General features: G+C 31.2%; 6 protein-coding genes and 2 pseudogenes across 9 annotated transcripts; 3 read left to right on the top strand and 5 right to left on the bottom strand.

Annotated features, from left to right (window-relative positions):
* Positions 1–427: 427 nt before the first annotated feature.
* LOC149893420 (uncharacterized) lies at positions 428–1,465 on the top strand (annotated as a pseudogene).
* Positions 1,466–3,551: 2,086 nt separating this feature from the next.
* On the bottom strand, positions 3,552–4,031 carry LOC145194301 (uncharacterized). The gene has a single exon (XM_080071928.2). It carries the CDS (start codon positions 4,029–4,031, stop codon positions 3,552–3,554), a length of 480 nt encoding a protein of 159 aa, XP_079928054.2.
* A 3,492-nt stretch (positions 4,032–7,523) lies between these two features.
* Positions 7,524–8,306, bottom strand: LOC149893419 (uncharacterized). The gene has a single exon (XM_090073843.1). The coding sequence runs from the start codon at positions 8,304–8,306 to the stop codon at positions 7,524–7,526; it is 783 nt and encodes a 260-aa protein (XP_089929969.1).
* A 7,115-nt stretch (positions 8,307–15,421) lies between these two features.
* LOC149893418 (uncharacterized) lies at positions 15,422–16,453 on the top strand. Its single transcript, XM_090100929.1, has one exon. It carries the CDS (start codon positions 15,422–15,424, stop codon positions 16,451–16,453), a length of 1,032 nt encoding a protein of 343 aa, XP_089957055.1.
* Positions 16,454–26,666: 10,213 nt separating this feature from the next.
* LOC145187460 (stimulated by retinoic acid gene 6 protein-like) lies at positions 26,667–105,028 on the bottom strand. 4 transcript variants are annotated; one of them, XM_090073758.1, is made up of 20 exons: positions 104,774–105,012; positions 96,764–97,032; positions 87,998–88,088; positions 87,665–87,750; positions 84,467–84,588; positions 82,579–82,699; positions 81,053–81,128; positions 80,788–80,916; positions 80,581–80,678; positions 67,576–67,649; positions 67,407–67,468; positions 58,039–58,153; positions 54,858–54,933; positions 54,559–54,655; positions 54,048–54,096; positions 28,599–28,716; positions 28,035–28,133; positions 27,778–27,941; positions 27,441–27,566; positions 26,667–27,359 (listed from the first exon to the last, which is right to left on the bottom strand). In XM_090073758.1, exons 2-20 carry the CDS (start codon positions 97,009–97,011, stop codon positions 27,082–27,084), a joined length of 2,229 nt encoding a protein of 742 aa, XP_089929884.1. In that variant the 5' UTR covers positions 97,012–97,032; positions 104,774–105,012; the 3' UTR covers positions 26,667–27,081. The 4 variants fall into 4 exon arrangements, with proteins under 4 accessions (XP_089929884.1, XP_089929886.1, XP_089929891.1 ...); XM_090073760.1 differs by lacking the exon at positions 96,764–97,032 and having other exon boundaries at positions 104,774–105,010; XM_090073761.1 differs by lacking the exons at positions 26,667–27,359; positions 27,441–27,566; positions 27,778–27,941; positions 28,035–28,133; positions 28,599–28,716 and adding an exon at positions 52,605–53,321 and having other exon boundaries at positions 104,774–105,028.
* On the bottom strand, positions 32,964–34,522 carry LOC149893417 (uncharacterized; annotated as a pseudogene).
* Positions 41,315–43,148, top strand: LOC149893416 (uncharacterized). Its single transcript, XM_090073886.1, has 4 exons — positions 41,315–41,423; positions 41,932–42,114; positions 42,342–42,531; positions 43,003–43,148. The coding sequence occupies exons 2-4, from the start codon at positions 42,013–42,015 to the stop codon at positions 43,146–43,148; spliced, it is 438 nt and encodes a 145-aa protein (XP_089930012.1). The 5' UTR covers positions 41,315–41,423; positions 41,932–42,012.
* On the bottom strand, positions 64,387–66,943 carry LOC145188791 (uncharacterized). Its single transcript, XM_080065280.2, has one exon. The coding sequence runs from the start codon at positions 65,586–65,588 to the stop codon at positions 64,656–64,658; it is 933 nt and encodes a 310-aa protein (XP_079921406.2). The 5' UTR covers positions 65,589–66,943; the 3' UTR covers positions 64,387–64,655.
* Positions 105,029–121,896: the final 16,868 nt, after the last annotated feature.

Here is a 121,896-nt window from a genome sequence, read left to right as displayed (position 1 = left end):
CTTTTCCCTAAAGAAATTTACATTAGAAGTGTGCCTATTCAAAGAGCGACACACAGGCATCAACATTGCAAAAGCACTTAATAACACACTCTCATACCCTAAATCATTAAAAAAAATACCCAATAAACTGTGTGTTATTGATCAGGCATCAAATATGACATGTGCTCTAAGCAACAGTGTGTCTTTAAAAACTAAAGAAGAAGGTTCTGTTACATGCAGTGATCACAAAATCAACACTGCACTTCAAAGAATAGCTGAGGGTACCCCGGAACTGAAAGATGTTTTTCTTATAGCCAGCTCACTTACTATGAGGCTTTATAAATCGACAGCCTTCAGTGCTTAATTGAAAGATGGTTGTTCTAGGTTAGACGTGAGTTATCTCAAAATATAATCCGCAGTAACCACGAGATGGAACAGCTATTACGATATGCTGCACGTCATGCTTCGACTGAAGGTTTCACTCATATACTTACGCGATACAGAAGGTGATGATTGGAAGAAAACCGTACCTACAGATGAACAGTTCCTACTCTTTGAAGCTATTGTTCCAGTGCTTAAATCTGTTAAAGAATTATTAGTTTTTTTATCTTCTGACACAGAGATCCGAATTGACATGTCACTGTGGAAAGTAACAGCACTCATCAACTTCATTGAGAAAGAAAAAAATAATTATGTTACTCATGGAAACAACAAACTAGTAGAAATATTTTTGGAGGACTTATTATCAAAACTAAGTAAGAGATTCCCAGACAAAGGCTGTAAATTACCCGCATTTGCACTGGGACATTACCTTCATCCATTTTTTCGTGGACATCGTCTTGATGTTGACAATCAAAATATTCAAAAATTGGTTGAAAACCATCCTACAACCAAAAAATACTTTGAGAATTCTTCATTGTCTGTCTCTAGCTCCAGTAATAACAACGGTAGTAACGATTCCGTTGTTGATAATGCACAAGGTTGGGAGGAGAATGAGTACAATATTATTTTAGCAAAGTATAAGGAAAATACTAATTCACATCAAATACACGAAAACCCTCCTATTAAACTTGAAATGGAAAAATCCAAAAAAACAATAAGATCCAAATTTGCAGGAAAAACTGACACCTAAGCATGGTGGAAGCAGCCTGCAGGGGAACTTCCTATCCTTTCGGGTGTTGCAAGATCTTGGTTGGCAACTCCACCAACCTCTGCATCTTCTGAAAGAGCATTTTCTGCTTCTGGCTTTGTCATCAGTGATCGTACATACAATTTCGATAGTGACAAGACATATAAGCTTGTATTTATAATGCAGAACTATTCCGCTCTTGAAAATTACATTAAAAAATGGCCCATCGAACAAGAAAATGAAAGTGATATAGAACATGAATCAGACTTATCTTTGCCAATATTAATAGAAGAAAATCCTAAAATACCAATGATATTACGGCAAAGGAAAAAACAACGAATAGCCAAAGTATTGTAGATTTTTAAAAAGCAATAAGTAAATCTCTAAAAAGCAATTGTACTTGTATTTTGTTTATAAAAAATTCAATAAGTCACATTTTAATTTTTTGTTTTTTTGTTTTATTGAGTCTCGATTCGAGACCATGCGATACTATACGATTCTTTTTATTTTCGGTGTCGTTTGGTATCGAAGCGATACTGATAGTATCGACATTGGAACATAAGCGATACCACACGATGCGAGACCTTCCTTCTCGGAATCGACTTATACGATACCGATTATCAAGTGTCTGAAATATACCTTTAAAAAATGATAATCTACATATTTGTATTTAAAAAAAATTCTCGGGAAAATCTCGAAAAAAAAAACGGGAACAAGAACGGGAATTGACCAACGAGATTTCCGGGACAACGGAATTCCCTTGAGGATCACTAATTCAAATACTAATGATATTGATCCATGTTTTTTTAAAAACATTTTAATCTCTACTCAACCAGAATTTTGAGAAATATCTAGTCAGTTTAATCAAATAGATGCTGAAGAAGTTGTACAAGAACAAATAAGCTCTTTGTCAAGATGTCTTTCCTTACTACCTAATATAAACCAAGAGAAAATACAAAAAAATTTAATTATAGACGATAGTTTGACCGATTTCGGAGCTAGAGGTGCTTCAAAGCATAAAATCTCTGGGTATCAGCTATTTAAGGAGAACTTCGTTAAAAATTTAGTTGTAAAACCTAATGTCAATATTGAAATAAATTCTTTTCTTGTTAGAGCTAACGTTTCAGCTTCAATGAAAAAAAATCAGTACCTTATTTATTTGCATTTTTGTGAAAAAGGAGATATTTTGTATTATAAATGTAATTGTAAAACTGATAAGGGAGGATGCTGCAAGCATGTTGCTGCAGTATTATTTCAGTTAAATGAGTATAAACAATTAAATTTAAACTCTGCACCATTCGATAAAACATGTACAAAAGTGTTATAGCAGTGGCATGTTAATGCTGAAAGAGAAAAATCAGAACCAATTAAGCTTTTTAAAGTTTCCTTTAAAAAAAATGATTTAGAAAAGGATCTAAACAACTCACGAAAGCTTCCTTTTGTATAAGGAAATAGAAACTTTGGAGCAACCCCAATTTTTGCACATAATCCAAGCAATGAAAAAATTAAAAAACGTCTGATAGTTTATGTAATCTTGGAGAAGGAATAGCATTTGAAAATCTTTTAAAAGGAAACAATTATCATTCCTACTATGAAACATCAATATCTGAATATCAGCTAAAAGTAAAAGAACTCGATTTAAATTCTGATATTATGTTTAATCTTGTTCATACCATATTTAATGGATTTAAAATAGAACAGTGACTCCTTTGAATTTTATGAAACTCAATTAATATCTATTTCAAAATATTTAGTTCTATCAAAGAGAAAATAAGACTTTGGAAAGAGCTACTTTATCACAATTTACAAGTTTATGGCTTGAAGAAAGAAAAAACACTTGACATCTTCAAACTTCGGTTTTGTTATTAACAGACAAAAAATTATATTTCCCACCTCCATTTTGAATAGAATTTTGAAAAATAATAAAGATAACTTTTGCAACAAAGCTTGTAATGGGGGTAAAATAAATGAAAACACCGCAATAAAAAAGTATGAAAACATAAAAAATGTATCAGTAATAAGATGCGGATTTATCATTAACCCAAAATGGCCTTGGCTCGGTACAAGCCCTGATAGAACTGTATTAGTATATGAAAAAATAAGGGCTGTTGAAATCAAATGTCCTTATTCAAAAAATGATTTAACTATAGCTGAAGCTTGCCTAGATAAAACATTTTTTCTTGCTGTTGTTGATGGTAAAACAATGCTTAAACAAAATCATGTTTATTTTTATCAATGTCAAGGTGTTATAGCATTATTAGAGGTCACAGAACTAGATTTTATAGTTTATACTGAAAAAGATGTTTTTATTGAGAGTATTAAATTTCTTAAATAGCAATGGGAAAAAACTAATTTACCAAAATTAACTCAATTTTGCTGTGGGTTTATCTAAGAAAATATATTTGAAGTTTAGATTTAATGTTTTTATATTTTTTCAAACTTTTTATTTATTTGAAATAAGTTGTGACAAAATGTTTGCTAAATAACTACAAACTATCCAAGTTTTATTAATTTCTGGCGCCATAGACAATTTAAATGGTTTTTTTAAAATGTGATAATTTTTTATTCGCTGTATTGCTCTTTCTACATGAATACAAACAGCAGCAATTTTTCTAGTATCATTCTCATCTTCTAGACTTAGTTGAGCTTTTCCATTTAGAAATGGTGGTATATTTAATGAAATGTTTTCCGGTAAATCATCAGCAATATCAAAACCTCTATCTGCCATTACACAGTCTCCTGGTTCAAGCAGGTTGTATTTGCCACAATCTTTAGTAATTTGATTTTCCGGAAAATGACCACAGTATAAATCAGACACAAAAGTTATGGCTCCATTTGGTGCTATTCCAACTAATCCTTTTTCTGTATTTTTATGTTTATAATCGGAAAAAGTTGCAGACTGGCTTTGAAAAGATGTAGGCATTTCGATAAATAGTTCAGTGCAGTCTAAGATTACTCTTGATGATTCATATTTTTCTTTAAAACATTTTGGTAAATGTTTCTTTTACAGTTTGTTTTGTTACCCAAATTGGTAGCATGCGCATTTGAGAATGCAAAAAATCAGTCCATGTCACTACTAGGATATGCGGATTCTGGGACATTGATACTTTTCCATACTTAAGGAATTCAAGATGGCGTCGTGTTTTTTAATTTTCTGCAATCATGAATTGTGTATTCTGTCACATTGTGATTTATAAAAATACCGCATTAGTATTTTTATAATATAGTGATTTGCTATAGTTAAGGAATTCAAGATGGCGTCGTGTTTTTAATTTTTAATTTCTGCAATCATTTTTGTTGACTTACCTTTTTTTTGTGTCCTCGTGTTCTAGACCAAAGAGTTGATCATAGTCTATAAATGTAAAGCACGGTTTTATAATTAAAAGGTCGGGGTAAAATTCCATCCGAGTTTTGCAAACAGATGGGAGCAAATGTCGTCGTAAAATCTTTTCTTATCAATGGTTTTTAAAACTGAAAAATCTTCTGCACGACAAGGATGACCTCTATTTTGGAGCAGTTGAAACAAAATGTACTGAACATTCATAAAACTTTTTCTTTTTAATTCTTTCGGTTTGTCTTTTCCGTACACCAGATCGTATAAGAAAGACAAATCCTTGAAATCTTTGATGAGCTGTTCTTCGAGGTATTCTATATCGTCTCGCTTACCGACAAGCACGTAATAGATATAGTTGGCATTTTCATAATGGTTTGTATAATTGAGTTGTTTTAAAAAGATTAAAATGTGTTCTTTGGTAATGCGAGAATATTTCACATGCGTATTTTCAGAATGAACTAATAAGTTTAACGCCTTGAATTTTTTCTCTAATTTTTCAAAGACTTCTTCAGGAATCTTACAGTTTTGTTTGCCTTGATATTGTTTGATGCACTCTTGAAAATGAATGATGCGTGAGTAAGTGTATTTGTTCATCGAGTTGGATCGATCGCTGTCTTTATACGGGACAGCCGTTTCTAACATTTCTTGCTGCTCTGAGCACACGAGACAGAATTTTTTATTGCTGTCGTCCATCTCAAACTGGCTGGGATCGTTGTTGATGCAAAACTTGCATTTGGTGCGCGAGACAAGTGTCTGAGTGATTTTAATATCGTTCCACTGTCGTTGAGAAAGCGTTTCTTCCGCGATGGTAAAATATTGACGTTGAAGCTGGTTTTTTTCCTCGTCAAATTTAGCGCGATCTTCAAACGAAAGCTGTGTTTGTAAAATGTCTTGATATCGCTGAATGAGGTGATCCGTCTTGGCGATAAACGTCATTTTCTCGGTCTTGCGTTTATCCAATTCTTCTTTAGCCTCCAACAGATGCTTAATAGCTTCATCTGACAGTTCGCGTTTGTTTTCTAAAAGAAGAGATATGGATTTCAAGTGTGCTATATCGTCAAGATTATCCTTGTCAAACTTGTCCATAATTTTTGTGTTTAATAAGACAATGCTCATTTTTTAATGAGAGATAGTTCATTCTTTTAATTCGTCATCGTATTTTCTATTCTACAGTAAACTATAGTGAAAAAAAATTTTTTAAAAATGACTTAAATAAAATTCTTTTTATATAAAATGAATGCGATATATAAAGATGATCTTATTAGTATGCTTAGTGGTGAAGAGGTGAAATGTTCTACTGATAAATCTAGTCAATATATTAAATTCGAAAAAAACGTTCGAAAGCTTCCAAAGTGTGTTAAAATATCGTTTATAGAAATGATTAAAACAATACCATTAGAAGAAATTTTAATACTCTTAAAAAATTCTTTTGATACACATAATCGTATTGAAATGAGAAAAACAAAGGTTAAAGGGTTATCGAATGCTTTCTCGGTAAAAAGAATTTATCGGCATTATAATGGAGAAATTGTTGGTAATGCGAAAGCAAATTTAGATACAAGTAAAGAATAATTTTATATATCTTTATATATAAAATTTACATTTTTCATAGAATAGCACCTAAAAAGGGAATGCTATTAAAGGGTGAGTTAGGTCCGAGCAATAATCCAGATCCAATAGATTGATAGTCTTTTCCATTTTTAACAAAGAGTCCTTCACCCATAGTAGGTTTCACCCAAGGTCTTAAAAAGACTCCTGATCCTGCAGCAGTCATTTTCATTCCACTTCCATTCTTTTTCAAGTAAACGATTCCTCTTCCTGCAATTTTATCAACCATAGCAGAGCCAGCAGAAGAGCCTACTCCTGCTAACAATCCAGTGGCGAGAGCAGGAACTACTCTTGTTGCAAGTGTGCTACCTAACATACCTAGTAAAGGTAGAAGAGCACCGATGAATCCACCTTCAATGGTTGAGTTGTGTGCAAGTTGTCTTTTGCTCAGTTTTAGTGTGACCCCTTTACCAGCTTCATACGCTTTTGTAATTTTTTTCAATTGCGCATGAGTGATAGCGAGAATATGTTCACCGTTCAAGTCTTGATGAGATAGTCTTATATTGACATCAGTCTTGTCTTGAATCGCTTTTTTAATTTTATCAGATTGACTTTGTGAAATGTTTAATTTTACTTTTTGGTAACTCATTTTTTAAATAAAAGAAAAAAAATTATCGTTGAACAGCGCTGCTCGTAAAAAGATCTTGAAGCACAGAGGTTATTCTTTCTCTCACGTGAAATCGGAGGATAATGTCTTCACCTCTAAAGTCGATCAAGTTACCGTTTTGATCTACAATTCTTGTTTCCATTCTTGAAATTCTACCCACCATGATAGGCAAGTATATCAAGTGGAAAGGTTTTTCGCTAATTTTGTAGCCTGGAGGAGTGTCAGGATGAAAAGAGTAAATGTCAGATGTTCTTTTTCCGTTATCATAAGAGGATCCGATAACATCGTTTGTGATTCTGATGATGGCTATATCGTCTATTCTCGAAAGTGATTCAGACTCGTAATAGTCAATATAACTTGTGACTTTATCTGGATTTGCTGGATCATCCTTTTTCTCTACATAAGTATATTCTTCTTTATTAAATCCGAGAACAGTGGCTAAACTGTTATTCACGTTGAAATCCACCCAATATTTTGTTGTAGATCCAGGTTTTCCAAATTTCAGAGTAGTTCTTAAAGTGGTTAGGTTTGCACCGATAACAACACCATCCGTTCTATATAAGTTTCCAACTTGTTTTTTCATTTCATTCTGAAGATAATCATTAATCTCGCTAATTTCATACGCTCCTTCTTCGATGAGAATGGTGTAGCTGTTTGAACCGGCGTTGGGACTGTATCTGAAAACATTATTTGTTGAATTGATGTTGGTATAGCTGTGATTAGTGTCAAAGCCAACAAGAGCCATTTCATACTTTTTATTAGGTTCAAATTCAATGGGGTTGTCAAACTCGGTTTGGATGACGCTGTTTCTTATGGTTGGAGTTTCTTTTTTTGCTTTTGCAAGGAGATAAAATCCGCTCATCTTTTTATATAGAGTTGGGAAAATAAAAATTGTCAAATCCGCTTCGATATTTTCCACAATCCTTTTTAGAGGATAGATCAATCACAACAAATCCGTGAGGTTCAGACCAGCAATATTTACAAAACTTTTTAAATTCTTCTTTCCCCATATCGCTAGAAACATGATCTTGATAAATGTGGTTTATATTCTTCGAATCCTGTGGAAACAAGCAAATGAAATTAGCGTTTTCTCGGATGGTTTGCCTAGGTAGCATAAAATAGTTTTGAGCGAGGTAAAAGCAGTCAACGTTAGAATGTCTTCCTCGGATGTAATATTTTTCACACTTGTTTTGTTTAGTCAATTGCAAATCGTCAAAGATCATTAAATTGTTTTTGGATGAATCAAGATCTTCAGGATTAGGTACATCGTCAGCCGTTTCGAAAAATTGACATTCCATATCCTCTGTGTTATCCCATTTTTTTGAAATTTCATTAATAACGCATTCAGGGCTTACGTTTAATTCCTCAATTTTGCTTTGAATGTTAAACAAATCAAGAATAACTTCCTTTGGCAATTTCTTCTCGAACGAGTTTTTGAGTATTTTATATTCCGGTTGAAAAAGAGATTTTCCAAACACTTGCAAATGATTATAGTCTAACCATCCAGGTCTTAAAAGTAAATTGAGTAGCAACGTTGTTTTTCCACATCCTGATTTCCCAATAATGATTCCACGTATACTTCTAGGCAAAAGCTTGTTATTTTTCCTTTTGTTTTTATTTACATTCCATGACAAATCAATCACTTCCATTTTTTATTATGTTGAATATAAAAAATGTATTGTGTCAAATGCAAAAGAATAACAGAAACGAACAACTTGTACCATTCTATAAGCAAGAGCAATAGAAATATGCTTAAAGGAACTTGTGCCGTCTGCGGAAGAGGCAAATGCAAGTTTGTTTCTGCGAATGAAGTCAATGGAGGAGACTTGGTGGAGTCGATCAACAATTTTTCAAAAAAAATAAAGCTTCCATGGGCAAAATTTCCAGGAGAAATGCACATTCCAGGAATGAATTTTGCAGGACCTGGCACAAACTTGGACAAAAGACTCACATCCACAGACATGTATCAAGAGTGGAGCAAACCGGTGGATAGAGTAGACAATGCAGCATACCACCACGATTTAGCTTACAAATATTTAAACGATGTTAAAAGCAGAAATGTAGCAGATCAAATGATGCTTGAAGAAATGAACTCCATTCCAAACCCCACTCAAAAAGAGATAAACGAAAGAAAACTGATCACTCCCATCATCAAAGCCAAAGCTAAATTCGGTCTAGGTGTATCTGTTAAAAAAAAGCACCGGAGAACCTGAAATGGATGGATCTAAAAAATCGTAGATTTTCATTATTCCAAAAAACGAGTTAAATAATTTTCTTTTCTATATAAAAGAAATGAGTTTTATTACAATTGAAAGTTTTGATGAGAGTAAATTATCAGTTGGAGAAATTTACGCAGCAACCAAACCAGTAGTCTATCAAAAAGTGCCAATAAAATATTCTTATCCAAGTGGAGATGGTCCTCTTGTATTACGATCTCCCATCTTATTTTCGTATGGTGTGTGTGAGAATAAAGATCCAGCAACACAAAAATTGACTGGGTATTCCATGTCCTTTGTTTGCTTTGATGCTAAAAAAGGAAAGACAGAACAAGAAGAAAAGTTTATTAGCACAATGGAAAAGATTACTTTGTTCATTAGAGGTGAAGTAGATAAATTGTCAGCCAAACTTAAAAAAGGAGGAAGAAAAAAGCAAATTAATTCAGAAGAATTGAGTATTTTAAAATATAAAGCTGATAATGCTGAATCTGCACCAGTCTTTTATGCAAAGACGTTTACTAAAAATGTGAAAGATGAAATACTCATTACTTCTGTATTCCATAGAAAGAAAACAAATCTTGATATACAAAATGGAGTCAAAGGAGAACGTGGTAATAAAAATTTGGTTAGATCTTCTGGACACGATTTTATCAACCAACGATGTTATGCTATTGGAGGACTTAGAATTGAGGGGGTGTATATTGGTCCTTCGATTGTGTCTATTCAAGTTAAACTGGTTGAAGCAGTCATCGTAAAAAATGCATCTTTACCTCATAGCATCATGATGTGTGAAGACATGAATTTAGAGGTGAAAGAAGATGAAATAGAGCAGGATGATGAAATGTAAAAACCTTTTTTAGATTCCTTGAATCCATGGAATTTCACTTGTGAAATTTTTAAAATTTTTCTGAATTTTAAAAAAAATGATCAACGTTGAAGGAATTGTACTACCGAACAAACCTCTCACCAACTTTCAATTAATAGATGCTGTGAAAAAGCTCAAAATTAAAAACTTTAGAGGTGTTTTTGTGAGGGATGAATTACCTAAAAAGCCAAGAAAAAAAGAATGTGGAATTGTTAACACGGGGGATTCTAGCACAGATGGGTTTCATTGGGTGTGTTGGTATAAAGACGGTGATAAGAAATACAGTTTTGACTCTTATGCCCAGCCACCTCTTGTCGAGCTAGTTCATTATTTGAAAAGTCCTGTCTTTTACAACAGTGAAAGGGTTCAATTTGGTGATACGTCTTATTGTGGACACTTGTGTCTTTACGTCTTGAAAAAATTACAGGAAGGAGATGACTTTCAAAGCGTTGTTAACACACTTTGGTGAAAAAATTTTTTCCATCATTAAAAAATGATTGACAAATTTGGAAGAACTGAATTAGGGAGGTATTTTTATGATCCTTATTCAGCAACAACTATAAAAGGTGATATCTATGTCAGAACAGATGGAAACAGCACCATCACTGCAGATTTGGATTACAACTCTCATAAAATCATCAATTTGGGTGAACCGACTAACGCACACGATGCAGCTACGAAGAATTATGTAGATACGCATGCGTCAGGAGGAGGATCATCGATTGGAACTGCAGACTTGGATTTGAATTTTCACAAAGCCATCAATTTGAATGAGCCAACTAATTTGCATGACGCTGCCACCAAAAATTACGTTGATGTGAGTTCGAGCCAGTGTGTTAAAACAGACGGATCCAGCACCATCACTGGAATCATTGACATGAACTCTCACAAGTTGATCAATGTGAGCGATCCTACCGCTTTAAAAGACGCAGCGACAAAAGGGTATGTAGACACCAAAGTCTCTTACAACACTATTTCATACACTGACATTAACATGACAGCTCATAAACTAACTAATTTAGCAGAACCCACATCAGCTTCGGATTCGGCTACGAAAAATTATGTGGACACGCATGCTTCAAGTGGAACGACTGTTGGAAATGCAGATTTGGATTTGAACTCACACAAATTAATTAATGTGACTGATCCAGTCAACGTGCAAGATGGAGCGACAAAGAATTATGTAGACTTATTGTTACAAAAATCGAGTTTGACCAGTGTCGTTCCAGGATCTAGTTTTACCAGTTTGGGATTCAAGTCTCAGACAGTGGCAGCATTAACCACTTCGCCAGTGTTTGCGTTTTCTGGAAAATCTGGAGTACTGAGAAGATTGTGGCTGGCTTTATACAGTACCTCTGGAACGAATATTCCCGGTCAAGTTTTTATTCGAATCTTTACTGACGGAGAAATCAATGTAGGGAATTATATAGAAGTGACTGACGGAATCGGAGTGGATCAAACAGGACTTGCTACCGATTTGCTTTTCTCACCATTGGGAGGAGCTTTTTACGCCAACTCTTTGCAGGGATGCAACATGTTTAACACCACTTCCTTGGGAGGATATTTCACGTTGGACATGCCTTTCAGAAACGACGTCTCCATTCAACTGGTCAACAAAAATGCCACAGCCATCACGTATTGGATTCAACCGTTCATTTCCACACTTGCTTCTATTCCTGCAACCATCCCTCTTTACAAGCTGTACTGCAGAACGTTTCGATATTTGGATACCACTTACGGCAGCGAATACGTTTTACTGAACACCATCGGAAAAGGAAATGGTGTGTCGTTGAAATACATCAGGATGCACGTCATTGGCGCCTCTGGAAACTGGTGGGAGTCTAGAGTCAGAATGTACGACGGAAATCTACCTCCAGGTAACGGCACTGTTCTCACTCCTTGGACACCGTACAACACCAACAATTACACGTATTTTTCAGGATATGACGGTGACAGCACATGCTTCTTTTCCTCCTCAGGATTGGAAGATTTTTATTTGTCGTCGTGGAATGGAGTAAATGTGACTTCCTTCAACAACAAATCGACTGGACTGTTGTATCAATCCACTTCTTCCATCGGTTCCGCCACCACCATTTCTTTTTACAGAAATTTTGGAGAAGCAGATTCTATGCCTACTGTCGCAGCTGGTAGAAGACTCGTTGTCACGCTCAACTCTGGTGATGCTCAAGTCGGTCAATCCGGAAGCTTTTACCTTCTTCTAGGACAAGCCTATTATTACGCTTAAAAAATCACTAGTGATTTCCATTAGCCTAATGTACAGATAAAAGAAAAAAATTGAAAATGAGTTAAATAAATTTCTTTTCATATAAAAAATAACAATGAGTATGTCAGATAATGAATTTTTAGAAGATCTCTATGAAAGCGAAGACGATGATAGTTTTGTTGCTGAGGATAGACCTAGCAATTGGTATATGTTGGTTGACCCTGAAGATGATGATCCAGAGGATAGACCTAACAATAATATTGAAGCGAGTGCAAACAGACTTATATTTGTTGACGCTGAAGATGATGATGAGTCTATGTTGGATGACTCTGTAGTTTTAGATTACAATTCGATGAGTGTTGAAGAACAAAATGAATATGATGATTATATATATAATGAATTTTTACAAGATATGCGTAATGAAACGAGAGCAAACAACTTCACCATTTACAATGGAGATGATGATGATGATGATGATGATGAGAGAGAATATATTGTTGGACCACGTGAAATAATTATTAGACGACTCAGAACTACAGATGAGGATGGAATAAATAGATTAAAGACTGAAGCGTTGATTGAAGGTTTTAAAAAGGATGAAGAGAGAGTGTGTGCTTCTGCTGCTTAAACATTTTTTTAATTCTTTTTTAAGAATTAAAAATTCAAGATGGATTATCTTACGAATCTAAAAAAATTAATTTTTTTGTGATAATAAAAATGGAGAATCATGTGCATAAAAAAATTTTTTTTAATAACGATCAAAAGGCTCGTCATAAATCATATCTTTTTTTCGACAAGTATTTGAAGCATCCTCCTGTAAAAGTGGGAAGTAAGTATGAAGTATTTGCTCAAAAAGAAATCACGTTGAACCGTTTATCCAAGAAGGTGATTGAATTTGTGTTTGGAATAAAACTTAAAAGCGGATTAGCTTTATTGAATTTGAGACATGCACACAATTTAAAGCTGAATTATTTCAGTAACTTTTTAATTTTTTCAGAGTCGGTGGATAATGCGATCATGGAAATTTATAACAGAAGCGATAAAGACGTCATTATTAAAAAAGGGGAAAGTTTAGGCTTTGTCATTTTCATAAATGAGTGAAAAAAAATATTTTTTTTGTAATAAAAATGGAATACAATTACGATGCTAAATCTAAACTTTATCCAGGTCTTCCAACAGCTCCTGCAGATGATGGAGGGCATATTTACCGTCTTCAAAAAATAAGCGAAGTCCAAAAAGAGATGGACAACGAGAGGAAAAAGAGAGTGCATCTCAGCAAAAAGTATCATCGCGCTTTCAGAATCATTTCTTTTGTAGACTCTACGTTGCAAGCAGGTGGTGTTGCACTTGGAGTTGTTGGAATTGGAACTTTGAGCACCATCGCTGCTGCTCCTATTGCGATTGCGTGTGAAGGTGTGGCTATTGGAATGGGGTTTTTATCCATTGTAGGAGGACAAGTCAACAAAAAACTAGCACTAAAAGCGGAGAAGCATGAAAAGATTAAAGTGTTGGCCGAGTCGAAATTGAACACCATCAACAGTCACATTTCAAAGGCATTAGTAGACAACATTGTGAGCGATTCAGAGTATGAATTGATTTTAGACGAGCTTCAAAAGTTTAAGAGTCTGATGAAAGAAATAAGAACTAAAACAAAAATCAACATTGACGAGATAACCAAAGAGTCGTTGATCCAAAAAGGAAGAGAAGATGCGATAAAAGCGTTTAACAATTTGTTTAAAAAATCGTAGATCTAAAAAAACTAATTTAAAAAAACACAGATAAGTTTGTGTTTTTACGTTTTTTTTTCTTGTATTTTAAAAAATGTCCTTTTTTAAAATACTAGACCCTAACAAGAGGGATGAAATTGTGAAAGAACTTGTTGAAAGAAGAAAAAGAATCTATCAAGATAGTTTGAATGAAAATATTTATGATGCTAATCTTCAGACTGATTTGAGCAAGCTTTACAAGCCTCTAATTGAAAGCAATGAAAAGATGCAAAACGAACTAAAGAGCATCGCATACAAAGAGGTTGAAAACACTCCACTGGCTTTGACTTATCCAGAAAGCGAGCCGTCGTCAATTAAAAGAATGAATTTAGGAGGTATTGCGAGTTACTACATGGCTAAATATGCATCGAAAAAAGAATTATGCGATAGAGTTTTTGGAATTCATGCAGAAGGTGGAAAATTGTATATCGGTAAAGAAGAAGTAACCATCGATGAAAACGATGTCATTATTGATGGAGAAAAGTATAATGGAACAATAGGACTTTGGGAGCTGATCTCAAGATCCAAGCCTGATAAAACCAAGTACACTGATGACGACCTTAAAAATTATGAAGATATACTTATTAAAACTAAAGCTATTGAATCTGATGTAAATCCAAACAAACCAAGAGCTTCGAGAGCTGAAAAATACGGCACGATTATAAAGCCTATTTGGGAAAAATTTAAAAGTGAAACCAAAGTCAAAAAAGGTCATGGCGTGATTATTCTTCCGAGCGATCCAAATGCTCTTGTGGAAAAGCTCAACTTGAGCATCGCTGCATGGCATGCTGGAAATAAAGGGTCAAGAAATGTAGCTGTTTCCATATGCGATGAGCTGTTGAGGCAGAATAGGATTAATAAAGACGAGTACAAGGCTATCATGGCGTATATCGATATGAAATAAAAAAAATCTTTGGAAATAAAAAATGATCGTTTATAGAAATAGATATGTTAAGAAGCATATTGTGGGTGGAAGTGGAATCATGGACACGCTTAAGAATTTCTTGAGAAGAGCAGCATCTTCAAGCGCTTCAAGAGCAGCATCTACTTTGGCTAATAAAATTGCAAAAACTGAACTGGGGAGAGAAGCCATCATGGCTACTAAATCTGCAGGGAAAGAGCTAGCTTCAACAGCCATTTCCACTGCTAAAGATGTTGCTATTGATAAAGGTAAAAAAACCATTGAGAAATTGTATGCCAAGACTGGAACTCCAAAGCCAGCTGCAAAGAATGATCTCAGTCTTAAAAGCAAGGAAATTATTTCAAGCATTGTTAACAAAGCAGCGGCAGCAGCACCACCAGTTATAGATGAATATTCTATGTTTGGATCAGGATTGTCGAAGAACAACGTGATTAGAATACAAGACTTGGTAAAAAGAGGAAATGGGCTTTTGATTGCATGAGGATGTAAAAATTTTTTTTCTTTGATGTATAAAAAATGGCAAATTCCGATGTTTTAAATTTTACAGAAGAGATTATTGTGGATGAAGAAATTGAGAGATTCGAGTTTCACGAATACGAACCAGTGAATAAGAATCTAAACGTGGATGGAGAAATAAGAATCAATATTGAGCAGCAAGATTTGTTCACGCTTCCATCTGAGGCATACCTTTTGGTTGAAGGAAGACTTTTAAAAGCGGATGGAACTTCCTACGCTGATGCAGATGTCGTTACTCTTGTTAACAACGGTATCATGTTTATGTTCAGTCAGATTTCTTATCAGTTGTCGAATCAAGAGGTGGAGACCGTTTACGAACCTGGACAAGCTACCACCATGATTGGATACCTTAAATATCCAGTAGAGTTCCCAGTGTCTGAAGGAATGAATCAGCTGTGGCAAAGAGACACAACAGCTTTAGCAGATCTTGTCAACAACTCTGGATTTAAAGCTAGACAAGACTACATCATCAAGCAAACTGAAGAAAAAGGAACGTTTTCGTTTTGCATCCCTTTAAAGCACATTTTTGGATTTTGCGACGATTACGATAAAGTGCTCTATGGATTTAAGCATACACTTGCTCTTGTGAGAAAAAGCGATAGTGATGTTATTTTTAGAACAGAAGCAACAGCTGCAGGAAAAGTAGATCTAACTAAATTATCTTTGTTTATGCCTCATGTCACACCCTCTGTCGCAGCTAGCAACAATCTTTACAAAATCATTGAATCAAAAGTAGATGTTCCATTTTCGTTCAGATCTAGACAATGCGACACCATCGCTGTTCCTGTATCCAACAACTTTAGTTGGAGGCTAAGCGCAAGATCTGCTAGTGAAAGGCCTAGGTATGTTGTTGTCGGATTTCAAACCAATAAATCTGGAAGTCAAACAGAGAATCCTGCAGTCTTTAATCACTGCGACTTGAAGAACATATATGTCACTTTAAACAGTGAAAGGTATCCCGCTGTGGATTACAATTTAGACTTTAATAACAACAAATACTCAAGAGCTTATAGAGATGCTTCTAAGTTTGACAATAGACTTTATGGAACAAACGAAATTATAGCTCAACCCAATATATCTGCTATGAATTATAGATACATTTGTCCTCTTTTTGTTTTTGACGTAAGCAAGCAAGCTGAGAGGTTAAAAACTTCAGTGATAGATGTACAAATAAAAGCGACATTCAATGCAAACGTTCCTGCAAACACTCAAGCCTTTGCCGTTCTCATTTCCGATAAATTGCTCAGACTTAAATCAGATGGAAGCAGAATGAATGTTGTTTATTGAAATGTTTTCAAAATAATATTTTTTTTTAAATAAAAAATGAGATATACGAAAAAGGATTTGAAAAAATTGCTGAAAGAAAACGGAATTTCCAAAACGTCAAACAATAAAATGTCATTATTAATGCTTGCGATTGAAAACAACTTGATTGATAAAAACATATTGATTAAAGACGTGAAGGAAGATCGACCTGTGGGTAGACCGAAAAAGGATCTAAATCTGTTAAAAGAAGAATAAAATGATACAGTTTTTTCCATTTTTTCTAGAATGTAGTATCAAAGAGACTGACATAAATAAAAAAAGACATCTTGAGCTTCTTGCATTTGGAAAAACAGGTGTGTTTCGCGAATCTGTTTACGTCACTGAAAACGGAGATTTTAATATTCCAAAAGAGTACAGTGATGGAGAGAGAGACAAGCTTTACCGACTTGTATGGAGTGGCGAGACGGAATATTCACGAATGGAAAAGAAAATCAAAGAGCATCTCAGTACTTGGAAAGGCTTGCCTAAAGAAGAAAAGTTAAGAATGATTGACAAGTATGTGCTTGGTTTGGATTGTGATTTCGAGGAGAAGAAAAAGATTTCTGGAAATCTAAAAAGCGCAATTTTAAATCATTCGCTTGGTTCCAATGACATTGTGTATGAAAACTTTAGAATAATTTTCATCAATGACATAAATTTTAAAAAATCGAATTTGATTTAAAAAAAATCTTTACAAATAAAAAAGATGAAATATACAAGAAAACTTTTGAAAAAATTGCTGAAAGAAAATGGGGTTTCCAAAACGTCAAACAATAAAATGTCGCTCATGATGATTGCTGTTGAGAACAACTTGATTGATAAAGATGTCATTTTGGAAAACTCAAAAGAGGTGAGACCAGTGGGAAGACCTAGAATACATGAGAAAAAAGAAAAGAAACCTCTCGATCCAAAATATGCTAGACTTGGTTTAATTAGAAATAATCCTTTACATTTGAAAATAACTCATGTGGATACTGGTGAGGTGGCTGAGTACAAGTCTGCTTACGAGACTCATAAAAAGACAGGACATAGCTGGCAGTACTTTGAATGCAGAAATGGAAAAGTGATAGATGGTTACAAATATGAGATTTCTGGAGGTAGAAAATTTTAAATTTGATATATGTCAAATTTAAAAATTGAAAATGGCTTAAATAAAAATCTTGCACTATTAAAAAATGGAAAACAAAACGTTGAAAGAATTAAAAGAAATTGCTAAAGAGCAAAAAATAAGAGGGTATTCTAAAATGAGAAAAGGTGAGCTTATAATGACTTTGCAACCTTCAAGACCTGTAGTAAAACCTCCTATTGCTCCGAAACCAGCAATCATTCCACCAAGACCTGTGGTAAAGCCTCCTATTGCTCCAAAACCAGCTCATTTGCAAAGGCCTATCCTTGACGAACCTGTTTCAGATTTAACACCTGCTATAACACCAAAACCAGTCATTCCACCTAGACCTTCATTTTTTTCAAGTCTGACGTCAGCTGCAAAAAGTGTGGCGTCCTATGTTAAAACTAAGTTTAATGATATTAAAGAATGGATAGAACCTTACGTTCCTGAAGTAGTCAAGAATCAGGTAAGCAAAGCAGCGACCAAAATCGATGAAAAGATACAGTCTATCAAATCACTTGTATCAAAAACAGTATATAAGCAACCCTTGCCAAAGCCAAAACCATTTACAGTAAAGTTTAAAATGACTGAACATTCAGCGGAGAGTTCTGTGAGACAATTTTCTTATAGACCTTCTTCTCAATACCAAGACATTGCATCCTTTTTTAATTTGGTGAGAGAGTCTGCTATTCAAACCATGGAAGGGGAAAGAAACACCAGAGTAAGAATTATTTTAACGTGTGAAATGAAATCTGTAAGCATGATGACTGGTGAAGAAGTGACTCGAGAAGCGAGCTTTTCATCAAGATCAGAGATTGTTCTAGCGACTACGGATGTAAGAGAGCTCATGGGTGAAATGGAAGGAAAAGTCTTGGAAAATAGTGTTAAATACAATGCTTTAGGATCTAATAGTATCCTGTCTAAGATTATAAGGATGGACATTAACTTTACTGATTACGAGCCTCTCAGCGGTTCTTCCTATATGGAGCTGCCTAAAGAGCTGAAAGACAAAAAGGCGATCATTAACATGAAAAACGAGGACAACCAATGCTTTAAATGGTCAGTCACTCGAGCGTTGAATCTGAAAAATAGAGACAACGAAAGAATTGACAATGATCTTATTTTAAAATCAGAAGAGCTGAATTGGGATGGAATAGAGTTTCCTGTTAAGCTTAATAAAATCGATAAGTTTGAGAAAAATAATCCTGACATTAGCGTGAACGTCTTTGGGTATGAAAATGAAAAACTTTACCCTTTGCGAGTATCTGATTTTACAGATCGAAAGCACTGTGTTGATTTGTTGTTTATTTCAAACGACGACACTGACCATTACTGTCTCATTAAAAGTTTGAGTCGGTTATTGTCTACGCAAACATCAAAAGGTAAAAGAAAACAACATTATTGCAGAAATTGCTTGCAAGGCTATGACCAGGAAGAAAAGCTTCAACAGCATCAACCTTATTGCTATGACAACGATGCAGTAAGAATCGAACTTCCTAAAGAAGGGACGACGGTTCGGTTTAAAAACTATCAAAGGAGTATGAAAGTTCCATACGTTGTCTATGCTGACTTTGAAAGTTTCATCCAACCTCTTAACACTTGCACACCGAATTCTAAAGAGTCGTACACCAAACAATACCAAAAACACGTACCAAGCTCCTTCTGCTATTATATCAAATGCTTTGACGACAGCCTTTACAAAGGAGAACCAGTCATGTACACAGCTGAAAGCGAAGAGGATGACGTAGCTCAAAAGTTTATAACCATGCTTGAAGCTGACCTTATAAAGATTCTTGACAAGATTGATATAGTAAAAAAGAAAGTGGTAACGGATGAGGATGAAAAGAATTTTAAGACTGCAACCCTGTGTCATATTTGCGAAGATGATCTTAACAGTGACAAAGTGTGGGATCACTGTCATTTAACCGGAAAGTATCGAGGAGCTGCTCATAACAAATGCAACTTGAATTATAAACTTCCAAAATTCATTCCTATTATTTTACATAATTTGTCTGGCTATGACAGCCATTTGTTCATCAAGAAATTAGGTGGGAAATTAAAATGCATACCCAACAATGAAGAAAAATATATCAGCTTCACAAAAAGCATCAAAGTGAGAGAATTTACTGATAAGAAGGGTAAACTTCGTGAAGTATGGAAAGAATTAAGGTTTATCGACAGCTACAGGTTCATGAGTTTCAAGTTAGAAGATCTAGCTAAAAATCTAAACAACGATCAATGCAAAAACGTTGCTCAATATTACTCTGGAGAAAAGTTTGATTTATTAAGAAAAAAAGGAGTTTACCCTTATGACTGGGTGAACTCGATTGAAAAGTTCTCCGAAACGCAATTACCTCCTATTGAAGCATTCTATTCCAAACTAAATGATGAGGAAATAAGCTGTGAAGACTATGCGCATGCGCAAAACGTTTGGGATGTATTTGGATGTAAAACGTTTAAAGATTATCAAGAACTGTACAACAAGTCAGACGTGTTGATACTTGCTGATATCTTTGAAAATTTCAGAGACGTGTGCCGTACCTATTACAAGCTTGATCCTGCTTGGTATTATACCTCACCTGGTTTGGGTTGGGATGGTATGTTGAAACTCACTGGAATTCGGTTAGATCTTCTGTCTGATATTGATATGCTTCATATGATAGAAAAAGGGATACGCGGTGGGATTTGCATGATCAGCAAACGACATGGAACTGCTAATAACAAATACATGAGTGATTATGATCCTTCACAACCATCGAAATTCATTCAGTATTTAGACGCAAATAATTTATATGGATGGGCTATGTGTAAGCCTCTTCCTTTTAGAGGATTCAGATGGATGACTGAAGAGGAGCTCGCTAATTGGAAATCCATGCCTTGTATTCTCGAAGTCGATTTAACCTATCCCGAAAGCCTACACGATTTACACAACGACTATCCTTTAGCTCCTGAAAGACTAAAAATTAATAAAGTGGACAAGCTGGTTCCCAATTTAAACAACAAAGAAAAATACGTCATTCATCATGAAAACCTAAAGCTCTATGAACGACTTGGATTGGTCACTACTAAAATTCATCGAGGTGTTACCTTTGAAGAAGAACCCTTCATGAAACAATACATCGATCTCAACACTGGATTAAGAGCAAAAGCTAAAAACGAGTTTGAAAAAGAATTTTTTAAACTCATGAATAACTCTGTCTTTGGAAAAACCATGGAGAATATTCGAAAGCATGTTGATATTAAACTCATCACCACAAGAAAAGAAGTCTTGAAATTGTCAAGAAAACCTAATTATGATAGAAATACCATTTTTGATGAAAACCTTACTGCAGTTCATATGAAAAGAACAAAACTCTTTTACAACAAGCCTGTTTACTTAGGACTAAGCGTTCTAGACATAAGCAAAACTTTGATGTTTGATTTCAATTACAACTATATCAAACCTAAATACGGAGATCGCGCGAAACTACTCATGACCGATACTGACTCGCTCATCTATGAAATCGAAACGGATGATTTTTATCAAGACATTTCTGACGATCTTGAAACCAAATTTGACACGAGCAACTTTTCTAAAGACCATCCTGCTATTGAAAACGTTGGGTTTAAAGTAGGGTTAAATAATAAGATTATCGGCATGTTCAAAGACGAGGCTGGTGGAAAACTAATTAAAGAGTTTGTAGGACTTCGTCCTAAGCTCTACTCTTACAAGATCGCTAAAGATGAACACAAAAAATGCAAAGGGGTTAAAAAGAAAGTCGTTGATAAACGCATCACTCATCAAGATTATAAAGACTGCTTATTCAGTGGAAATGAAAAGCTTGCAGCTATGAACGTTATCCGATCTCATCAGCATAACATTTACACCGAAGAGATCAACAAAGTCGCACTCAGCGCTAACGATGACAAAAGACACATCTTGCAAGACGGAATTCACACCTTGGCTATTGGGCATTACAAACTAAAACCGTGCTTTACATTTATAGACTATGATCAACTCTTTGGTCTAGAACACGAGGACACAAAAAAAGGTAAGTCAACAAAAATGATTGCAGAAATTAAAAATTAAAAACACGACGCCATCTTGAATTCATTAACTATAGCAAATCACTATATTATAAAAATACTAATGCGGTATTTTTATAAATCACAATGTGACAGAATACACAATTCATGATTGCAGAAAATTAAAAAACACGACGCCATCTTGAATTCATTAAGTATGGAAAAAGTATCAATGCGCCAGAATCGTAAAACACGACGCCATCTTGAATTCATTAAGTATGGAAAAGTATCAATGCGCCAGAATCCGCATATCCTAGTAGTCATGTCACTATGATTCTACGAACATGACTTTAGGATATGTCATAGCGCAGCGCCATGTCTTCAACCGAAAGTCCAATCTTGTTAAAACTAAAAATAATTCAGACTCTGAACTCATTATGCGTCCTCTTCCCTCTTTATTGTTATTAAAATCTGTTGCTTTTTCAATGTTTGTATTTGACCCCCAATATCTAAGTTTGCTTGCAGCAGGTTCTAAATATTCTATTAAAACTTTAGATAGACTGTATGACTCAAAGCCAGTATAAAACTTAAAGTGGGCTTGATTATGTTTAAATCTGTCAACTGTAAACTTTAATTCATTGATAGTGTGATTTTTGTTCATAATAATATTTTTCATTTCTTTCTTCTTAGTTTTTATAATGTTCAATTTGTCCTTAAGGATAATTTCTTTTTATAACTTTTCAGGCTTGGTTTCTTCAAATGAAAAATTAACCTTATTTTTTTCGTTTTCAATTTCGTCCATTTTTCTTTTATATCCAATAGAACTATTTACTTTGATTCTTGGTTTTTTCATGTTGTCTTTAACTTGTTTTCACAGTAAAGATGGACAGTTTTTCAGATAAGTCTTTTTTCCTCCTATAAAATGAAATGAAAGAACCCGGTGAGAATTAGTAGGCAGGGCCGCCGAGAGCCTTCAAGCCGCCCGGGACAAAACCTTTTTTGGCGTCCTTATAGATTTCGCTTCATATATATACTTAGCATAGAAGCAAAAAAATACATTATGCCTTTATAGCTACTTTAACTTTATTTCATTTTTTGCTAACTAACCACAGCATAAACAATTCCTAACTTAAATAAAATTTTCGAGCTTTTTTCGAAGCAAATTATAAATTACTTCATCATATGACAATGATTTCGCGAGATCATTTTCAATAGACAACATCATAAGATTTGAAAGTCGCTCTTGTCCCATGGTGGCTCTGAAATGGTTTTTTATAATCTTAAGTTTACTAAAAGATCTTTCACCCTCTGCAACGGATATTGGCATTGTGTGAAAAATGATTAATTTCGAAAATATTCGTAAATTGCTTCGAAAATAATATATATATATATATATATATATATATATATATATATATATATATATATATATATATATATATATATATATAACCTATACATTTCTACTAACTCATCTTTAAATCAGTATTTTGATTAGTAGCTTTGTAAAACCAACGTAATTCGAGCGTTTATTTATTTTTTTCACATTCTTTTACCCTTTTGGAAGCCAATCTATTTTGGGCACCAGAAAGTTTTTTACGATTCATTAACAGTTACTGTAAATAACCGTACGCATCAATAAAGTAATAGCATAGTCAACCACGCAAAATCATCAAAAAATTATAAACTCAATCTCAAAAAGCTAATGTCATAAATCAATATTTCAATAGTTAAATATAAATCTTAAACATGAATTACCATAAATAAGTTGATCGTAAAGAGTTGAAAAATACTTACTATTACTTTCTAAATTCTGAATAGAATTATTTCTAAATTGTATTCAGAGTTTGTTATTGCTAATTATCAACGTTTACGTTTTTTTTACTTTAGTCTGATGAATGCGAAAATCTCAAGGGACATTTTTAATTTAACAGCGTATAGAGTATGAAATCATTGATGAGTTCGTATTTTAAAATTTTTTCGAGGAATTAAAAATAATGATATAACGCGAGTAATATATACATTTCAATTATGGCATTTTAAGATTAAAGAAACTCTTTTTATTTTACTTCGGCATCTGGCGCCCCATCGACATCTGCCGCCCGGGACAAACTGTCCCTTTGGCCCCCCCCTCTCGGCGAGTAGGTACAAAGTTTTTTGTGAGTAGGTACAAAGTTTTTTCGACTAATTAAAGATAGCCATTTTTTTCTCAAATTCATTTCCTTTGGGATGATGGAAAACGGTAAGTTTTTGTTTTTTAGTGAATTATTGTTGCATAATTGAACACAACAAGTTATGCCACCGCGGTATTTTGTTGTTCTTGTTGACTCAACAGTAATATTTTCCTTAATAGAATGAGTTATTAGTTTATCACAAGATATTGAATCATTTGAAATCATTTTGAAAAGTCTTTTAAAATTAAATTACTTAACTGTTATTTTAAAAAGCTTTAACTCTGATTTGTTTGTTTTCGGTGAATAGAAAGACCAAAATGCATTGCGGTTTTTTTCTATAGACGGAACGGTCCATTATGTAGAAAATAATCACTTCATAGACCGAAATGAAAATTTAATGTTTTTCAGGAAAAAGTGGTAAACTTGGGACAAAAATGCTTTAAATTTTATGTACATCTTCACTTTTCTCTAGCGTTTTGTACCATGAGGAATAATATTATTACGTATCGCATTTTCCAAGTTTAAGACATACGTCTAGTTGACCAGCTTTCCAAGGGTTTCCAGTTAAATACCTCGTTGTTGAATGACATCGGACCTGGGCAAGAGGTTGCTCAAGTTTGGCTGAAGAAGATGAGGTTGTCTGGACAAAAACAAAACCCTCCTCCACACTCTATTGCAGGTTAATCAGGTTTCAATACATAAAGGAGAACAAAGAATCGTGGTGGAGGAGTAAAACTTTTTCAAGGAGTTCTAGCCTCTCCCTTCAAGATTAGATGGATTCATGATTTATCACGAGCTGGAGGAGACCATGGTTAATGGAAAATTTGGCATCATTCTTAGTGAAGTGACTTTCGCAACTACTAGTTGCAGCATCTACGGCATGAGCAGCTCCAATCTGAATGACTTGGAGTAGGTTAATAGAGTTGCGGCTGATCTTCCGTATATTAGAATTAAACATGGCCTGTCCGCCTTTCATTTGTGGATAAGAAGTAAGGAGTGCTTACTTCACATAGCCAACAGGCTGGATTTTAAGAAGTGGCAGGCTAGGGGAGGAAAAAAGGAACTACTAACGCTCAAAAAACAAACAGATTCTGGTTACGCTGAGGGTTGGTCTTGATATCAATTTTGATGTCCAAAAGTCAGGAGGATCTGGAAACTCCAATAATAGCAATACTGCTAAGAGGTTTTTTAGGGGGTACCAAAAGTAAGTAGAGATTCTAGGTGTTGATGAAGAGCTGATGAAAAGGTTTTACATTACCCTCCATATCTTCTCTAGCAATGAGGAAGTAAACCCAAACAAGCTGCATCACTATAACCAAGAGGCTGCACAACTGTACACCAGCCTGTGTAACTGTTTTCATATGCCCCAGTTTTACAGGCTGGTTTACTGTCTTCGCACAAAGAATACACCATCTTGACAATCCCTGACCACCTATGCAGTCTCAACCACTCCTTGAGACAAAATAAGCCAAAATTTCAGTAACCGACCTCATTTACCTATATTTAAACATTCAAATCGTCCAATTTTTATTATAAAACTCTCAAGACTTCACATAAACTCCCTGAAATAACCAATGTGTGGTAATAATGTGTTAATAATCACTCTTAGAGCCCAAGTATACTTAGATTTGAAATCCTCGACCTCAATTACCAATACTTAGACATATAACATGTCCCATCTAATTGAAAAACCATCATGACATAACATGACCACCCCTAAATTGACCACCTATGTTATCACGACAATTCCAAACTTGAAAACGAGTCCGGAGATGAATTCTTTGGCCCCAAAAACCCCTAAAAAATGTATCATACGTCTATATTCAAGCTATAAATAGTTTCGCCATTTCTGCTTATTTCTGACCCACTTTGCATGTGTAAGAATATCATTCATAGCGGTTTTTTTTAATTCAGCTATAATATTTGAGCGTTGAACCTAATTAGCTGTATCAAATAAACTTAACTCTTAGTTATTGTATGTAGCACCACTTCTTAATTTGCTTCCTTTTTCTCATTATAGCAACCAGTTGATGCTTTTAAAACAAAATGTTAAGTAATGTGTTATGGTATTCAATTAAGGACGCGAAAATATTTTATAAATCTGCCACCCCCAAAAAAGTTTAGCCCCCCCCCCTCCCCATTTGCCCCAACCTTTTCTTTATTAATAAAATTTTATGTTAATTTTTTGCTTTAATTTTTATGAAAAATGATATATAATGCCCATCTGTGTTTTTTTATTTTGGTGATTGTAATTTTAGTTTTATTTTGTTTGTTTATTCGATTTTAATTCATCTAATAGATTAGATGAATTAGAATCGAGCTAAGAAAACGCTCTTGATACAACAACAGCATGTGCTTTTATAACAGTATTACATTCCACCTAACTTTTTTGTTTGCTCTCTTTAAGTTCTAGTTTTTTCATAGCGTCCAAAAGATAAACTGTCAAGTAACATTAAAATATATGATAAAAAAAAAAAATTTTTTTAAAATATTTCGACTAAATCGACTTTTAGTCGACTTGATCGAATTTAAAAACGCAATGGTCGATTTTAGTCAACTTTGAAAAATAGCCTCTAATTTTTCATTCTTAGAGTAAAGTTTAAAATTTTGGTAATGCTTCATCATCTCTATGACATCATTACATAACTTTACATTTTAAAGTTACTAAAAATGAAATCTATTGTGATGGCGTGAAAATTTAAGCAAAACGATGATATTTCATAACAAAAGTCCTATCAAATGTCGGTTGCAAAAGAGTTTTTTAAAACTCTTTCAACAGAGCTTTCATTTTCTTTGCCACTCAATGATACAACTCCCCACAAAAAAACTGTTGTGAATAAGTGACATCCCTTAACTCTTATCGAGGAAAAGTTTCCAACTTTATTCGGAAATAAAAAACAATTTCGGATTTTATTCAAAATCTTCTTCAAGCTTAAAAATTCTTTTAGAAGCAAAAAAACATTTAGGACAAATATTCATGAACTTTTCAAGTAAAAGTTTTCTAAAAGTCTTAATATAAAAGAATACAAATTATTATAATAAAAACGTATTTTCCCATTGAATTTGTAAAAAACTAGTCTTTTATGGCATTACACACCTTACACACAATTCGTTCAAAATCTTAAAACTTCTTTTAAATCTGAAACATTTTAATGTGTGAAAACTTATTTTAAAAGTAAAAGTTTATCTGAAAAAATGTACACATTTTAACAACACGCTTCGCAGAACATCTTTCTACGGCTTAATAAAAAATAACCAAGTCATAAGACTTAAAAAATAACTTCGTTAAAAGGTAAAAATGAACTGTTTGTTGATTCTCTTCCTTAACTGATGGTTATTATACTATCCTTGTCACTAATCATATAATTGTTAATTACACATTCATCATGATTAGAAATCAAGTTGTTCTGCGGACTAGATAAGAGACTCGGCAACTCGGCGTAAAGAGCACTAACGTCTTTCGATTTTAACCAATGACGACGTAATTTTTGAATAGATGGATTCTGGGAAAGAACAACATAGAGGTGCCATCTGTTTATGGCTCGCTTTTTATGTAGTTCAGATAGCACTAGCTTCCATTCATCAGTTGCTGAATGAGCCCCTAGAAAAACACACTTCATCTTTAACGAAAATAATTACGCAAGTGCGTAACACACATGTTAAATATCAAACAAGTAAATACTGTAAATATCGTCATCTTTGTAAAACAGTTTGCCCTTTTCTTCCAGTAAGAGAAGCACAAAACAACGTAAAACTGGGTTGGCATGGTGATGCTCAAGAAGAATAAATCCAACATAGGACATGTAGCCTAAAGGTTTAAGATAAAAAATAAAGAAATACTTGGAGTCCACGAAAGCACCAATGTTTAATCAGTCGAAGACAAGATCATCTAAGTGTCTTAAGAAATATTGTAATAATAACGAAAATGACATATTATCTTGACTTAATTGAACTCACAAAAATAGGATTAAAAAATATCAAGATGGTCTCATACTAAATTCTAATAATAGTTAAAATACCAGCATCCCACTTTTCATATGACTCCGGGAGAACACTTTTTTGTAATCTCTGAAAAAATATAACACCTAACACAGCTCCACACAGCAAACGAATCAGTGAACCAACCAAGCCAATAGCGACATTGAAATAAAAGAAAAAGAACGTCGCGCAATGATAGATTCTTCTAAAAAAATATTTAGTCAACGGTCTTTTTTTGCTATGTCTTAATTTTGACTTATCCTAATTATAAAGACTTCAGGTCGTAGATGTTGCAAACCTGTTGTTAACGCCTAATGTATCTTTGTCGATAATAAAAACGAATCGTGCAAGTAACTTTTCCGTAATCTTTATGGTGATTCCTATCAATAGGATTGGCCTACATAAAAAAAAAAAAAATTCAAGGACGCATCGAAAATTAAATTATTATGGGCGTAGGAAAGGTATCTGCAAAATACTTATCTTTGACAAATGCTTTAGTGTAATTTTTAATGCTTCTAATTTGTTAAAGTATGGAGTCAGCTTAAGGAATTATAATAAAATGAAAATATTAGTGATAATGCAAATGATAATAATGATAAGAACCTGGAGAAAGATTTTAAAAGTGTTGATATATATGTTTTACAAACCTCAATCTGTGTAAAAATGAAAAGAATTTCTCTAGATTTTAAAGTATTCGCTGCTCTGTACAAAAACTGATTTAATATTTACCATGAAAAACTTTAAAAAAATAACATTAAAAAAAGAACCGTGAAATACTTTTGTTACATGGTTTTATATGCCGCACGAAGATATTAAAATTGACTTAAAAATATAAACTGCGTAAATATTAAAATAAACTTACCATAACAAAACAAGCTTTTTTAGAAGAAACGTTGTTTCATGGGTAACAATAGGAAGAAATATTTGAGTTGTTAAGACAAGGAAAACCAAAAATAACAGGATCAAGATGAAGAAAAAACCTAACAGCAAATGAAAATTTGAAACTATGCAACCACAACCATTAAAGAAATACTTTAATAACAAATAAAAAAATAATATACAAGACTTTAAATTAATCATCGGCATTTGTTTCTTAATAACTTAAACAGAGCCGAAATCTCCTTTAAAAGCAAACAAACGACATCATTCGGAAACATTTCGGTAATATCAATTAACCAAATAGAACTGTTACAAATATTCTAAAACCGAAAGATCAGCAGACACCATGGACGTATAAGAGATGGACTTGCAACCATTGTTTTACATTAAAGAGGCCGCAGAAATATGCGAGCCATGCGAGTTTCTTACAAACTCTAAATTTTCACCCGTCTGTCAATGATAAAATAGACCTGTAAGGTTAATTTTAAAATGACTAAAAGAAGTATAGCAAAATATGAAGAAGCTTGAATAAAATTTTTTGTCAAGGTCTGGTTTCATTCAACTCATTGGTCCTTCATTCACCAGCCTGAATTTTGTGTGTTTTTTGAGTATTTTTTCCAACATGTCGACATTTTTTGCCTCGACTACTCTATAAGCTCCATAATATATATTCCACTATGTATTTTTTTGTAGTAGATGTATTTTCTAATGGGCTTCTTTATAATTCATTTGACAAAGCAAAGCCTTTTAAAAAGTTATTCAAATTTATAATTATTTTGCAAAATGCGGCCAGATATTTCATGTTTTTGTTTTTCATATTTCATATATTATTTTATTTGTCATAGAAAGCACATAATAACCCATTTGATTTTGTCAAATAAAAGTTAGTTTATATATAGCTGGTAAATCATATTATGATATTATTAAATACTTCGCTTTTTCAGCGGTTTGCCGTAAATTGGTATTGCTAAATTCTTTAAAACTGTGACAAGTTATTTTTTTCTTTACTGTGTTTTAAGTTCGTTTTATGTATGAGCTATTTATCCTTATCTGCATATATTTCTGTTGTTAAACATAAATATAGAAAATTCTAAAATATTCATAAACTGGAGGTCTACAGCAATATAGTAGATGGAGCAGTTCCTTGGAACCATTGTGCTATAGGTAGCTACAAAACCAGTTGATATTTTGTATTTTTATTATATTTCTAGTTATACATGTACTAAAGTATTTAAGTAAATGATCTGAATTTCTACATCATCATCAGCGCTTTTTCTTAAAATATTAAGAATGTCTAGCTTTATAAAATTAAGCTTAAAACATGGTTCTATTGCTTTTATCTTGCATAACTAAAAGGAAGTTGATGTGAGTGGTTAGACGAGACCAAATAGGTTTGACGAATCCGACAAACTTTAATATAATTTTCTATTGTTTAAAACAAAAGATTTGTAACAATGCGCAACGAGCATGGTTTGCAAAAAAAAAAAAAAAATAACGTTGCATGTCCATCTCTTATACGTCCGTGTAGAAACTTACTCATTCGTCCAAATGGCCGGTATATAAAACTTTTTGTTTACGAAGCTCATTAGGAAAACTTAATTATCAAAAAAGTTTGATAATTAAGTTTTCCTAGTATGCTTGAAACTTTAACTGATCCATAGTAGTGCAGCAGAATAGCATTAAAAATGACTAAAACTGTGCACAAGTGGATAAAAGTATGAAATTTTCACCAAAGAAAATTATACTGATCATTTTAAGAAATGGTGGCAGAGCATAGCATGACCAGAACTGTCTTGAATATATGGTGGCAGTTACCGCCATCTTAGATGTATAAAATCCTTATTAAATTTTAATCCATTTCACTAATCTTGGCCAAAATTTAAGGGATAGTAGATTATTCGAAGTATACAATGATCGCATATGTGCCAATGAGAAAGAAAGTTGCTTTTGCACGGCCCTCTCGCCCAAGAAATATCCCCTGCTTTTTTTTTAAAAAAAAATTTTTTTGATTTTTGTATTAAATATTTCTAAAAAACTTGTTACTGAATGAAAAGTTTAAAGTAGCTAAGAAGCCAAAACAACTTTTAATAAGCATATTAGTTAATATTAATCTATAGATTGTTACATTTCAATCTCTGGTACACTCTCCTTGACAACTGCAAAGAGCAGTACATTTTAAGCTGTTACGAACACGTTTACAGCGGCGTGTTGTACAACCTGTCTTACATCCGCATTGAACTAACTCAGGACAGCATTTATCAGCATCAGGAACCGTCATCCATATTGGATGCCAATCACTTCCTTCTAGCTTCCAACCCCATTCACTTGGGCTATTTAAACTTGGCAATACTATCAATGCTTGACTCCAAATATATGCCTGATACGCTACGCGCTTCACATGCTGCATTAGTGCGTCACGCGTGGGTATAATGCTGTCAACCTGCCAGTTCTTTTGAGTAAAGAAATACTGCCTTGCAGAACTTACACTTTTTTGCTCAGCAGTTCGGTCATACAATAAAATGACAAATCTTTCAAGTGACAACAAAGTTTCATCCGTCATTGGATTATGGGCTGCAGAAAGTGCCAAAAATGCATCAGTTACATCACTGAAAGAAGGCCAGGTAGACCATGCTGCATTTTTACCTTTGCCACAAAAAGTTGAAGTTGTATTGCTACCAGTAAAAGCATGGAAAGCAGGTAAAGCTTTAGATTTCAATGGTCTAAGACTGTTAGCTATTTCATGTACTACAATGAAATGGAGATGCTTTCCAGTGCCAAATGATTTCCACAGCTGATTGCATAAAACTTTGTGCCGAAAGGATATTGGCATGATAAGAACATCTGTATCTACTGTGCGTATTGAAATATTCTTGTAACTAGCCCTTGCTGCATGACATAAATGTAAAATGAGGCGAGTATTATCCTCTTCATGAGAATATGGTTCAAGATTATCAAAGTTACAAGAGCTTGAAGACAGAACATGTTGGCCCGTGGTAGCTATTATAATTTTTGACTCGTGTAATTGAATTGAAACTGCTTTTTCAGATAAAAATTGAAAAAGTTCTGTTTTGTTGTGATCATCTCATAGGAATATCTGCCATTTATGTGGGACAGGTACTTGAGGTCCAACACGAAGTCTAGCTCCAGTTCCTCGCATTGCAAGTGTAGCAGATTTTAGGCTTTGAGCTTTATAAGTGTCCCAGACAAGATCTAGCCGTTGCGTTGTAGCAATTTGTAAACGGAGATAAGGAAGGAATACGTCTGATACATAAGATAAAAACGTCTTAGCCTTAGCAGGCTTCAATGACTGAACAATAACAGCCCCATCAAGAACCATCATATCAAATGAAGGGGTGGAAGGATCAATGCCAATGATTTGGGTGATTTTTTCTAAGCATGGAACCAAATCAGACTTGGCTCAAAATCGTAGAGTGCCAAACTCAAAGATTGAAGGGGGATATGACTAATTTTCATACTCAAAAAATGTTTCCAAACTGCCGTCTCTAGTTTGGCAGCCAATGTGTAATCTAGAAAATAAGTCACAGTCACTTTGCGTGGATTTCAAACGTTTGCTAATATTAGACATGATTGCTGATTGCCGAGTTGTATATTGGTACAATTTGTTGCGTTTTAACGGTGCTTACACACTAGCAGTTCTATTAGCAAAGCGATCTTGAACAAAATATTTGTACTGAGATAGGCCTATATCACGAATTGATTTATTATCGGCTGCAGTACAGCTCATAACACGCCTACTATGTAATACCACAATATCTTCACTGTCATCTTAAAATGGGTTGCCTATATCAACTAGTGTATCAACTAGGGCATTTACATCATGTTTGAAAGCTGTCTGAACATTTTCTTGCTGATCATAGTGTCTATTAGGGTGTTCCAAAAAAATGACTTTTTTGAACTTTAACTAACATTGCTTTTCGTAAGGTGCCCTAACCTTGATATTACTAATAAATTTTTTTTTTTTTTTCATGATTAGATCACTCCGTGACTTCCCTCAATGGGTCCAAAGGTCATTTTTTGCCCCTTTTTTTGCCCGTATTTCTGACTAACTAAGGGAGTGTTACCATTATCCAAATTGATTTTTCTTTCTTTTTTTTTTTGTTGTTTTATCTTTTTGAAAGAAATTAAAATATAATGTTAAGCTTAATTTTTTTTTTTTACTTGAACAATGAAGATCAAAAAATTCAAAAAAAAAAAGGCATTTTTAAGCTTTTTTGCACTATATTAGTGTTCTGCTTGTTAACAAGATACTTTACTTATTAAGATACTTATATTTACGTAATAAAATTATATTTATGAATAGTTTCTTAAGTAATTAGTTGTCAAACATAGTTTATGTTTATAAATTTATTTTGTAAACAAAGAACTTTTAACATAATCAGATTTTTTTTTAATTGTTCTTTCACTCTTATATTTATGATAAAAGGAAGGCACTTTGTCTTTTATCCTCATTGTGCGATTTATTGATCAGCTCCTATTAGACAATATTTAAAAGTAATGAGCTTGTGAAATAAATTGAGATTTTTAACATAAACAGTAAGTACCAAACATAAAAAATAGATACCTGAACTAGTTTTATAGCCCTCTGAATACAGTCATTTACTACTTCAAGATTATTCATAAATTGTTTGAATTCTAGGTAATAGTCATTTAGATCCCATGTCTTCCTTGAACTGTACCTGCTGCAAGCTATCAGTAATGTCTTCAATTTTTATTTTGTTTAACACAATGGAATTTTGATCAATTGAGTTCCATATATTTTTAAGTTTCTTAAACAATTGATTATCTGGGCCATTTGTTTTACTGCTAGGATAAATGTTCCAGCAGTGAATAATATGCCTTTCATAGATGTGATGCCTACATGCTCGGAGAAGTAGAGGTCTATCAAGCTCTGCAGCTAATCTAATGCACACACCCTTTATATTACCAGTATTTACAGAAGTTGTATCAAAAACGCGTCCTTGTAATTTATCAAAAATATCAAATTGATGAAGAAGTTTTATGATTGTATTCTTCTGTGTTTCTCCTGTACAAGAGTTCAAATGAGGAATCCCAAGAAGCTCACTCTGTCAATCTATTCTGATGGAAACAGGCAGTCTGTCAAGTTGATGTTCTATTCCTTTTGTAAACTCTTTAACTAGTTTTCCATCAAAATGGAGAATAATTGGTAATGATGAAGATTTAACAAGTTCAGTAATGTGCTTTTTAATCTTTTCTCCTTCTTTAGTTACAACTTCCTCTGCAACTCTAAACGCAGTTGAAGAAGATATTGCAAAATTAGTAACATCACCTCCTGAATTTGCAATAACACTTGCCACTATTGCAGTGTGTTTTCTAACTGAAAGTCCCTCACCTATTGCTGTGAGAGCTGTTTTTTTTAAAATACTTTTTGGTAACAAAACAACAGAGGTAGATTGTTCTTTTTTTATATCTGCTACATATTCACAGTCAGAATTATCATCACTACTTGAAGAGTTTTCTAAACTATATAGATTGTTACCATTGCTTAGTTTAATTTCCATGTTTAACATGGAACACAATTTTTTGTGGGATCTCTTAATAGCGTACGTAAACCTTTTATCATTTGTTCCTATTCTTCCCACCTTATTTTCAAGTTGGTCAAAGATAAACGCAATATCTTCATTTTTGGCTTTGGATGTCCTTCTCCTGTCTTTCATAATATCTTCAATTTGTTCTTCTTTTTTTTACTAATCCAAAAGCATTTTAATATTTCTTCAAAAAATTCCTCATTCCTTTTTGTATCTGTTGGGTAGTTCCTTTTGCTATTCTTCTTTAACTTGTAATAGTTGTTCACCATTTTATCAATCTTCTTTAAAATTCAAAATTTATTCAATGCTTAAAATAAAGATAAAAATAAATTTATTGATAAATTTTGAATTCATAATTTACCTGATACTTTCTAAGGTTATGATAGAGAATCCTGCAAGATTCCATGGCCTTATCAACTTAGACATTACACAACAGTCAGCTTGTGGAGGGCATCTGAGCTCAAATGAATTAATTTCGAAATGACACCTAGTTAAAACCGTTTTCTTTACTTTGGGATTCAAGTTTCTTAGATATAGGAAGTTTCTTAAATATAGTATTGCAAAACCTCTATGCCAGTAGGAAGTTTATAACATGAAAGATTTTCTCTAACTTTCTTTACTAGAAATACTTCAGCCTTATTTCGAATAAGCTTCAACTTCTTTTTTGGAGGTATTTTACTATTAAGTAACTGTTTTTAAGTAAATTAGTTATTGAAAAAATAAATGATAACCAAAATATAAAATATGTTCAAAATCAAATTACATACACAAGGTAAAGTGTAATTGCTCACAAAATGAAGCAAATATGTGTATTTAAAATTTAACCAAAAACATTAAAATGGTACATAGGACAAAGATAGTGAATTATTGTAAAATAAGTCAATATTTTTGAAATTTTTGATCTTCATTGTTCAAGTAAAAAAAAAAAATTAAGCTTAACATTATATTTTAATTTCTTTCAAAAAGATAAAACAACAAAAAAAAAGAAAGAAAAATCAATTTGGATAATGGTAACACTCCCCTTAGTTAGTCCGAAATATGGGCAAAAAAGGGGCAAAAAATGACCTTTGGACCCATTGAGGGAAGTCACGGAGTGATCTAATCATGAAAAAAAAAAAAAATTTATTAGTAATATTAAGGTTGGGGCACCTTATGAAAAGCAATATTAGTTGAAATTAAAAAAAGTCATTTTTTTGGAACACCCAAGTGTCTATATTCAACATTGGCCTCAAGCATTCCATTTGGAAATTCTTCAACGAGCCTAGATACTTCCGGTCCTGTAATCATCCAACGACGTAATGCGACGTAATTTTATATACAAAATCTTTTTTTACATCAATATGTAACAAATTTAACATAGTTCAACAAATGACAACGAGGTTTGAGTTAGTTATAAAAAAAAGTTATAACATAATCAAAACAAGTTTTCATGTTCTGTCAAGTTATCTGTTGAACACAACACCTAATCTTCAAAACTGCAGTAGCAGCATTCTCATTATGGTAACTGGATTTACATGTCATGTTATATGTTTTTTTTGTCTCGCTAAATGCTTTTTTGGCGCAAGCTGTACAATGATTACAAGTCATCAAGTTTTTTTGCATTGAAGATCATTGCTGATATATGTTTTCATCTAACAATTGACAATTTCCAGTTTTTTTAAGTTAATTATTTGCGAGTTACACAATTTATCTTGTTGGAGAAAATTTTGTTTCTAATTTATTACATTATATATTCTTTAGTTTTAATAAGGTTCAGTATAAACTTTAATTATAAAATACATCCTTACATTGAAATCATATTACAGCTGCTCCATAATATTTCATTATTTTGATAGCTTTTGTTAAATTGCAATACAAATGTCAATAGTTTAAGTGGTCTCCTTCAGCTTTGTAACATGCTGTAATGCGTTTAGACAGATACGACCAACATCTTGTATAATTCACATTGTATATCCGAACTTCTTTTCTTTAGCTACTGCTGGAGATCATTAACTGATGATATATGGATGATTGCCATTTTTCTTTTGATACGTTACCAAATAATTTCAATAGATATCAGGTGATCTTGCATTCCATGTTAAAACTGTTACACTGTTCTCAGTGAATCATGGAGAAACTCGAATTTGTCCTGTGAGCAGTTCTTCGTCTTCATCCGTAGCATAGAAAAGGTTCGCAGATGGTAAAAGTACGTTCTACTGTGTTTCTTTGTGAATAAATTAGTTGATTTTAACTATTTAAATGTTTCAATATCTGGCACTGTGATAAGAAATACGTCCCCAGACTCTATCTTTCAACTTCCTGAGTGTATCTTTGTTGCTTTCATGCAAATCTCTGAATAATTTTTATGCAATTACCCTGTTAGGCATGTTTTTCGTTTTTAGCAAACCAAAATTTTACTACTTCTCTTTGTCTGATGCACTTTTTTTACCCATGTTTACAAGTTCAATTCAGTACTTTATTTAACAAAGGGTTAACAACTCGAATTACTAAAAAAAGCTATTGGTATTTAAACTATAACGATTTTGTAAATTTTACAAATATTATGCATCATCTTGTAGCTTATTTAACAAATGGTATTATTAACACATCCCGAAGAATTGATGAAGCATCCAGCCCTAAACAGAAAACTACAAAATTACTGACAACTTCAACAAATTAGGACATGGTGGATTGCTGGATTTTATCAGCACAAACAAAGTGGGGTTCATCATTTCTCATTAAGTCTCAAAGTTCTCAATCTCTTCTGTGGAATTCACATTTAAGCAAACACCTATGCTATTGGCGTGAAATTGGCTTCGAAACTCTTTCTAATAAGCAGTTTTAAAAAAATTTAAGTCTGAAGAGGAAACTGTTTGATGCAGCTGAATCAAAAATATCCAAAACCGAGGGACTAAAACGTGCAACTTTAGCTTCATTGTTCATTGCTGAGGACTATGAACTTGTTTTTTATTTGATTCCATCAAAAGAGCTTTATCCTCTTTTGGGCGTTAAGACATTAGGTTTAACAATAGTTTTTTTGCTTTTTTTTCGAAACTATATTTATATCTATTACAAGCTTCACCTTTATTCCAATAATCTTTTCAAAAATAGACTTATACAACTTTTCTCTAAATGAAGGACTATCAATACTATCCATTTCTTCCACTATTTGTTTTTCGCATACGTTATTCCGAGTGGATATAACTTTATTCAGTCGATTGCATATATCATGATGATATGCAGCATTATCAACACTATTTACTGATTTAATCCATTCTTTTGGTGTAAGATCCTCATTCAATCTTTAATTAATCTTGTGCAAGGTCCAATAAATTATGACCGGGAACATTACGACCACCTTTTGAGAATGTAAACACTTCACCATCAGATTCAGTAATTTTTTTACATTTCATACAATACATTTTTATAAATCTCATACAATACATGTTTATAAACAAAACAGAATATTTTATGTCCGCCCAATGTCCCCCCATAGTATGGAATGATTTCAGGCAGTTGTATGATATTTAAAATAAATAAGATGTAAGCACAAAATTTTTTGAAAATAAACAGAAGCACAATAATTTTTCCATGTGAAGTAATTTGAAAAGCCAAGGTAATGGTCCATAAGATTAGGCTATTGCACAGTTAAAAAATGTTTTCATTATTAGAGTAATTATAAACAAAATCAAAATATCCCTTTTTCTAAGTTGTTTAAAATCATTTGTATAATTGATGTCTAATTATTGCAATTAACATGTTTATATTTATTTACTATAGATTAATCACTAGTAAACCATTATGTGAAAAAAAAAAAAATATCAAAAAAATTATTATGAATACACCATAAAACGTTTCTGCGAAAACTCTCTGACTGTTTAAATCACCCCGCATGTGTTAAGTCACCCTAAATCGTGGTGCCTAAATCTTAGCTGTCTAATTTTACGGCTTTTATTAAAAGTTTAAGTTACATTCTATCTATCATTAAACTCTGAAAGACATAAGCTGGAACAGGATAAACTATAGTACCTTACCAAACAATTACTTCAGTTTACAATTTTAAAATTTGATTTTGTTTCAGTTTTAAACATTGGTTTTGGAGTTTACAATAATTAAACTACTGAGCTTTAACTGAAAATAAGGAACAAAAAAAAAAAAAAAAGAAAAAACACAAACAAAAAAATATTCTCTTATTCAGGAAGGGCAATCGCCAGTCAAAGTGGGAAAGGTTGAACAAATCCGCCTTTGAAAATGTAATTATAACTTTTGATGGATCTACCTCAGTATAAAGTTATTATTCAATAAGAAAAGTAAAATATGTTGCGTTGGCTAATAATGGTCATATAAAAGTAAAGTGCCGATAAAATTTCAATTTTAAGCTCAAAGCAGCACTGCCAAATATTATCTCGCAATAAAATGCCAAAGTTACCACGTGAAAATGCCAAAATTTTTAAAACTTAAATGATTTTTCTTTCCATTTGATGCTTATCTGTACACCTGCAGAAAATCTGAGTAAAATTTCTTTTAAAAGAGGTTTAATCAAAAAAGAAGGAAAAAAAAAATTTTTTTTTTAAATTTTTGAGATTTAAATGTTGGGTGCACGGCAATCTTTCGTATATAGATTTTTCTAACATCCGTGGATCTGGAAATTACCAAATAGTGAAACAACTTCATGTAACCTTTTTCCAATGTCATATACAGTGCGAATTCACCTTACTTTGTAAACATAAACTTATGCGTTATATAGTCAGAACGTCGTTATTTTGTTTTCAAAAAAAAAAAAATGTTTTGACAAAACCATGCAAATAAAATTAACTTTTAAGATTATCGACGTTCGGGGGCATTTAAAAATAAACACGAAGGAATAAACACGAAGGAATTTTGATTTTTTTTTTTTGACAATGAGGAAAAATAAGACCTGTTTTATTAAGAAAAGTAGAAAGAGAAAGGTTTGTTATTTTTGTTATGTAGAATTTACTATTTCAAAAATTACTCTTTTTTTAAAACTTTTAGCCAAATGTGTCACGAGATTCCAGGTCTGCAAAATTATTCAACTTTAAAGAAATAATTGCGTGTCTGTATTCTTTTAAATAAATAACGAATAATTACTTTCTGTATTTTGTTTCGTTTAATAAAAATTGATGTTTTTACTGTTTCTTTCTTTTATTTGAAGTAAATTTTTGATATCGACAGGAAATGATCAGACTCAAATTGTAAACAAGGTTTACAAAAATGAAATTATTTTCTATAATTTCAAAGTAAGTGAAGAGAAAATAAGATTATGGTTTTTCGAGCTGTAATAGTATAAGTGGAATTAATTAACTAACAGTAATTAATAGTTCTTGTGTAGATGAAAAGTTTATTATGGGGTAGTGTAGTGAATATTAGAGTATCTGTTGAAGAATTTTTTTCAGGGTCTTATAAATGCAATCAAGGCTACAGTGACCTCCGGAAAATTATAACTGAAAGTGATCAGTTTGATTGCTTTTGCAATGTTTTAGAGTCAGGAAATGGTCAGCCAATGTTTGAATGTGTTTTAAAAAATGGTGAAGATAAAATTGGTATGTCTTTGTTTGTGAATCCGAGGATGGCGAGTTATGGATTAAAAAAGTTCCAAATGCAAACTTTGTGTTTACAAATTATAAGTGAATTTTTGCTCAGTACTCGCCTAAAGATGCAGAATTAAAAAACGTTAAAGTGCTAGTTTTGTTCCTGTGCATCCTCCATCAGTCTTTAAAGGTATACCAGTGTCTTGTATTCCAATACAGTTCCTAAGTTTTCAATATATATAACTTTAGAAGATTCTGAACATATTTATTTTCTTTTTTAAACAAAGGAATTATTAAATATTCTTCTCAACTGGAGAATGCTGTTAGTTATGTTATTTATAATGAAACAGATTCTAAGCGAGCAAGTTATATTAGGCATCAAGTCACCAAAACCAATTGAACGACAAAATCTTGGATTAGTTCTCAAAGTTTTTTTTGACGAAACAGTTGCAGCATTACGTGTAAAAATTCCTGAAGCTAAAGATACTGCACTTTTTATTGAAACAGTTGTTAAGTGATGGCTTATTGTCAATAGTAAAGCAAAAGGTCTAGATATTAGATTAAATGATATTCAAAGAAAGCCCACTACTTCAGTCAATGATTGGCAAATAGATTTCTTAGAGAACTATCCCAGTAAACACGCTTTAGTTGGTCCAACTGACGGGCCAGTATTGGCTATAGTTGGCTAACTGTTGGCATTTCTTGCCAACCATTAACCGACTTTGTACCGCGTGTTTTTGAATCGTTAAAGTTTCCCGTAAGTTTTATAAACGTATTTTAATAATTAGTCGCATGGTCTAAGTAAACATATTCACTTAGACCATATTCACTTAGACCATATTCACTTAGATAGACCATATTCACTTAGATAGACCATATTCACTTAGATAGACCATATTCACTTAGATAAGTGAACATATTCACTTAGACCATGCGACTAATTATTAAAATTACTCAAACAGATTCATTCAATAATTAAAACTATTCCATAGAGTTAGTTTAGTTTGAAGCTTTATATTATTATTTTTCTTTCGAACCCTTTTTTTACCCTTCAACTAAAGTTTTAAATTCAAACTCTCCTACACCTCTTAATAAAACCGTTACGCTGGTAAGTAAAAATATTTTAAATTTATCCATTAGTTACACATTCAGATATAATTTTTGACATTGGTTGAGTTTTTAATTTATATTTATGATGACACCATTTTTGCATTTGTATTAGACATTTTAGCTCTATTTTAACTATTATTAAAAGTTAAAATACAGCTAAAATGTATATGTGCGTGCATAGTAGTATGTTTATGTGTGTATTTCTGTATGTATATGTGTGTATCTATGTAAGTATATATGTATGTATGTATGTATGTATGTATGTATGTATGTATGTATGTATGTATGTATGTATGTATGTATGTATGTATGTATGTATGTATGTATGTATGTATGTATGTATGTGTGTATGTATGTATGTGTATGTGTGTATGTATGTTTGTATTTATGTATGTATCTATATATCTCTATATATATATATATATATATATATATATATATATATATATATATATATATATATATATATATATATAGATATAGATATATATATATATATAGAGATATATACACATAATGCATATAATTATAGCATTTTATTAAAAGGAACATCAACTTCTAAAAACTATGAGAAAACTATTCAAAATTTTGGGGATCAGGAAAGTAAGGTTTTGGATAAACTATTTGTTTGTTGTTTTTTTTTGTTTTACTACTTGTTATACATTGTATATGTGTTACGCATACATACATAGGTTATGATGCTGACATATATTGACAAAAGAAAACTATTTTTCTTTTTTATAAAAAACAAAATTTGTGTTTTAATTAAAGTCATATATGGATGAAGGCTTTAAAAAAATACATATTTCATGTTACAAAATTACACATTTCTATTTTTTTATGCAGATAAAGGTTTTAAATAACGCTCTTTTCTGTGACCTTAATAACACAGCACAAAAATGTGCTAGAATACCATTTTTACAGCAATCAATTCACCTACAGGGATAAATAACATGAATGTTTAAAACTTTAACTCCAAATATTTGAGTTCCATAACACCTTCTTTCGTGTATGTCTTCAATTTAATAACTAGATTGTGTTTTTGAAAGCAGTTTTCCAATAAGATTCAAATGCAATGAAATATTATTTAATTATTTATGTATGTTTATAGAGAAGTTGGGAGCTTTGGAGTTAAGATTAACAGAACTGGAGCAAAAAAATAATTTTTTAGAAGTTCAAAGTTTTTTGTATAATGAAGACATTGTTGTTCCCCCTGGCCCTTTCAATGGAAAGTAAGGAAGATTTGGAGAGGCTTAACCTTATGCTACAGATGAAATCTGAGATGGCTCTCTATGTAATTTGAAATTATTTTTTATATTATAATGTTTCTAGCAGTCTACAGGTTGCGTTTAAACTAGTAACTATTATTTTATAAGATCAAAGATAAGTCTTATAATTGTAATTAATCAAAGGTAATTTAATAATACCTTATTTATATTATACCGCATTACATTTTCATTTACCTTTGAAAAAATAATTTAAATAAAAAAAGTTGTAATATGGAGCATTAATTGTTTTTAGGTCGAATATCTGTGTTCTATTGGCAGTAAAGTTGAGCGTCCAAAATACATGCAATGTGTGTTGGGAGCCATGTTTTCCAAAAATTTTAGCGTTTTATGTAATCTAAACGGATCTTCAAGTAAGATGATAGCTACTGGAGTGGGCAAGATTAAGTTGCGATGTTATCATTTTGTGTTAAAGTGCTTACTATGTAAGTATTACTAGTTATGTAAATTTTTAGTCTATTAAAGTCAACCATATTTTTATATTTACAAAAATATGTTTACAACACTAAGAAAGAATACAATATGTTAGTACTTATGACAATTACCAGTGTTGTCATTAGTTGTGAATTTGTAAGATATTATGTTCTCCCTTGGTGACTTGAACTTATTAATGCCATATTTTATTGTTAACTAGAGACATTAATTGCCAATGTAAACCATGATTTATTAGTATTCAACTATATGATTCTTAAAGAGCATATAGAAGTTTGTCTTGAACCGATAAGCTAATTGCTCTCGGTTATCATATGCACATATTTTTAAAACTGCTAACCAGTTAATGTAATTCTTAATTTGCAAAGTATAAGTAAAAGAGCTTAAAAATAACTTAAAAATAATTTATATTTAAACAAAAAATAAATTGAGTTTTTAAATTTATTTTCATTTTATTCTTTTAGCAACAGTAAGAATTCAGTATCTTAATTCCAAGGATAAAGATATTTACCCGATCGTTTCAAGATGGTTTCAGGGCGCAATTGATCAAGGAGATGGGCGAATAAATAGACAGATGAAAAGCAAGTTTATAAAAATCAGTTGCAGTTAATCAATGAAAAGAATATTTAGTTATTATTTTCTTTTGCAAATTTATAAAAGCTTGTTTATCTTGATTTTATTTATAATTCTAATTTTTCTTAATTATAATTAATAATTATCTAATAAATCGCCACGTTTTTAAATACTTGTGTTTTAAAATATTGTTTTTAATTAAAGCTGCCAATATTAGTTTCAAACCTTTAATAAAATTAACTACAATAATAGAATATTTTTAGTTCTTTATTTGTAAATATTTTTCTTTAATGGTCTGGAAATAAAAGTGTAATGATAAAAAATTTGTTCTTTTTTTTGTATTCAACTAAGTTATCTATAAATAATACAATATTTTGTGTGGACAGTAGTACTGTTTGGTAAAATCTGATATACAAACAATCACTATTAGATAGAAAATTAAATATTAAAAAGCAAAGTTGTACTTTGTTATTAAGCAATATTCAAAACATGATTCATAACTTTTGCACTTTCAATTTAAGCGCAAAAGTGAATTTAAAAAATCGCGAAAAAAAAATCAAATAGTTGGGCCGGTAATGGCACCAACTGTTATCCTACTGTTTTATTACTGTTGGGCCGTTAATGGCAAACAATTGCTTAAAAACAGTTGGCTAAGTGTTGGTAAAAGCGTTACGTTTTTTTCACGGTACCAACTAAATTGCCAACTGTTGGCCCAACTGTAGCTAATAGTTGGTTATTAGGATCGGGCCAACTACTTACCAACTGTTCGATGTTTACTGGGATATTTCTTATTTTGCTGAAAATTTGAAATGCGTAAATTCAAACTTAAGAGAGAAAAAGTTAACTATGGATACTGCGAGTGCTCTGCAAAAAACTTCTAAAAAATTAGCGAGCTGTGCCAAGTATTTGTTGAATTGCGGTGTATCTTATGTATTGCTAGGACAAATGAAATCAGATGTACTAGAAAAACATTTTAGGGAATATCATCAAGGGTCAGGTGGCACATATCTGATAACTGTGTAAAATGTTATTCAAAAACTTAGAATCGACAAAACTGGTAAGTTGCTAGATGAGCAAGCAGATTTTACAATATTTCCTCCTGCTCACCACCGCTGTGATAACTGTGAACTTGATGTGGAGTTTGATATGTCAATATGTGAAAATTCTGAGGGTCAGTTGCGAGATGAATGCAAGCAAGGGGTTTTATATATTCCAGGTTTTATTGCTTAAAACTTCCAGAATTACATTCAATTTTAGAAGAAACAGACACCTTTAATATGTTTCAAAAATATGGAACTTTGATTATTTCTTTGAACAGGGGAAGACTAAGATAACCTTCTGAGAATTTAGTCTTCTTTGTTATTTATTGTTTTTTTATATTTGAAGTGACAGTTGTGAATAAAGCTTCACCATTGCTGTTCAAGAGAGGATTAGTTGACATTTTTATTAACTGCAATAGTAAATTTCAATTGCTTGTTCGAAGTGTTAAAAAAGTTTGCTACATTTTGGCAAACATTTTTTTAAACAATTATTGTAAAAAACACTTTGAAGATTTTGGGAAGGAATGTTTAATAAAACAATATTTAATAAAACAAGCAAAACTTTCAACTTCGAAATAAAATACTTTGAGTTAAAAAATTCAAAATAATTTTAATAAAGTAGAATTAATATAATTGTTTTTTTTTATCAAAGAATTTGTTAATTGTATTAAAAGTGTTAAACTGCTAAAATAAACATAAAGCTATAAAAATGAGATTTAGCCATTTATAGCTAAACTCTTTAAACTTGTATTTTAATTAACTTATTTATAAACGTAAAAAATATTCCTACAAAATTTGCTTCCAAAATTTAATCAAAATGTTTTGTCCTAATAAAGCTCTTTATTTGTTTCTGAAGTTTGTTTACAAAAGCAAGGATAAAAAATAATTTTAGCCGTAAAAAAGTCGGCCTTCGTAAACTTAACGGAAAATTGTCGCGGCCTGTTTAAGAAGGCCTTGAAATTACGGAATAAAAAATCTTAAAAGTATAAAGACCAAATGATAAACACGGAAGATCTAGAAAAATTTGCTTAATAAGTCAAATAGAAGATCGCCGTGGTGAAAGCGAGCGTTTTTTTCAAGAAAACTTTACACGAATTCACATGAATCTTCTGATGATGAGAAACTACGTCAAAGAAATTACAACAAAAACAAGATGAGAGCGAATTTTATTGTAATTAACGAAAAAATTTTTTCTCCGTACATTTAAAAACAACTCGAAAATATACTTTTATAACATATTTTTAAAATCTTGAAATTCCAATTTTTTGCATTATTTTTCTATTTCTTCCCACATTTTATATTTCAAAACAGAGTTGATAACACCTCCCGGCGGCAAAGTAACTTTCAGCCAAAAGGTCGACTTTTTTTGGAGGAGGAAGCCACTGGCGGCCGTCGTCAGAAGATATTTCGGAGGCAAGTTGGTTTAGAGATCACCTCCAGCAGCTTCTGCCTCCCAATTGGCAGCAGCCAGAACGTATTTTTGGAGGCAGAATGTTCAGGAGAACACCGCCAATCGAGAGGCAAAAGCCACTGGGGGCCGCCGTCAGAAGATAGTTTGGAGGCAAATTGATTTGGAGACCGCTATCAGTGGCTTCCTCCTCCTGATTGGTAGCAGTAGTCAGAACTTATTTTTGGAGGCAGAATGTTTTGGAGGCCGCCGCCAATCGGGAGGCAGAAGCCTCTGGCGGCCACCGTCAGAAGATGCTTTGAAAGATAGTTGATTTGGAAACCGCCTCCATAGGCTTCTGCCTCCCAACTAGCGGCGAAAGCCATATTGAAGTTGGTATTGTAGTCTCCCGCCGCCAGAAAACATGAAAAAAAAGGGTGTTGCCATGTTTGTTAATAAAGGAAAAGTAGCAGGAGTTTTTTATTGCTCATAAACTCTGGATTTTTAAAAGTGATAAAGAATTTGTTAAAACAATCGATAGCAAGGGAAAAAACAGTTAGCTTTTTGTTTGAGGCGGCTGTAAAAACTCTCTTGGAAATAAAAAGAAGAAAATTCTGCTGTTTAATTGTTAGAAAGCTGAAAACCTTTTGTGCTCTTCGATGCAAAAAAGTTTAAAACTTCGTTTTATAAATAGATGTTTTAAACAGTTTCTTGGTAAAGATCATTATTTAAAGGAGAGCGGTTCCAACAAGATCTTAAGAAAATGGATGATCGTTATCAATGACATTAGGAAAAACACATGATGGCAGATTACTTTCCAACAGTATTGTCCAGCTTTCTTTTGTCAACTTGCATCAAGCAATTTGAAAAAAGAATGAGCTATAAGCAAAAGTTTCTTCCTAATCGAATATTTATGAGTAAACGATTTGTTCGAAATCCTTTTCAAAATTAAAATTTACATTACTTTTTTATAAATTTATAAAAGGTTTGACTTTGATAACATGATGTTTATGCTATAAATTGTTTATTTTAAACGTGTTATTGACTTTTTTTTCATCTTTTAATTTTGTAAAAAATAAAATCTTTCAAAATATACCCTAGAGTTTTCAAATGAGTTTCAATTCAGAAAATATTTCGGTAGTTAGCACTAAAAAATGTGCTAACTACCTAGAATTTGCAAAAATTAAAAAAGTTCTATGCAAAAAAATTTCGAATTTTTAAAGTTAAAAACTGCACCACACAACAAAGGTGCAAGCCAAATTAAGCTAGTATTACACAATTGGTAACATAAAATGAATATAAATAATATAAACTACTATAAATATATAAACTGTTTACCTTTACGCCAGATTTACCTAGATGATACATCTCATTATTATTAATTATGAATAGCTTTGTTTTTCTTCGAAAATTCGATTTATCAACACCATTTACTAATAGCTGTCTTTGGATTATTATTTTTTCTTTTAAAAAAATACAAACGTCAACTAATTCAGTGTGAGGTGTTTAATTTTTAATAATACAATGCATTTAAATATCCAAAAGAGAAATTCTTAATGTTATTCGTACGAAATGGAATCGGTTCTTTATTGCCTTTCAAGAAACCACAATCTTTTAAGCGATTAAAAGTAATGACAAAATAAAACGCGGTCGCAAAATACAAGTTGCCGCAAAATACATGTTGCCGCTAAGTGCACGTTAGCCGCAAAATACTTGTTTGCAGCAAAATATTCTATCTACGGGATAAATACCTATTGACGACCGTAAAAATTTTATGAGATTTTTACTGGGGGAGTTAAAAAATACGTAGTAGTAAAAATTTTATAGCAAACTGGAAATTTTAACAAGTAAAAAAAATTCCTTTACTATAATATTTGATTCGATGAATACACATTTTCCATTTTCAAAAAAAGAAAAAGTTAATTTTTTATAAAAATTTTGGTTATTGGAAAAAAATCAATTCAAATCAATATTAATTTCTAAAATTTTTAATGAGCATTTAAAAATATTGGGTTTGTCAAGAATTTTTAACAATATCTAATGAGTAAAATTAAGAATTTAATGTTAAGGTTGAAAAGTGACAGTTTTAATTCAACTGATGAGTGACTTGTTCAAAAGTTCAAACTTTGATCCCATCAAAAATTGTCAATTTGTTTTCCATTAATATTCGCGGAAAATATTTTTTAGCCTATGGCATGGACTTTTAACTCTTTTAAATGTAAAACTTCAAATTTTGTTGATAGCTATAAAAAAAAAAAACCACTGACAAAATCATAATTTTTAAAAATAGTCAGTTTGGCAATAAATTTCATATAAAACGCAATTTTGATGTCAAGTTTTTAATATTTAAATCCAATTAATCTGTAAATTGCTTGTTAATTTAAAAACAAACTTTTTTAAATTAACAAGCAATTTAAAGATTGAACTTTTTTTTAATAAAGTTTTGCCCCTTTGTCTTCAACTTCAGGCGACGGGAGGCAAAAATTTCGTCTCCAGTTTAGAGGCTGCAGCCGACTGGGAGGCAGAAACCACTGGGAGCAGGCTCCAAATCATCTTGCTTCCAAAAAATCTTCTGACGGCAGCCGCCAGTTATTTCCGTTTCCCGATTGGCGGCAACCTCCAAAACATTCTACCTCTAAAAAAAAGTTCTGGCGCTAGCAGCCAATTGGAAGGTAAGAGCCAATGGAGGCAGCCTCCAAATCATCTTCCCACCAAATTAACTTATGGCAACGGCCGTCATTGGTCTCCGCCTCCCGATTGGTGGCAGCCTCCATAACACCTTGCCTCTATAAAGAAGTTCTGGCGGTCGCAGCCAATTGGAAGGCAAAAGCCACTGGAGACGGCCTCCAAGTCATCTTGCTTCCAAAACATCTTCTAACGGCGGCCGTCAATGGCTTTCGGCTTCCGATTGGCGGTAGCCTCGAGACATTCTGTCTTCAAATAAAACTTCTGGTTGCGGCCGCCAAACGGGAGGCGGAAGCCACTTTAAGCAATTTCCAAATCAACTTGCCTTCAAAATATCTTCTGACGGCGGCCCCCAGTGACTTTCGCCTCCCGATTGGAGGTGGCATCTAAAAAATTCTGCCTCCAAAACAAAGTTCTAACGGCGGCCTCCAATTGGGAGGTGGAAACATCTGGAGGTGGAAGCCAAAACATTCTACAGGCAAAAAAAGTTTTGGGAAGCGGCCGCCAATAGCTGCGGAAGAAACGTGGAGGCGAGAAGGTTTTTGCCGTTTATCATCTCTGTTTCAAAAGTAAAGCCATAGTGCCACAAAAATGCCATTATGGCAAAAATATGACAAATATCCGAAACTTGGCATTCCACAGCGCAAATTAACAATGCTGCACAACGGTCTGATTCAAGCACTGACGCACTTTGCGACGAAATCCCAATTTCGTGGCAAAAAGTTAAATTTTTGCCTTTTATATTTTTGTCTTTTTACGATCAAATTTTGTTTTTAGATAGTCCTAGAACAAAATTCCGAACAGGGTAGGTATATACCTGCTCTAGGGTGGCCTGGACATCAGTTGATATTTAGCCTCCGTTCGTTACGCACTAAACAAGTCAAAAAATTCTTGCTTGTTTTAAAGAGCTTTTAAACTGAAGAAACCATTTCTATTGGAATTCGGCAAAATGGAATCACTTTCTGGAGGCATGTAGAATATATGGTTATGCACTGTTATTGCTAATTTTCATTTTTTTTAATATTTAAATTGCGCGACAAGTAAACATAAAAAATTGTAAATTTTTTATCTGAAATCGATTTTCTAATGTCGTTTTAAAAATTTAACCGCGGTTATCCACCTTCTTTTGACATGGAACTGATAGTGTATAGTGTTAAGTATAACATTTTAAAAAACTGGCTGCCATTGAGTGCCATTTTAATAGTGAGACTAGTTTTTATCGAGGAATGCGTGGTGCGACATAATCTGTTAACAAAGATTAATGTCTGAAAATGGTCATGGAAACTAGTGAATTAACATTATTTAATGGCACTAATTAGATTTAAATGCAATAGTTTTTTACTTTAAATATATGCTTTACAAGTTACTTCTCATTTCGTTTTATGATAATCTGAAAGTTTTATAAAATAGTCCTCAAAGAACTCTCAGCCGTTATAACTGTATTATTTTTTACAGAGTCTTCCAAATCTTCATATATGGAATTGTCAAGAAAAGATATATTCTTTATGGTGAAAGACAGTTTAAAAAATGAATATAAATTCATCATTGATGTTTTGACAGATGCGATTTTCAAAAAAACGGAACATGTGATATAAGTAGGCGAGGATGAAATGTAATTATCACGGTTATTTTCAAATTTTCGATCGAGATGGAGAGCAGCAGGAAGATAGGAAGATTTTTTTTTGAAAAAAAATGAAGAATAGTTGAAGAGCACCGTACAATTTTCAAAATATCCAATACTGAATGCACAACACCTGAGAAGATTGGGATGAATGATAATAAAAAAGGAATATGTGGGCAACCTTCGCAATCCTTTGCTTCATCTAGTAAAAGATCAAAGTGGCGAAAAACTCGAGAAGTACGTTCTACTTTTTTTACAGAAGAATTGGCATATGCAGCTCAAATCAGTTTAAGGACTTTTGGTCAAGTACATGCTGCTCAAGTTGTTAAAGATGTCACGTTAAAAACCCCAACAAGAGCCTCAAAATATATATCCGCTGTTAGTTCACAAAATGAAGTATCATTAACCCCAGATGAAGCACTTTCTTTAATGATCGAGAAAGGAGAATCAAAGCACTCTTATCAACTATCAAGAAATGTAGCTAGAATACATAAATGCAAGTTATATCCATCAAACCTTGAAGTAGAAAAAGCAAAAAAACGTTGTTATCCATCAGTTGTGTACACAACTGTTAGTGATTCGTACAAATTGAACTACAGACTTTACTTGATCATACCACATCTAGAATTATACAACTTCAGGCTGATGTCATTGATACTCTAAATCCGGAAATTCTGCAAAAATTAGTACTTTACTGTAAATGGGGATGTGATGGAAGCAGCGGTCAAAGCGTTTATAAACAAAAACTTTCTGAGACTGGAAAAGCTGATGAAAGCTTTTTTTATAGTTCTCTTGTACCTTTACAATTAATACACAACAACCACGAGACGGGTGAAGCAACTATTGTGTGAAAAAATCCTAGACCACCATCTCCGCGATTCTGCAGACCAATACAATTGCAGTTTGTACACGAAGATGTACAGTCAACATTGAAAGAAGTTACCGACATTGAACTACAGATTGAGGGTCTTGCACCATATGCTAGTGAACAAAATGGAAAATCCATTTCAGTAACTTATTGTATGTCATTTACGATGATTGACGGTAAAGTCTGTATAATGCAGTAACTGGTACCACTTCTACACAACGCTGCTTCCTGTGCAAAGCTTCCTCTAAAGAATTTAATGACATCAACAACATTATAAAAATGGACATCACTACAGATAATTTAAGATTTGGCATATCTACATTGCATGCATGGATTTGTTATTTCGAGTGCTGTTTGCATCTGTCGTATAAGCTAACAACTGAAAAGTGGCAAGCTCGTCGAGAGGAAGATAAAAAGAATGTGAAAATACGTAAGGAAAAAATACAAACTCAATTTAGGATAAAACTGGGGCTTATCGTTGATTGACCAAAGCCAGGTTATGGAAGCTCTAACGATGGAAATACAGCGCGCCGCTTTTTTCAAAATGCTGCTATATCTGCTAAATAACAGGAGTCGATGAAAAATTAATTCTCTGATTTCATGTTATTTTGCAGGTAATTTCGAGCGGGTTTGATATAGATGATGAAAAGTTCAAAGACTATTGTGCAAATACTGCCCATTTATTTATTGCTTTATATCCGTGGTATTACATGCCTACATTTGTAGATAAATTGCCGATCCATGGAGCAGAAATTGTAAAATATGCCCTTTTACCGATTGGACAACTTTCTGAAGATGCCCAAGAGTCACGCAATATGAATATTAAAAACTTCAGATTACATCATTCAAGAAAATGCTCAAAAGAATCGAATATGAGAGACATTTCTCTCGAGCATCAGGAAATTGCCCCATAGACCGGTAAAATCTCTACATCAAGAAGCTATACAAATGCTAAAACAACCTGAAGTCACCAGACAAGAGAAAAGGAACAATTTCAATTTAGATAAAGTGGTTCAACATCAGATTCCGAATTGAATGATTCGATTATTGATGAATATGACATACGTGATTTTTGTTACTAGGGTTAAAGAAACAATTTTTTTACATATATGTGACTTAATCTTTCACCAATTTAAAAAAAATAATACAATTAAAATTACAAATTTCTGTTTTTTTATTAATAGTATAAGTTTGGAAATAATTTTACAATCTTTTTGTTCTAATTTAACTCCCGAATCATTAGCAATGACCTCAAAAACCAAACTACATGAGATTTCATATTTTCAAACTATGAACAGTTTTGGCCACCATATGGGAGACACCATTTTGAATTTTTTAAATCTGACCTCAGATTAATTATCAGCGACCTCGAAAACCCTTATGTAGGTAATTTGGGAATTTTGGCCACAAAATCAGGATTTCGTCCCAATGTGTGACATTTTGTTTTCCATTTTCTATTGAAGTTTATAAACGCTTTTTATGTGTTTAAAAGAACAAAATAATTTTTTGATATTACAAGTTTATATTCATACATAACTTGTTATTTTTGAATAGTAAGTTTAAAAGATTTAATCCATTTATATATCTGCGCAACGGTGCTTTGTATAATTCATAATCGTAGCGCAACTTAACACAAAAGTTGGCCTTTTAAAGTTTTTTATAGTTTGTTACAGGTAACAACTGAATATACATATTTAACACCGAAACAGGAAGGTCGAATGAAGATTTGATCCATTCCTTATTATCTTTTTGATCCTATCTTTTCACAGTTGTGAAAAAATTTACAAACAAAAAAATTAAAACTCGATACTGAAATATTGCCTATGCTAAAACTCCATAAGCAACACCAAAAAATGAAAACTCATCATCAGAAAGTAAATAGTTTTAGATTTTGTTTATCAATATACAGGGTGTTCACAAAGTCTCTTTGCAGTCTATTACAAAATCAGTGTATGAGATACCTTAATAAGATTGGTTTTATTTTAATGAGTGTTTGTTATAGTTTTTTTCATTAGGAACCTTTTCACATAAAACCGTTATTTCAAATTCTCCTTAAATGGCTACTCCTCAAGAAAAAAGCATAACGTGTATGGTAGTTTATTGAAACAAAATCGGATGTTCAGACTCAACGAAATTACAGATGTAGGTATGGAAGAGATCTACATCCCGTTCATCTATTAGTGCACGGCAAAAGAAAGTTATGGAGATAGGGCAGTATAGGATAAAGAGAAGAACGGGCGACTAAGAACATTTGAGAAAAAAGTTGATTGTGTTTCACAAGCGTTCACTCTTTTTTAATTACATGTTCATCCGCACTGCTGCCAGAGAGTCGCGACTATCGCGTTCAACAGTGCACAAGGTCCTCCACAAGAACTTACGGCTGTACACTTACAAAATACAACTGTTACAGGCTCTTGAGCCTAATGATTGGCCGAAGCGAAGAGAGTTGCTGCCAAATGATAAAATTCATTTGAGATATATGCTGTTTTATCTTTTATAACACAACAAACTAAAAGGGCTAAATAAATCTTTACGATAGCATTCTGAACCACTTTGCTCTGGTAGAAAGTCGATGAATTGTAAATTCCGTAACCGGTGATTTGTCATAACTGAAACGATGTTTTAACTTTTTTATTAATCACTTCAATTGCTTAAACTTAGGTTAATGAAATACTCCGAACTTATTCAATATTACCTTAATATTTTATACTGACTTTTTGATTAGCTGTGCTTAAGCGAAAAAGAAATCGTTTATATGCAGTTAACAATAACTCAGTATAATATATATAAATATATACATATATATATATATACATATATATATATATATATATATATATATATATATATATATATATATATATATATATATATATATATATATATCTGTTATTTAAATGGAGAAAAACAACATTTTAATGGTACTTAAAGTTTCGTGCCTTACGGCAATCGTCAGCTATTAATTTGGCCATGATAGCTGCACAGTAAAAGAAAAACTCTGCTGTTATTTTTTATTTATATAGGTAATTAATAGCTGACGATTGCCGTAAGGCACGAAACTTTAAGTACCATTAAAATGTTGTTTTTCTCCATTTAAATAACAGATATATATATATTGCTCTATTATTATAATATTGAGCACTCTTTTACGCACAAGAGCTTTGTATTATTTTGATATAATACATAACCAATCATATATATATATATATATATATATATATATATATATATATATATATATATATATATATATATATATATCAAAAGTCAGTAAAATGACGAAAAAGGAAAGTAATTTTAAATGATCGCAATAAGTTTTGAAAAAGATAACTAACCGAAAATTGAATAGCCAACAACGAAACCGCTGAACTTCATACTGTTAACCTAAAACAACGTAAATTACACTGAACATTTGAGTGGAACATTAAGTTTTTGAAAAAACATTTTAGACTGGTATTTTAATGAACTGCAAACGTTTTTATGCTTTCTTAGATTTTAATTGATGCTCTCAAAACAAATGTGAAAAATTTTAATTATACTTTTCTTTTCTGAAACAATAGTTATTCTTACAATCTTTTGGTTTTATTCAATGAATTTATGAAGGAATTCAGATGGTCAGCTAAGCTTCTTTTAGATACAATTTTAACACGCAAAATTTAACTGCGAGATAACAGTTTTCTATTGGAACAGTTAATCTAATTTAAACACATCTTTTATCTTCTGGAAGGACTGCTAAAATACTTTTCTAGCCTGAGAGCAATATTCAAAAAGATTCTGGTGCAAGGTACTTTAGAAGATGAAAAATACTTTCATTTAAAACATTTTTCAAACTTACAGAAAACTTACCAAGAGATCAGCTGGAGAATCGGAATGAAACTTTTTTAATTTCAGAGAACTTGGTAAAAATGACCAATCTCCTTGTCGCAACCTCAATATATGCATTCTAAATAACATATTTTAAAGACAAAAAAGTCAAAAAATACACTTAACTGCGTTATTTTGCTAATATCACTAAATAATCTAAATTTGAAAGCAAAAACATAAAGAGATCCTCTGTTGCCATTTAAAACCACTTTCCATTGAAATACTGGTGTAAATATTGTGAAGACAATTTGAAAGCAAAAGCAATAAATAAAAACTGTTACCTGTACAATATAAGTGAGTTAGAAATGATGCAGAAGAAAATTAAAACTGTGAATGCAATCGCTAGCCATATTGAAACTAAAAAAGAATTATTTAAAATGTTTCGAAGTGTTGTAACTAAGATTTTAGAACTATTACTTTGTTAACAACAATGATAAAATATTGATGAGAATGATTCTATATATTAATTTGAAGATTGCAATTTTAATCTTTTAATGATAACGAAGAAAAGTTGAATATGACGATTAAAGGTGATTAAAAAAGATTTGAAAGAGACTTTCATAGATAGACTACCAGTCAGTAAAATATTATTATTTGTTCAGCCATTTCAAACATCAATTGCTAACTAAGAACTTTTAAAAACTACAGTCTCGTTTTCAAAGAGCTGCAAAAAACTGAAATAAAATGTGACAAACTTAGCTCAATTCACTTAAATCAATAAATAATTTTAAATGTTACTTATTTACACAAAATATTTTTGGGTTATTGGCGTAAAAAACTATATTTGAAGAAGTGCCTCACATTGTTTTTTAGCTTGTTTAAAATTAAAATTAGCTTAAGTTTTATTTACTTTATGGTAACACTTTCGAAATTTTACTGTAAAAAATATATAACAAGCTTATTAGTACAAAGAAATAAAGGTAAAAGAGGGATTAATAGACCATTATAAAAGAAAACTTTTAAAGTGAATCTTGTTAAACGTTGGTTTCTAATATTTTAAAAGTCTTTCAACTAAAGCAAGGTAGAAGTAAATTATTAACAAAAGAATGTTGTTTCAAAAAAGTCATGCCGTGCATCTACACCAATGAAGTCATTACCAATCAAACTAGTGAATTAACCTAAGTGATAAATGTAATACAAAAACTTCATTTTTTTTACCAAAAAATACTTCAGAATATAAGTTTTGCATTAGTATTAGTGCAAAATGTAAACAAACATTTGTTCACGGTGTCTGGCAAAGAAATTGAAAAAGTCTTGCAGTTTTACTTAAAAAAATCTACTTCACATTTCAAAATCACAAAAGAATTTAGCATTATGACATCAACTGTAGGAAACATTATCAATTACAACAAGCAGTCTAATACTATTTTTAAAAAAATAATTGGAAAGGAGGAGGGGGGGGGGGGATTTCAACAAGGAAACTTTCATGAAGAAATTTAGGTCAAATAAAATTTTCTTTAAACTCCTGGACAGCAGTTTTACAATAATTAAACTTTAAGATGTTGAAACCAAGTTTAAATACATTTAGACTGAAAATTTCCTCCTAAATATCTAATCTGGTAAGTTGTGCAGCTGCGGCTTCTATTCCCCTTCGTTTGTCACTAAGTAGACTATACTGCGGATATCTACATCAAGGATTGTCTGAAATATTGCTTCTTTTATCAAGAGCTACAACATTTCTACACTTTTCTGGCCTGATTTAGTTTCAATTTATTGCTTTGAGAAGAAATTGAGTGGAATGAACAGAAAGAAGTTAATTTTTTTCCAAAACTAGCTTTTCCTTCCAACCATCCCAATAAGCAAACCATTTAGTGTAACTCGTCAATTGTAATAGGACACTTGAGAAATAATGGAAAACAAGAGGTTTCACTTAAGGATATGAAAAAAGCATTTATGCATCGAAAAGATTATAAACACTTTAGACATTATAGTTAGTGTGAAGACAAAAATTAGAATTTTGAATTGAAAATCTTAAAAAATATTATAATGCTTTCAATCACTTTTTAAGTTGATGTTTCATGAGTAAATGGTAAAAAAATTGTGTAGTTTGATAGTACTATTTTGGAAATATTTCATTTAGAAATCAGCAAAACTTCGTGATAACCCAATAAGGAAAAAATTATTATAGCTGACCTACTCTGAGGAGTATAAATGCAATATACCACCTCAATTTAATGTCAACAATAATAGAATATCTAGATAAAAGATAAGAGAAACATTTATGTAAATTATAAAGTTTAGGGAAGAATATTTATGTTAATGATAAAACATAGGAAGAAAAATTACATAAATTATAAAATGAGTTTCATTCAGACCAAAGTGCATTTCTATTCATATGATTAAAATGTAGTTATGGAACCAAAAGCTGGTGTAAAATACATCTACCATAAAATACTGATTTTGTTAATATAAAATTAACTTTTAAGGCTTTTATATTTTCATGATTATCATCAAGATGGAACAGTTTGTTAAGAATGCTTGAGTGCATTTGACTTCCAAAATTAATTGAAAAAATTTATACAAAATATAATAGTTAGAGCAACATATAGTCTGAACCTTTTAAAAAATTCTTTTTCATGAATAACAGACATTTGCAAAGTTTTATAGGAAAGACCAAACAATAAGAAGTAGGTCAAAATCTTTAAAGTTTTTAGAAATAGAGTCATTGACCATAGTCAAATTTCAGTTTCATCAATTAACAAGTATAAATTGTATTAAAATTGTCATTATTAATAAAAGTCTATTTGATATTATCCCTTCTTAAGCGTGATTTCTCTGCATTTGGATACAATACTATGTTCCGTTAAATGGCTTACAGCGTATACTGGGGTTGCTCTTCAATTCTATAACAACCAGACATTGCACCATCTTGGATTGAGCAACCCTTCATTCTTCATCGTGGTTGTTTACAGCTTGTATCTTTATGCGCTAATTATATAAAAGTGTTAACACTATTTATTATCTAGTTAAAAGACGGTAATTTAAATTAAAGTAGTATTAATATTAGTAATTATATTACTATTTTTATTAATAAAAAGTGTTAACACTATTTATTATCTACTTAAAAGACGGTAATTTAAATTAAAGTAGTATTAATATTAGTAATTATATTACTATTTTTATTAATACTGCACTTATATAATTTTAATGTTTAGGCACTCAAGATTGTCCTATAAATAGTACAGTTACATCTGCTCTTGACAATGCTTGCATTTTTTTCATAGCATATTTTAAGCTTATCTTTCTGTATCATCAGATGTGCCGTCATCTGCTGTTCAAATGTATGCTTTTTTCAGATTCATTTTTTTTGTTACTCAAATTTGGCACAAAACAAAAATTCAAAAAATTAAATAAATCAAACTTAGGACAAATTTTGTACAAGATATAGATGAAGTCATTTTTTAAGAGTGATTTGGTCTAGATACAGATGCTGAAAAAGCTGAATATATTGTACAAACTCACTTTTGACACAAGTAATATAATGGTTAAGATCTCCCATAACAAATACTATCAATGAAAGTTCTTCTCGGAAAAATCCACAAATCTGTTCATAGTAGCAAATGATATTTACCAATAGCTAAACAAAAAGATGACAAAAAAAAAAAAAAAAAACAACAAAGAATAAAATGATGAAACTTAATTAAGTTAATAAATAGATTAATACAGTTTTATTTATTTAGCTTTATTAAAATAGGTGCTAAAGATATGATTGCCATTTATTTTTTTTATTATTAACATAATATAATACTTTGCTAAAACAAATGTTATAGCAAAGTATTACATTATGTTAATAATACTTTTTTAAGCAGTAAATTGTTTATGAACTTTTTAAGTTATAATAAAAATATCTAAAAAAACCCTGTAATATCCTCCAACTGCTATTTTGTTAATTATTGAATATTAAACTCATAAGCTCCAAAAAAGTCAACTTTCAATCTAATGTCTTCATTTATAAATTTGAAACAAGAAAAAGGTTTTTGAAGAGCAACAGATGAATATTTTGCAAGAGTAAAAATGCTGTATATAAAGACTAAAACTGTTCACACCTTTTGCTAATACTTTTTTATTGGCATATGAAACCAACAATTTTAGCCTATTTTAATTGAAAACATGTTTACAGTAGAAGTTAAAGTGCAATTATGCTTTACTAGAAAACGCCTTTAAATAAGGTCAATTAAAACAAATTTTATCGATGGAAAAGCATCAATGTCTGCATCTATAGTTAAAAAACTTGTTTGATTACTAGATAATAGAAGATAATGAGAACAATTTTAATTGTCAAACTTTAGCAAGTTTTAGATTTTTATTTAACAATTTTAAAATTTTTATTGAGTACAAAACATTTTAAGGTTAAAAACCTAAATATGTTTTACAGTTCAAAATAATTAAAATAAAGCAAAAATAACATTAAGTTTTGAGGCGACTGGTTTAAAAATGCTCTGAGATTAACTTAAATACTTTTCTTGATAAAGGTGAAGAGAACATTTTTAGAACAGCAAACTTGTACACCAATTATTTGTAATTGAATTTCGCGGAAGAAATTACCCACCCAACAGCAAGTCGTCTTAAAGACAAATTGAAGACGTCTTGAAATTGGTCATAAAGATGTCTTAAACTGGTCTCAAATGAAACACAGTAAGTCGTCTTATTTAAAACGTCTTAAAGTTGTCTTATTTAACACGTATTAAAGACGGCTTAAACTGGTCTCAAATGAAACACAGTAAGTCGTCTTATTTAAAACGTCTTAAAGTTGCCTTACTTAAGTTGTCTTAAAGTTGTCTTAAACTGGTCTCAAATGAAACACAGTAAGTCGTATTATTTAAAACGTCTTAAAGTTGTCTTATTTAACACGTATTAAAGACGGCTTAAACTGGTCTCAAATGAAACACAGTAAGTCGTCTTATTTAAAACGTCTTAAAGTTGTCTTATTTAACACGTATTAAAGACGGCTTAAACTGGTCTCAAATGAAACACAGTAAGTCGTCTTATTTAAAACGTCTTAAAGTTGTCTTATTTAACACGTATTAAAGACGGCTTAAACTGGTCTCAAATGAAACACAGTAAGTCGTCTTATTTAAAACGTCTTAAAGTTGTCTTATTTAACACGTGTTAATGACGGCTTAAACTGGTCTCAAACGAAACACAGTAAGTCATCTTATTTAAAACGTCTTAAAAATGTCTTATTTCAGACGTCTTAAAGTTGTCTGAAACTGGTCTCAAATGAAACACAGTAAGTCGTCTTAACTAAAATGTCTTAATATTGTCTTACTTAACACGTAGTAATGACGGCTTAAAAAGTCGTGTGTGTGTATATATATATATATTACCTTTCAGTCTCCTGCCAATACATAATAAATATGTATATTTATATTGTGTTAGAAGGAGACTGGAAGGTGGTGTCAGAAAATAGAAAGGTGTGAATATATGAACTATCCAAATCCATTAACTGAAACAAGAGACACGACTTACTATAGAAAAATACTTCACAGCATCCACAAAAAAAGAGTACATGATTATAAAATTTTATTAATATTTTCGTGATGCTGGTGCTTTTTTTTAACACACCCTGAATAAATTTATGGACTGTTTTATCCGATTCCTTTGGATATGTCTTTCGGACAGCCGCTAAAAAGAGAAAATTAATGGCGCAATAATAGGTCAAGAAAATAATTGTTTTTTTGGAAAGCAGCGTTATAAGACACCAATTATACATTTATAAAAGTGGGTTTCTTTAAAATTTCTCTACCCGCCTCTCTGTCTATCCATGTTGAAATTTATCATCAGCGAACAATGTAACTTCTAAATTCGATTAGTTTCTCAGATATCTGCATATAGTCAACGCAGAAATCCGGAAACATATAATACCAGTAGCTATAAGAGGAGACTATAATTTTGATGTTACTTATACGACTGGCAACTAAAATCGTAATCTGTTCGCTTGCAAAATTCTTGTTCTTCATTAAACTATTTTAAACATCATTACTACTCTTCCTTCCCAAGAACCTTTGATAATGCACCCTTTCACAAGAATAAAATCCAGTATGAACAACAATCCATTTTAAAAATGATCTTGCTGGAGCATCACAGAGAAAAGTTCTAATTTTAATAGTGTGTTCAACTGATTTTATTGTCAAACCGAATAACTTTGAACCACACAATTCTTGTCATTCTTCCGTAAATGGATATAAAGACGTAGTTAAAAACGCAATCAAGGAAGGAATTAAAGCATGGACGTATAAGAGTGGACGTGCAACTTATTACAGTTTAACTTTTTGTATTAGCAAAAACTTTTATAGCATTTGTTGAATAAGACTGTTCATGATAAAGTAACTACTTCACGTGTTGACAAATTACTTAACAAATTACACCAAGATAAAGAAAATTAGTTGTCGGCAAAAACAGATTTTATCATTTTTTCAAGATGAACATTTGTAAACTTGGGAACTTTTTTCGTGTAAACAAAATCTGTCAATGATAAAATAGATCTGTAAGGGTAAATTTAAAATGACTAAAAAAAGTATCGCTAAATATAAAAAAGCTTAAATATACTTTTTTATCAAGATCTGATTTCATTCAATTCTTTCGTCCTTCATTCGCCAGCTTAGTCCTTCATTCACCAAGCTATTTCATAATTCATTTGGTAATGCAAAACTTTTTCAAAAATGATTTAAATTTATAATTATCTTACAAAATGCGGCAGATATTTCATGTTTTCGTTTTTCATATTTCGTATATTTTTTCATTTATCATAAAAAGCACATAATAACCCATTAGTTTTTGTCAAATAAAATTAAGGTTATATATAGCTGGTAAATCATATTATGTTATTATTAAATTCTTAGTTGTTCTTGCGGTTTGCCATAAATAAACTTTGCTAAATTCTTTAAAACTGTGACAAATTATTTTTGCTTTCTTGTATTCATTTTATGTATAAGTTATTTAACCATAACTGTATATACTTCTGTTGTTGAACATATATATATATATATATATATATATATATATATATATATATATATATATATATATATATATATATATACAGTGCTTCCAGAAAGTATTAGCGCACTCATAGTTTTTTTATTATGGACAACTTCAAATCAATATAAATTGTAAAGTAATTTAAACTTGGAACTAATTTTTTTTTTAAATGAAAGGTAAAAGCAATAAAATTTAATTATAATGTCAAATATTGTCAACCTGCTTGTTTTTTTTATGAGTAAATTAGAAGTTTAATGACTACTCGGAAAAATGTCTGAAATTAAGCGTGCAAAAGTATTAGCGCACTTACAGTTTTTCAAAGATTCTAAGAAAGTTTAATATTTTATGTGACCACCTTTGTTTTTAAGGCATGCCAAGACTCTACGCGGCATAGAATCTATAAGTTTTCTGATTAGTTCTTGTGGCACGGTGTTCCACAACTCTTGGATTTGCGTTTTGAGATGCACCAAGTTAGTGGGCTTGCTTTTTTGTAATTTGCAGTCCATCCAACTCCAAAGATTTTCAATAGGATTTAAATCAGGTGAGCGAGCGGGCCAAGGCATTAGATTCAACCGTTTTTCTTCCATTTATTGCTTTATTAAGCGTGGTGTGTGGCAAGGAGCGTTATCTTGTTGAAATTGCCAGGTGGAGTCAGCCTTGAAAACGTCCATTGATGGGTGTAAATATTCTTCTAATATCTCTCTATATCGATGTTGATTAAGGCGATCAGTGTAAAGATGCCCCAGTCCATTGCTAGTTCCAGCAATGCAGCCCCAAATGCCAATTGAACCTCCTCCTCCTTGAACTTTTGAAATGATAAAACGAGGATTATACTTTTCGTTTTTGTATCTCCTCACGACAACCCTTTTCTTGCGATTAATATTTTCAAAATTTGACTCGTCCGAGAAAACTACTTTTCTCCATTGCTCTACAGTCCATGCAGCTCTCTCTTTGCACCATTTTCTTCGCTTGAGACGGTCTTTGATACTTATTAGTGGCTTCTTTTTTGCAAGGTATGTATTGAGGTGTTTTTTCTTCATAAACTTGCTAATTGTTGATCGGCTAACTTTATGTGCACCCAACGCTGTATTCAGGTCTGAGGCGATTTCGGCTATGCTCATGTTTGGGTTGCGTCTAGCGAGCATAACTGCTTTATTTTCGTCCCTTTCTGACATTTTTTTGGGACGACCAGAGCGACTTTTGTCTTTGACTGTTCTTCAACTTTTGTTCAGGCCAACAACTTGCCACTTTGTTTCAATTGATATGCTCCTTAAACCCATATTTTTGTTGTTGCAATTTTAAAGTGTTAAGTAACTGTATTTCAAATGATTTTCCGCCACTTCAATTTATTCCTTTTATATTTTATATTGACCATTATTAATCAGCAGAGAGTTTTTAACAAAAATTAACCCGAAAAGTTTTTCTCAAAGGAATTAAACGAGTGTGCTAATACATTTTAAATGAGTGCGCTAATACTTTTGCACGCTTAATTTCAGACATTTTTCCGAGTAGTCATTAAACTTCTAATTAATTCATAAAAAAAACAAGCAGGTTGACAATATTTGACATTATAATTAAATTTCATTGCTTTTACCTTTCATTTAAAAAAAAAATAGTTCAAAGTTTAAATTACTTTACAATTTATATTGATTTGAAGTTGTCCATAATAAAAAAACTACGAGTGCGCTAATACTTTCTGAAAAAAACTGGATCGAGTTTATAGGGGAAATAAATCAAGTCATAGCTTTTAATTCTTGAAAAAACGAAGTATAAACAAACAACATAAACAAAGCCAATAATCTTTGAGACAAATATGAAACATATATAAACCAAAATGGATTATGACATAGTATGTAGTATGAAAGTTGAAGAATTGACGTCTTATTTACATCTTCGTGGCTTGAAGATATCTGGAAAGAAAGAAATTCTTGCAGCTCGAGTCTATTGTGCAATGGAGAATAATGTTATGCCTATTAAAACAGCAAAAGAGGTGGAACATGATATACATACTGAGTACAAAAAAAACTTTTTACTAACGGTGTTGAATTACCTGATCCTTTTAAGCTGGTTATCAGAAGACCAGGTCTAACTTGTTTGCCAACATTATTATATCCTGATATACACAGGATATAATAATGTTATTTATTATTTAACTCTGCTGAAATTGCCAGTAAAAACTTAAGTGGCTACACAACGTATAAAGCCTATAGTTACTTTAAATGTGGCTGGCTTGAACCTTTATTTTACCATCAAGTTGGAATAGAAAGCGAATACTGCTATTTAAAAGGGAATTGTAAGAAATCTGAAAAAATTAATGATCTCTGTCACAAGTTATGGATTATTTTTAATAAAAAAACTGCTAAAATAGTTTCTGCACATTGTATTTGTCTAGCTGGTTTATTGCAGACATGTAATCATGTTGCTGCAACCCTCTTTCTAATTGAGGTTGCTATTAGAAATGGTTTGACGAATATAGTTTGTACAAGTTTAAAATTAGAGTGGCTTCCCAACCGCAGCATAGTATCACCATCAAAAATATGTGACTTAAAATTTGATCGTAATGAATTTGGTCAGCGTGGAAGAAAAAAGCATTCACTAGTATCAAATGAAAAGCGTAATTACAACCCAATGAACAATTGTTATTTTATGGTATGGACAGCTCATGGGTATATAATCGATAAAATTGCATTTGATGAAACTGGTTGGTTAAGTATGAAAGTTGATTTTTATAAGTACTACAACGACCATTTCTTAAAAACTGTAATTGTAGATTTTTTTTTTTAACTGGTAGCAACAAAATTGTAAAATCTTTCTTTTTTAATTATAAAATTTTTCTTATATTTAAATTGACATTTTTATTGATATTTTCGTATTTTCTGCCTGGAAAAAAGAGACAATAATTTATTTTCTTATCATAAGATCCAAATAATGGTGTAAAAATATTTAGGTAAAGAATATACTGAAAGTCAAAATGGTTATTCAAGCCATTTATAATAGTAAAAAGCAGTAATAATGTGAAACATATCTATTCATTATATAAGCAATATATATATTCATATGTACGCAAGCGTGACTAATAATAAATTAAAAACTATATTTTAAACTTTTAAGCTTGAATTATTTTTTATTAAAACAGGCTTTAAATTGCATAATGCTGCACACAATAAAATAATATCATACATATGATGAAGTATAGAAACGGGTAATAAACTTTTTAAGTATCGAAAAATTTTTATTCGGTTTATGGTCCTTTCTATGTGAATTCTTATGTTCGCAACATCAGTAGTCTTCTTACATTCAATTGCAGTCATTTGACTCTTTACTCTTGCACCTGGTGGAACTGATAAGCTGCAATGACGAAATAATAGTTCTTCTTTTATTTGAAATCTTCTATCTGCCATCACCTCGTCGTCTCTTTCCAACAGGTCATAAAAGCCACTGTCACTTGTAATAAATTTATCTGATGCTCTGCCACCGTAACATTTAGATAGAAATGTTATGTACCCATTTGGTGCTATACCAATTAATACCTTGACATGGTGGTGGTGCTTATAATCAGACCAAGTCACTGCTTGGTTGTAAAGGGACTTTGGACGTTCAATAAATATTTCAAAACAATCAATAATCACTTTACACTTGTGATGCTTTGCTTTCACAAAGGACTCAAGTAAGTTTTTTTTTATGACTTCACTTGGGAGCCAAACAATAATAGCATTTCCAAGAATATAAGCAATAATTCTAATAAATGTGGTAAATATATTAGTACACTTAGATTTTGAAATCCCAAAACGATCAGCAATATCTTCATTTAGTAAACCTAAGCGCAACCTCATAAGTGTCATTAAAAACTCTTCTCTGTGTGATAACAATTTACATTTAGATATAGATTTTAGCTGTTTAACTTTGCTACGTGAATGTTTTGGGCCTCTCCAATAACGAATGGAGGGTAAAAATGGTTTTAACAAACCAAAAATAACATTAAAAATAGCAATTGAAGATATACCAGTATAAAAGTTCATTTTTTTTATCATTGTTAACTAATCTCCAAGAGAATTTTTGTTTAGGCTTGACTGTTTGTTTTATTTTCAACTTTTTTAACTGATAAGTAAGGCTATTTACTTTACTCACATGAGAGGTGATAAGTGAAGATTTGTATTCACATGAAGTACATTTGTTAAGTTGTGGTGAGCTCAATGAATACGCATGGTCTGATAATATAGGTGATAACCCATCTGCATTAAAACTAACACTTAAAAACTCTGTGACAATACTTTTTTCAGTCGACAAAGGTTCTACAGGTTGCATTTTACTAGAACATCGTAAAGAAGTGATTGGGTGCTTTATTAAAGTTCCTCTAGGTTTTTTTTGCTCAGGTTGATCAAAACCCATATTTATTGTTGGATTAGGGTTCATAACAGTTGGAATTTTATCAACAAAATGATCAGAGCATACTCTATCTGCAGTTCCGGGTTTCCATGCACTTCCTTTTTTATTTCCTTCTCGTCTAAGCTGTCTTATCCATTGTTCTCTTTTTAAGCTATTTCTTTTAAAACTTGGGAAACAATACATTAAAAATGGCGCCTCATATCCACACTCGTATAGTCTCTTCCCTTCGTGTTGAAAACACGTTTTATCTTTCAATTTTTCTAGCTTATAGGAACTATTGGTACATCTTATAACAGCACAGTTAACTTTCATCTTATATATTTTATCACTAATTCGCAACTGAGAAAATAAATATTTACCCCTCTAAATTCCTTCCAGGACTTTTTCTTGCGCGATATTAATAATGGCAGAACTTCGCTTGAACTGGTGTATTACCGTTACATTGCGCTATAAGCAGAGTTGGTTTCCATCGGCTTTAGCATTATTGTTTTATTATTAGCATTATTGTATTATTTTATTTTATTTTATTATTTTTTAGTATTATAACGTATTTTAGTATGATATATATTTTAGTATAATATAATTATTATTTTAAAGTATTAAAATGAAATTATTGGAAGATTGACAAATTGATGAATAATTATTATCGTATTGTACGCTTGTGTTTTTTTTATTAAGAAAACGGTTTGAGGGTTATATATTATAAATTTTAAATGTTATAAAACGATTATGAACTAAATTCCAAAAATTCTTTTTTTAGGAAACAAAACTATTGAATTCTTTTTTAAAATTTATTACAAAAGTGCATTTACTTGCATTATAGTTTATTCTCTAATAAAACAAAAAACGGCTTTTTTCATTGACATAAAAACATGCTCAAGATAAACACACTTTAACGACTTTTTTAATGTAAAAACCATGCTATTAATGTATTTCTTTTGAAAGCTAAAAGATCATTAACTTGTTATTCTCAAAATGGCGAATATGAGGGTTTTTAGTGGGATTTTTTAAAACTTTGACTTCAAATTAGAGCACTTTCCGTTAATTTTCAGGTCTATGTTTTTATATATTTCTGAATCAGCATAAAATTCTCTATCATAATTAATTATTAAAAAAAAAAAAAAAAAAAAAAGGAGGGGAAAGGGGAGGCGGGTGGGTGGGGTTGGGGTGGAAATTTTACTGCAGAAGCGCCAGTGATTTTGTTAAAACTTAAAACCAATATATTTTAAATCAGGATTACAAAGGTAAAGAGAACATATTTGGAACAACAGAATTGTACAGCAATCATTAAAACTTTAAATTAATATAACTTTTGCACCAGGATTGGGCATTTGAACTGTTACTTAAATAGTCTGAACTACAGGAGTTGCTACTACAGCAATCATAACAAACTAATTTTGAATATTACTATTTACAAAGAAAATTGTTTGATGAAATGTCATTATTCAACAAATAAAACTTACTATATAATTAGCTAATATTGCCACAAAGACTGCAGCCAATACTCGGATTGAATATTTAAACTCTATGTAACAAAAAAAAACTACAACAATACTTTTTTTGATACTTACAATATCTATTATAATTTAGTTCTTAAATTTAAGATGTAACACGAATTTGATGAACTCATACCAGGTTTAAAGGTGTAAAGCTTTGATTTCAACTTTTTTTTAAACTTCTCTGAAAGCTTCACATCATCTAATGTTCTATATAAAGAAATAAATGCTTCATTAAAATACAAACATACTGCTATATTAATTGTAGCTAATATATTTTTCAATATTTGAGCAAAATTTTATTATGATTCACATATATTAATGCAAACATTTTTTTGCTCGTAATGCATAATGCAATTTTATTAAGTGTAAGACTTAACTTTTAAATCATCAGTTCATGAATGTTAATATAGTGAACTTGTTAAGAAAATAATGCAGAATGAAAACTTGTATATATATATATGTATATATATATATATATATATATATATATATATATATATATATATATATATATATACATATATATATATACATATATATATATATATATATATATATATATATATATATATATATATACATGTATATATATATATATATATGTATACATATACATATACATATACACATATGAAGGGTGCAAGGGGAAAACCAGTGATGTCGCATTTTCAGATTTTTCGAGTTATTCATCCTACTATATAGCAATTATGTTGCTGCATCATTGCGATTAAATAAATCATTAAAAAAAACAACAAGACAATACTAAATTTAAAACCTAAAAAAAATTATGAATCTAAGCATAGCTTGTTCAAACTTTCTTTTCTCGTTTTCCCAAAAGAAAAAAATTGTGACATCACCGGTTTTCCCCTTGCACCCTTCATATATATACATATATATATTTACATAGATTTATATGTATATATATATATATATATATATATATATATATATATATATATATATATATATATATATATATATATATATATATATATATATATATATATATATATATATATATACATATATATGAATATATATTTATCGCTTAAGTATCCGTTGTTGATAATCAGAGACTGAGCGTTTTTTATAGTTTGTTTTATTGCTCTAACAAAGTTTTTTTCAAGGTTTAGTTTCTTCAGGATCATAAAGAGAAATCCTCTGTCAATTTTGTCAAAGGCTTTCTCTTGAATAGGTATCCTATATTTTTCTCATTCGTATAATCAATCAGATCTCTCGTCAAGAAACTGGTTCTAGTATATCTTTCTCTCCGGCACAGAGCATGTCTGTGACGGTTCGAGTATTTTGTGTAATACTTTTGCAAGCCGGAAGGCTAGCGTTTTTGTTATTATTTTTTAATCTGCACACAGCAGGGAAATTGGACGCCAGTTCTGCAACATAGTCAAGTCTCCAGATTTGGGTTGGAGACTGATCAGTGCAGTCTTCTGTGACCAGGGGAGGTCATTATTTTTGTCGAAGAGGTTTTTATTTTCTAGATTAGTGAAACCCACTCATAAACCATAAAATATTATAGACATTAAGTTTGTAAACGTTAAGTGCTTTAACGTTTTTAAATAAAATATTTGAATGAGAAAAACGATTTTCAAAACATATTAAACGCATTGCGTGTTTTTGACAATGGTAAAGATTTCGCAACTTACTTTAAGAGGTACTTCCCTAAACAACATTTGCATAATTTAAATAGTTATGAATAAATGAGTAGTAGAGTTGAATTAAATTTTGCTAACATAGATGACTTTATACAGAATTCCAATACTTTTGGCCAATTTAGTAGAAAAAAAGTCGATATGAAACTTCCATGTAATATTTTCATCAATGTAAATGCCTAAAAATCTTGTGACCGACAAACAAGTTTAAATAAATTATTTGGTAAAAACCGCTTTTTTGCGAGAGGGTGAAAAATGATCCATTTTGTTTTGTTACTGTTTAAAGTTAACTTGTTACACTTAAACCAGTTCGAGATGTGATTAAGCTCTTTATTCATATTTGAAAAAAGTTCATAAATGTCAATGTTTGACAGAAATAAATTTGTATCTATATATATACTTATATATGTATAATACTATATATATGTAAAATACTTATATAAGTATAATATATGTTTAACAGAAATAAATTAGTATCTGTATATATATATACATATATATATATTCATATATATACATTAATAATAAACATCAAATAATACGAATTCTCTAAATAAAAATATTAATTTATTATGAGAAATTTTCGCTGGATTATAGTTACCAGCATCATCAGCTCGTAAAATTACTTTAAGTTACAAAAAACGGTCAAAATTAACTGACGCCAGCAGTTAAATGGCTTCTTTCTTTATTATCCTTGGTAAAAAAGTAAAAAATGGTGTCCAAAATTTAGTTTTTACAAATTGCCCATTATCAAGATTAATCCCGCCATTTAGAGGGGAACATTGGTGCCTCTGTATTTCAAGAGCCTCACGGACCTTCCGATCAAATGTTTTTGTTTCTACTTTAAGAGTTTTTGTTCTCTCCCAATTAATTTCTTCTTGACATGATTCACTATGTTTGGCTATTGCAGATTGATGATGCTTGCCCGTTTAAGCTTTTTTGATATTGTTGGGTTCGAGTTCCAATTTTTAATTTCGTTTCGCCAACGTATTTCTTTAAACAGTGACATTCAATTAAGTAAGTTCCAGGTTGGCTATTGCGTGGTAATTTAGAGTTGTTTTTACACGTCAGCAGTGATCTTAAATTAGGATTCGATTTAAAAACTACTCTATATCCAACTTTTCTAAATATTTTCCTTAATTTTAGGGACAGTGATGGTATCCACGGTAATGAAACTGTATGGAGGGTGTCACACTCGGATTGATATTTGTTTTTATTTATGGACCGTTTTTTTCTAATTTGGTTAGCAATACTTACCAGTTGTCTTTTGTCGTAACCATTTTCGTTACACATTTGAATTAGAAAAGTTATCTCGTTTTGTAAATGTAAATCACTGCATATGGAGTAAGCTCTGTGAACGTAAATATTGCGCTAAAAATTTTGGGGTCGTGATTTGAGTGAGTTTACTTTGAATATTCGTAATGGCTTCTTTTCTGTAAACTTTAAACTCGTAATTACCATTGGTGTTATTAATTACCGTTACATCGAGGAAGTTTAAAGTTTTATTTTCACTTTCGATTTCGATTGTGTATTTTATTGCAGGGTGTTGTTAATTTAAATTAAGTTGGAGTTGCTCTGCTTCCTGAATTTTTGAAAATCTAGCATGACTATCATCAACATATCTTAGATAGGATTTTAAATCAAGAGGAGGGTTTAATGTTTTTGCAATATTAAAAGCATTTTCTTCGTGGTATTGTAGAAAAGATTCTGCCAGTATGATCATTAAAGAAAGACCAATAGGACCGGAATTCTCCAACTCATGAATTTCTTCGTTCCACAAGAAATAACATCGATGTAAACAAAGCTCTATCAGCTTTTTAGTTTCCGATATAGTAAGTTTAGTAGAAAATTTGTATGAATCATCTTTATTTAATTGATCTAAAAGAATCAAAGTAGCTTCTTTAAGTGGAATTGATGGATAGAGGTTTACTACATCAAACGAAACTTGAACCTCATTTTTTTCTATATTCCATGAGTTTGCTTTGTTAATAAAGTCAGAAGAGTTTTTTAAACGTGTTACGTTTTTGTTTAAGACAGGTTGTATTGTCTTTACTAAGTAGTTAGATATTCCATAGTTAGGCGTGCCGATTGTTGATGCTACTATTCTCATAGGATAGGATTTTTCAGGTTTGTGAGCTTTAATTAGACCATACATACGAGGTGGGATAGGGTCACTTGGATATATATTATCGTATTCAGTTTTTGAAAATCGTTGCTTTTTATTAAGTTGTGAGAGATAGTTTCTGATCTTAGTCGCATAACCATAAGTAGGGTCCTCACTCAGAACTTTTGCAATAGCCAAACATAGTGAATCATGTCAAGAAGAAAATAATTGGGAGAGAACTAAAACTCTTAAAGTAGAAACAAAAACATTTGATCGGAAGGTCCGTGAGGCTCTTGAAATACAGAGGCACCAATGTTCCCCTCTAAATGGCGGGATTAATCTTGATAATGGGCAATTTGTAAAATCCAAATTTTGGACACCATTTTTTACGTTTTTACGTAAGGATAATAAAGAAAGAAGCCATTCAACTGCTGACGTCAGTTAATTTTGACCGTTTTTTGTAACTTAAAGTAATTTTACGAGCTGATGATGCTGGTAACTATAATCCAGCGAAAATTTCTCATAATAAATTAATATTTGTATTTAGAGAATTCGTATTATTTGATGTTTATTATAAATATAACATACACTCTTATACAAGATGCCAACATTCAAATCATATATATACATATATATATTCATATATATATATATATATATATATATATATATATATATATATATATATATATATATATATATATATAATATTTATACATAAAAAAAAATATATACATATATGTATATATGTGTATATATTTATGTATACATATATATGTATATATATACTTATATATGTATATATATACATTTATATATATATTTATACATATATGTGTATACATACATATATACACATATATGTATATATGTATATATATATACATATATATGTATACATAAATATATGCACATATATACATATATATATATATATATTCTTATGTATATATATATATATATATATATATATATATAATATATGTAGATACATATTATGTATCTACATATAGGTATACAGTATTAACCATTAATAACAATCCATCATGTTTTTTTATATTATTCGACTTTGATTGAGAATATATCAATGATTATTTGACTCTTCAAATTTAAAAAGTGTTAATTGATGAGCATCATATTATCTTTCAAGTAAATACAGATATTCATAAAAATATTAATTGATGCACTAATTATCAAGTTTTTTTTTACACATCTCATAATTTCTTAATAATTGTAATGTCCAAAATTAACAATCCTTTAAAATTGCATTTGTCTTTAAGTAAAACTTTATACTTATTTGCGAATTAATAATAATTTTTAGAGAATTTTTAATAAAATTGTTATAAATATTTGAAAAATTTGTGTAAAATGAAAGATAAAAATTAGTACCTAACTACCTACAACATTTCAGCAATAAAAAAATCAAAATGACTGGAAAAACTATTGATAATATGACAAAATGTAAAATCATAGCAATCAATGAACAAAATATCTCAATGAGAAAAATTGCGAAACATTTAAACACATGCTACTGTTAGCAGAATAATCAACCGATACCATGAATACAATACAATTAAAAATCTTCTGCGCCCCGGAAGATCCACTATTTCAAACGAAAGAAATGAACGTTCACTTATTCGCATAGTGAAAATAAACAGAAAGTTATCATCTGCTGATCTCAGTCAAAAATGGCAAATGAGACTTCTGGTGTTGTTGCTAGTGCTTGAACAATTAGAAGAGTACAACAAAAACACAATTACATTTGACGAGCTTCTTGTAAAAAACCTCGTGTATCGAAAAAAACATCAGAAAGCAAAAAAAAAACTGGTGTTTAGCTCATAAAGTTTGGTCTCAAAGCATGTGGCACAAAGTTCTTTTTAGCAATTAATGTTGAGGTTGATTCAAGAAAAAACCGAATGCTGAGAAAAACGCCACATGAAAAAGTGTACCCAGATTGTTCTATGTATAGAAAAAAACAAGGTAGTGGCAGTATAGACATCTGGGCTTGCATGAATTATGAAGGTGTCGATTGCTTCAAACTATTCGATGGAAGGCTTTTTTCTCAAAGATATTTAGACATATTGGATAATTATTTGATGCCTTCTATTAACGCTTTTCTAATAGACATGGGAATTATCTTCCAACAATATAATGCTCCATGTCATACTGCTATGATTTGCAAGCAATGGTGTGAAGAAAACAACATTAAAATCATGTCTTGGCCTGCCAATAGTCCAGATCTCAATTGGATAGAGAATTTGTGGTCTTGGTTAGACCACAATATTGGTAAAATTGAAAAAAAAGATCTGGACCGGCTAAAAGAAGAAATAACAAAATTACTGAATAATGTTCCAAAAGATGTAATTTATTCATTCAGAGTTAAGTGAATTCCTTGCCGAAACGGATCAGTGAATGCTTAAAAGCTAAATGATTGTCAACAAAATATTAATTTCGTTTTTTTTTATTTTTTTGTATTTTGTAAACTTTTTTTTTTCATGGTTTCTTATTTTTGTTGTTGTGGTTTGTTTATTTTGGCCACATTTTTTTTTTGATAAATATGAACACTTGTTTTCATTTCAATATTTTAGTTTTTAATTATTTTATTTTTTACTCTTCTATTATAAATTTATATTGTGATTATTTGATTTATTCAAATTAAAGAAAATTCAAGAAAAAATTTCTCTTAATTTTTAAAATATTTAATTTCAAACTTATATTCATACTACAATAACATGATGGATTGTTATTAATGGCCAATACTGTATATGAATATATACATATATATTATATATATGTATACATATAGGTATATATGTATGTATTTATATATATATATATATATATATATGCATACATATGCATATATATGTATATATATACATTAGGTATATGACAAAAAAAACTTTTCAAAATTTTAATTTTCCTGATGTTGCATTTGATGAACTTTTACCAATAGATCACTGTTTTGAGGTTTATTTCATTGGATCACAAAAAAACCTCCCGCACGTAGCACCTCACCACTTTTAACTTTTTCGATTTTTCTCTTGATTTTGTTCCCAGTTCTTACTTCCTTATGCTTGACTTTGATTTTTAAAACTGTAAATATATAATATTGTATATTGTATAGTTGTTCATATCATTCAAAAAATTTTTGTTTATTTGCAGTATTAATTTGCAAGATCTGCTGTTTAGCGCTTCTTTTTGAAAATATATCCTTTAAAAGTAAAAAGTCAAAATCAGCAGTGGAAGCAGCTGGTGAAATGTGGACACAAAATTTGAAATCAAGCACGAAGCGCCGTCCTAATATACCACAGGTAAAACAGGATATGAGCGACAATATGTGTAAAATGCCTTCCAACAGAGATATCGTTGGAAGATTCTTGGGACTCTTTGATGAGTTGAAAGGACGACATGATCGACTAACAAAAATATCCGAGGAATTGATGAATCTTTGGCAGAAGTTTAATTTTCCTGTTCTTTCCAAACAACAAGTGTCTGCTAATGTTGACAAACTTTTCACATCATTTGAGAAACACAGAAAGCGACCAAATGCAGTATTTGAAGAAAATCTTGCTTATCTGTTCGATATAACAAAACCAGATTGAAATTGGCTTTGTAGTGAGGACAAACAACTGTACAAAGTAAAAATTGAATCAGATGGCAGGGTGGGATATACAACTATGAAAGTGGCTCCTATGTCAAAAATCCATCCATCAAAAAGGGCCAAAAGCACATCAGAACCCTCGACAAACCAAGCGGTTATCTCCGTACCACTTTCCTGCGATAGTGAGGATTCTGAGGAAGGAAGTAGCAGTGGTGACTCGGAGGCAGTTCCAGGAGAATCTCCCAGAAAGCGTGCAACGCGCCAGTCAACTAAGTCTGCTGCCAAACTAGTGTCTAGTCACTCTTTGTCAACCAGAAAAACGTCACGGATGCTTCAAAGTCTGGCTGAGGATGGAGTTAGTGTCCCAACACCATCACAGTCTGGAATCTGGCGTCGAACAATCAGAGATGCAGAACAAGTTAAAAACCGCCTCATGAAACTGATCTCTGAAGAGAGATTTTCTTTGCACTTTGATGGTTAGAAAATTGACAATACTGAGTACCAAGTTGTGTGCTTGAAAAATGACAAAAGAACATTAAAACTTGGCATTTAGGTTTGTGACAGTGGATCCTCTGCAAACATATATAAAGCACTACAGGACCTGCTTAATGATTACAATGCATGGAACAGTATTCAGATGATCATCTCTGACATAACAGCTGTAAATATTGGTGGCAAGAATGGAGTTGTAGCCAAGCTTCAGAAAACATTTCGAGACAAGGGATTCGATGAACCTCAATACATCGGCTGCCAACACCACATTCTTAATATTGTTGTACGACATGTGTTGGATTTCTTTTTTCCTATACAGTAACAGTCGCCTAACATTAACTACAAATTTATTGATGAGATTATGGAGCATTATGATGATTTAAAAATGCCTACAAGGGCACAGCAGTGGTAGAAGAGTATGAGAACCTTGACTGGAGAGATGACTTTAAATTTCTTTTTCAGCTTTTTGAAGCATACAAGTTTTACAAAAATGAGGCAAAATGGCCTCGTATCAAATGGCACAAGCTGCCATCACTGCACAGTGCCAGGTGGAACTCAAGAGGCATTTTTGCGCTTATTGCATTTTTCATTCTTCCAAACTGGCGAGAACAGGTGAGGATAACTTGCAATTTCGTTGCAACTACATGGTCGCGGGCCTGGTTTTGAAACCAGCACTATGCAGAGGAGGCTTATGAAGACCTGCTTTCAGCAATATCCCAACTTAAATGTTCCAAAGCTGTGAAATACTTCTCTACCCACTGGAAGAAGGAATCATCAGTGCTTGATGTGCCTCGATCCAACATAGTAGCCAAGAGAGCTGTAAAGTTGATGGAGGACATTCGTTCTTCTTGCAGAACAAACAAATATCTTAACTGTAAATTTATTAATACTAATACACAAATCTGAAAGATTATTAACATCACTAAAAATGCTGTAGGACAGTGTAGGTACTCATTCTCATGTATTTCTCATGTATATTGCATATAAAGCTGACATTATAATTAATAGACTTTGGGCCGCTATGTGTTGTATGGTTAAATATGAAACTGTCTTAGGTGCGGGAAGTTTTTTCAAGGTATGGTGAAATCAATGTATTTCTATGATTTATAGGCAAAAGTTCATCATTTAGAACCCCAGGCTAATTGCTTTAAAATTTATCATATACCTAATGTACATATACATATATATACACATATTCATATATATACATATATATGTGTATATATATATATATATATATATATAAATATAAATATAAATATAAATATATATATATATATATATATATATATATATATATATATATATATATATATATATATATATATATATATATATATATATATATATATATATATATATACTCAATAGAACTTTCTACAATTTTGCAATTTAGTTAAACAGCTAATTTTAGAAAAACTGCTTTTTGCTTTGAGGGGCTGTTAGGTAACATTGTTTTTACTTTATTTGCAGCTCATGACAGAGAAGAACGTGTACTATATGGCTGCCTGTAGCAAATAGTTTCATTAATTTTATTTGAAGTTTCTTTTCTCCACTTAGCTTTTTTTCCCCTTTCTTTAATCTTTCTTTCTGTATCAGCTTTATGTTTTTTATCTTTTGGCAACTTATTTACAATTTATTTATAAAAATTGACGCACAGCTTTAAGCCGCAATTAAAAATACAAAACAAACACAAATAATGTTAACAAATCAAAATAAAGAATCTTCAAACATAAAGTAACACAAAGATAACTTAAGTTTTGGTGATAATTGAAATTTATTTTATATATTTTATATATATATATATATATATATATTAGGGTGGTCCTTAATTTTCAAAGTTTGATTTTTGTACAGGGCACCCTTGAATTTTGTTTATATGCATGCATAAAAAATTCACCAAAAAAATCAGCTAAATCTGAAAACAATTGGAGGTCCCTACCACATATATAATAGTTAAGTATCATTTGGGGTTCCGTGGCTGCATGTCACTAGTTGTTATGCTGGTGAACTCTTTCACTGCACACTATACCGCCTGCATAATTTATCAATATGATGTTACTTATTTATTGTTAAATTATCCAGAATGCATTTCACCAGCTGTCAGCCACTTGTAATCAGACACTGACAGACACTCAATATAACAATAATATTTGATGAATCTGAATTAGTGACTACTGACTCTCTCAGGGAAACTTCCGTAACAACTGACCTAGTGGATACTGGTTCAAAAGTGAGTGTTTTCTTTGTTTATTTTTGCTTAAGTATTAATTTGCCAAATTATATTGATTTAACAATGAATTATTATAAAACAGACAGAATGACCGATCCGATGTGCTAAATCCATTTTAAATTGTTAATTAATATCAATTGCCTGAGTGCCATAGAATCGAACTTGACTTTTCATTTATCCACATAATTGTGTATTTTATTTATTGGTTTTACACCTTGTCAGAGTTTTCATATGTCATTGTTGTTTATTTATATTGCATAACATAAATTTTGTCAGTTAGTTTTCTGAGCTCTATAAGTTTTTGTTAGAAATTACATATAATTTGAATTATTAAATTGGATGGTAACAAATAAAATTTATTATTTTAAGGGAGATGGCCAATGCTTGCTGTAGGACTTCGAAACCAACTACTAGACGAGAAACTGAGTTGTGGCTGATAGGCCAAATGTCTGAAATTCTCAGCTCTACAAAGTTACCGTCAAAGAAGGAAGTCATGGCACTTTTCTTCTATTACAAAGAGGCCACCAAACAGACCGTTCGTGAAGCATCACATTCAACAACTAATGACGTTTTTGAAGTGTGGGCTAAAGCCCGCATCCCGACATGGTTGAAGAAACACGTTGCTGTAGAAACACGTTGTCATATTCATGGAACAGACATTCAACAAAAGTTGAATGTCTGTTCCATGAATATGACAAACTGAAGAAAAATAAGGAAAATAAAGCAAAGCGCTCTGAAAGTCTACTGAAGAAGGAAGAAAAATGGAAAGATGGCTTAGAGAGTCTTTTTGACATTGCTCATGCGGACGCCATGAAGATGATTGGCATGCAGGAGGACAGGGAGTTCCTGTTAGCTCAGCGTGAGGGGGGACGACGTGGTAAGATGGGAAGTGTTGACAAAGCCATGGCCAAAAGAGAAAGAGATGTTCACAGTAGAGAAGAAAACTTCAAGAGAAGGAAAGAGAGAGAAGAACAGGACAGAGTGGCCAGAGAGGAGAAAGCTATTCTTTAGAATTCCGAAAGCTAACAGGAGTCTGGTAATGATAATGAAGCATTTGGTGAGCCATCATCAACCACAACTTCAAAGAGAACTAATCGTAAACGTGGCACACACAAAATACTGAATGACAAGTTAGCAGTATGTCTGGATATGGCAAAGGTCAGTGATAGAAATGCTGCACTAGTCCTGACTCCAGCACTGCAGCACCTCGGTCATGACCCAGCAGAGTTTAATATCAATCGATCGTCCATTCGAAGAGAAAGGATGAAATGTAGGCAGAGATGGCAGAGAACTTGAAAGCAGAATTCAAGCCAACAGTTCCACTAACAATACACTGGGATGGGAAATTGCTGGAAGATATCAGTAGCAAAAAATTGTGGACCGGCTCCCAATCCTCGTGTCTGGACTAGGAGTTGACCAACTTCTTTGTGTACCGAAGCTGCCATCTGGAACTGGAGAAGCTGCAGCAACAGCTGTTTATGATGTAACTCTTGCGTGGGGCATAGCTGATAAAGTCAAGTGCGTGTGCTTCGACACTACTTCCGTCAATAGTGGTCCAAGAAATGGTGCTTGCATCCTACTGGAGCAGAAGTTTGACAAAGATTTGCTCTGGTTTGCTAGCCGTCATCACATTTTAGAAATAGTCTTAGAGGCAACGGTTACTCTTTCTCTTGCCCCTTCAAAGGGTCCAGACATTATGATTTTTAAAAGGTTTCAAAGCAGTTGGGAAATCATTGACCGGTCAAACTTTCAGGCATCTAGTTCGAATGACATCGTGCACAGTGCCGTTTCCAGTGTTGCAAATGAAATTATTGCATTTGCTGAAAACCAACTGCAACAGTTTCAGCCTCGTCATGATTATCGCGAACTGCTAGAGCTGACAATAATGTTTCTGGGAGGCGTTCCATCTCAAGGATGCTCATTCAAAGCTCCGGCAGGACTGCATCGAGCCTGATGGATGGCCAAGGCTATTTATTCATTGAAAATATGGATGCTGAGAAGCCAGTTCAAGATGACAAAGAAAGAAGAGAAGGGAATAGCAGACGTGTGTCTTTTCACAGTGACTCTGTATGTCAAGGCCTGGTTTAGAGCACCGTTAGCGCCATCTTCGCCTCGTGTTGATCTCGAGCTTATCAAGGAGATCGACAAATACAAGGCATAGAATCAAGCAGTCTCTCAGATTGCAATGAAGAAAATTTTAGGACATTTGCTTTCTTTGATGACGAAGTCTCCGATGACACTAAACGTCTGATGGTCAGTGCCCTGCAAGCACCGGGTGCAGAATATCCTTTGAAGAGGATAACTGTTGATCCTACGCTGGTGAGCTCCAAGAACTTGGAAGACTCTGTCACCGAGAGCAGTCGTAGATTCTTCACCATCACTGGTCTACCGTCAACTTTCCTCAACAAAGATGTGAAGCTCTGGTCTGCAGATGCTGACTATCAGTTGGCGAAGAACACTGTCAGTAGTATGAGAGTTGTGAATGACATAGCAGAACATGGAGTTGCCTTAATGGACGAATACAACAAGCTGCACACAAACGATGAGGAGCAGAAACAGTGCCTTCTCTTAATTGTAAACAAGTACCGCCAGCGATTTCCTGATCTAGCGAAGAATACCCTGGCAATGGACTGACTAGACGGTTTTTGTCACTTTGACAGTCTCAACACAGAAGGACAATAATAATTACAATATGTAACACTGTAACAGTTGTTTAAATGTGCTTCAATAAAGCAATGTTGTGCTCTGTGATCATATTTGTCCTAATCATTCATATTGTAGAATACTGAGCATATGAGCCTTCTGTGGGCACTTTTATAGATATAAACTCTGCGGTAGAGACCCCTAAAATGTATTTTTTTCAAATAAAATTTTCAGTACAATTATTTTTTCATAAACGTCAACCATTTAAGGGGGTGCCCCGTCAGAAAACTGAAGAAAATTTTTTTTGTAATGAATAAGGACCACCCTAATATATATATATATATATATATATTTGAATTTTTTGTTCAGCTAACTAAACTTTATTTCATTCTTACTTTATGTTGGGTTTATTTTCCAATAACCTTGAAACATGCTTATAGGTATAGTCTTCTTTTTGCCAACTTTTATCTACTGCCAAATTCACACCAATAAACTAAACAACCATTGTAAAACAAGAGGCATTTAAGTTAAAGAAACAATCAAGTTAAAAAAACTATTCCATGAATAATAATGTCAAAGAAACAAAAAATTAGTTTAGAAACCTTGCCAACTCTTCTTTTTAACAAGATTGAAGTAATGATCATTGTAAGAAAAGCTAGAAACCTCATCATCAACAAAACAAGGCAAATATATTTCGGTAGATCAATGATTACCATGATAATGCCACTGATCTAGAAAAGCAGAACACCAAATCTAAATCTAATGAAGATAACTGCATTTATATTATAAAACCATTGTGTACTAACAATAATGAATTTTTTTGAACAAACAGTATGTTGGAAATTTTAATATTGTTTTCTTTCTTACCACATCTTTTGCATCTTTGTACTTTTGCCAGCATTTCTGAACAGAAGAATTGATTGCATACATATCAAGACTTAGCCTAATTAAGTAAAAAAAATGATGTGAAGTATTTAATTGATGATTTTTGAAAAATCACTCTTATAATATAACTTATATTTACTACTACATTAACTGTACCAAAGACAAAGATTGAGATCACTGGATACTAAAACTGCTGTAGTTTCTAATGAGCTAAAAAATTGTTATCAAGTTATAAATCCTAGTTTAAAGAATTATAAAGTTCAAAGAGTAATAAAACAGTATATCAATATATTTCGAAAAATTACTTTCTAGCTGATTTAATTACACTCTACAATGTTAAAAAAGACCACACAAAGGTAAACCTAACGTCAGTAATAGTAACTACAAATATAAATTATTTGCTATTTGTAATTCTAAGCCTTCATACTCAATCTTCACCATTGAAAAAGGTGGAGTAGAGACAATAGAATTTATCAATTACAGTTGCAGTATATTTTTGTAAATACAATTTATTTTATAAAGAGAACTGTCAAACTTTTCTTTATTTAAAAATTCAAAGTTTAACAACTGTGAGAAAAAAAAAAATGCCTGTGGCCTTCATAATGCATTCCATAAGAATATTTGATATGTTTAAAGTAAAGAAAAAAAAGAACTACACTAAACTGTACCCAATTAAAAACAATCTCAATTGTGATGATTCATCAATCTCTTGTGTTTAGATGAATAGCACCAATCCTATTAGAATATGTTATTACAAATCCTATTAGAAAGTGTTTACTCTGTGAACACTTACTTAAAAAAAACCTTTAGTTAGGTGGTGCTAATAAATATGAATGCAAAAAAATAAAACTTACATGATCAGAATAAATGACAGAGTAAATACTTGATCCTATTTCCAGTAGTAATAAATCAAGTAATATTTTAACCAGAGCACTTTTTTTTTTTAACAACCAAGTAAAATATGCATTCTCGTCAATATTAATATCTTGGTTACCAAATTTCTATGAACAGTTTTAAACATTAAAAATTGAATACCATTTAAAGTAGTAGATACGTCAACTCATTTTATAAGTTGACTTCCATATATAAACTTAAAAGAAAAGCCTAATATTTAAAAAAATATATATTAAAGTTTAGGTAGACTTCCTAAAAATTAATGTTTTCTTCTTTTTACATTCATAAGGAACATTTTTGATATATTTTAAACATCCAAAAATCTTATACACGATTATGTATGGTATTTTCCACTGTAGCAATCATTTATTCAATAAACTTTATTAAAAAATGACTTTCGGCAAAACAATTTAATAAAATATTTGGAAAACTTTATGTGTGGAAACTTTTATTCATTTTTTTTCACCTTGTCAGTGAAATCCAATTTCTAATCAGAGTGTTCATTGAAAAAAAGAAATAACTACATGGTATGGCATAGAAATAAAAAGAATATACCAATAAAATTTTACACTAAAAGCAATTAATGATAATTTAGGAATAATAATAAAAATTACCATGTTATAGAATAGCTGAGACCCAAGAAATTCCCTATTAATTGATTTTTCATCCTCTGACTAATTAAAAATGGAGTTCCAACTAAAGATATTATTGCAGCTAACAATATGTTCTTCAATGCTGTATAAAAATAAATAAAAAATGAACACTAAGAGTTATATTCAGTGTTTTCAAAAAGTAGTCAAAATAAGATTTTTTGTTTATAACTTATTTACAGTTAACTTATTAAGACATAACTTACTGTAATGCATTGCAGCATTTTGTGGTGTTAAAACCTAAAATGCTATTTTTTAATGCATCCGCATATTTTGAATACTTAAGAAGTTCAATTTAAATGCTGCTTTAAAAATACTATTGATTAGTTTTTCATTACCTATTACTAAGCCTAGTTTTAAAACTTTCACGCATTTAAAACAAAGGCAATTTAACTTAGAACATCTGAAATTTTACAAGTCATCTGTGCCAAACCTCAATAATTCACTTATTATATTGGCGCTTGTTAGTAATCTAAGACTAGCAACAAAATAACAAAATTGTTGTGCTTAAAAGCCAAAAGAAGTCTTTGTAGTTATAAATACTTGAGGCATCTTATAATTGTTAAAACATTTTTTTTTATCCAATTACAAATAATTTATAAATGAAATGCTTTTGTAAACTATATAGTAACTTAAATTAAAATGAAAATATATGTGCAGTGAATATATATATAGTTTTATATATTTTTATTTGAAGCTAAAAGTGTGACAATCATAATGAAAATAAATTTTTATATATATAGTTTTTGTAAACTATATATATAAATATGAAAATAAATTTTTATATATATAGTTTTTGTAAACTATATAGTAACTTAAATTAAATATATGTGCAGTGCTTTTATATCTAACAAAAAAAAAATAAATGAAGAGATAATAAGATAAAAATGTATTTCATAAAGTATTTAGTTGTAAAATGAGGCATTTTACAACTGAACATTTTATGAAATACATTTAGAAACAATAAAATTACTGAACAACTGCTACAATTTGTAAAAGAAATCTTTTTAAGTAATACTATCTGATTTATTTTCGATTCTTTGAATTTAAAGAAACCAAAAAATAAAAGTAAAGCTTCCAAGATAGAAAAATGATTATTTTAGAGCTATCTTTATTCACTCAATTTCACATTCTTTTAAAAGTTACATATTGATCATGTTGTAATTTTTTTTCTTTTTTGAATAATATAAACCACTGTAAGTTCCATCTAGAAAAAATTGTATTACTCCCACCGTTAAAAATAAGTTACTTTGCAATAATCTAGTAATAATTAATATTGAAGTAAGCTTAATTTTGTTAGCATTTACTTAACCAATTAGTTTTAGAAGGAGATGAAGTGAAAATCAATTTAAAACTTTGTGTGCTTACTTTTTGAATTAAACTTTCAGGCATTTTTTTTTATATTCAAACACTTTAACTCAAATTATAAAACTTTACAGAATTAGTGAAGTCACATATCAGTTCTAGACAGAGAGTAATATTACAGATAATCTTTGATTAGATTTTCTTAAAAAATACCATATAACTTCTAAAAACTGATTACTACAAATAAAATAATGCTTGGTAGTTACTTTGATATCACAAATTATAAACTCATTTCTTTCTCTTTGAATTAGCTTAAAATTTTGAGCCAGCACTTCATCAATAATGCAGGTTTTTACGAAAACGCTGCACATTATAATTTACTAATATAGCAATAATCTTGCAAGTATTAAACCGTTTCTTTTCTTGAAAACAGTGTTAGGCTCCATGCCATGCTCCATTAAACTCTTTAATATTTCACATACCACATGTTCATAAAATCAAAAGTTCAATTAAACAAAATATTATGGAATGAAAAAAAGCCACCCACCTGCTATGTAAGATAATCCAAGTAGGCTATTAAAAAATGAACTATAAACAGCTGACACAGTAACACCAAAAGCCAAAATATTTCCAAAACGATTTCCATAATCATCAAGCATGTTTATAATCCTGAAAAAAAATTTAAAAATGAAATTCAAAAAGTCAAAATGAATGTACTAGTCTAAAGTCATTAAAATATTTACACACACCCACCCACTGGAACAAAATTATAACCAGATTCAAAGTAGTTGGGACTCAAATGTTACCTCCTTTAATAAGTAAAAAAAATTTTTAAATCTGGACAGTGCTAACAGGAAAACATATTTTAAATGTTTTTTTTATACTTCTAATCCAGTTATACAATTCAGATAGTGGGACTAATTCTTCAATAAAAGTGCATGGATCCTCTTCCAAATAAAATATTCTTGAATTAATTACTACTCAGGGATTTTTGACTTTGTTTTTCCAGCTCTTGTGAATCTACTTTAATTCTTATTTAGGGAACTCTATATTCTTTTTTAACTCGCATCCAAGAAGCTCTTTCCTTTTTCCACAAACAGCTATAACTTCTAGCATGAAAAAAAAAAACTCCAGGATGACTAGTAATGAGATTAAAAAGTAAGCACACTTTAAATCATATACAACATTTAGTATTTGAAAGTTTAGCTTGTAAAAGTTTTTCCAAATTGCGATTAAGCTCATATATCAAAGCTACAAGTATATATATATACATGCATAAAGGCAAGGTGACCAAGGTGAGCAAAGCATTTACCTTAGACTTCATGCTTATTGGAGGTCAGTGGTTCTTGAACTCCTGTATACTTTTTTAAAAATTCCTATTAATGACACTTTTAAAAGATGCAGAGCAAACTAATGATCCAGGAATCAGAGAAGCAGTATGCAAACAACTCATGAACTTCAGTTTTCTTTTTTTAATTTGTTTTAGTATATTTTATTCCAAATTAGTAATATAAGCAACTAATTGAAAAATATATTTCTCAATTTAGTAACTGCTATTTCCATCAAGGAACAGACACAGAAGTAGTAAAATCATACTAGTATTGACCAGTTTTTAAGTGGTTAAATTTATATGTAGATTGCCCATAACTGGTGTAAAAGAGATTGCTGTTGAATTCAAAGTATAGCAAAAGAAAAAAATTAAATAATATTTTAACAATATTGGTGACAAGGCAATGTTGCTAATAGATAGCTGATTTAAAGAATTGCAAATACATTACATTTCTTTTAGATTCTGTTACAAATTTCAAAAGTAAAAAAGAAGTGGTTTACTAAATTTCAATATTTTTTGTAAAATATACATACTCCTTGTAAAACTAAGGATATTGGTTGCCATCATTAACTCCCATTAATTCTTTTTCCAAAAAACAGCAGATGTAGACTTTACAGTTTTTTTTTCAAAACACAAGATTATTACCATTTTACTCATAGAAAATTTGCACTTTGATCCTTTTAACAATTCTGATCATCATTGCTTCTGGGAAAAGAAGCTTTTCAAAGCTTCAATTGGCTAAAAATTATATGCATTCATTGATTCTTAAAGAAAAGCTTAGTAACTTATACATTATATCAATTGAGAATAATGTTGCTAACAAAGTTGATTATAATGAAAAGTTTGTTATTATCAATAGTATTTACATCAAGTTGTTTTTAGATACTTACATATAAAAGTCAAACATATAGTACAAGTTTATAAATCTTTAAGTACATTCTTCCTAAAATTTTTTACTTTCCAAATTTCCTATTGCTTCAGATTAGTAAACAAACAATCAAGCCAGTTATAGAGGTTTACGTGCAAAAAGCTAAACCAATTATTGATTTTAGTTTTTACTCCATGGGTCCTACACACTTGAACTCGGGATCCCCTTTTATTACGAAGATTTTTTAATGAACCATTTTGTCTTATCATAGGACCAACACTCATTTATTCTAGCCATGGTCTCCAAATTTCTTAACATCAGGCCAGTATATATATGCAATGAAGTCTCCTGATAGTAAGAACATATAAAAATTTACAATAATAGCATAAATATTGACTGTTTTAAAACATCTTCCATACCTATATATATACATAAATTTTTTTTACGCTTGAGGATAGCAATTATACAATTAAATCTAAAAGCAAACAAAATTGTTTTATAAGTTAAGGATTAAATCAAACTAATTTGTTTTGCTTCGTACAGTTGCAAATATTTGCTTTTACATTTTTATCAACTAAATAGATACCAAGAGTAACATAAAAAAAAAAAAAAATGCTTTACCTTTTTTTCTCTTTAAGACAAAATCTTTTATTAATCAATATTAACAATATACTCCACAGAGTTTTTTAAAAAATGTTACAACATCTAAAATATCTATAACAAGGAAAGCTTTTCCTGAAACTCTATTAACCCTTATGCGGTGGTGGTAGAAGTGATTGAAGCCTCTAGCTCCCCGTGATGCAGAACCCATATGGAACAAATAAAGATCCACCCCTACACAAATTTGCTGAAATGTTACTGTAGTAACACTGCAAGTGTGTTTCTAATCTTTTTTTAGGTTCGAAACCAAATTTAAAGTCTCATGGTTAAACCACTTTTTTTTTTTTTTGTACTTGTGGTGCTGCAATAGATATTAACTAATTATGTTGTACATTTACATAGTCCCAACAGATAGGCTAGATACTGAAAATATCCTCTTAGGATTTTTTCATTAAAATCAACATGAAAATTTTTGAAGGCTGAGTCATTATAATAAAAAAATAGAGAGAAAGAAAAGAAATAAAATAACATGAAAAATTAAAACATCAAATTACTTTTTGAACTTTTTATCAAATGCTATTTCTCAATATAGAAAAAAAAAAGCATATGGATATGTAAAATATTTACATCTAATAACTTAATTAAATTTACTGATGCTTTCACTTCAACCTGTATAGATAGTAGTTTGATTAGATTTTTTGTGCTTCCTCTGAATGGCTGGATTTCAGTAAATGGCAGGTTGCAATGGCACTTACTCTAAACTGATTAAAATATTGTAGAAAGCTTTTTAGAGAAGTTTACTTATTACCATATTATTTATTTAACAATAAATAATATGGTTATAAGTAAATTTCAGAATGTAATTATGATAAAGCAGATAGCTGATTGATAGTATAAGCTAAAGCTAAAAACTAAAAAATCTCCATAATTAAATCATATTTACATACATCACATTCCCAGGATGTCCCCAGCAACACCAATGAGCTATATATTTTCTTTTTGTGTGTAGCATCAAAACCAGCCAGAAACAAAACTGTTGTAAAATTGAAAAAAGGTTTGGATTTTAAAAAAAGGGGCCGTAACTTCTACTTTTAAAGTTATGCGCCTATATAATTTATTTGTAAATATTTTTGCAAGTTTTTTTGAATTTTTTCTCTCAACTCAAAATCTATTACATTTTATGAATTAAAATGCTTTCAATTAACTTTAACATCTCTATAGACCCTATCTCTATAAATCTTATCTCTAAATTTAACTAAATACTAAGAAAAAATTCTTACAGAAAAGAGTATCATCAACAATAGCACTATTTGATCCATTCCTTGAATATTACAATTTTGATCTGTTGTATCAGCAGTAGATAAGAAAAAACTAAAATAAAAAAAAGAAAGGAAATTGTTTTATACTTGAAAGAATTTATTTATAAAAAAAAACCATCGCTAAATGTTAGGTTGATTTTAGGTTGATAAACCTCGCGCAAATTTATTTGCTAAACAAAAGATTCCTTTTAACGAACAAGCCAGCATGGCACCATGGTAACTGGCAACTTGAGTTCATTTGAAAGTATAGACTCTAAGTATTTAATTTTAAAGATTATTTATCTGCAACAACAAATTTAACTTATTTTTTTGTGAAAGAAAATGCATCACATAAAATTCTTGATTCTTCTATAACTGAAGCGAAAATGCGCATATTGTTCATAAATAACAATCTAAGATACATATAAATATTCGGTTTCACTGCAATAAATGTAAAAGTTCATGGTAGTTTAATATTTGGATAACCTTGCAGATACAAAATACACCCAAGATAAACCTTAGAGAAGTGACGAAACAGAAGCTTCAAAACAAAAAAAAAGACAAAAATTACGGTAAGTTTTGACAAAAATCTGTCATGAAGATTTGTGAAGCTATTCGTGACCATGATGCTGAACATTAATTTTTTCGGCATACACCTTCAAATAAATATTGAATGCTTTATCACCATCATGACGTTTATTACGCTGTTAAGTTAAGAACGGAATATTTTGCACCACTTACAAAATCAACAAACTCTAACTTTCCTAATGAGCGTAAAGTTGTCAGAATGATTTGATTTCGGAATTGAAATGTCAGATTGGAAATCAATTAAATCGGAATAATATCAAAATGCGAAATTGCAATCTTAGTGTAGTAAAAAGTCAGAACCGAAAAAGTCAGAATGGAAAAACGGTGTTCACGGTTTTAATTGTAATTGTACTATTTTTAGCAAAGTATATTTTAATTTATCACAGTTAACTTAATTACACAGTAAAAATATAAAGTACTCGTAAAAATCAGTGTTAAAAAATTTTAGGTTATTTCATGTAAGGAATTTATTTAATCATTAGGGCCCAAAGAGGGAGGGGTTTTTCCTTAAAAACTGCCCTAAGGTATGGTGGAAAAAACGGGGTAAAAGATTTATTATGAGAGTCAACATAAAAGTTTCTCCCTTAAAAATAAAGGTTTTTAATTGTACTTAAGCATTACTGGTTGTCATTGAGTTGATATGATATGCAACAGCTACCACTGTAACCTTTGTCATGCTCTTTTATAGTCATGTTAACATATTCTTTAGATGGGTTCATATTTAAAAGATTTGAGTATGCTATAGCTTAATTTTCTAATCTTAGTTTTATGGCTGAACATTTTTTGGTGACTGTGAGATAAAATTAACCCATCCCTGCAATATGTCGTAGGCACAGATATTAGAACTTAAATTATACTTGTTTTCTTAATAAAAAAAAGTATAATAATAAAATAAATATAGGATAAATATAGCATGTATGTCTTGCGTTAGAAACTGCTTGGCGTATCAGCTGGATAAAGGTGTCTTAAAATTAAAACTGTCTGATATTTTATTTACAACACATATATACATCAAAACAAGTTTACCTGGTATCAAGTTAACAAAACTATCACGACGTGACGACTCAGCATGAAAGTTCAGTTACTAATGGGTGGACATTTCTTGACAACTCAAATGGAAAAATCTCAATCAAAACATTTTACCAAATTTATTTCATTATCCCTCTGAAATTTACGAAAATTTTTTAGTAGCAACAACATGTGAGGTAATTTCTATTATACAAAAAGTGCTTCTAAATTTTAGTATAATCGGAACTTTTAATTTGCCTAAAATAGGGTTTGATTCTTAAAATATGTTTTGAAATTTTTTTCGTTTAAAAATATCGAAGATTTTTTTTTTTCAATGGTGTATGAAGTTTCTTAGTCTTTTAAATTTAAAAATTCCAAAAATTCATTAAATCTAAAATTCTTTTTCTTTTTTAATTACGGTAGAATAGGTTTTCTTGCGATGAATTTTTGTATGTATATGAAAAAGATTAGCAGATGGTATGTAATACTACAAATGTGAAGAACTTCATGACCCTAACTGCTGCCACAACCGTGGTAAACCCCATGAGCAATGTTTTTATTAAACCAGGTTGGATTGTCATGAAAAAAATCTAGACAAAAGATTACAAACTAAAGAAAGCATTATTCGAAAATGTCAGCAACTACAACAATAGTCAATGAAAAATATTTAAATGTGTTTGCAATTGTAATGAAAATCTGAGGCCTTTTAGGATGCTTCCCTTCAAAAACTGATTATATTATAAGCTACCTCATTAACTTTCTTTACGTGTGTAATGATTTAGAAATCGTTCTACGCAATTCAGTAAATAGCGCTTTTAGCCATCACGCGCGCGGTTATTTGTTTCATTTCTATCAGGCTGCGATTTGAAAATATAAAAAATGAAAAGTGGAACGCGAATGTGTTTTTTGACTCTGCTACCAAGTCATTAAGTTGAAAATATTTCCGAAGCTGTTTGCAACACAAATAGCGAAAGTGCAAGTGTTATGGAATGGTACAGATTGACCGAAAGATATCTCAGAACGTTTTGGAAAACTCGCAGGGGTGTTGAACAGTTTTTGAATATAATCTACCTCAAAGAAAATCAAACAATGCCGAGGTTTTTTATTAGGTTTTGTTTGTACTAATAAAAGTGGCGCACAATAATATTTGGAACAGTAAGATTCACATTTATTCTTGTTCCTTCCGTTATATGAAAGCTTTTTGTTTTAAATAATAAATTTTGTAAAAACTTTTTTTAGTTTAAACTAACGGTTCTACCCATAAAATTTGAATAATTCTGGCCCTTTTACATATGTTTTTAACTTTCATGTGTTAATCATTTAAGACATTTTTTTTTTTCAATATTTAGGACCCCATTTTCTTCAATATTTAGGACCCCTTTGACATACTGTGAATCTTATTCGGCTAAACAAGAGTGATTCCGTAAGAAAAACCAGACCAATGCGCTACATACGAAAGGATCATTAAACTCATAATGCATTTGGAGAATTAACTTTTGGTCGTAACTCTGTATATGAGTTTGGTCGTAACTCTGTATATTTGGTCGTAACTCTGTATATTTGGTCGTAACTCTGTATATGAGTTTTTACGAAAACCCTTTGAACTATTTAGTTCAATTAGGTTCGAATTATTGTCACTAATTATAATATTCAAAGGTACGATGAAAGTGTTTTGAATTTGATGAATTTGTGTAAGACTGTTGAAAAGTCTACACTATTGCTGAAAATCTAGTCCTTAATTATAATCCAGGCACTTTATTTAAACCGAATATAATGGTAACAATGAAATTGAACAAGAGCTGAGCTGAATCGTAATGATCAATTTATTTGGTACCCACTCTTGCTCAGAATTGTTGGCATTTAGTTTACACCACATGTTGGAATATTCCCCAATGTGGTATTTGCGGTTGTTTTTATAAATTTTGTATTCATATTTTCCTATAATCTTTTTAAAATATTTTCGAATTAGCAAAAATTTTAAAATCAGCTGACCTTAAATTCTTAAGTCTCAATTATATTGATTTATAATTGATTAGTGGTTTAATTCGCAAAGCAATACTTGGCAATATCATCATGTTTACACATTGCATTAACTGCTTAAATAGGTTTAAGTATTTGTGATATAAAATTTTAAAAATTAATTGTGAAGTACCCAGTAGCAAATTGTACACCAATTTAGCCACTATGCTAAGGCTCGTTATATGCTCTTGATGACTTGATGTCACAGCGAGAATGGTAATAGTTTAGAAAACAGTGAAACTAAAAAATCTTAAGATTGAATATTACATGAAACTATGAATAAAGGTTTATACCACTTTGGGTGGACAGAAGTATGCTTATCGTTTGTTGTCATGGAGTTTCCAGCATGATTTACTGAACTTTTGGCAAAATCAATAAAAAAGTCTTTTGACTCAGGAAAAAATGTTGTTCTCTGTGGAATTTTTAGAGTTCTAACTTAAAACATAGAAACTACTTACAGGAGAAATTGGAAACAAATAAAGACGATTTATCTACAACTACTAATGAAAATTGGGAAAATTATTGATTTTAGGTACTTATTAGACTTGTGCATTCCATGGTACGCTAATATTAAATGGTTAGTAATACTTAAATTTCTTATACCAAATATTTAGCAAACTTATGATCACACCTAATTTGTTTACTCATCATTATAGCAAATAAATGACATGGAGCTTGCCAGTTCGCGGGAACGCAAACACCAAGAGCTTCAGAAAGCTTGGAGCAATGTTATTGTTATCTTCTCCTCTTCCGGCTACATGAAAATGCCATCTAACTTCATTTATGGGTGTTATAAATGTAATTAAATCGCTTCTTTCTTTCTTTTTTTTTTTTATACAGCTTCACTTGATAATTTGGCATACGTTTAGCGCTAGTTTTAGCGTAATATTCGAACAGCTCAGGCACAATCTTAACACAAGTTCTACAAAATGCTTGCTGACTACCGACTGATTAGGAAAAAAGAAACTAACTTACGGTTTCCCCAACCTTAGTTGAGTTACGCAACTGTCGCGAAAGTTTTTGAATACGCACCCAGAATATTCTCAATTTCCATAAATCATAGTACACATGAATTATTGAAGAAATTAAAACACACAACAATTTTGCAGACAGATAACACTTAAACATTTTTAATGGTAAAAATAAAATTTAGATGTTGATTACACATCAGATTTAAAATCCTGCATTATTTATGTGTTTTTTTTTTAAATTTTATGTGAAATAGAGGAGAGGGGTGTTTCTCCTTTTTAACTAAAAAATTAAAAAATAACTGTGAGAACTAGAGAACTCATTTTTGTTCTTGTTTCGTTCATTTTCATATAATATGTTTGCTTTTAATATATTACCGAATTTAAAAGCACAACTTTTCAAACCTAGCAACCTACAAACTATAAAACTAATAAAAAATTTATTAAACTTTTTATGATTGGCAGAGCAATAAATATATTATATTATTTTGATAGTTTAGCAGCAAAATTTTAGGTTACATTTACCAAACAAAGAGAGTGTGGTTAAAACATTTGAATTACAAGAGCATAGAGATTTGTTTAAACGGAAGTTTCAGAGGTAAATCTGACTTCACTGCAGTCTACAAGTATTCCTACGGTGATTGATCACAAATTGGTCTACTTACAGAGCCGATTGATTTATTGAAACATCAAAATCTGAGTTGCTTATATAGAAAAAATTCCATCATTCACCCCAAAAAGTCAACCTTCCAAATAGCTCCAATCAAAACTATTTGCAGATATAATTTACTTTTTAGGTATAGTATTGATTTTTAGGTATAATATTGACTCTATTGATGAAATAAATTTTGTTTAACTATAAATATTCTTTTGTTCATGCTCACATTAAAGCAATAAAAAAGTACCGTATGCGACCGCAAATTTCGTAATAAGTTTTGTGATTCTAAAAATAAGCCCATTATTGACCATGTCATACTTAGCACTACATCCATAGATGTTGGCAAGATGCTAAACAAACCATTTAGTATCGTTTACACTCGGACTAAACTTTTTCAAGTGACTGATCGTGTTGAGAGGAACCCTGGCAGTGGTTTGAAGAAGTCAGCTCGGACTCCTCAATTGATCAAGGCATTTATGGGTCGATTTTCGGAATCCAAGATGGTCATTGAGGGAATATCGCTAAAGAGCAATGTGTTCAGGAATGATCTTAAGGAAAAGTCAAGATTAAGAAACACCCGGTTTCTCCAAGTGTCAAAGAAAAATGGTTTGAAAGATCAAAGTAACTTCTGAGCCTCCTAAAAAAGAGACCGGCGGCCATCATCTTTACAGTTGAGAATTTGTTTACTCTTGATTCTATCCAAACAGCAGAACCAATTGTTTTATTAGTCATCAACCAGTCTAGAAAGTTGACACCAATGAGTACATTCGAATCCTGGATAACCATTTCAAACTCTTGATTGATGCCCACTACTCTCTAAAGACAATCTTGTGATTCAGCAGGGTGGAACACCTCCATATACATCCCAGAATACCCAGAGATAGCTCCAGGAGAAATAGTCTAAACACTACTAAAAAGACTTAAGGCCTCCTCTATCTTCAGATTTTTTACCTCTTGATTATTCAATTTGAGCGTATATGGAGTCAAGGGTTTGTCAACTTCCCCACAACAGTGTCAATTCCCTGAAGGCTACTATCTAGAAGGAGTAGGTCAAGAGCCCAAGTATAATATCCATACCACTTGTTCCATTTTCAGGAGTCGGCTTGAAGCTGTGATTAATACTGAGGGAGGAATTTGAATAAAAAATGCGGTAAATGTAGATCTTAACACTTCTTATCAATAAATCTTTATGTTTGGTTTCAGTTTTTCATTCTACATTAATTTTTGTCAAAAAATGGCTTTTTTAAGAAATTTGTGTCGCACACTATATGAGAGAAATTTTTGCTTTTTCCATGGACGTATAAGAAATGAACGTGCCACAATATTGTTTTTTTGAGAACCATGCTCGTTGCGTATTGTTGCAAATCTTTTGTTTTAAACAATAGAAATTAAATTATATTAAAGTCTGCCGGATTCGTCGAAACCTTTTGGTCTGGTCTTACCAGTCACATCAACTTCCTTTTAGCTATTTAAGATAACAGCAATAGAATCAAGTTTTAAGCTTGATTTTATATAGCTAGACATTCTTAATATTTTCAGATATAACGCTGATGATGATATAGAAATTGAGATCATTTACTTAAATGCTTTAGTACATGTATAACTAGAGATATAATAAATGATAAAAAATATCAGCTAGTTTTTTAGCTACCAGGAGCACAATGGTTTTTCCATGTCCAGGGAACAACTCCATCAACTATGCTGGTGACTTCCAGTTTATAAGTATTATAGAATTTTCTATATTCATGTTTAACAACAGAAATATATCCACTTATGGATAAATAGCTTATCCATAAAATGAATGTAAATACAATTAAGAAAAAAATAGTTTATCACAGTTTTAAAGAATTTAGCAAAGATATATGGCAAACCGCACAAATAACTAACTATTTAATATTAACATAATATGATTTACCAGCTATATATATAAACTAATTTTTATTTGACAGAAACAAATGGGTTATTATGTGCTTTTTAAGACAAATGAAATAGTATATGAAATATAAAAAACGAAAACATGAAATATCTAGCCACATTTTGCAAGATAATTATAAATTTGAATATCTTTTTAAAAGGTTTTGCTATATCAAATGAATTATAAAAAAAACCCATTAGAAAATACACCAACTAAAAAAATAATGCATAGTGGAATATATATTATGGAGTTTATTGAGTAGTCGAGGCATAAAATGGCGACATGTTGGAAAAAATACTCAAAAAATACACAAAATTCAGGCTGGTGAATGAAGGACTAAGGAATTGAATGAAACCAGATCTTGACAAAAAACTTTATCTAAGCTTTTTTATATTTTGTTATATTTTTTTTAGTCATTTTAAAATTATCCTTACAGATCTATTTTATCATTGACAGACATTGTTTACACGAAAAAAATTCCCAAATTTACAAATGTTCATCTTGAAAAATTGATGAAAATCTGTTGTGCCGACAACTAATTTTCTTTACCTTGGTGTAATTTGTTTAGTAATTTATCAACGCGTGAAATAGTTACTTTATTCTGAACAGTTATTAAACAAATGCAATAAAAGTTTAAACTAATACCACGTGATCAGATTTTCTGTTTTAAAACTGTGACGAGCCATTTTAATAGATTTTTTTGTTGACGGGTGAAAGTTAAGAGTTTGTCGGAAACACGCATGGCTTGCTAATTTCTGCGGGCTCTTTGATGTAAAACAATGAGTTGCACGTCCATCTCTTATACGTCCATGCTTTTTCTAAAGCTGAAGACCAATTAATTAAAGATTGCCATTACTCAGATTTTTTAAAATCTACCTTACTGCAACTGCTGGTGATTCACCTTTTAAAGCTTTTATCGCGCTTTACTTTAAAATTAAATTAAATCTACATTACTACACTCTCATGATTAATGTGTAGCTTTTTTTTTAAAAAAAGTTTTTACGTTACCGTAATCTTTGTAGTTTTTACCAATTTATTTTAAACTTTTGTGCAAACTGTTCTGAGAAAAAGCACTGGGTTTTAAAGTATCTATCTACTAAACAAAGAAACCACAAAGATTTTTTTTTAATAAAACTGAACTTTCTAGCTATTAAGCATCATTAAGCCGCGGAAAGGCATATTGATTGTTAATTTAATTATTAACTCCAACAGTTACACTGCTTAATGAATATTTTCTTTATAAAGATTTCTCAGAATACCATTACCGCGTTATATGTATTTGGTGTGCTTATTTCAGAAGTCAGATTAGCTTTTGTGTAGCAGCTCTAGCTTATGAGATTTCGCAAACTACCTGCTTTTAAGTTCACTTCAAAGTAGTTAAAGTACTCAAATTCTTTAAATCTGAGTACTTTAACTACTTTGAAGAGAACTTAAAAGACCAGTGTTGTTTTTGTAACTAGCACATTCAATGTAACCGTAAACAAATGAAAGCACTCTGGAAAAGTTTTCAGTGTTGACCATTGCTTTATTATTCTTCTTAAAAAAAAAAAAAAAAAAAAAAAAAAAAAGACGAAACTATCAATTAGACTTACCATGAACTAAATACGGATTTCTCAGTATTATTTGTCATGGTCATATTGTAGATGCAAGGCAATGTACTGTTAAAGAAATCCTTGATCACCTCCTCCTTAGTAGCTATTTTATCAGCTATAATTGAAACTTGACTTGCATTTAAATTATTTATGCACATCAGTAGTTCATCAGGCTGAGCATTCATATCTAAGAAACCAGCTTGATAAAGTTTTAACGAAATATCTGATATACTCTCCGGAGTCATCATTTTGTTTCGGATTGTAGGTGACTAAAACAGTAAGAAAAAAAAAATAAAACAAAAAAATGTCAATCCATGAATTGCTTGAAAAAGTGTAAATGAGGATAGGTAATTTAAACACAATGAACGAACTTTATTTTGTTTTTCTGAATAGTAGTTGCATGTTTACTTAACAACGATAAATAAGAAATAGTTCGACGATAAGATATACACAGTTTATTTAGATATCAAAATTAAGGTTTTTAGAAATTAATTTATATAAGACCGGCGAACTTTTCTATATTTATTTTGTTAATCTATTTAAACCTATTTTTTCTTTAACTTTTACATTATTACTCTCTAAACTAAAAGTTAAAACTAAAAGGGCTCAGTGGAAAAAGTATTTAAAGTATTTAGTTACATTTTTCAAAAAAAGGGTTAAGACCGGTTTCACGAAAATAAATTTTCCCTATCATAAAATTTCCTCCCGACCGAAATAAAATTTTCTTTCCGGGAGAGAAATATTTTTCGAAAAAATGTTTTTTATCCCCATTTGCGAAGAAAAATTTCCTTTGTGACAGTAATTTCCTCAAAATTGTTACTTACATATACAAGTTGACATGATTGTGCAATACATTTTATTGAATGATCAGTTAAATACTAAGTCTGTATAAACATACAATCTGTTTAAATGCTAATTTAACAAAATTAACATACATAAAAAAACAAAGTTTCAACTTAATCAAACGCATCAACCAATAAACATCTGAGGGTCAGATAAATTTAGACTCGATTTCTTTAAACTTTGATTACAAATTACTAAAACTATGTTTGATTGTTAACAAAATAAATTCGGGCATGTTTAGGAAGTTTTTGAGTGTTTTAAAAATTAAAGGCTCATTAGTCTTTGAACTTTTTTTTAAAACTGTTTATGAGCTTGATATTCAAATCTGTATGAGTATTTTGTTAAGCTTAATAAAATAATTTTAAAAAACTTCGAATCATTTTTATGAAATAACTTTTTATTTATATTAGTTATTTGCTTTCAGTAACAAACAAGAATATTGTGAACGTTTATTATTAAACTAGTTATTAAGAAGTCTGAACTTGCAAATATAATTTATTTTTACTAAATTTGATTATTTGAAACAAAAATATGAAAAAAGAAGAAGAGAGGTTCTGAATATATATCTCCTGAAAAAGAATATCCATCAAAAAATACGAAAGACGATTTGGGAAAACTTCGAATGAAAGCAGAATTCTTCCGATTAGTACATGGAGAATTATTTCACAATAGAAATGAAAAACGACTACAACGAGTTGTAACAAGAGAAGAAGAACGAAACCGTATAATACGAAATCTCCATAGGAACATAGTTGGGGGATATAACTTAAGGCAAAGCGCAACAATGAAAAAAGCAACTGAGAGGTATTAGTTTAAGTCGATTTCAAAAGCCATACGCAATTTGTCGGATCCTGCCCTGAAAGTCAACTCGCAAATCCTAACAAAAACCAGCATTAGCGACGCTGGATTCAAGACCAGTTCATGACATTTTTCACCGTTGAGGAATAGATCTAATTGTTCCGTCGAAAGAAACTAAGAATTCTAGTAGCAATAGAATACCTGACCAGATGGGTAAAGTAGATTCCATTGCAGACAGGATGCGGATTCTATTCATCGTTTCATTCTTCGTCTGGTATTCAGATTTGGGGCTAGTCACATTCTACTTTACGGCCAAGGAAGCGAGTATTGTAACAAGTTCGTGGGAGATCTTATATTGAAATTAGACATGGAATCCGCAAAATCGTCAGCATATCATCCGAATGTTAATGGACTGACCAAAAACTGATAAATAGTTATGCTTTTTATTATTCTTTTACAGTTTTTATAACAACTTTGAACTTTGTTGTTTGTGTAGAAAAGGGAAATTATTTAATGGCTTTAAATACAACATTTACTAGCTATAACTTATTTATTCAATTTATACGAAAGGTTCATATAAACATTGATTACTCGTATAATGAAGCTTGTTAACAACGAAACAAACGACTAGAATGAAATACTAAACCCGGTGGCTTTTGCATATTGAATAAATAAACAAGTTTCTACAAAATAATCTTTCTTTGAGACTGTGTATGGAGTTAAAGCTCAGATTCCAATTGATTTATTAAAACGGAAATCGGCGGGAAAGAAACGCAGCTATAAAGAACATCACAATGGCACAAAATATACATTAGAAAAGTTACGATGTTGAACATCTTGCTCAATCATTTGCAGTTAGCGACCAAGTTATAGGAACATGCCATGTCAAATAAACTTGCAGTCTTCGGTGTACACATTAATGAAGCAATAGCAACAGAAGTATTGAGAAATTAAGTTAAATAAATATATTATCAACAAAAGATTTCAAAATCAGAATCTAGGATTTCAAAGTATAATCTAAAAATTGGAAATAAACAGATCCTGAATTCAGACACATGGTTGAACAATAGAATTATTGGAACTTCAGAATTATTGGAAAATGGTTTCAACACATTGGTAACAAAAACAATCAATCAACTAATCTTGTTTAGACACGATTTGAGTTCTGTTTAACTACTTTTTATTTTAAGCAGTTAAGTGTGAGTAAAAGTGACAGCTCTTGAATAAGAAGTAAGAATATAATATAATTTATATAACAGAATTAAATTAGAAAGATCGCATGCTTTCACTTCCTTAATAAACAAGAAGCGGCTGCGAAAAAATGCATTCTTTAAAACAAAAATCCATTAAAAAATAATTCGTTGCATTGATAAATAATCCAAAGGTTCGAAGCAGAACTTGTGAGTCAATCATCGTTCTTTATGACATCAACAATTGAGTGACAACTTCATGCATTGAAGGTTTGTATTTAGATAGCTTTTATGTTTCCATTTCAAATCTTAAAGCTCAAAAGAAACAACTCTATGCAGGATTTGTTAATCTCGAAGGTTTTCTTTCAGTAACAATTGTACCATGCGCACTACAACCGAATGCATCGAACTGTGGTGTTTATGCAGCTGCTTTTGCATTTCAGTAGGGAATTTTTGGAAAAGTTTGTATGACGCAGACATTTGAAAACAAAGTGATGCGTTCTAATCTCGTTTGCTTTTTGAAAACATCAATCATCACACCTTCTCCGTAAACCGTCTCACGTAAACATGGACGCAAGAAGGCTATGCAAATTATCAACATTTAGAACATGTTATTTAAGGTTTTTAAACTAAAAACTTACTGCTAAACTACTTTTTTATTCAGTTCTTTTTAAAAAAATAAAATACTGGAGGCCATGTGAAAAATCTGCATCAAGATTCGCCATGCATATCAATGCTCCTTGGTATAGGTCATAATTAACATTTTTGCATGTTATTTTATAAGTTAAATAGTGTAACTATAAATACAAATGTTTTATCAAAAAAAAAAAATTTTTTTAGCTAAACATTTTATGTGGAATATTTGTTTCCAGATGGGAAGAAATTAAGTATCTTGCCGGAATGTTCATTCTGGAATATTCTTTCCGGGGAGAAAGTTCGTACTGCTACATACTTTCCGGAAGGAAAAAGTATGCGGGGAACATTAGTCACGCGAGACCAGCATACTATTTGATAACTTCCACTAATCATCCCTGTAAATTTGGGTCATGGAAAAAGTACCCAAATTATTGAATTTAAAAACCCTGCTTCACCTGTTTAGGTAAAAATTGGCAGAAAAAGTATTCAAGAATAGATCTTTAGATGAAAGAGTTCTTAAATGTTACCAATCAGTTACAAAGTTACTGCCAGCCAATGAAAACACACCGAAGAGACCCACTCTTCCTGTTAATTTTAACAACAACGACCAACACCGTATTTGAGAAAAGTGAAAGCAGAAATGAATAAAAAAGAAAATCTACACCGATCGATTGTTAAAAGGCTGAATTAAAGCGTGTCAATAGTTCAGATATGTTGTTAAATGTGTAATTAAAATGATACAATTAAATATCTCTGTGCATTATAACTTACATGTTTCAAAATTATTCCATTTATTTTGTTTTTAAAAATGCCATGCTTTAGCCTATTTCTTTTTTTCATTTCCCATGCCAACTCTTCTTTAGCTTTGATGACTTAATCATTTACCCTGTATTGAATAGTACACTTACTGTTAAATTAATTAATCCTATGATTGCTTTAGCTATTTTCATAAACCAGTTAAAGAGGCCCTATACCTATTTCAACTGAGTTTCTTAATTTCAATTTTTTATGTTTTACACCTAGTATCACTCATTTTTATGTTGTTCCCTAACAAAAAATAGAAAAATTTACATTTGCAAGTGATTCAATCAAAACCCATGTAGGAATGGATGTTGGTGTAAGGTGCCGGCCTTTACCTTGTGAAGCTTAATCACAATCATTAAAAGAATAATATTTTAAAAGAGAACTTGATGAACATAAAAATCACAATATTTTTTTAAGAAATTGCATTTCCATAAAAGAAGAAAACACAGTTAGGAGAAAGCAGAATTAGGCTGTCCTCGAAAAAATGCTTGGCAGCTACAGTTACACAATAAAGAAATCCGGTTCTCCTGTACCTGTATGCAAAAACGTTTTTTGTGCTTTTCATGGAATGGAGGAATTGCGCTTAAGATAAATAGCCCTTAATTTTGAAGAAGCCCAAAAAGATTTGAGATGAAAGTATGGTCATCACAAAAAACTTGATGATATAATTTGCCATACTATCCATCAAAAAACTATTTATTTACAGCGAGAGAAAGCCCTTACTCTTGAGCAGATTTTTGGCTTTCTCTTGCAGGAAATTAACTTAACTAACCTCTTAATTTAACATTTCAGACATGTTTTGGTTGTTTTTAAAACAACACCTAGGCTTTGTACATCTAGCCTAGACAGGTTATCAAAGCTCCAGAGCTTTATCCTGACATCAGGTTTATTGTCAACTCCCAGGTTGTTTGTAAATAGACGTTTTAGAAAAACAATGTTCCTAGAATAATGAAAATTAGCATTTGCGATGAGATTGGCATATAAAAGATGGCTAAATTTATAAAATTTATTTAATGTCAGATGGCTTATAAAATTTTTCTGTCACACGACATTCTACAAAGGTCTGGAACTGGTTATTGGATTACTATTCCAATGAATTTGATATTACATAAATTTTGCAAAAATGCAACAATATATCTGTTTGTGACAAAAAAAACTCCGTATAAATAACTTGCTTTTTAAAGGTCTTGGGGAATTAGTTTAAGCAGTGTTTGACACAGGGCAACACTTTAGGTCCTTTACGAACAAATATTTTTGATTAGATGTACGTAGAAGGATTTCCCGTGCATACATCATGTATAAGAGGATTATACTCTGCCAGCTACCCCATGTACTATTCCTAACCAATCCCAGTTTCTTCGAGAAGCAGGTTTTTTGAAAGTTCATGCTACAACATTCGTATTATCTATAGCAAGAGCAAGATGTTTACAAATATTTTTGCCAGCCCGAGAGGAACTTCATTTGAATGGCTTAAAAACTCTGTCAATTTCCACCTCTTTAGTAGACTGAAATTAGTATTAAGAGTGCCGGTCAATCTCAATGGATGTTATGGATAGGTAGATATTTCAAATATTTGTATTTAAACTTTCGGGTATGGCAGGTAAAAGACAGCAGATGTAATTTTAAAAAGTGAACTAAAAACAAAAAGGAAAGAATGAAAAGGAAAAACTAATAAACAAAAAATTGAAGCCTTAGATAAATGACAATTATGAATTAAATGTTTTAACAGTTTTTTAACTGAGTTGGCTATTTAGTCTAAACTTTAAAAAAAAAAAAAATCACGTTGCTTTAAATTTAGAAGCCCCATGGAGGATCAATTGATCCACGTTGGAGTTTCTAAATTTAAGCTACTAAAATAATAATTTTGAAAAATTGATACTTTTTGACTTTTTTGATATAATTTACTAAAAAATGAATAAACTACATAAAATTACATTCAGAGATGCGTTTTAAGTTATTATTAAGTTGGGTCAATTGATAAACTTTAGGGTATATAAGTATATAAACCAGGACCTTCTAGTGTAAATGGCAACTTTTGAATATATTTAACAGTTTGTTACTTTTTTTGTGTAATCCTAGATAATACTATTGCTAATGGTAAAAGAGAGTCACGGTTTTTTTTTGTTGCTCAATCAAGTTCTTTGAAAGTTGCAAAGTTAGGAGGTATTTTTCTTAGAACCTAAAAAGCTTTGTCCAGTGTAAAACTTTGTAAAATAAGTTTTACTATTTTAAATCAATCTTTATATTTTTTATAAAAAGTTACATAAATGAATGACGCAAATATAGAATTGAGCAAGGTATTTTTTTCTAAACTTAGCTTTTTATAAAACGCTGTAATTTTAGCAACTAAAATTTCTTGACGCTGTAATTGTCTCCTATCACTTTAAAGTTAATTTCAACGACTGCAAACACTCGTAATCCTTTTATATTCTAACCTTCAAATCTCCACAAAGAAATCTATTAGCATACTTAGCACCTCATAAATAAACTTTGAAGTTAAAAGACTCGTTAATCCAATGACTATCCAAGAAACATTCATTTTGGTTAATTTACGTATTTTTAAAGCCATTTAAAAATCTCAACGTCATTCATGAATGGTGATTGTCATTATTCAAAAATGGTGATTATTATTATTCAAGAATAGCGATTGTCATCATTCAAGAATGGTAATTTTCTTCATTCAAAAAAGGTGATTATCATCATTCAAGAATAGTTCTTGTAATCATTCAAGAATGGTAGTTAAAGGTACTCATGGGATTGAGTCTATTATTTCATGAGCGAAACTCAAAAGGCAAACCTAAATGTTCAAGCGTAATCTGTTTATGACTCTAAAAGTTTGGGATCTTCATTAAAATGAAACATGAACTGAAAACTGGAAGATTTTACAGATAAAAAATGCAAACAAACGGATGACTGCGAAAAAAATGCAGCATTTTAAAGATAAGTTCTGAGAAGAAAAAACTCGTCTTTAATGCAGGGCACAGGCTACCAAGGGCCCCAAGAAGGCCATGGTCTTTTAGCTTTTTTTGAAACTTAATTTTTTTTAAACCGAAAGAAATTAAGTTTTTGAATAAATATAATCACGACAGCGCGTTTTGTACTTGCTTCTTAAAACTATCGAAAACTAAAATAATAATGATTGCAGTGAGCAGAAGATTTCCCAATATTGAAGCTATTTCACAAAGTATCTATTCCATTTAAAGCTTTAATTTTAAGATAAATATAAATTTTGTCGTTTTTTGTTTAACAACCAACTTAGCAAGTGTTCTAGAGTTTAAATAGCTTATATGATAATTAAGATTAGTAATTTATAATGTTAGTAAAAGGATAAAGTAGGTAAATTGTAATTTATTCAAAATTGCTTTAATTTTTTTTTATGTTATATATTACATACACAGCTAAACTTGAAAGGGAACGATGACCGAAATAAGATAATAACGCGCACTTGAGTCGCAACAAGAAACGAAGAAGAGTTGATACTTAATAAAAAAAAGCACCAGTGAAATTTAACCGAGAACTTCGATTTAATAAGGCCAACTTGAGTATCAAGAAAGCTGATTTCCTTGAAAGATTAAGAAAAAGGATGTTGTAAAATATTAGTTATACAGAGATTAGTCTAGCATAGCACAATCTAAAATACCTAGTTAGAGATAATTAACAATCAAACTATTATGAAATAAAGCGTTACTTTTTTTTGTATACAAGAGCTTACATTTGAAAAAGAAACTAGAACACCTACCGTGCTACCCAAAATCACGCGAAATCCTTTTTTAAATGAGTAATAGAAGTGATTGACTACTAATAGTTAATAATGACACATTATTTACGATACTAAAAATCACCATGCTTTAACTTAATTATATTGTTACAAATCAATTACACGGCTACAAAAAAACTACTATGTTACAGTAATTAGCATGCTTCAAAAAAAAAAAATTATTATTGCTTTTTTAAATAACACCATGCCAGATGCGAACAAGTTGTTTAACAATTAACACCTTATGACCTTAAACTTTTTCTGAAATATATTTGTTGACTCATCATTGATACTTTAATTGGATTTAATCTGTTTGCTTTGTTATCACTATAACGTTCAAAAAATTTATTATGCTTTATAAATCTGTTTACCGAGGTATTGAAAAATTTAACATAGTTTTTAAATCTGTTTGCTGAGGGATTACTGAAACTTTATGGATTAAAAATATGTTCTTTACGGTTGTTCAATATGCAACTTTTTTCAAACCGCTAAAATCGAATTTCTCCCCATTCTTGTGTTAAAAAATAGTATAAAAATATATTTTACAAATTATTAAAATACTTCTCTTAAGACCCTTCAAACACGCTCCCATGTTCTGTTTAAAGTAGTAGAAAAAATCCTTGCGTTTATTACAAGTTTTACATATTGCTAAAGTTAGATTATGATATTGACACAATGAAAAAGTTAAAATACTGTCGATTTGTTATCAACATTGTTTAAACTCTCTGGAACATGGTGTGCATCAACTTAAGGCTAAACAAATTTGTTTATTAAAGAACAAGAAATGCAAAACCAATTTTAGTCCTTTTGTTAGTGTAGGGATATAGTTTTCTATACATATAGTTGTCACAGACCTTCTTCCAAAAATTTACATATATAGGATGACAAGAAATAAATGAGACAAATTTCAATACTAAAATAAAGCTATTAAAAGTACTTCTATGTTAACAAATTATACCACAATTTTATCAATAGGCTATTATTTACCTTATAACATGTTACAAATTAAGATTATGTCAAAACTTAGACATTCCATAATTTCAGTTCATGAGGCAGGCGAGCGTCAATCTAACATCACAAGAGCCTTGAAGATTACCAAGCTAATTGAATTGAAAACAATTCAGCGGTACAAGGAGTTTAGTAATTAAAATTCAAAGATAACAATTAGAAAAATCGCTGGTGACATCAGTATGAATCGTGATATTGTTCAGCTGATTGCTAAGGAAGATTCGAAATAAAACCCTTACAAAATCCGTAAAAATCAGCTGCTGACGAATGCTAACTAAAGAGTGAGGAAGGAAGGATGTCAGATGCTCTTGAAATGGTCTGCAGATGAAATTATAAAAAAAACAATTTTTCTATAATGTCATCTGCAGACCATTTCAAGATGACCATTTTCAGATAAAAAAAAACCTTTTTTTAGATGAAAATTTGTTCAATATTCAGCAAGCATTCTATCCTCAAAATAATAGGGCTTGATCTGAAGAGCCCCCAGAAGATGTAAGACAAAATAAAAGCCACCAGAATCCAACCCCAGTTTGACTGAGCAAGAATTTGTACCACCGGGAAACCTCCCCTCAGTTTTCTCAATAAAAAGGTTAAATCCCAACGGTTGTTTCTTCTTTTCCTAATGTCTTTTTCTAATCAGAAATGTTAAAAAAGTCAGTCTTCGATATTTCTTGTCACCCTGAATACCAAACTTTTGCTGAAAGATATTATTCAGTAATTATTAATGATTACCAAATACTTCTCAATGTCATTATTATATAATATAAAATGAAGTTTACATAAAAAAGTTGAGAAATTTTTAAAAACTTTGTGAAATAAATATTATTATTATTATTATTATTATATAATTATTATTATCATTATTATTTTTATTATTATTATCAATATTACTATTATTACTATTATTACTATTATTACTATTATTACTATTATTATTATTATTATTATTATTTTTATTATTATTATTATTAAAATTATTATTACTACTATTATTATTAACATTATTATTATTATTATTATTATTACTATTATTAATAATATTATTATTATTGTTAAATGTTATATATTATTATCATTATTAACAATTTTATTGTTATTATTTACTTTTATTATTATCTTTGCTATTATTATTATTATAATTATAATTACTATTGTCATTTTTACTATTACTGTTATAATTATTTACCATTATTATTATTATTTTTATTATTTGTATTATTATTATTGTTACTATTACTTTTATTGTTATTATTATTATTGATATTATCTCTATTATTGTTATCATCATTATTGTCGTGAATAACGTCTTCAAGATGCAATTAGCATGTTAATGTATGCAGGTGTTAATGCATGTAAGGTCTTAATGTATTTAATGCGTTAAAATGACGCGCTCGTAAAGCTGTATAAAAAAAGGGTGGAGTTGGTAAATTGTATGATTCGCCGTCAGATCGGAAAAATAGTATCAAGTTCATACAGAAAACAGTGACTCATTAGTGTCTCAGGGAAGGTTAAAAGAATTCCCAACACTGTTTAGAGGCGACAATTGCCTGGACAAACGAAATCTACGAATCAGCGAAGAATGAACCAAGAGAGAAATTACCAGAGATAAATCAACGTGATATGATTAAACATTAAAAAGCATAGAACGAAACACAATTAATGGCGACAAATCAAGCATAATCTTGGCGCTAGACAAAATAACACGTTTATTTGGAGGATTTGAAATGGCAAAGGATGAGCTAACCAGAAAAATGCTTGACGACGGCGGAAACATCGATTCGGTAGAAAAATGGCTTTCAAAACCAGTTATGTAAGTAGAAGCAACGATTGAGATTAAAAACAAATTGGTGAGCAAATTGGATTCGATAAACAAAAACAAAAGTGTCAAAAAATTCGAGTATGGAAAACAAATTATGGAGCAGCAGTAAACGATTGAAAAAGAAGCAGAAAAAGCTTCACTGAGAAAACTTCAAAGCGAAGAAAAATAGTACCTAAAGAAACTAAAAATGAAAGAAACATTGCGCAAATCTCTTGGAAACAAAAGCAAAGTAACTCAACAATCTGTCAAGCTTCAAAAGTATACAATTACAAAATTTAATGGCGACTATAAAGACTGGTTAGAATATTGGAATCAACTCACCGCAGAAGTTGACAATTAAAACATATCAAACATTAGCAAATTCAACTATTAGCTGGAACTCGTCGAAGGAAAACCCAGAGAAGACATACTTGATTTATCACAATCGTTGGAGGGATACGATGAAGCAAAACGTATACTAAAAGAAACTTATGGAAAAGATATTTTGGTTCACAAAGCATTGATTAAAGATCTGAAAGGATTGATGGCTATATACAGCACGCACAAGATCAAAGAAGTTCACGACTTTTACAATAAACTTGCGAGAACTGTACGAACATTGAAAACAATGCACAAGATGCAAACGGCTCAATCATTTGCGTATTCATTGATGGATAAATCAGACTCTTAGGTTAAAATTTGTTTGTTTGTTATTGGTTGCTATCTTTTTTTTTTCACCTTATTTGCTTCTAAAATTTGTTTCATAATTTGCTCTAGCCATAAAAGAAACAGATTAAGACGATTAGTTGACCCTTCATTTGCAGACCTCGCTCTCAAAGTCTGGATAATCTGAAAATAGCCTCTTGGTTTTGATTTTTGTGTTACCACCAAATCCAGGATAAAAATTCACTTTGGTTTGCTCTTTTAGTGACCACCAGATGACTGATTAGCATATTACCGATCCAAAACAACTAAAACAATTTGAAAAACTCAATTTTTTATCATCAAGTCAATAAAAAGTAAAAGAAAGCACATAAAAAAATGAAAACGAGGGCCTACGCTACATAAATGGAGCAGTAAGTTTCTCAAGATATAATTGTGTGGATATTTAGGTGTTTATTTTCTTAATTGTAAATAATTGATGTCCTATCTGTAAATAACATTTGTAATATAATGAAGAATATTTACCATTCAGTTTGAATTATTTTAAGTTACATTTAACTTAAAAAAATATCTTTGGCACATATTCAAAAGTCTGTTGGGTAAATTAATTCATTTAAACTTTCTAAATTGCTTTTTTAATCTTTTAATTTGTTAATAAAAAACCAGTTGACAGTATTATAGTGCACAGGCCAATAGTTTACTTTAAATAGATTCAATAAAAAAAAAAGCAAGTCTAAACCATACTTATTTTTCATATGACAAGTTTTTGTTCCTTTATCTTTATAGTTTATAGTTAAGAAAAGCTGAAATAGAAAATATTTATTGAGATGTAGACATTAGAAAGCAACACGCAAATATTCTAGCGATTTAAGATGACTAGTATCCGTTAAAAAAATTAAATACAACTGGGAAAAGATGTAACCGCGAAGACTCATCAACCTGCCGCATAAATAAAAGATAAATAGGTATCACAACCAAAAAACAGCCAAAAACTATAAAAACTTGAATATATATATATATATATATATATATATATATATATATATATATATATATATATATATATATATATATATATATATACATATATATATATATATATATATTAATAGAGAGAGAGAGAGAGAGAGAGAGAGAGAGAGAGAGACAGATTAGGAGGAATTCGAGCCACTGATGAGTACGGTCGTCTCTTGGGAAGGAGAGAAGAAGAAAAGAAGACGAAGTTTTGAAGAGAAAGTTTTAAGAAAGATTTAAGAAGAATTTTAAAAAGATTTTGTGATGAGAAAAGTACAAACAGTATTGAATGCGGCAAGAAGCGTAAGAGAATATTGTTTGTATTACTAAAAGTTATGAGTAAAGTAGTGCTAACCGTTACGCACTAATAGAACATTTGTTGAGTTTTATTATGTAACAGAATATAGTGAGGACGGCAAACACAACCTTAGCCCTTTAATGATTAAACCTTGTTCATTCCTAATCAAACTCTCCACAAACCTTGCCGTTTCCTAACCAATTACTCCCCAAGCCATCAACCTCGATCCCAGCCTCCATTTACCCTTCCACACTACACTAAACCCAAAACATCCCCTTACCCTTTCCTTTTAACGTAAACATTAAAAAAATTTTAGCATCATTAAAAAAAACGCTGCCCTCAGAGCATGTAGCTTGTTAGATTCGGAGATCTGAAGAGCATAAAAAAAAATCAATTCCGGTCGCAAACTCTTCGACACATAAGTAAAAAGCTTCAGCATAAAAATGTCGGGAGTTTTTATCTTGGTTAAACCTTTTTAATTTAAAAGGAATCTCGTGGTCTCAGAATTATCTAGAATCTATTATAAAAGTAATATGGGGAGAAATGCGTTTGTAGCGAGATACTTGGAAGCAAAATGCCAATATTAGAAAATTAAAAATGGCGTTAAAGTGGAAAAAGTTTACGCATTAAAAAATCTAAAATAATACCAAATTTTATATTCTTTATTTAACTTATTCATTTTATCGAACGATGTGCTTTTTCCAGATGACTCATACAAAATCCGGACATTTGCCATCCATTACACACATATATAAATAGCTAATAAAGATATAGTTGGTTAATATAAATATAATTACTTAATATAAACATAATTAGTTAATGTTAATATAATCAGCTAATATATTTAGTTAATATAAGTATAATTAGTTAATAGAAATATAATTCATTAATATCTAAATTAGAATTAAGGGTTTTGTTAATTGCATAAGAAACTTATATTTTGACAAAGCATTTTAATTCACCATAATCTTCTGCCATTCGAATTTTCTAAAACATTTTTATTTAATAAGGATGTGGAAGCTAATAGAAACATTTTGCTAACTCAGGAGTTTAGAAAAGAGGCTCTTTTCAAATTTTGTATGACAAAACCGGAACTTGCGATCAATGACAAATACAAAATTCACTCAGACACTGCAAAACCTCCAAATTGCTTTATACCAAAAGCTGAAACTACAACGTGGAAGAGTTTTTCAAGTCCTCAACGAAAACTTCAAATATGAAAAGATTTTAACTGTTGGTAAAAACAAGGTCAGTTTTTTTTTTCTGTTGATTAGAAAACATGATATACAATACTGAAATGAAATCTCTGTTTAAGCATTTATTAAAACTATATGGTGCTGTATAGCCATTAAGCTATCAACAAAGAGCGATGTTTTAAGCAGACAGTATCTTTGTTTCTCCTTGAGTAAACAAATCTTTGTAAATTTATTAGTTAATTTTTTGTTTCGATTTCGATTGATATTTTCAAGCTTTAGACATAAATTAGAAAAGCCTATCTCTCAGACAAAAAGAATAAAGTTTCTTTTAAAAGGCAAATTATTTTATAAACCTACTTCTCTTTAATGATCGTACGACGATGTTTACGGTTCTTATTTAGGTTCATCGACTAAATTACCCGATGCTCAAACATCTCAATGGTTCAGAAAAACAACTTTGTAAATAGGAGTATTATTCTTTTCTTATAACACGTCATCCGTTTGAAAAACTGGTGGCGACATTAAGAAATAAGTTCGAAGGCCCAGATACCTTGTATTTCAGAAAAGCATACAGCTGGGGCATACTCAATATGTTGCGAAAAAACTTGACCCGAGAGGAATTCAAGAAAGGAGTTACAATTACGTTCCAGGAGTTTGTTAATTTTTTTAAAAAAAAGAGATTTTGATGAACATTGGGATTTGATGACAAAACTATGCTCACCTTATTCCCACAAGTATGATTACAAAATGAAAATGGAAACATTCACTGAGGATTCTATCCCGATCCTAAAAAATGCTTATTTAAATGAGAAATTTCATTTTCCACGCAATTAAAGCGATGGTTATTTATTAAAATCCAGCGATATCATGCAAATATACTTTTCGAACCTAACAAAGCGAGAAATCAAAAAACTTTATAATTTTTATGAAGACAATTTTCTTGCATTTGGAACCAACCTCCAGTCTTTTAAAAGGCTTAAAATGGTATAAAATAGATTCTAAAAATATACTTTTTTTGGAAGATTCAAATTTCAATACTACAATCATTTTTAATATATTTGTTAAATACTATAGAGATATTCAATAATCACATGCCTAAACTGGAGCAAGTTGTAGTATTTTCTTTTACTTTTATTGAACTTACTTAGCGAGGATTTTTGATGAAATTTTATAAGTTCACCTGTTAAATCATTAAGTATGTCAGTTTCTCTTTATTTTCTTTATTATTTTTATTTATTTGTGAGTTAAATAAATCTAAACCAGCTTGTCAAAGTTTACCGGGGTGCATCGTATTACAAAAGATTATGAAGTTTTTCTTATAAAGTCAGGTATAAGGAAATGAGGAGAATTTTTTTTAATCGCGAGAAGAAGAATTAATACAGTAATAAATTATAACAAAGATGTGGTAAGATGCTTCGTGATTTGAATAGTTAAGAGCAAATTCCAATTAGTGAAACCTCCACAGTTCGAAAAACTCTATTATTCGAACCAATTGTTTTGTCCCATCAGCAGATTTCTCTACGTTAATCGAGCGTTTAACCAAACAGAAAACACAAATATTTTTTTCGAATGTGTTCTGAATTTTATTTAACTGATGTTTAAAGGTTTTTTGCATAGGTTGTGTGTTACATGTCAAAAGATGTTTTCAAAAGGTAACATAAGGAGAAAGTGGTGCTACTACAACTTATTATCTCCTCCCCTTACCCCTCCCTGCATCATTCCCCCTCCCCCTCCCCATCCTCATCACTAACATTCGACATCTTAGATAATGATTAATTTTTGTTAAAAGTTTTCTTTTTAAGAGTTAAATATGTATACTTTTTATTAGAAAAATTTAGAGTAATAACACGTTATGCGAATTTTACCTTGCTTATGAGAAGTTTTATCAAATTATTAATTTCTATCAAGTTTAATTATTTCACTCCACAAATTATCACGGTTCTTACATTTTTGTCTAACACATCTTTTGTAAATTTTATGGAAATTTTCATAAATTCTTTATTGGTTATTTAAAACATTAAGCTAGATAACTACTTTAAATGTCAATTATAAAAGTACAATTATTTAAACACAGTTTACTGCCTTTTTAAATATCAATTTACCCGAAACCTCCCCACTTCCCCGCCTGATTTTAACTTTTATTGCGCTTGTCAAAAAAAGTGAACTTGTAAAACAAGTTTAAAAAGTTTATAAGATTTTTTTTCAGAGAAAAAGTCATTTGTTCTAATATAAAATTTTAATTTAAAATAACAAACCACTTTTTTTAATAAAGAATCACAAATTTCATACGGAACATGTTCGAAGGGTCGTTTCTTTCTTATTACACTCGAAAAAACTTTCGTATTTATGATAAACCAAAAAACATTTTAAATAAACTTTTGTAGTAAAAACTAAGATTGCAATATTTAGCCTTTCCCAAGCAGATTTCTCGTTTTAAATACAAGATCTCATTTGATAAATACTGGGGAAACAGACCAAGTTTATCTGTTATAAAGATATGTTTTAAAGGATATCGAGGAATATTGTAGGCATAATGGTCTCCACGTTGCAATTGTTCCATCTAAACTTCGTTCGTAAAGTCACAAGCATTTTTTTAGTGGAACCACTGATGCGATTTTTATAATTTATTATGGTACTAAATCACTCCAGCAAAGCTTCGCATTTGTTTTTAGGAAAATAAAAAAAATTTCCTGACCAACGCCGTAGTTCAAACACTCACCTTCTATTGAACCACATTTATTGTTAGCCGCTTGTGCAAAGAAGACAAGACTGAACAATTATCAACAATTTGGGGGAAAGTAACCCAATCAAATGCGCGCATTTAATGTTGTATCCGAAGAGCTTTTTCGAAACTTTGCATGGCGATGATTACAACATGAGCTTCGAAAGCAATTCTCTCACTTTGAGACTGAGCGACTCAGTGGCTAACGATATTCAGCAAAAAAATCAAAAGAAAAAGTATTGCTTTTGCGAGTTAACTTACGCGTATTTTTTTCCGATCGAAGCCAAAAACATTTTCTCCGAAGAAGATTGTTGGCTTCACGTAACTTTTGACATATTTGAATAACGTAAAAGTGGAACGCGAGGTAGCTTCGTTCGATTTGAATTGAGATTCAACAAAAGACAAACAACAATTTTGTTGTTTGTCAAATATTCAAACGAAGCGTTTACTTTTAAGTAAACGCTTCGTTTTTGACAAACCACCAACCACTTCTCAAGGACAAACGCACTATTTTGTGGTGAGATTTTTCAAAGCTTAGATACACGTTTTTAAAATACAAAAATGAAAAAATGATTTAAAAGAATTCAATTGATCCCATATTCGCCATGCAATGGATCCCACTTTTTTGAAAACAACTTTTGTTTTACACAAAGATTGGTGAAAGAACCGAAAGAAATTAATCCACCTAACTTGGAAAAGGAGGCCGAATCGATCAACGAATGCTTCAAACGGTTCGGCGAAAATCGAGTCGAACTAGCGGTGAGCCAGATTATGCTAATGCTTAGCGAAGCTTCGAGTTTTCCCGATAAAAACATTTGCATGGCTCACGTGCAATTCTCGAATTGCACGTGAACCATGCAACCGTTGTCATTCGTTGGCCATGCATGAGCCATGCGATCAAGCCATTCGTTTTTTGAACAATGAAATTGTTAAACACATATATGTCCGTTTCATTTGAACAAGAACAAATGAAAGGAAGAAAACTGATGCACGCACGTCACATTTTACAAAATTATAAACCGCAAATCAACGGTGCATTAAGAAAGTTCAGTTTAAATCAAATTACATTATTTAAAAAAATCTAATGCACGTGCTTTAAATCGTGCTATCGCAAAGAGCATTAGAAACACCCAAACAAAAACTGCATGACCGTGAGAGACGCAGCAAATGGAGTGGTTCGAGAGTAATATTCGGTAATTGCAGACACAGCTACGTAATCCGGGCGATTCGATTCAGTACGAAATGAGTGATTATTTGATTCAATATCAAGTGCATCGCATGTACATAAATTGGCGTAGCGGCGGTCTTCCGTCGACTTCGAACGCGGACAACTTCGTTTTGGCATTCGACGCTGATAACGACACGCTCATTAGCAACGTGGGTATTGTTTCGATCCCGAGAACAACTTCGATCAGTCTTTTGTGTTTGACCTGACGAAAAATATCAACACGGTTGAAGATGGTCCCCCGCAAACCATGAACGGAAGCAGCAAATTCAGAACCATGCTTAAAATCAAAGAAAACTTTATTGTTCAAGATATGGTGGACGTTTACGTTCCTGTTAAATACATTCAAACTGGAACGGGTGTAAACGAAAAAATTGCGCACTCCCCGAAATCATTGAACACTACTTAAAAATGTTAGTTTTTGTTTATATGAAGAAGAAACGTATGAAAGCTAAAAAAAAAGATTTATCGTTGTCGAAAACCTTGTTAATGTAAAAGTTGCTGTCATATAAGAAGCAAAAGGCAAAGGGGAAAAGGAGAAAAAAAATACAAAACTTGATTCGTTAGGGGAAAATTGCCGGGGACAAATTTTTATCTTCTAGCGTTTCGTTTTTGTCTATTTGCTTCTTTCCGAAAGACGCATACTCTTCGACAAAATGATACAAGTTGAATTTTATAAATTCTTTTGAAAAAGGAATGACGCAATATTTAAATCACTTCGAAAGCCTAAGTTTTTCTTTTTTGGATATCAACTCACACTTGCTGAACTGAACCGGGTTATGGTTGTTGATCATGCAGTGAGCAAAACAACGATTTCCTTTTGATCGAAATCTTTTTGCTGGTTTATGTTAGAAATGTACATAACTGCACGGACTTTGAGCTTGATCCTCGTCTTCCTCTTTTTAGCTTGTCTCTGTTTTCCTCTTCCTTACAGCGCTTCTTTTCGTGATGCAGCTATTCAAATCGTTGAACCAGCTAATCAATTCGTCTTAATTCTGTTAAAAATTTTAAGCATCCACTTTTTGATCTTAGACTTCCGTCAGCCATTTATCATTAATCGCTGTTGCTGTCGAAGCGTTTTTTGCTCTCCAGACAGTCGAGCAAAGCGGCAGCTCTTCAAATCTTTCATTGATTTCTTCTCTTTCTTCGTCAATTTTTCACCCGAAAAAAGCTTTTTCCGCCTCGCTGCTCTCTTTTGCACTCCTTCGTGCTATTGTTTCTGCTTCAGGGGTTTTTTGAATATTCGAAACGGGGCTTTTTCGTTATCACAAGACTATAAAAAATAGTTTTACTGATTTGAGTCTGATTTACGAGAAGGAGTGAAAGGAAGTGAGCTTTTTACCCAAACTCATGCAGCTTTCTGAACATGTTGTAACTGGAGGAGCAAGAGTTAAACGCGTTGAACAGCTTGTAGCGCCCTTCCAAGTATTGCCATTGAGAGGTGTGAGGCACAAACGTAGATGATTCGCTCGTGCACAGAGTAAGATGCTGTTTGCTTTTCAGTAAGATGTTGTCGTCGAAAGCACCAGCGTTTTAATTTGTCTCTTATTGCTGTTTTGAACGCCAATAGCCTCCAAGATACGCTCCACGCTGTCAACGATTCTCAAATAAAGCGCTTGCAGGCCATTGCAATCGGAAGTCGTGATGCATCGCCAAGCGTCCAGCTGAAGTGGGAAGTTTTTTCTAATCTGTAAACTAAAAGTTCGGAAATTTATTTTGCTTTAAAATTTTTATTGAGTAAAACAATTTTTTATTAATATTTTTACATTGTTGAATTTGTTATTCAATTCTCTCTTGAATGATGTATTAAATGTTCTTAAATGTTTTATTTTCAGATGTCTATCGAACGTGAAAACATTTGTACGTCTATAACTTCCCTGCATCAGCAAAATAAATGTCAAATTGAAATTGTGCGTTTGCTCAATGTCAGTAAATCTGTGGTGTCTAAAGCAATTAAACGTTTCAAGGATTTGGCCACACAAAGGACCGTCCTCGTAGTGGAAGACCACGCACTGCCAATACTCCTGCCAACCGCAAACTGATCCGAGAACGAATTTGACAAAATTTCCGCCGTTCAATTAGACAAATGGCAAGAGAAATCGGCATTGATGAGCACAATGTCCGTCAAATTGTCAAAAAAGAACTTAAACTCAAGTCTTTAAAGCTTCAAAAAGCCCAGCATCTAGATGACAAAAAATGCGAATCAAGAAAACAAAGATGTCAAAGGTTGTTACGGGAGCGCGGTGCTCAATTTCAACGAAAAGTTCTTTTTTCAGACGAAAAATTCTACAGCGTTGAGCAAGCCCACAATGTCCAAAATGATCGTGTACTTGTTCAGGGTCTTCTGAGGCTAACAAAAAAGGTCGCAACGTTTTACGCATCAAGAAGCCAGCTGGAGTGATGGTTTGGGTCGGAGTGTTATTTTTGGGCAAAACAGAGCTTATTTTTGTCGAAAATGGAATCAAAATTAACGCCAACAACTATGTTACTAACATTCTTCAAGCCGTAGTGTTGCCTTGGACCCAACAAACCTATCCGAACCAAATTGGCGCTTTCAACAAGATTCTGCACCAGCAAATCGAGCAAGAACGGTTGAAGAACTTTGTAAAAACAATTTTCCGGCATTTTGGTTGCCTCAGCAATGGCCGCCGTATTCGCCCGACTTCAACTCATTCGCCCGACTTCAACTCACTCAACTACGGCAAAGGTTTGTTCTAAAACACACAAGTCGGTGGAGTCATTGAAGCGCAATTTAGTGAAAGCGTGGAGCAAAATTGACGAAAAAATGGTGTGCGCCGTAATTGATCAGTTCCCGCGGCGTCTCAGAGCTTGTATCAAAGCAAATGGAGGAATTCTTTAAAATGGTCTCTAGCAATTAAAATTGTATATATATTTTGATGTTCTTAGGTTATTAGAATTTTTTTGACAAATAAAATTGTAATACAATCCTTTATTATAAAGTTTTTCCCGCACCTTGAACTTTTCCCGCACCCTGCACAATGGGGAACGGTGTAATGAACGATTATTGACCGTACCTTTTAATATATCAAATTTTCCTTTACAATTTTTTCTGCGCATTCTTTCAACACCGCGTAATGCTCGTCGCTACAGAGTTTTTCAACGTCTTTCCCATAAATTTTGTTCGGGGCTCAATTGGGTTCCAAGCGATAGTAATCACTCCTATCACTCCGTCGCTAAACGTATAGAGCTTGCTGTTGACATTTTGGCAAAATTGAATCTGCTTTTGATGATTCAAATGCCGGTGACACTGCATTGCAAGCAATTTTTAACAAACTTTTTTTTCCTTCGTCCTGCGAGTCGATCTTTTAGCGTAATTGACAAACTAAAGCGCTGTTTTGCCCATTTCTTTTCCGTTTCTTTTTTTGTTTTGGTTTTGGTTTTTGGAATTGTTTATTTTCAGCGAGTAGCAATTGAGAGCCAGCGTCGCTGCTCGATGCTTTTATAATACCAACACACTGCCGAACAGACGAACAGCGAAAGAGCCGATCGAGGTTTAGTACAGTCGAGAGAAAAATTGTAGTGAAAACATTTTTGCATGCCTAACTCTCTGGTAGTGGGAGTGGTATTTTTTCGTTTTGCTTTGAAGAGTTCTGTTTTTCGTGTCAAAAGTCATGAAAAACGGAAGAGTGAAACAATTGTATCCCAAAAACGTTCTGTTTTCTTCATAAAATTTGAGAGGCGAATAGCTAAACACAATATCCTTGTAAAATCAGTTGCAAGTTGAAGAATGGTTTTCAGATTGGTAAAAAAAGGCTGCATTTCGGAAAATGCTGCATATTTTGCAAGCGAGCTTGAACATTGTTTTTTGTAATGAAAGCACGTAAAAATCACTTTCTTCGTGTATTTCTTCGTTCTCAAAACGATTTTTAAAAAACTGCTTCCATTTTTCCAAAGAATCAATGCCAAATTTGCTCAGTATCAAAAAGTACAAAAAAACAAAAAGGTTTCTTGATGAAAATACGGAGTTCGACACACAAAAAAAGGAAGAAACGTTTTTGGACTAATCGAATTTGTTCGAAACACGGCTGTGCTTTTACGTAAAAGTACAACCGTAAAAATGTTTCTTCCTTTTTTCGTGCGTTGAAATCCGTTTTTTCATAAAGAAATCTTTTTGTTTTTTCGAACTTTTTCTCCCTGCATTGCTGCCACGGTCCTTCAATTTTCCACTCGCTTTTATTCGCTTTGCTTTTGAGCTTTTCGTCCAGGTTTTATATATTTTTTTTGCACTCTTTGTCTTCTTTTATGGCTTTTTCTTGTTCTTGTTCTGACATCCCTTTTTTTTTTTCATTTTATGCAATGTCGTTTGTTTTTTTCTCAATTTTTCTTTTCTTTCTTTTGTCGCGCACTCTCTTTTTGTTGTTTTCTTTCGTTGTCTTTTTCTCCTTTTGTTTTCAGTTCTTCTCCTCTCATCTCGCAAATTCTTTTGTTTTCACCAACCAGCTGTTTCACCACTTTGACATTATTTTTTTGAAAAAGGAACAGCACGGTATTGAAATAATGCAAGCACATCACGCTTCATAGGGTTTTTACTATTCCTCTCAAGCTCACTCTTTTATCAACCTTGATTTTTTACCTAACATATTTTAACAGTATTAAATTATTGAAATTTTGCAAAACATATACAACACCCTAAATGTATGATTTGACCAATAGGTTTAAAATAAGTGCTTTACCCAAAGAGTTTTTTCAAAATATCTTTTTTTTTCTATGGATATTAATACAAATTTAAACTATAAGTGGTCTTTTTTCAGATATTTAGTGAATTATGCAAAATCTATTCGAAATCTAAATTATTTAATACAGAAACACAACTTCAATTCCAAAAAAAAAATGCTCAAAATATTTAAAACAGTCAATAATGAAAAAAAACAAAATAAAATAAGCAGATCAAAAATTTATATATTCAGCACCAGTTTTATACGAACATAATACAATATTTCTTTTCTTTCAATTTATCACCATATTCTTTGTTTCTGGATTTAATGTTTTTCAATCTTACCACTCTGTATCTTTGGACTATTCCATTTCGCCTACAATGCGTATCATGTAAATTTACTGCCGCAGCGAAAAAATTCGTAAAGACGGGTTTTGTTGTGAGAGAATATTATTGTCATTTTATCGATGTGTATATTTTTTCTTTCATTGTTAGATCCCATGTTTCTACGATAATCATCTTTTATTTTTGATAGAATATAGCTCAATCAGACTTTTCAGGTCTTTATTAAAAAGCTCTTTACCTTTATCAACCCAAACTTTGTGGTCTTTCCTTATATAAATTAGATTTTTTTATTCTTTAACTATTGTCATACCAGTTTTATCTTTTAAAAGAATTAACCAGCCATATTAGGAAATTATATCAATAATGGCTAAAAAGTATCTTAAGCATTTGTTAAATTTGTAGAATAATCGTATACATCAAAAACATCAACAGCCTGTATTTTTTCAACACCATTTGCAATAATTTTTCTTTTAGTATGCTTTTTTTTCCTCTTTTTCATGTTATTCATAAGTCAATTGCAAACTCTTCTTTTATTGTTTGTTTATGATTATTTTAAGATTTTTTGTACTAGATTGTAATTCAGTATTATTTAATTTTTCGATGCTTTTCATATATTCATATGGATATACACCATTTTGTAAAGTAGATCTACCCAAAAAAACGAAGCGAATAGTTTCCCCTAATTCATCAAACCACCATTTATTAAAGCTATAACCGTTATTACAGTAATAATTACCTTTCATTAAAAGCGAGTTTTCTGATTGGTTCCCAGAATACAACTGCTCTCATTGGTTATTTCAGCTTAGACAAAATAAATTACAAAAACAAATGTGAAAATAAATTTTGAAAACTGTATTTCACCTCGAAAATTGACAAAAAGGAGCAGAATTTTAGAAAACAGCGTTTCTAATAAAGATAAAAGTGTTCTGATGAAGTTAGGCAATTTTCGAAGCCGAATTCGATGACCGTAGTTTGCTATTTCATAATTCTTCAACTTCGCTTCCACTTTGACGAAGTTAACGGTGGTTTCCGAAGTCTGAAAAAATTAAGTCCTTTAAACTTCATAAACTTCGCTTCGTTTTGCTTTGTATTGCTTTGTATCGCTTTGTTTTTATAGAAGCTTTTCTACCATTCATAACTGACAAAATTAGGTAAAGTGGTTAATGTCTGGTCTTACGACCATGCAAGATGAATTAGGGTCTCCGTGATTGCTATATTCAATTGCTTTTTGATTCGATTGTTTTGAGTTAGCTCTCTCATTTTACTTTTTTTCTTCTTTATTAAATAGGTTAAAAGAGATCCTAATTTAAAGAATGTACAGGTAAACGAAATGATCCCCTACCGAAACTGAGACATCATTATGTTAGGAAAAAAAAGTCATTAGAAAAACAATTCGTATATTCTTCAAATATTGAAGACATGTTTCTCAAATAAATTATTTTGAATAATTTGCAAGCTCTAACAGTTCCTGGATTGCATGAATTATTTATAGTTTTATTTATAAATTCTTGTTATTTGCAGTCAAGGTTTATAAACTTGATGATAATGTTTGAGAGCCTAGCAATAAATTACTATCCATTAGCCATTCATATACAAAAATAAAGAAAAATTGTTATTGTAAATTTTTTTATAAATAAGTCTCGTTGAAAGATATTTTTGATATATAAATTTTTAAAATCAGCTATATAAACCTAAAATAAAAACTGTTATTCTTTATTTTTCCAAAAACTTTTTACAATTATTTTGTATGCTACAATTTTTTAATCATCTATTCAATAATTTGTCTACTTCGATCTTATTTTATGAGTTACTTCATTTCAATTTATTTATTTCAAATTTGTTTTTACTTCTTTAGAAATATTAGGTATTAGTAAGTTTTTGTTTTCGTTATGACATCATATTTATAATAATTGTTATAAAACTTTCTTAAAGTGATGTAAGTTGTTTCATTTTTTGTAGAAAGAACTTTTGATATTTCGAGCTTTTTTAAATAATTGAAATGCTGTTTAAGTTTTCAAAAAAATTTTTATTTATTTTTTAGGATGTGGAAACAGAAAGCAGCTTATTATTGTCTCAGCAGAATCGAAAAAAAAACTCTTCATAAGTTTTGCGTAACAAAACATTGGTGTGATCAATGACAACTACAAAATTTATTCAGACG

Source organism: Hydra viridissima, unplaced genomic scaffold, assembly GCF_058129835.1.
Source record: "Hydra viridissima isolate aposymbiotic clone 2 unplaced genomic scaffold, HvirCarnegie_v1 scaffold_1, whole genome shotgun sequence".
In the NCBI taxonomy this organism is placed as follows: Eukaryota; Metazoa; Cnidaria; class Hydrozoa; order Anthoathecata; family Hydridae; genus Hydra; species Hydra viridissima.
This window is presented reverse-complemented; position numbering and strand designations above follow the sequence as displayed.

Coding starts and splice junctions, on each gene's coding strand:
- LOC145188791 (XM_080065280.2), bottom strand. CDS start 65,588: ATGATAAAAAAAATGAACTTTTATACTGGTATATCTTCAATTGCTATT.
- LOC149893418 (XM_090100929.1), top strand. CDS start 15,422: ATGTTTATGTTCAGTCAGATTTCTTATCAGTTGTCGAATCAAGAGGTG.
- LOC149893416 (XM_090073886.1), top strand. CDS start 42,013: ATGAAGACATTGTTGTTCCCCCTGGCCCTTTCAATGGAAAGTAAGGAA. Junction 42,115..42,341: donor AATCTGAGATGGCTCTCTAT/GTAATTTGAAAT, acceptor AATTGTTTTTAG/GTCGAATATCTGTGTTCTAT. Junction 42,532..43,002: donor TGTGTTAAAGTGCTTACTAT/GTAAGTATTACT, acceptor TTATTCTTTTAG/CAACAGTAAGAATTCAGTAT.
- LOC149893419 (XM_090073843.1), bottom strand. CDS start 8,306: ATGGAAGTGATTGATTTGTCATGGAATGTAAATAAAAACAAAAGGAAA.
- LOC145194301 (XM_080071928.2), bottom strand. CDS start 4,031: ATGCCTACATCTTTTCAAAGCCAGTCTGCAACTTTTTCCGATTATAAA.
- LOC145187460 (XM_090073758.1), bottom strand. CDS start 97,011: ATGATGACTCCGGAGAGTATATCAGATATTTCGTTAAAACTTTATCAA. Junction 54,656..54,857: donor AACTCACTTATATTGTACAG/GTAACAGTTTTT, acceptor TATGTTATTTAG/AATGCATATATTGAGGTTGC. Junction 28,717..54,047: donor TGTTGGCTATTCAATTTTCG/GTTAGTTATCTT, acceptor ATTTGCTGTTAG/GTTTTTTCTTCATCTTGATC.